The 134,847-nt window shown below is 54.7% G+C and overlaps 8 protein-coding genes across 10 annotated transcripts in view; 5 read left to right on the top strand and 3 right to left on the bottom strand.

The window, feature by feature from the left end:
* Positions 1–13,928, top strand: part of CSPG4 (chondroitin sulfate proteoglycan 4) — a 19,595-nt gene extending 5,667 nt beyond the window's left edge. Inside the window, exons 3-10 of the mRNA XM_054388132.1 lie at positions 18–3,599; positions 3,895–4,374; positions 4,807–4,983; positions 9,543–9,741; positions 9,941–10,075; positions 10,239–10,393; positions 11,567–11,750; positions 12,013–13,928. Coding sequence (XP_054244107.1) covers positions 18–3,599; positions 3,895–4,374; positions 4,807–4,983; positions 9,543–9,741; positions 9,941–10,075; positions 10,239–10,393; positions 11,567–11,750; positions 12,013–13,928 — 6,828 coding nt within the window. The remainder of the gene's footprint in view (positions 1–17; positions 3,600–3,894; positions 4,375–4,806; positions 4,984–9,542; positions 9,742–9,940; positions 10,076–10,238; positions 10,394–11,566; positions 11,751–12,012) is intronic.
* Positions 13,929–23,641: 9,713 nt separating this feature from the next.
* SNX33 (sorting nexin 33) lies at positions 23,642–27,579 on the bottom strand. Of its 2 annotated transcripts, XM_054388049.1 has the most exons (3): positions 26,411–27,579; positions 26,145–26,188; positions 23,642–23,895 (listed from the first exon to the last, which is right to left on the bottom strand). In XM_054388049.1, the coding sequence occupies exons 1-3, from the start codon at positions 27,577–27,579 to the stop codon at positions 23,642–23,644; spliced, it is 1,467 nt and encodes a 488-aa protein (XP_054244024.1). The 2 variants fall into 2 exon arrangements, with proteins under 2 accessions (XP_054244024.1, XP_054244022.1); XM_054388047.1 differs by having other exon boundaries at positions 26,145–27,579.
* A 1,981-nt stretch (positions 27,580–29,560) lies between these two features.
* Positions 29,561–39,826, top strand: SNUPN (snurportin 1). 2 transcript variants are annotated; one of them, XM_054387925.1, is made up of 9 exons: positions 29,561–29,712; positions 29,894–30,041; positions 31,598–31,702; positions 31,828–31,924; positions 32,501–32,598; positions 32,876–32,953; positions 34,796–34,876; positions 38,878–39,229; positions 39,394–39,412. In XM_054387925.1, exons 1-8 carry the CDS (start codon positions 29,561–29,563, stop codon positions 39,205–39,207), a joined length of 1,089 nt encoding a protein of 362 aa, XP_054243900.1. In that variant the 3' UTR covers positions 39,208–39,229; positions 39,394–39,412. The 2 variants fall into 2 exon arrangements, with proteins under 2 accessions (XP_054243900.1, XP_054243899.1); XM_054387924.1 differs by having other exon boundaries at positions 38,878–39,826.
* A 2,949-nt stretch (positions 39,827–42,775) lies between these two features.
* PTPN9 (protein tyrosine phosphatase non-receptor type 9) lies at positions 42,776–53,915 on the top strand. Its single transcript, XM_054388130.1, has 13 exons — positions 42,776–42,808; positions 47,669–47,812; positions 48,309–48,398; positions 48,752–48,876; positions 49,581–49,686; positions 50,312–50,422; positions 51,149–51,477; positions 51,820–51,913; positions 52,006–52,075; positions 52,589–52,667; positions 52,924–53,074; positions 53,182–53,389; positions 53,683–53,915. The coding sequence occupies exons 1-13, from the start codon at positions 42,776–42,778 to the stop codon at positions 53,913–53,915; spliced, it is 1,773 nt and encodes a 590-aa protein (XP_054244105.1).
* Positions 53,916–67,577: 13,662 nt separating this feature from the next.
* Positions 67,578–105,742, top strand: SIN3A (SIN3 transcription regulator family member A). The gene is made up of 20 exons (XM_054387794.1): positions 67,578–67,766; positions 70,860–71,036; positions 73,121–73,227; positions 74,138–74,420; positions 77,897–78,148; positions 80,551–80,703; positions 81,415–81,573; positions 83,084–83,173; positions 85,239–85,357; positions 88,525–88,735; positions 91,512–91,628; positions 92,345–92,583; positions 95,439–95,622; positions 95,794–96,367; positions 97,834–98,003; positions 99,811–99,984; positions 100,796–100,888; positions 102,038–102,132; positions 102,874–103,081; positions 105,512–105,742. Exons 1-20 carry the CDS (start codon positions 67,578–67,580, stop codon positions 105,740–105,742), a joined length of 3,825 nt encoding a protein of 1,274 aa, XP_054243769.1.
* A 2,584-nt stretch (positions 105,743–108,326) lies between these two features.
* Positions 108,327–124,823, top strand: MAN2C1 (mannosidase alpha class 2C member 1). The gene is made up of 26 exons (XM_054388400.1): positions 108,327–108,418; positions 108,885–109,010; positions 110,427–110,550; positions 111,366–111,436; positions 111,633–111,810; positions 112,256–112,445; positions 112,895–113,001; positions 113,584–113,694; positions 113,998–114,090; positions 114,449–114,565; positions 115,256–115,351; positions 115,659–115,804; positions 116,273–116,396; positions 116,877–116,998; positions 118,104–118,189; positions 119,053–119,223; positions 119,494–119,576; positions 119,738–119,832; positions 120,368–120,472; positions 120,586–120,742; positions 121,432–121,575; positions 121,663–121,772; positions 123,019–123,098; positions 123,236–123,381; positions 124,373–124,476; positions 124,557–124,823. The coding sequence occupies exons 1-26, from the start codon at positions 108,327–108,329 to the stop codon at positions 124,672–124,674; spliced, it is 3,096 nt and encodes a 1,031-aa protein (XP_054244375.1). The 3' UTR covers positions 124,675–124,823.
* Positions 124,824–125,859: 1,036 nt separating this feature from the next.
* NEIL1 (nei like DNA glycosylase 1) lies at positions 125,860–130,947 on the bottom strand. The gene is made up of 10 exons (XM_054388131.1): positions 130,523–130,947; positions 130,272–130,391; positions 130,063–130,141; positions 128,911–129,010; positions 128,676–128,800; positions 128,187–128,214; positions 127,607–127,668; positions 127,403–127,459; positions 126,925–127,051; positions 125,860–125,933 (listed from the first exon to the last, which is right to left on the bottom strand). The coding sequence occupies exons 1-10, from the start codon at positions 130,939–130,941 to the stop codon at positions 125,914–125,916; spliced, it is 1,137 nt and encodes a 378-aa protein (XP_054244106.1). The 5' UTR covers positions 130,942–130,947; the 3' UTR covers positions 125,860–125,913.
* A 218-nt stretch (positions 130,948–131,165) lies between these two features.
* On the bottom strand, positions 131,166–132,777 carry COMMD4 (COMM domain containing 4). The gene is made up of 8 exons (XM_054387992.1): positions 132,746–132,777; positions 132,597–132,668; positions 132,445–132,510; positions 132,218–132,257; positions 132,005–132,124; positions 131,699–131,779; positions 131,433–131,609; positions 131,166–131,345 (listed from the first exon to the last, which is right to left on the bottom strand). Exons 1-8 carry the CDS (start codon positions 132,746–132,748, stop codon positions 131,305–131,307), a joined length of 600 nt encoding a protein of 199 aa, XP_054243967.1. The 5' UTR covers positions 132,749–132,777; the 3' UTR covers positions 131,166–131,304.
* Positions 132,778–134,847: the final 2,070 nt, after the last annotated feature.

The following is a 134,847-nucleotide window of genomic DNA, read 5'->3' as shown; positions in this document are numbered from 1 at the left end:
TGTGTCCTACCCTGCAGGCCAGGCTGCGGCTGGGCTCAGAGGAGGTGACACTGCAGTCACCAGCAGAGCTGCAGCTCAATAATCTGGTGGTGCACGACGTGGAGCTGCTGGTGGAAGATGGCAGGATGATGCTCACCATCGACGGCCTCTTTAACAGCTCTGCGGACATGGCAGGGCCTGTACGGGAGCTGGACATCCAGCATGGTCTCTTTGCTGGTGGAAGAGGCAGCCTTGACCTACCATACCTTGCTGAGGCCAGCTCACCCTTCAGAGGCTGCCTCCACTTAGTGACATTCAATGGCCTGGATGTCCTCTCCCCTCTGTCCTCTGATGGCAGCTCCAAGATCTTCCACCGGGTCCAGGAAGGGTGCAGCACACAGTTCTCTGCAGAGCCCGACGACCCCTTTGGGTTCCCGGGGCCGCACTCCTACATTGCGTTTCCCACCTGGGATGCAAGGGAGGAAGCGACCATTGAGTTTGTGATAACTACCAGCATCACCCAGGCACCCCTCATCTACCACACCGGGCTGGAGAATGACTTCTTCTACCTGGAGATCTCCAATGGGCGCCTGAGAGGCTTTGTTGAGAAGGGCAATGGCATCATCGTCCTGCACAACAACGTCTTCATCAGCGACGAGCAGCAGCATTATGTCAAGGTCTACACAGATGTCCACAAGTTTGAGATACTGATAGATTACTACGCCTCGTCCACGTCCAACCGGGGCATCAACAACTACCTGGACCTTCAGGGAAACCTCTTCATTGGAGGCATGAACGAAAAAGCTTTGCAGAGGCTGAAGGAGCATCACCTCGCTTTCATCTCAGTGTGGACCATGACCAACAACTCATTCATTGGCTGCCTGGAGGACCTGCGGATAAACCTGCAGAGGAGGAGTCTGCAGGATGCTGTGATCACGAAAGACATCACTGCAGGCTGTGGGAAGCAGGAGCACTACTGGGACTACGAAGAGACATATGAGCAGGATGAGGCCCCTACCTCCCCACCTCCAGATATCTGGTCAGGAGCACCAGGCCTGGCGGCAGAACCGTGCCGGCCAGACAACAGCTTCCCCCCTGCCTTCGCCAACATCAGCAGGCTGCTTCACGTCAGCCCCCTCATCATCTCTGAAGGGGGCATGGCCTATCTGGAGTGGAAACACGCCCAGCCAACAGTAGACCTGAGCCTCGCAAGCATCCGGCAGTCCCAAATCCTCTTCAGCATCACCAATGACCCCAGGCATGGCCAGCTGGAGCTGGACATTCCTGGGTCTAGGAGCAGAAGGAAGTTCACCTTGTTGGACATTGTGAACAGGAAAGTCAGGTATGTCCATGATGGCTCCGAGGGGCCCATGGACCAGCTAATGCTGGAGGTGACAGTGACTGCCCAGCAAGGGGTCCCAGAGTGCTTTCGGCAGGGGCAAATGTACCTTCTGCCCATCATGATCAACCCCACCAACGATGCCCCACAGGTGATTTTTCCCCACGGGAACCACATGACAATCCTGAAGCACACGCGGAAACACCTGACCACAGATGTGCTGCAGGTCCTAGACGATGACACATCCTGTGACGACCTCGAATTCCAGCTGCACGGTGGCCAGCAGATGGAGGAGGGTTATGTGGAGTATGACTTTCACCCTGGGGTGCCCATCGAAGAGTTCTCCTGCAGGGATCTGGAAGCAGGCAACATAGTCTACGTGCACCAGAGTGGGACAAACTTGCAGCTCACCTTGCAGGTGAATGATGGCACAGTCCCAAGCCCTATTGCCACCCTGAGGATTCTTGCCATCGATCCTGAAATCCGCCTGAGCAACAACACAGGCCTCTCCACCTCGCAGGGAGGGGCTGCACGCATCACCACGGCCAACCTCTCCGTGGAGACCAATGCAGTGAGCCAACAAGTTGCAATCCTCTATGTCCTCACGGAGCCCCTAAGGTATGGCGAGGTCCAGAAGCAGGGCAGCACAGGAGGGGAATGGAAAAAAGTCGAATCCTTCCGCCAGCAAGACCTAGAGCAAGGGCGCATCCAGTATTTTAGCACAGACACGGAGCACCATCTAGAAGATGTTGTGGAGAAGCTGCAATTTGAAGTCCAGGTGGGACAGAAGGTCTTGCAAAACAACACTTTTGTCATAAGGATTAAAAGAGCCACCATTAAGATGAGGACCATGGTCTCCCTCCAGATGAAAAACAAGCGGCACAGAAACATCACCAGTAAGGAGCTGGAGGCAATGCTGGAAGATCCAAACTCTGCCCCTGTCCCCTTCCACTATGTGATAATCCAGGCTCCCAAAAAGGGAAATCTGGAGCTGCTCGGCAACAGGCTGACTGAAGGCTTTGGGTTTACCCAAGACGACCTGCAACAAAACCATCTGAGCTACAGCGCCACCATCAGGAACTCCCAGCAAGCTGAGGACTCCTTCCAGTTCCGAGTCCGTGCTGGGGAGCAGCACTCTCCCGTCTACACCTACACAATCAGCATCGGTGGAGACCCCGATGCACCGGCCCTGACCAACGTCCTCCTGACCGTGCCAGAGGGGGGACAAGCCGTCATCTCCAAGGACCACTTGTTCGTCCAGAGCATGAACAGCATGGACTACCTCTATGAAGTGATTGAGGGGCCGGCACACGGGAGGCTGGCCTGGGCTGCCTCCCATGGCTGGGCCTCCAGAGGGGAGATCACAGAGTTCACCAACGATGACATCCTGCACCGCCGGCTGCTGTACCAGCACGACGACTCCGAGACGCTGGAGGATGACATCCCCTTCGTGGCGACACGGCAGGGTGAGGGCAGCGCTGAACCTGAGGCAGAGGAGGTGAGAGGCGTTTTCAGGGTCTCCATCCAACCCATCAATGACCACGCCCCGGTCCAAGTGGTGAACAAGGTCTTCAACGTGGTGCGCAACGGGCAGCACCTGCTGACGACAGAGGACATCGCCTTCAGCGACAAGGACTCCGGCTTCTCCGACACGCAGCTGGTGTTGGCGAGGAAGGACATCTTGTTTGGCAGCATTGTCTCCGTTGACGACAGGAGCCACCAGGTCTACCGGTTCACACAGGATGACCTGAGGAAGAAGAAGATCCTCTTTGTCCATTCAGGGGCTGACCGGGGCTGGATTCAGCTACAGGTCTCGGATGGCCTCCACCAAACCACAGCCCTCCTGGAAGTGCAGGCGTCGGACCCCTACATCAAAATAGTCAACAACACTGGTCTGGTCATCCCCCAAGGCAGCCAGGGGAGCATTGACTCCTCTGTCCTCAGCCTGGAGACCAACATGGACATTAGGTCAGATGACGAGATACGGTTCCTGATAACAACCCCTCCAAGGTGGGGGACCGTACTGAGAGGGGAGCAGCCAGTCATGGCTTTCTCTCAGAGGGACTTGCTAGCAGGAGAGATCTCCTACCGCCACAATGGGACCAGGAATAGCCAGGATGAGCTCCGGTTCACTGTAGAAGCAAACGAGGTAGCAGTGGAGGACACACTGGCCATCAGCGTGTTCTTGGACACCCATCCCAGCCCCCTGAGCATAGTCAACCACAAGGAAATCCATGTCTTCCAGGGGGAAGCAGCTGGGATCAAGGAGGAGTACTTACTGGTGAGTATCCCTTTCTCTAGTTATTCCCCACATCTGCATCCCTTTCCTGGATACCAAACCACATCAGCCAATGGTGGGACTCCATTTTACACCCACCTGCCCAAAGGACTTGTGCACATGTCAAGCTTTACCCAGGGGCAGAGGTGGGGGTTCAGGCATGGCTTCAGCAAGAAGGTGACTCTTGTGGCTCATCCCCATACAAAGCCATGGGACATTGCACAATCGTGGGCTGCAGGGCAGCCCAGCCTCACAGGAACCAGCCCCAGCTCATGCCTTGTCTCCCCCACACTCCCAGGTGGTCCATGAAGAGATCCCTCCCCAGGACATAGTTTACCTGGTGAGCAGCCCCCCAGCCTCTGGCTTCCTGGCGATGCTTCAGCATGGAGAAGATGCAAACGAGCAGCCCAGCCTGGACCCCATCCAGTCCTTCACCCAGGAGGACATCAATGATGGCAGGGTCCTCTACCTCCACTCCAAACCAGATGAGGAGCATGATCAGTTTGTCTTGGACATCACAGCCCGTGGTGCAGAACCACTGCAAGGGGTGGTGGTGAGCCTGGTCGTGCTCCCCATTGCCATCCCCCTGGACGTCCACAACATCACGGTGCCTGAAGGTGGCTCTGCTACCCTCTCCACAGGCGTCCTCAGCATCCCCAACACATACTACACGGCTCTTGGCGTGGAGTTCAGGGTGCTCGAGCCCCCCAGGTTTGGCACCCTCCTGAAAAGTGAGCGGCCTGAGGACGGCGAGCTGCAGGCTTTCACCTGGAATGAGGTAGAGCAGCCAAGAGTGTCCACTTCCCCATCACCTTGCTCTCCCAGGGGTGTTGAGAAAAGCCTGGGGCTGGGCTCCAGGCCCAAAGGCACCAGGAGGCTGGGGAGGGCTGCGGGGCTCCTCTCCCAATTGGAGAGCTCTGCCCTTGGGATGGAGGGGCTTGGGTGGTGGCTTTGCCCTCCAGGTGCTTTTAAATGTCCCATGGGATACCAGATGGGATGTACGCAGAGCATCCAGGCTGGGCTCCAGGTCTGCTTCCCGTGGGGATCCCACTCCCTGTCTTTCTGCTGGTTCCATCCCACAGGGATGCCCCAAAGCAAGTGGTAGGTGCTCAGCTTGCCCCTTCCTCCCAGGCTGGTGCGCGGGTCCTCTCCTCAGCAGGGCTGGTGTCCCATGTCCTCCCAGGAGGGTCACCCAGCCCCTGCCCCGCAGGTGCAGCACCAGCAGATCCAGTACAGGCAGGATGGTCCCCGGGCACGATCCGACAGCTTCACCCTCCTGGCCAACGCCTCGGCGCTGGAGCGGCAGAGCCAGCCCCGGACAATCTTCATCTCCATCCTGCCCCGCAGCTCCAGGGCGCCCCGGCTGCGGCTCAACGCCGGGCTGCAGGTAAGGGCGGGATGGCAGGGGATGGGTCAGCCGCCCCGGGGTGCTCAGCACCCTGGGAGCCGCCAGCCCAGCGTCGGGACCCCACGGGCCTCAACCTGGCCTCTGCGGCAAGGCAGAGCCGAAGCGCAGCCTAGAGGCGGGCGCCGGGCTCCGGGGAGCGGGAGGCGTTTCTCGGCGGGGCGAGGCTTTGCAGGAGGCGGGAACCGGGCTGTACCGCGTGTGTGTGTGTCCGTCCCTTCACCTCGTCCCTCCCCCTCAGCTGCTAGTGCTGAGAGCGGCCACAAGATGGGAGCCTCGCCCCGCAGCAGCGCCTGCTTCCCGTGCCCGGCGCCGGGCTCGGCAGAGCCGCCACGGCGGCAGGCAGCGGCTACCGGGACCCCTCCGCCTCCTAACCCCTCACTGCCGAGGGCAAGCAGCAGCTCCTAACCCCCGCTCTGCCTCCTGAACTCCCTCACTGCCTGCTCGCCCTTCCCCAGGTGCCGGAGTAATCCCCGGGAGCAGAAAGAACAGCTTGGGCAGGTCTCATCGGCACAGCTTGGAAATGCTTAATTAATTATTTAGGCAGCTTTGGCACCTCTCCTTATGCCTGTCTGAGTAAAGTCAGAAGCAAAGAGGTCTCACAGAGTCTTTCACGCTGAAAAACACCTTTAAGATTATGGAGTCCAACCACTAACCTAACACTACTGTGGCCCTTAAACCGTGTCCCAAAGTGCCGTGTCCACAAGTTTTCTGAACACCTCCAGGGATGGTGACTCCAACACCTCCCTGGTCAGCCTGACCACTCTTACAGGAAAGAATTTTTTTACCTAATCTCCAACCTAAACTTCCCCTGGCACAATTTCAGGCTGTTTTCTTTCATTCCATCCCTCATTACTAGGGAGAAGAAACCCAAACCCTACCTCACTGCAACCTCCTTTCGTCCTCTCCAGATGCCTTCTTTTCTCCAGACTAAACAACCCCAGTTCCCTCAGCTGCTCCTCACCAGCCCTGTTCTTCAGACCCTGCAATAGCCTTGGTGCCATTCTCTGAACCTACTCCAGCCCCTCAATGTCCTTCTTGGAGTAAGGTCCCCAAAACTAAATTCAGTGTTCCAGGTGTGGCCGCACAATCACTTCCCTACTCCTGCTGGCCACAATATTACTAATCTAAGACAGGATGCTGTTGGCCTTCTTGGCCTCCTGGGCACACTCTGTCTCATATTCAGCCAGCTGCAACCAACACCCCTGGGTCCTTTTCTGCCAGGCAGCTTTCCAGCCACTGCCCCAAGCCTGGTGTATTCATGTGGCTGTTGTGACCCAAGTGCAGGACCTGGTCTTGGCCTTGTTAAACCTCATACAACAGGCCTCAGCCCATCAATCCAGTCTGTCCAGATCCCACTGCAGAGCCTTCCTGCCCTCAAGCAGGCCAACAGTCCCACCCAGTTTAGTATCATCTACATTAAGCCCACCCATCCTCACTTGCTGCTGAAGTCCCACCTTCTGCTTCAGACACTTCCCTGTCTCCATCAGGATCACTAAGTCAAAATTGCAGCAAAGAGTTTCTTAGGAAACATGCAGGAGCACCAGCATTGCATTCCACCCCAGGGCACCCATCCCAGGATTTCCCAGGCTGGCAGCTCTTTACATCGGGATCATCATCATAGCAGCCTTGGGAAGGGGTCTGGAGCTTGGGCTCTGGAAGGGAAGACCAAAGGGAAGGGTACAAGCCTCCATGGGCCAGGTGCCACACAGACAGCCCCAGAAGCATGGAGATGAGGCCAGGACTGCCAGTAAAGTTTAGGGGAGGCCCCAGCCACAGCCAGCACCAGCCTTGCTCTGGGCTTTCCTCAGTTAAACTCCCATCCCAGGAAGCTTAGCCCCATCCCAGGAAGCTTAGCCCCATCCCAGGAAGGTTAACCCCATCCCAGCAAATCCCTTTTGTAGTGCATTAAGTGCCCATTGGGCACTGGAACAGGCTGCCCAGGGCAGTGGTGGAGTCACCATCCCTGGAGGTGTTTAAAAGATGTCTGGATGAGGTGCTGAGTGCCATGGTCTAACCGTTGTGTACAGGGAGATGTTAGGTTCTCTTTGGACTTTTAAGGTCTTTTCCAACAAGGTGATTCCATGACTCTAAGTGGTGCCTGCAGGATGAGCTCCAGCTGCCCCAAAATCCTGCACTCCCCACAGAGCAAGGTTAATCCCCCGACTGCTGGACCCACAGCAGCCTCTTGTCCCCACTCCAGAGGCACAAACCCCCCCCCTCTGCTCACTGAAGGACCAGCACATCCCAAAAGCACCCACGGGTGCTGGCCCTGGTAGGCTGGGCCAGAGGAGGAGCTCTGGAGCTGGGAAAAGCTCCCTGCTACAAGTAAGGGCAATGCTAAAGCAACCCAGGGCTCAGGAGGGGCCCAGCCCTGCTGTGCTCGTGCTTTGGCGAGAGATGACTTCAGCGTTTAAAGGTCAGGCTGGGTCCGGGAGGGAGATTGCACAAAGCTTTCCCCTGCTGCCTGATCCTGCCAGCTCCCAGGGTGCAGAGTCCACACAGGGCTGGGGCGACAACAGGCAGGGTTCATACCCCAGACTGGAGCTGCCTGGAAAAGACTGGGCAGGTTTGCCTTGATCATTTTTCTGGGTTGCATCAAGAGGAAGCGGGGCTGGATGCCAGCGAGAGAGAGGCAGTGCTGCAGCGATTCAGGGCCACGCTCCCGGCGCTGTTCCGCTGCCTCCCAGCGCGCTCCCCCGGAGAGCAGAGGCGACACGGAGGCTGAGCAAACAGAATGGGCTGAGTAAACCAGAGCAGACCTGGGTGGGAGCCTTTAATAATTCAGAGAGCACCAGGAGCGTGGCAAAGCAGGTCAGCTCTGGTGGCACAGGCTCTTGCTGGCCAGCAAAGCTGCTCCAGCTGCTCTGTGTGCCCATCTCCAGTGGACAGCAATGGCCTGGGGCTGTTGGGCCCCCTGCCTGCAAACACCTCTCTAGGCTTCCTTGGCACCAAGCCCCAGGTGTGATTGCAGTTCCAATGGGTGCTGAAGTGACCTGGTTGTGAGCACTGGGGAAAAGCAGCAGTCAAAAAACCCTGGTGCCTGTACATGGTAGAGCAACAGCTCCTTCTGCAAGGGCTTCAATATGTCCAGCAGCACTTCCCCCATCCCGTCTCTCCCAAGCTCTGTTTTCCAGCCTGCCTCCCGCCACCCCATGGGGACTGCAGAGGGATTTAATTTCACTGTCGGCACCCACACCCACTCAAGAAATGTTTTGAGTTAGGCCAGCTGAAAGCAGCAGAGAAGAGCTCATCGAGCCCAGCACGGCCAGCTGAGCGGCTCCTCCAGCGCCTGGGTGTTGTCCTCTGGGTTTGTAGGAAGCTGGCCAGCATTGTGATGCTGTGGGATACAGCCCTGCATCAGCAGGGAGAAGGCTCAGTCCACATGCCCCATGATGTTGGGTCATCCTGAGTGTGAAAGGCAGCTCTGGGGTGCTCAGACAGAACCTGTCTGGCAAGGTAGGATTCATCCCCGTGGTTTGCCAAGACTAAGACACAGCACAGGATTAAGAGCGAGGAAAATTGTTGCCTGCAGCTGGAAATGGGAGATGCCAGGGCTTTGGGGTGGCAGCATCCCCAAGGGGGGAGTGGGCACCATTGGTTGGGGGCAAGTGGCACAGGAAGGCCTTGCTGTGGTCCTGGGAGGCTTTGTGGTGGCACTGGAAGGCTTTGTGGTGGCACTGGAAGGCTTTGTGGTGGCCCTGAGCTCAGCTGCATACTTGTCATTCCTGGAGGGTTTGCTGGGGCGGCTCATGGCCTTGCTGCAGCCTTGAAGGAGGCGGTGGGAAGGGTGCTTTGCTGGGAGCATGAGCTAAGAGAAACACCCAGCTGCGGAGAGATGAGGCTGGAATTATCACACGTACACAGAGGCAGCGTGGAGAGCAAGGTCAGAGAATCACAGACTGCTTTGGGTTGGAAGGGACCTTTAAAGACCATCTAGTTTAAGCCCCCTGCAGTCAGCAAGGACTGTAGATCAGGTTGTTCAGAGCCCGGTCCAACGTGACCTGAAATGGTTCCAGGGATGAGGCATCTGCCTGAGCCAGTGTTTCATCACCCTCAGTGCCAAAAAAATGATCTTTCTTAGATCTAGTCTAAATCTCCCTCTTTTATTTTAAACCCCTCACCTCTTGTCAAGGGGTTCAGGGCCAGGAAACTTCCCCAGAAAGCCCTTACCCTGCACAGCAATGGGGAGAGATGCACCAAAAGCACAGCTTCTAGCCCAGCCCTTTGCCTTTCTTCGCTGCCCACTTGAGGACACTGGGAGAGGCTGCCTTGCACACGCCGTGCCACTGCACGGAGCCAGCAGCGTGGAACGTGCCAGCAAACAGGGACGGCAGCAGCGCAGGGTGACACGGGGCTGGGCCGAGGCAAGACAATGGAGGCATCACCCGGCGTGGGCACAAGGCCCCCTTGTTGGCTGGGATGTGCTCAGGCACCTGCCGAAGCTGTCTGAGCAGGGATGAGGCCCCGAGAAGGCTGGGGAAAAGGGGAGAGAGGCTGGGGGCAGCTCAGGGGGGTTACAGCCTCTCCTTGTCCCCCAGCTGCGGGAAGGCACCACGGCTGCCATCGGTCCCCACATCCTGAGCGCTGAGGACGAGGACTCCCCGGCGGAGGAGGTGACCTATTCCATCCAGCCCCCAGCCAACGGGAAGGTTGTGCTGAGGTCAGCACCCAGCTCTGAGGTCCAGCGGTTCACCCAGGCCCAGATAAACGATGGCCTGGTCCTCTTCGTGCACCAAGGTAGGGAAGGGCTGAGGTGCCCCAGCACCCCCAGCATTATCCCTAGCACAAAGGAGGGGACACTACCCGAGGGGAGCACTGCGCCACCACGGCAGATGCTAACCCCACCACACAGCCCCCTGCTCCAAACCATGCCAGGTTAGTGGGGGGCTGCAGCCCCTCTGCTCCCCATAAACACCGAGCAATGTGCTGTCCACAGGACCCCTGGATGGAGGCTTTGCCTTTGACCTGTGGGATGGGGAGAACTTGTCTCCTGGGCACTTCTTCCTCGTCAGGGCTCTCAGAGAGCCCCTCATTAGCTTGGCCAGGAAGCAGAGCCTCACTGTCTGCCCAGGTGGGTACAAGAACATTCCCCATCCTTCCAGTTTAGTGGCAAATGGGGCTCTGAGACCCTTCCACCACCCAGTGCGCAAGCACTGCTGGGTGCTGCCTGCAGCAAAGGCTGCAGGTGAGTGGGGAGGCAACCAGCTGAAGCCTGTACTGGACATGTTTTCCAGGTGCCCTGCAGCCCATCACCAGCCAGAACCTGCAGGCAGTGAGCAACAGCCCTGCTGGCTCCACCACCCTATACTACAGCATCGAGCAAGCCCCACGCCTGGGCAGGCTGTGCACCTCCCAGGGAGAGGAAATCAGAAACTTCACCCAAGCCCAGGTGAGTTTTTGCCTCCTCCATTACCTCCCACCAAAGCTCAGAGCTCCCACCCTGACCCTGCTGCCACCATGGGCAGAGGCTCTGATCCCTGGCAGGAGGCAGAGCAGGACTGCAACCACACTGTGACTTTCCCAGCTCTGGCAGCAGCTGCTAAAAGGGATTAAGAGCTGCTGCCCCAGGGCCAGCTTTGCTCTTGCCACCAAGCCTTGGATTTAGTGCTGGGAGGAGGCTCAGGGAGCTGTAATCCCCTTTTCTTAGGCTTCCACCCTGCTGCAGACCCAGCCTGGCTGCTGCCTGCACATAGGGTCTGGAGAACAGGCCTTGTGAGGAGCAGCTGAGGGAAATGGGGGTGTTCAGCCTGGAGAAAAGGAGGCTCAGAGATCTTCGGGCTCCCCTGAAGGGAGGTTGGAGTCAGGTGGGGGCTGGCAAGTGATAGGATGAGAGGAAACAGCCTCAAGCTGTAGCAGAGGAGGTTAAGATTGGATATTAAGAAAAACTTCTTTGCTGCAAGAGTTGTCAGGCATTGGAACAGGTTGCCCAGGGAGGTGGTGGAGTCACCATCCCTGGAGGTGCTCAAAAAATGTGTGGACATGGCCCTTCAGAATATAGTTTAATGGCCACAGTGGTGTTAGGACTGAATGCTCTTAGAAGGCTTTTCCAACCCAAACAATTCTATGACTCTGTACTAGCAGATGCTTTCCCTCCTGCTCCAAGCAAAGCCTTGCTGCCACTTTCCTCCTCCAGGGCCAGGCTTTTGCAGAGCGTGGCAAAGAGCTTATTTCTAACCAGCTCCCACTTAACTTTGCCTTTCCTGTTGTGCTCACCCTCAGAAGCCTGGCCCAGTTCTTGGAGGATACTGAGCAAGCTCAGCCCTTCCTCTGAGCCTCAGTTCCCCCACTTGCTGGGCAGAAAGATCCTGACAGAGAGGCACCATGGTGGCTACCGTGCCATGGCTGATGGTGGTCCTTATTTCTTACCTTATTTCTTGGTGGTTGCTCCTTCTTGGACCTGAGATAAGAGCCTAGGGTGCAGACATTGGCTCTGGCACAGCATCACCAGGGTTTTCCTCTGTGCCACAGTGCCCGTCACACCAGAGGTGATACCATCTCCTGCATGGTATCATCCACTTGGAGGATTTATCCAGAGCTCACCGAGATTTTGTTTAATTTTTAGGTGGACAGTGGGTTGATTTTCTACCAGCATGAGATGCCAGAGAAGCCCTTCTGGCTTGCCCAAGATGCCATCCGCTTCCGTGTGGTCGCTCCCACAACCATCTCAGATTCCTTCATCCTCCTTGTGCTGATCTCCTTCGAGGCCAAGTGTCCCCAGCGCTCGACTCAGCTATGGAGAAATGGAGGTAAAGGAAGGGAGAGGCAAGGGACAAACAAGCTCTCCTGAAGCCTGCACCATCACCCTGGATGGGGGAATTGTGCAACCTCCAGGAGAACTTGTTAGTCCAAAGAAGACACCACAATGCTATTTGCCATGGCTCTTTCCACTTCTTTGCCTCCTCCTTTTCATGCTCTATCAGTGTTCTCTCCTGGATGTGCTCTCCTCTCCAGGAGATCCTGGCTCTTCCCAGGAATGACAGACCTTTGGGTTTTCCCTTTTCTCCCCAGGTCTCCAGCTTGGAAGGTCTCAACGGGCTGAGATCGACACCATGGTGCTGGATGCCTCCAACCTCCTAAGCCAAATCCCAGCCCCTGAGAGGGCTGCACACGACGTTACCTTCCTGGTGACAGGGCTGCCAGCTCATGGGCAGCTCTTGGTGGCTGATGTGCCCTTAGATCGGTCACGGCCATTCTTCCTGCAGTCAGACCTGTCCACAGGACGCCTGGCTTATGCCCATGGAGGGGACAGTGTCTCTGAAGACCATTTCAGATTTAAGGCTTGGCTCCAGCCCCGGGCACAGCAGTCCATCCGCCCTCCCCAGGAAGGAGTGGTCATCTCTGAAGCTTTCAATATAATGGTGACCAGCAGCAGCAGCAGCCCACCACAGGTGGTGAGGCGACAAGAAGTGCTGCGGGTCCCACCAGGCTCCATGGTCACCTTGTCCCAGGAGTACCTGGATGTAGCAGACCTATCAGGTTCCCCTGAGGAGATGGTGTACAGTGTCCTTCAGAGACCTCTTGCTGGCCACCTGGCCAACGCCCACAACCCACAGGAGCCCATCAACCGCTTCACCCAAGCAGATGTCAACGCAGGCCACGTGGTGTTTGTGGCCACCAGGAGCCGTGCCAAAGGCTCATTAGCCTTGAGCCTCTCCACTGACCGCCACCCACCCACCCTGACCTCACTGGAGATTGAGGTGCTGCCTGCAGTCAGCACTGCTGCCAGCCCGCTGCTGCTGGAGGTGCCTCAAGACCTGAACAGGGCATCCCTGTCCCACCATCACCTCCTGGGAGCCGCACAGCCGCGGGGTGGAGGCAACGCACAGTACAGGATCAGCAGGGAGCCAAGATTTGGCCAGGTGCAGGTTAACGGCAGGCCGGCGCGGGGCTTCTCGCAGAAGCAGCTGGACCGTGGGGAGGTGACCTTCACCTTCACTGACCTCACCTCTCCTCAGGATGACTTCCAGTTCCTCCTTATGTCACGGGCAGCCAACAGGACCGGGGTGGTGAACGTGACTGTCCGTGCCTTGGTGAAGGCTCGGCCGGGCAGTGTGTGGCCCAGGGGCACCACAGCCCTCCTGGACACCAGCATCCTTGACGCCAGTGAGCTGGCCAACCACACCAAGAGCACCCCGCTCTTCAAGATCCGCAGGGCACCCCGTGGCAGCCGCCTCATCAGGGTCTCCAGGGACCCAGGGCAACCCACGACCCCAGTTGAGGCGTTCAGCCAGAGTGAGCTGGAACAAGGGCTGGTCGGGCTGGAGGTGCTGGATGCTGGTGAGACCAACCAACCCCTGCAGAGCGACAGCTTCATCTTTGAGCTGGCAGCTGCTGGCGTGCCACCGGCGCTGGCGTCCCTGGGCTACAGCACTGAGCCCTACAACGCCTCAAAAGCCTACGGTGTCACCCTGCTCACGGTCCCCCTGGCACCCTCACCCCTGGTGCCCCAGCCTCGTGGCACAGCACGGAGCAGCCCCAATGCCAGTGAGCTGGGCATGTCCCCCACCACCTGGCCAGGCCACGGTGCCACCACCAGCACCAGCCCCGTGGAAGGGGGCACTTTCCTCAGCTTCATTGAGGCCAACATGTTCAGCATCATCATCCCCATCTGCCTCATCTTCCTCCTGCTGGCCCTCATCCTGCCCCTGCTCTTCTACCTGCACAAGCGCAACAAGACAGGGAAGCACCATGTTCAGGGCTCCCCCTCCTCCAAGGTCAAGAACGGGGCTGTGCCAGACCAGGAGACCTTCCGGAGGATGGACCCCAACCAAGGCATCCCCTTAACGACTGTCAACACCCTGGAGGGCAAGGGCACAAGTCCCCTACCCCAGGGCAAGGGTCCTGGGGCACCACCAGACCCTGAGCTGCTTCAGTACTGCCGGACTTCCAACCCCCCCTTGAAGAACAACCAGTACTGGGTGTGAAGCACTCAGGCACAGGGGCACAAGACCACCTGGTTGGTCTGGACCCTCCCAGAGCAGAGCACTGCCAGCCACCCCCTCCCTGCTCTCCTCATCCTCCTGGGAGCTGGCATCCCACAGATGCAGGAGGGCCATGGGGATATGGGGGCTGCTGGTCTCACCCACTCAGGAGGCCCACATCTCCGGATGGCTTTGGGCAGGGGAGGGGGGCACTGCAGAAGGTAAGCAGAGGCAAGCAAAATGCCTGAGCACCCTTGGGGAATGCTGACTTCAGGTGCTCATTTGGGCCATCCAACGGTGGCTACAGTGCTGGAGGGGACCTGATGGCACTAGTGCCCACTGAGCCACCCCGGCAGGTCTGGTGGTGGTTCCTTCATGACCAGCACTGACTGCTACAGGAGGGTGGGGGGTGTTTGCCACAGGGAGGATGAGGAGCAACTTGTGCTGAGTCAGGCTGAGGACGAAGCTGCCCAAATCCCCCAGGGCTAGGCAGGCTGAGACACTGGAGCAGAGGCTCGGAAAAAACTCTGCGGCCAACGCCAGGGGAATTTAAGGAGTTCCCACCCACTTGGAGGAGAAAAAAAAAAAAACAAACCCAAGAAACCCGAACCAACACAACCTGCCTGGCTCTTTCTCTGCCTGCCTGCTGCCTGTTTCATAAAGCAGGTCGCACCGAGCCCCGTGGGAGGTGGGCTGCACAGCAGGTAGGACGCCCTCTTTGGCTGGAAGGGATGGCAGGAGCTCACCTGGGCAGCACGAAACCGGAGAGGAGAGCGGAGAACCCGAGCCAGCCAGGTTTTCCACTGTATACTCCCCTAGGGCAGAAGTAAACAGAATAAAGAGCCTTTCCCGATGGTTGTCGTCAGCCCTCTCCCTTGCCAGGTCTGTTTGAAGTCCCAGGGAGCTGCCGACTGACATTTGGAGGTAATGGACCAAATGCTGGGCTTTTGCTCAATTTTTCCCTGGTCTGGAGTCCTAAAAACCGAAATAGAAATTGTCTGAGGAAGAGCAGGGGAAAAACTGAGCTCTGAGCTCAGGATGGGACCCAACAATAACACCCTGCACTGCTGCAGCTGGGAAGCTCATCACAGGGCACAGCCCACTCTCACAGCACCCATGGGAAGCCAAAAGGAGCCCCCAGGGCCCACGGGGGATGTTTGACATTTGCACACCCCCTCCTCCCCATCATCCAGGGTGAAATCCAACCTATGACCCCCCAAACCAGCACCCTGTGCAGTCTCTCTGCAGAGAGCTGGGATGTTTGCTGGGAGCATGCCAGCAGCTTTCCTGGCTGCATTTAAAGGTGCCAGACGCTTGCTAAGTGGTAACTCATACCTGCCCTGCTCCAGCTGGTGGGTGCCAGCATGTCCTGCTGGGCACCCACAGCTTTCAGGGTGCAGACAGCCACCCCCAGACCCCCCAGACCCAACCTGCCCCATGGACAGGGCATGGTGGAGGCATCCCTGACCACCTCCAAGCTGTCTTGGCCCAAGTCAGCCCATGCTGCTGGGTGCCAAGCAGGCACACTGCCACCTCCTTCCCTGATGCAAGCTCTCCATCTCCAAAGCCTCCTCTGGAGAGGGAAAAAATGAGGCTTCTTTCTGTTCAGAGGCAAATCACACCCTCTGCCCTCTGTGAAATGGGGACAGTGCAAGCAGGCTGCCCACGTCATGGCTCAGAGCTCGCCAGGGTGGAGCTGCTCCCAATAAGGTTGAGCCATCTCCTTCCTTCTCCTTCCAGATCACAGCTCTGTGCCTTCACCACCACTTTCAGACCAGCTCATTTGTTCTTTTTCTTTCTAAGTACATCCCCCCAGGGAGGGAGGTTTGGAGGGAAGCTGGTTACATCCACCAAAGGTCCCCTTGGAAGCAGCCGCCGTGTTTTCCTGCCGACTGCTTTTTGCCTCGCACCCAGGGATTAAATGGAAGGAACGTGGCCTATTTTGTAAGGAGCACTAAAAGAGAAGCAGGTTATTTTTAAGGCTTGTGGTTGTATTCCTGCTGCTGGGAAACATCCACTTCCCAAGGTCAGGGCAGGACAAGCAGTAACCTGGAAAACGCCAGCGCGAATCGCAGCTCTCCGGGGCCAGGCTCTGCTGGCAGGGTTTAAACCCCAAGCAAAGCTGGTGGCTCTGCTTTGGTTATTTGAGATTTGCAGCAGGATGACTTGGACAGGATTGGATCCAGCCTCAGTGCTGCCCACCACAACCCAGCCACCCACCCAGGCCAGGGATGAGGGGCCAAGCAGTCTCCTGTCTGGCCATGAAACAGACAAAACCACAGCTCCAAACGTTGCTGGTCAGGCCCTTTGGCTTCCTGGGAACCAGCAGAGCATCCCTACCTTCCCCAGAGCCCCTTGTCCTCACCCTAGTTTGGCCCAGAACCATTTTGATCTGGGATTTTGGAGGTGACAGGAGCTAGGCTGCATCCTTCCAAGGTTATAAAGCTTGCAGAAGTTTAGGGAAGATGCTTACAGCTGCTCTGCCAGATGTGCTGTTCCCTTCCAAGGCAGGCCAGATGTGCACAGCTGGCTGACAAGAGTCAACCATGCCCATGAACTCACATGCTCTGTTCCCAGAGAGCTGATGCCAAACCTCCCCCCCCCCAGCACCTCCCCACCTCCACCTACCAATGGTGTTTTCCTGGACCAGGCACCCCCAGATGTCTCACACCCACACAGCTCTCCTGTGCCTTCTGCCCTTGCTTTTAAAGCAAAAGAAGCCACCCAGAGCAAGCCTGATGTTTCCAGGGAGCCCCAGGACATGGCCAGAGCCATTTCTTCTGCAGCAGCACCAGCCTGGCCCCTGCATCACCCCAAGCTGCAGTCAGGGAGCCTGCACCCATGGTGGGGTGCATGACTCCCCAGTCCTGCTGTGGGAGAAGGGGTCATAGTGGGTGCTGCCCAGGAGAGAGCTGTCCCTGCTTCTAGTGCCAGGGAAGCATCACTGTGCCCAGCCTGTGAGGGCAGAGAAATGCATGATTGGGGTGGAGTGGGACCATCAGGCATGGGAGCACTAGGAAGAGTTGGAAGGGGCTGGGAGGAGCTGCTGAGGGCACCTAGATGAACAGGTCAAGACCTCCATGCATCTACATGCAGCTTCTGAGGATACTTGGGTCAGGGAATAAAAGGCAGGAGGAGGGGAAAACCAGCTCACAGCACAGACTCAAGTCACTAAGGGAAACATGGTGGGGCAGAGAGCAGGGCAGGAACCAGAAGACACCCAGGTACAGAAACAAAGGACAGTGAGCAAGTTCCAGTGACTCAGAGCTGTGAAAGGCTGCAGATGACAAACCATACCTGCCACCAGCCCCTAAACAGCAGGAAGAAGCACGTCAAAAGCAAGGATATCACCAAGTAAAGCCACCTAGGAGGTGTAAGCCTGGTGTCCCTTGTCCTCCCTGCCACCTCCAGACACCCTGAGGTGACCACCAGATTACACAGGGGCTGACAAGTGGGAAAATGCCAAGGAGTTCATTTCTGGTTTGTTCTTAATTAAGAAGCTACGCTTGCAGGGTTTCTCCTTCTCCACTGGAAGCCCCTATGGCTGGATCCCAGGGCAGGATACAACCTGAGCTGGATCCTTTGGGAAGTCCCTGCAGCCCTGCTGGATTTTCAGCCCAGCGCTGGGGTTAATGTCCTGAACTGAGCTCAGACCAGCTGAGGCAGGAGGAGCAGCCCCATTGCATGGCTCAGGGAGAAGGCAGCCCTTCTGGTTCACCATTTCCTTGGCAGGCACACAGCAACTTTAAAGCAGCCAGAAAACCTCCTCTTGAACTGCCCAATGTCTCCCAGTAGCCGGGTCCTGTCCTGTGCTGGGCGTGGGTCCAAGCACCGTGGCAAGGCAAAGCTTCCCCAGACCACACAACTGCCTTGGGGAGAGAGATGGAGAACATAATCCCACGGCCACCTCCCCGGCTTTGCATCTATGACAGGCTGGATCTGACACCTCTCCTGGATTAACAATGACACCAGCATCATGGCAGCAGCTCAGGGAGGGCCAGCACTTGGCACGGGAGCTGGAGACATCAGGTTCTCAAAGGTGGGAATGGACACAGAGCAGGAGGGGAGTCTGTCACAGCTCTGGTGACACCAACCAGTTTCCATGCAACTATTCAAATGCAAACAAGCCATAGGCCAAACCGGTTTCTTTGGGCACCCACCCAGGGCAGATAGGATTATTTGGCTTTCCAACCCTCCCCATGCAAATGCAGGAGTTCAACAAATGAGGGACTTTATTCTCAGCCAGGCTCCAGGCCAGCACATGCAAGTCCTGCACACAGAGCTGGGACCCAGCCTCCAAGCTCCTCCGCTGCTGTGAACCACCACACGCTGCAGGATCTTGTGACAACGATGTCCACCTTTCTGCTGGGGACAGAGGCACAGCAGAGCATGAACCCCACTGAGCTCACACAGGCAGCCCCTCTCGGGATCGGGGAGGCCAAGCATGGTGCCAGAGCTCTTGCCTCCCTATCCCCATCCCCCCCTCCCTGGTAGCTCTTGTCAGCCCCAGGAGATGCTCTGGATTTCACTGGGAGCCAGGAAGATCATGCTGGGGTCCCTGCAGCAGACACAGGCTGTGCTCCCTGATGACAGGCAATGACAAAGCCAGGAGGAGGACACCTCTACCTCCCAAGGCAGGTGAAGGACCTGGCGAGGTCCTTCTGGGAGCTACCCCACGTGGGAAACTTGGAGCCAGATCTCAGGCTGCCTGCTGCATGGTGTAAGGAGGCTCAGCACCTCCACTGGGCTCCAAGCCAAGCCCAGCACCCTGGGATGTGGGACTCTCCCTCTCTGTACATGCCTGCATGAAGCAGCAGCCCATGGCTACAGCCTGCAGAACAGGCTTAGATGGCAGCCAGCCCAGCAGGATGGGACAGAGCCTGGGGGGAGGAGCAAGCTGCAGGCACCTCACCCTGGCAGTACCTCACAGGGAGCCCATGTCACGACAGGGCTGTCCCCAGGAGTCAGGCAACCCCTCCACCACTTGGCCTATCTGAGCAAAAGCACATGAATTTAATCTGCAGGGCCAGAGGGCCTCCTCAGATCCCAGCAAGATGGGGAAAGGATGAAGAGGTGAGGACGTGGACACCAAAAAGCATCCCCCAGGCTGCTGCCTGCCATGGCTCTCCAGCCCTGCTGCCTATTTAAATGTCAGACAGACTGAGCCCAGCCTCCCTTTCCACACCCAGCAGTGATGGAGGGACAGCCACATCCCAGAGCCTGGGCTCTCCACCCCTCCTGCAAGAACAGCACACCCAGAGACACAGCTCCCTGGCAGCACAGCACCTATCTCCCCAGTATCAGCACTCACCACCCCAGCCTCAGCCCCTACCTCCCCAATATCAGCACCCACCTCCCCAGGCTCAGCGCCTGCCTCCCCAGCCTCAGTACCACCTTCCCAGCCTCAGCACCTTCCTAGGGACTGGAGAAAGGTTATCTATCCCATCCCAGGTTGGAGGGGACACAGCCTGTCCCAGTCATCACACCAGCTCTGGCTGGAGGGGACCAGCCCCTTGCAGAGCACCAGAGCTGCAGCGTTCAGCCCTGGGCTGGGGCAGGAGGCAGCACTTTCAGCCACAGCCCAGGGAACCAACTGGTGCTCCCTGCCCTGTCGGGAGGAGCCAAATCACGATCACACTTTGGAGCTATTTGAGAGGGGCAGTGATGAAAAGATTTGAGCTGGCAGTCTGAGCTCTCTCCCTCTGCCCCCAGATTGCTGCCATCCCGCATCAGTGCCCTCCCATGGGCACTTGCCTGGTCTTGCTCCTCCAAGCATGCACACACTCAGCCACCTCCCACCATGCCAGGGCTGGGGCCAGCTGGGACCACCCCCGTTGGCAGCTGTACCTCTCCAACACGCTGCTGACTGTACTGGCAGTGTAGCATGCCTGGCAGGCCTGATCCTGCCCAGCCATCCTGCTGGGACCTGCACCCTGTGCTTCCCTTTGCCATGGAGAGGAGCTGGGCTGGTTTACTGGGCTGCCTTGGGATCTGCTCTCAAATTATGGAGCATAAAGCCACACAGAATCATAGATTCATACAATTATTAGGGTTGGAAAGGACCTCAAGGATCATCCAGTTCCAACCCTGCCATGGACAGGGACGCCTTATGCTAGATGAGGTTGCTCAGAGCCACGTCCAGCCTGGTCTTAAAAACCTCCAGGGATGAGGCTTCCACCACCTCCCTGGGCAATCTGTGGGGATGACAAGCATGTCCCATGTGCTGGGATGGGAGGCACCCAGCACATCCCCAACCTCCAGTGTGGCTGGTTCCCACAGGTCTCTGGATACTTCTGCACCCAGGAAGGGGGTCCTGGCCAGCCCCAGGTTGGGCTTGGGGGACACACTGCAGGCAGACACCTTCATGGGGGAGCAGAGTATTGGTTTGGCTGTGGAGGTGGCTCATGCCACCAAGCAGAGCCTTGCTGAGGCTACGTGGGCATGGGTTGAATATAGAGCTGCTGGCCTGGCCTGCACATAAATCCCAGTCTCCCAGAGGTCAAACCAAGGATGCTGAATTTTCTTTTCACAATGAGAGGAGGTCCAAAAGGAAGAGGCAAGACAGGAGCTCCTGGAAGCTGCCTGCTGGAGCAGAGGCAGCAACAGGCTCTCTGATGCCAGCTGCGTGGTTCCCAGGGGAGGGTGCCCTGGCCCCTACCACCACTGCCACCTCCCCATCCCACAGTCATGTTGATGGAGATCACGCTGGTGCCTCGGCTTTAACTTTCCCATGTGAGAGCAGCCTTGGGAAGTAGGAGGAGGAAGAGGACCTGCCCCGTGTTCCCGGCGTTTCCTCTCGGCCCTTCTTGCCATGACCCTGAGAAGGGAACAGGGTGTCCCCGATAAGGGCAGCAACTGAAACCAGCACCGTGTGCACCCCCACAGCTGCCTCCTCCACCATCACCCAGCACCAGGGCAGCTGCAGGGATGCTCAGAGCTGGTTCCATCTCCCAAACCTTCCAAACCTCGTTGCTTTTATAGGATGCTACTAGCGGTGTGTGGGGCAGCAGGAAGATGCTTGAGCTCCCCACCCAGCCAAGACAGACCCCAAAATGCTCACCTGTGGGCAGGGAGAGTCCCAGCCACCCACTGCCAGACAGCAGAGGGAAGAGGCAGGAATGTTAATGGGAAGTAGGTTCTCCTGGCTGATGAGTTTGCCATGCTGAACCAGCCCTGGGAGTGTGGTCCAGACATAGGGCTACAAAGTCCAGTCATGGGTACACAGCAAGGTGGCTGGTGTGGCTGGGGGACATTCATGGGTGCTGAAGGACTTGCAGAGACCACAGGTCCATCCTTGGGGAAGCTGAAACACTGCCTTCAGAGAGGGTGCAGCCCATACGGACCCTGTCCTGCTCCTGTCCCCACGCCAGGACTCAGGAGCAGAAGAGGAGCTCCTGAGCTGCTGGGACATTTCCCTGCTCTGGTCTGTGAGCAGAGGCAACTCTGCAGCCTTCAGCCTTCATCGAGGGTGTGACCAGCCTGGGTTTGAGGCCCAAATCTGCAAGTGTTCATCAGGGTGGCTCCAAGGAGGATTAACTCCTTCGCCCAAGCTGCACACACCACACACCCTGCCCACACTGCTCCCAGCTCTCCTATCCTCCCAGGTCCTTGTCCTCCACCCTGTGCCCAAACTCTTCAAAATCTGTCTCTGAAACATCTCAGGGACCCCAGGCAGGAAATTCCCTGGGTCAAGTCGGGTCTGAGGGAGATGGGATGCCACAGTCAGGTGCTGGCACAGATCTGGAGACTGCTTGTAGTGCTGCAGGCTGGCTGCCTGCCTGGGGACAGCAGTGGCAGGCTCAGACCTAGTGCCCATTGTGCTGCCAAGAGAAAGCAGGCAGCAGTGGGCTAGGGGCAGACATCCCACTCCACATCTGGCCTCAACATGGGGTCAAGGCAACTCCACCCATCAGGGCTGGGACAAGGTGTTAACCCCTGCAGGGTTGGCATGAGGGTTAGCCCCCCTGCTCACTTGCTGTCTGCTGCTGGAAGAGCTGGAGTCGGATGGAGCCGAGGTAGGACAGGGTTGGGATGGATCCACAGAGAGATGGGGATGGGGTGGGATGGTGCCAGGTGGAAAGGGCCTCAGATAGGATGGGGCTGGGCTAGGATGGTATTGGGGTAGGATGGGGCAAAGATGGGATGGTGCCAGTGTAGGATGGGGTCAGAATGGCATGGGATGAGGGTAGGATGGGACTGAAGTGGGGCCAAGGTTGGTTGTGGCCAGGCTAGAATGGAGCTGGGGTAGGATGGGATTGGAATTAGGCAAGAATAGGATGGGATCAGGGTAGGATGGGAATGGAAAGGGATGGTGCTGCAAAAAGATATGGCCACGGTAGGATGGGGCTGGGGTAAGATGGAGCTAAGGCAGGATGGGAATGAGGTGGGATGGGGTTGGGATGAGACCACAGTCAAGGGGACTGCCCTGGCTGTGGGATGCAGGAGGAAACTTGCCCTGCCTGGAAGGAGGCTGCACGATGCCTCCGGCTGTATCTGGATGTGCAGGTCGCGGTGGGCTGGGGCCAGGGAGGGCTCTGGGAGGGCTCTGGGAGGCCGGAGCACAGCCGCCGCCTTCCCAGCGCCGCTGTTATTTTAACAATGCCCTGCTGGCCTGCACGCCACAGCTAATTTTAACCCTGGAGCCACGCCAAGCCGGCCTGAACTTTCCTCGCTGTGATTTATCCCAGCCATTTCCCTTCAAAAACAAGGCCCCCGTGCCAGCCCCACTGTCTCCCCAGGCTGTGGCATGCTGCCCCAGGTCTGGCCTCACTGGGCAGGGCAAAGCAGGGCACAATTTGCCTCTCAAGGGGTTGTTTTTGGAAAGCAGGAGGGTGGTCAGAGTGGGACCCCCTCTTTCTCCAGAGCTCAGCCTCCCTCCACCCAAGGCAGGGGGAAGTTTTGGAAGCTGGCTGGGAGCCAAGGGATGCTCAGATGTGACGTCTTCCCTAGGATCCTGAAGCAGCTCCACAGACATCTCTTGGAAGGAGGTGAGTGTTGTTTTGGTTTTTTTTCTTTTCTACCGACAACTTTTATTGAAAAGGCTGTGGGGCTTTTTTTTTCCCCTCTCCTTTTTCTTCTTTTCTCTTCTTTTCTCCCTTTTCCCAGGCAACAGCCACACTCGAGAAAGTGATTGCCCTTTGCCCCCTGTGCGTCTGTTTAAAAAAACTGATTGGTAAAAATGCTGCAGAAACATTTGCAAAATGTGGAAAGTACTGAAAATATCTTGAGACAAGGAAAAAAAAATAAATCATTATCTTCTAAATAAAGATCTTTTTTTTTCCCCTCTTTTTTTTTTTTCCCATCAGAAAAAGCTTTTAGTGTGCAAAATGTCGACTGCTTGGATTTCTTCTCCCAGCAGGCTGGAATGCACCCACCTCTCTTGCTCCAGGAGGATGGGGTTTTCAGAAAGCTTCAAAATCACTGCGCAGAGAGACCAGCACCAGCACCTCCACGCCCCTCCTCTCCACATCACCCTGCCCAGTGCCCCCGCCAGACCTGTGGCAGGGTGGGAGGTGCCCAGGGACAGAGGTGGCATGGGCAGCCTTTCCCCGCAGGACCTCAGCCTGCCTGCTCCGAATGGGGGAAGAAAGCCCAAAGGTATTTGGTCACTAGCGTCACGAGTTCGTGTTGGTTCTCAGCCCAGCCCAAGCGGAGAAGGGTCTGCCGGGCCGGGGAGAGAGAGGCGTGTGGCTTCGGTGGGGTGGCGAGCGGAGGCCTCAGAGGTTGTCGTACATGCGCAAGGTCTTCTCCAGCTGCTGGCTGACGCGCTGGTAGAAAATGATCTGCTGCTTTAAGTAAGACTGCATCATCCTCTTGAAGTCGGCCACGCGCCGCTCGTGGAAGTGGTTCATCTCAGCCTGCAGGGCGAAGCCCACCACGCGGCAGCGCTTGCGGATCCCGTCGGCCTCCTCCTGGTCCATCCTGCCCTCGTCGCTCATCCGCTGGCTCTCCTTCACCTTCGCGAAGGCGCCTGGCGAGGCAGGAGCAAGGATGAGAGGATGACGGATCTCTGCCACCCTCTGCCCATCCCCCTTTCCCTGGCACAAGCATCCCCAGCCAGCATCGATGGCTCCCATCCCACAACAGGAGTTGCAGAGCTGCCCACATGAGAGCTGCCATCTTTCATCTACCTGTACCCATTCATCCCCAACCTTCTCCTCCCAGCAGGAAAGACCAGGAACCTTTGCCCTCCGAACTCTGACCTCCCCAACTCCTTTTCCACCCCATCCCTGGGCTCTCAGCCTCATCTTTAGCAGGAAGTTTGGGAGACTAGGCTTCTGGAGGGGTACAAGTCAAGCCTCAGGGTGCAAAGGTAACATGGGGCAATGTTATCACAGCCAAGCTCCCTGGCCAAGTCTGTCCTGCAACTGTTCCATGTCACCCCACGGATAGGGGTCAGGAGCAGCCCTGGGAGACCCCATCCTAGGAGGCAATGATTTGGCTTTCAAGAAGGGCTGAAGCGGAGCTGAGAGACCCCAATCCAGGGAGAAGATGAACTGGGGAGTTGGAAGGGCAAGAGGAAATGGCCTCAAGTTGCACCAGGGGAGGTTTAGGTTGGACATGAGGAACAATTTCTTCCCTGAAAAGGTCGTCAAGCCCTGCAGCCAGCTACCCAGGGCAGTGGTGGAGATTCGATCCCTGGAGGGGTTTCAAAGCCATGTAGATGTGGTGCTGAGGGTCATGGTTCACTGGTGACCAGGCAGTGGCTGGGATAATGGTTGGACTCAATGATCTGAAAGGTCTCTTCTGGTCTAAACGATTTTATGATTCTAAGAGCTGGAGCTCAGCTGGGAAAGCATCTTCCTCTCCCAGAAGCAGCTGATGCTCTGACACCAGTTTTTTCCCCCTCTTTCCATTTATTTTTACAGCTCGGTTTCGAAAGAATCCTGCCTGGCTCCAGCCCTGCATTCCTCCTCCTCATTAGCACAGAGGCTGTTTGCCTCAAAACAGGATCTGGCCTGCAGCTCCACAGGCTCTTTTCCCTTCTCCTGCCCTTTGCTGGGAGCACCAGCCCTGAGGTTACGGTGCTCCCAGCGCTCCAGCCCTGTTCCCAGAGGAGGAGGAGGAGGAGGAGGAAGAAGCAAAGGTTGGAGGCCAAATCCTGCCTTCCGCTCTGCCCACACAGCCTTTCTTCCGGATCCAGCCCCTCTTGGCTGTGGGTGTAAACAACGCGGGGCAGGAATGGCGAGGAAGTGTCCAGGCCTGGATCCCATCCTCCCCTTCCCGCTTCACTGTCCCTGCTGCCCCCAGGGATGTGAAGCACAACCACCCCCGGATGCTGGGACACAAACAGTCTGGGCTTCACCCTGGGAAAATCTCCCTGTCTCCCACAATCCAGGGATACCAGCAGGGGATGGCAGGCTGGGAGGAGTGTGCGGACTTCGGCCCTGCTCCCACACCCAGTCCCTGCCTGCATCACATGCGCTGGCTGGGTGCGATGGGACACCGAGCCCTGCCTGCCCACCTCTCACCCCCTCTCCTCCTTCCTGACCTGCTCAATACCCAGGGCACTGGCGAGCACAAGGGGACAAAGGGGACATGAGGGCCCCTGGACTCACAGGGGCAAGGATGCACTCTTGAAGAGCTTGACCCCAATTGTGCCCAGAAAGCCCAGCATATCCCCACTGGCCAGGACAGTGCAGTTAGGCTGGTGGGAAGAAGGGACATGTCCACATCCCACCAGCCCTGCACATCCTCCAGCCCCTCCAACTGACCCAAGGCCAGGTGCCACTATGTCCCTGCTGACCACCCAACTGCTGCCTCGGCCGAGGCAGAAGGATTATGAGGGATGAACAGTGGAGGGTGGGGATGCTCACAAGTTGCTGGGCAGGCCGTCCTGGAGCCAGCAGCAATAGTGCCAGCTTGTTCTCAAGTTCAGTGGGAGGACTCCTGTGCTGACCCCCCAGCCAGCACTTTGGGCAGCAGTTATGGAGCCCACAGCATCACTTGAGACAGAAGCTGATCCTCGGCCTAACAGCCTCAGCACTCTCTCCCAGGCTAGAGCAACCAGGGGAGCCATGCCAGCAAGCACCATGATGCCTCCCTGTCCATGCTGATGCCTCCTTGTCCATGCTCATCCCTATGGCCATCCTCATCCCCACCACTGCACAGTAAAGAATTTCCTCATCACATCCCCATCCAGCTCCTCATGCTGCTCCCACCTATGAGGGGCCATCACGCAGGCAAGGTCATCACCAGGAGAGAAGAAGCCAGTCTTACCTTTCTGGAGGTGGATGATGTCTGGGAAGTTGGAGAGGAGCCCTTGGTACAAAGAGAGAGTGTCCAGCATGAGGAACAAGTCATTCTTGGGCTGCTCAGCGAACATCTCCCCCACAGTCTCATACGTCTTGCCAGTGTGGGAGATGGCATTGTTGAGGGCATCCAAGCTGTACGGAGGGTCCATCTGGAAGGACTGGCTGATGGCTTGGAAGGCATTGCCCAGCTTCTGGAACTCCTTCCGAAAGCCTCCCACGTGCTTGCGCACCAGCTCCGAAGCCACATTGGTCAGCTGCAGGACGCTGTCATCCATCTTCTTGCTGAAGGTCTTGAAGGCATCCACGCGGTCCTCCACGTCCTGCAGGTCCTGGTGCTCTGTGGGGATCTGGATGGTGAGGAGGAAGCTGGCCCCCACCATCTCATCCTTCTCCGCCCGGCGTTTGCCCAGCTTCCACTGCTTCTCATCGCGGCAGCAGAGGAAGTGCTGGAAGCCTTCGTACTGGGAGAGCACAGGGTGGCTGGTCATGTGCTCCATCCAGAGGATCAGCCGCCGCTTGCGCTTCTCGATGAAGTCCTCCTCGAAGCGCCCCGTGGCCTGCTTCTCGGGCAGGTGGGGCACCGAGATGACCGTGAACTTGTGCAGCAGGCGGTTGTAGAGCCAGTCAAAGTGCTTGTACCGCCGGTACACCGGAGAGTTGATGCTGCTGGGGGTCAGCTTGTAGGAGATGTAGCTTTTGATGCCCTTGAACTTGGTTTGCTTGGTCGGGTCCTCCACGGAGCAGATAAAGGGGTGGGGGTTCGGCTTCCACTGGGGACCTTTGGAGCCCATCTCAATGCAATAGGCCTCGGCGATCTTGGACATCAAGGGCACGTCGCCCAGGATGAAGGCTTCCACCCCCGAACGGACAAAGCAGGAGAAACGGTTGAGGTTCCTCCCCACCACACTGCCCCTCTTGGAGGAGCTCATGCTGTCCTGCCTCTCCAGGGCAGGCTTGGGACGGTAACCAGCATGCTGGTGGTGGTCGTAGGCTGCTGGGTACTGCAGGCTGGGTGAAGGGTGCCCATTGGTGCCTGGTGCATTCCGAGGTTCCTCCACCACTGTGCAAGCATCATCCCAGTCATCCCAATCATCATCGTCGTCATCCTCAAAGCTACCCTGGTAGGGGATGCTGGAGTTGGGGGGAGTTGTGTAGAAGTCGTGCCCAGGGGAGCCGGCTGGGCTGCTGGAATAGTCCGTGTAGTTGGAGCTGGACCGGGAGCGGAGGATTTCGACGTAGGAAGCAGGGAAGAGGCCGGTCTCCCCGCGGCTGTTTTGGCCCTGTAACCACCCATCCAGGGAGTTCTCGCTGAAGATGACCAGCTCCTCGTTCTCCTGGATGCTGATCTCCTCCTTGTTTTCACTCTGGAAGCTGTAAAGCGCTCTGGCTTTCAACGCCATGGCCGGTCCCGGGGCGGGTGGGGGTTGGGGGGAGACACGGCGTAAAGCAATCCCAAAACAAATCCCCTGGGAGCGAGCTCCTAGCAGCAGGGTCACCACGCACGGAGGGCAACGGCTGGGCCGGACGCTCGGGGAAAGAAAAAGCCGTGGAGAAGAAATCCCTTAGGAGGTGACGCCAAGGTCCCTACGGCCAAGTGACCCCCTCGGTCCCAGCGCCCCGCTTATAAACAACATTCCCCAGTTAAAAACAACATTTCCCGGTCAAGCCAGCGGCATTTCCCTCATTCCTACGGGATCGAAGCCCCAGCTGGAGCCAGAGCTGGGCTCTGCCATGTCCACGCAGGTTTTTCTCTCACTGGGACGCTGACCCTTGCCGTTCCACTTCCCGGGAGGAAAAGAACTGGTTGCCAGCGAGGAAATAAATCCAAAGCAACTTCTCTGGGGGTCCCTGTGGATAAAATAACCCTGTCTCCTCTCGCCAGTCGGTGGACGCCGAGCAGGCACTGGGAAGCGACCCCAAACCAGCTCAACCTCCCGTGATCCCGGCCCGGGGATTTTGCAATTCCTTTCCGGGCCGCCTTTCCCGGGATTCGGTGCCTTGTTTTGTTGCTGTTCGCGGATTTTCCGGTTGGAAAGCAGCAAATCTCACGCAGGGCAGAAGGGGATGGCCCTGCTGGCAAGGCAGCACAGGGACCGGTACCGGGGGCTGCCTCCGCCGCAACGCCCCGGGCTGGGGGCGAGCAGGCGGCTGCTGGTGGAGGCGGCGGAGGGGCTTGGGGGTAGCCTGGCCCGCCGCGCCGCTGCTGTTACCGGGGCCGGGGAAGCGAGCGCAGCGCGACGGCCGCGCCTCCCGTCCCTCCGCGGAGCCGGCGGGCCGCTCCTCACCGCATGGCCGGGCCGGGGGTCGTTGGGGGGCCGCCACTCGCTGCTGCCACCCACCCGCGTTCGGGGCCCCGGGGCGCGCTGTCGGTACAGCCGTCGGGTTCCGGTGTCGGCGCCCGCTGCTGCTGCCCGGTGTCGGTGCTGGTACCCGGTGCCGCTGGCGGTGGCGATGCCGGTGGCGGGGCTGGCCGCCAGCCTCCCGTGACGCACGGCAGCGCCGAGCTCCCCGGTTCGCAGCTCGGGAGCGGCGGCGAGCGGCGCGGCAGGTCACACGCTGCCCTCTGCAGGCAGCCGGCCCCTGGGGCGCGGAGCCCGCCCATGGCCACGGCACGGCACGGAACGGCCCGCGGGGGCACGGCTCCGCACTGGCTGTTCCCGTGTCTCTGACCGGGAAAGATCCCGAGCATCCCTGCCCGCGGTGTCCGCTCCAACTCTACCCGGGATGCCCCCTCCATCATTGCATGAGGTTTCCCCTCCATCTCTGCCCGAGTTATGCCCTCCATGTCCCCTCTGTCCCTTCGCAAGATGTCCCCTCCATCCCTGCCCAGGTTCTCCTCTCCATCCCTGCCTAAAGTGGTCCTCTCCGTCCCTACCGTGTCCTCTCTGTCCCTACTCGCAGTGTTCCCTCCATCCCCACCCGGAATGTTCCCTCCATCACTGCTTGAGGTGTCCCCTCCATCCTTACGCTTGATGTCCTTTCTGTCCCTTCTCAGGCTGTCCCCTCCATCCCTGCCAAAGTTATCACTTCTATCCCTGCCCGCGGTGTTCCCTATATCCCTTCCCGGGATGGCCTCCTTTGTCCCTACCCGCAGTGTCCCTTCCATCCCTGCTCGGCGTGTCCCCTGCACCCCTGCCTAAAGTGGTCCTCTCCAACCCTGCCTGGGTTGCCCCCTCCACCCTTGCTCTGGATGTCCCCACACCCGTGCCTGGTCCCCGCTTCATTCCCGGCGGGAGGGAAAACGAGTCACGACGAGGGAGAGGCTGCTGCTGGGTAGGGGAGGGGACCAGCGAGCCTCCGCGCCGCCAGGGGGTGCTGCCGGCCAGGCCGTGGGGCCGGCCGGAAGTGCGTCATGACGCGCGGCCGTCGGCGGGCGTTGCCATGGAGGAGCTTAGCGCGGCGCTGGCGGCTGGCGTGGCCTTGTCCGGGCCCAACAGCCCGGCGGCCCCGCACCCTCGCCTCGCCGCCTACAAGGCTCGCGGCGGCCCGGGGCAGGCCGAGCGCCGCCAACGCCTTCTCTGCCTACAGAGAGAGTGAGCAAGCGAGCGAGCAAGTTCCGCTCGGGGTCCGGGAAAGGGGAGGCCCAGGCAGGGGGCGTTTCTGGGGACGGGCAGGCCTGGGCTGCGGAGACGCGGCCTGGGGAGTGGGGAGCTGGGGAGTGTGGGGCGTGCTGTCTCCCGCGGAGGGCAAGCTGGACTGTGTTCGTCAACCCAGGAGACGGCTGGACTACGTGAACCATGCGAGGAGGCTGGCAGAGGACGACTGGGCAGGGATGGAGAGCGAGGGAGAGGAGAAGGAGGAGGAGGAGGAGGAGATGGACGTGGATGCTGGCAAGAAATTGCCCAAGCGCTACGCCAATCAGGTGAGGAGCTGTCTGCCTCCGCCTCTCTCCCAGTGATGGGATGCGGGTGTGAGCTCGGGGTCGGGCAGGGTGAGGGATGTGGGGCCATGACGTTGGGCTGGGTGTGGGAGGCTGGGCATAGTGAGTAGGCACGGCAGGGCTGAGAATACCCTGTCATAGAATCAAGAAGGCTGGAAGAGACCTCAAAGATCATCGAGTCCAAACTGTCACCCTAAACCTCATGACTATCTAAACCATGGCACCAAGTGCCACATCCAATCCCCTCTTGAACACCTCCAGGGATGGTGACTCCACCACCTCCCTGGGCAGCCCATTCCAATGGCAAACCACTCTCTCTGTGAAGAACTTTCTCCTCACTTCCAGCCTAAACCTCCCCTGGCACAGCTTGAGACTGTGTCCTCTTGTTCTGGTGCTGGTTGCCTGGGAGAAGAGACCAACCCCCACCTGGCTACAACCTCCCTTCAGGTAGTTGTAGACAGCAATGAGGTCTCCCCTGAGCCTTCTCTTCTCCAGGCTAAACAGTCCCAGCTCCCTCAGCCTCTCCTCATAGGGCTTGTGCTCAAGGCCTCTCCCCAGCCTCATTGCCCTTCTCTGGACATGCTCCAGCAATTCAACATCTTTCCTAAACTGAGGGGCCCAGAACTGGACACAGTACTCAAGGTGTGGCCTAGCCAGTGCTGTGTACAGGGGTACAATGACCTCCCTGCTCCTGCTGGCCACACTATGCCTGATGCAGGCCAGGATGCCATTGGCTCTCTTGGCCTCCTGGGCACACTGCTGGCTCATGTTCAGCTGCTGTCAACCAGTACCCCCAGGTCCCTTTCCACCTGGCTGCTCTCCAGCCACTCTGACCCCAGCCTCTGTCCTGCCTGGCTTGGTGCCCAGAGAGGAGCTGTGCCTTGCTTCGGCCTCTGAGGCATGCAGTGTTCATAGGGAGGATAGGTGGAGATGGGTTGCCTTTTTGCTGTGAGAGATTTCAGCTCAGCTAGCAGTGTTTGTATCCCATTGTGGAGCACTCGGAGACTTCTGTCTCTCCCACAGCCTGGGACACTGGGAAGGAAGGGAAACCTCAGCTGATGGGTTTTATTAGCCTTAGTGCCTTACTGGTCTTAAAAGACACAGAGCCTCGTTGATGATCAGAGCCAGGCAACCTCAGAAGAGGTCAGTTTGTCTTGCATCTTTACTCCAAATATTTAGGAATCTTTAAACCTTGCTGGGTATTTAAAAACAAATGCAACAATTAAATTGGAAGTGCTGGACTAAGGCGCAGGAGTGCCCAAGTGAGGACTGTGAGCCCTGTGCTTCTGTCTGAAGCTTAGTCAGCAGCCATGAAGCAAGAGAAAGACCTGGGGGAGAGTTTGTTATGACAGTTGATTATAGGGAGGGAGAAGCCCCTTTGAAGCTGTAATGCAGGGTCACAAGCACTACAAGCTGCCTCTGAAGCACCCCAGTCTAGCTGTTGAAGCCAAGTCTTGCTTTATCCTTGAACTGTGAGGGCTTTTTGGTAACCTTAGGAGAGTTTTTGCTAATTTTTTTTTTCCTGGATTTTTCTGTAGTTGATGCTGTCAGAGTGGCTGGTTGATGTCCCCCTGGACCTGGAGCAGGAGTGGGTCGTGGTGGTGTGTCCCGTTGGGAAACGGTCACTGGTTGTGGCCTCCAGGGTAAGTGACAGCAGCTGTCATGTCCCGTTGTCTGGTGAAGGACCTGCACCTGCTTCCCAGCCAAGAGAAGACTGGGAGGAGTGTATGGCTTGACTGTTTCTTATTCATCTCTTGTTTCCTCACAGGGCACCACAGCAGCTTACACCAAGAGTGGCTTCTGTGTCAACAAGTTCCCATCCCTGCTGCCAGGGGGGAACCGGCACAGTTCAGCGAGCGAGAAAGGTAATGGTGTGAGGGGGAGTTTGGGGTGGAGAGAGGAGAACTCACTGCTGTTTCCTAGGAGCCTGTATGCTGCCAGACTTGCTGCTGTTCCTCCAGCTTCCCTGAGCCCAGAGATGTGCCCCTTGCTGTTGCTGGGGGTGGTTAGCTTCAGGCCTATTCCTGTATCACTGAGGATAACTACATGTGGACGCTATGAGATACCTTTATGCTAGATAAGAGGATCTTTTAATTAGCTGCTTGGTTAACTGACACTCTTAAGCCTCTTCTGAGAGAGCTGTGTACTGAGTGGTCTTTCTTAATACCTCTTGTAGTTGCTTTCTTGCCCTGAGGAGGGGCTGCTGTTTGCTAAATGCTATTTTCTGAAACATACCTTTGGCTGCTACTTCGGTAGGCTGCTTGGACTCCTCAAGCTAAAGGCTTTGTGTGGTTGCATCTTCTGTTAGCAGAGAGGATCCCTCAGCACCTCACAGCCTCACATCAGGGTAGGCTTAAAGCAGAGGTGGTTTGCCCTGGCAGCTGCCTGCTGGGTTAGGCAGCCCCTGGAGCGTGTCAACCTCCCTGTGTTTGTGTGTGCAGTGTACTGCATCTTGGACTGCATCTACAGCGAGGCCAAGCAGACCTACTACATCCTGGATGTGATGTGCTGGAGAGGACACCCTGTTTATGACTGCCAGGTACCAAATCCACCCTTCTGTCCTGTCTGCCTTCTGTTCCCTGGGCACTCTGTGGTCGGATGGGTGGTTCATTGAGGCCCCAGCATCTTTATGGGCTGCTGGAATAATTAGGGACATCTATCAGGGAAAGCAGCAGAGTTGGGGGTGCTGGCTGGGTCTGCAGGTGAAGCTGAGGTTGTCAAGTCTCCCAGGGAAGCATGGAGGCACGGAGCCCCTCAGCATGTGCTGGTCAGTGATGTGTGCTGGAGCATTGTTAAGCCTCTGCCTCTCTTCACAGACCGACTTCAGATTCTTCTGGCTCTTCTCAAAGATCCAAGAGGAGGAAGGGCTGGGAGAGAAAAGCAGGATTAATCCAGTAAGTTCTTTTGTAGTGAGAGGAGGAGGATGGCAGGGGGTAAGCTCTCCTGTTCAGCAGCCTTCAGCACTTTCTTTCACCAGCGGAAGCTTTTTTCTTTTTTTTTCCTCACAGATCAGGCTTCAAAGTGCCCTGATGAAATGGGATGCCTTGCTCAGGATGTAAATAGAACCACTGAGTATTGTCAGTGAGGGTGGGTTGGGGTTTTTTTGGGGGGGATTTTGTTTGGGTTTTTTTTTTTTTTTTCCTACCCAGACAAAGAGGTGAGGGAGATCAGCCTGTAGGGTATCAGCTAACTTCCAGGCTGTTTTTATTTTTCCCTAGAAACAGACTGGAAACCCAGTGTGGTGTCTGCAGGGCCAGTGTGGGGCGACAGCCTGGCTACGATGGGATTTAGGTTTGTGTAGTCTGAAGGGCTCACAAGGTGAGGGTGATGTTGCCTAAAGCTTCAGCCTTAACCTAATGATGGAAGTTGGTGGGATGGATGCTGGTTTGCCACCCAGAGTCCCTGCTGAGCAAGGATCTTCCTTTGAAGACTTAGGGAGGTCAGACTTAGAACCCACAGCAGCTTGGGAAGTGATTTTTGTGGGGGACAGACAAAAGAGATTTGGCAGCCTGGCTTATGAAGCATAGTTGGCAAAGTGGGAGCAGGTCACTGTGCAGCCCCTGGGTGTGCTTAGACACAGCAAAACACAGCAGCTGCTGTGGACTGAGCAGATCAGTCCCCATGTGGAATGACCATTCCTGTGCCAGCACTGAAGGGATCTGTATTTGGAGAACATCCTGTGCTGACTCCAATGGGAATATCCAGGAGACATCTACCTAATGAAGGGGGGGGTGGGGGGAGGGTGTTTCAGCTTTCATTTCCTGGGTGGAAAGATGTTTGACTGAGCCAGCAGCCTGGAGCAGACTTCTGTCTGCTCTGCATCCTGCCCAGAGGTCATCATTTTCTATTTTGGTTAGAAGAGTATTGCAGGGGCACCTCTCCTGAAAAGTCCTTCCTGCAGTCTTGGATGCTTGGCAAAAAAGTATCAGGAGCTGTGTGCTGACTCTCTGCCATCAGCATCTCTCCTTAAATGCCAGAGAGGGGGTCATTTGGAACTGGGATGGCAAAACACCTGAAACAGAGCATTCTGGGGCACTCTAGATTTCATGCTGACTGGGCATCATGGTGGTAAACCATGGGTCATCTTTTACAAGTCACCTTCTGCCCATGGAGTGAGGTTTGTAAAGTTGCAGCAATGTTTGTGCTTTAGCCAGGGCTGCTGGAGGGCCTTGGGGGTGTTCTCCACTGACCTGCTGGCTAGGGGTGGGTTTTTGTAGGTTTTCATGCAAGCACTCCCAAGTAGTCTAGTGGGGTATGAGTGGCATTGCTGGACAGCTTGGTCCTCTTGGTTTGTCCCTAGATCTGGGGTTTGCTTATGAATTGTTGCTCTGAATCATATCAGAGGTCTGTCTTGTCTGTCCCCATAACCCATAGCGATCACAGGGACCATGGGAGGAGTAAGAAATGGCAGAGACCTTTTGTGTTCCCTCTGACTTTCATCAGCCAGTGGTTCTGCCTGGATCGTGGAGTAAGTGGCCACTGAGGGACCTGCCTTTCAGGAGCTGGTCTGATCCTCCTTTCAGCCTGTTTCTGCAGGACAGTTTAAGGACATGGTCCCTGCTTGAGATGTCCTCTCCTAGCTACTTTATCCTGTCCCTCACCCGTTCCTTTCCATGCTGGATTGTGCACTGGGGAAAATCCTTCCTCAGCTGCCTCCAGATCAGTGCTCAGTTCAGTGACTTGTTCTGCTTGAGGCCATGCAATTTGTCTTTTCTAACCCTCTCTTACTCTTTCAGTTCAAATTTGTGGGCCTGCAGAACTTCCCCTGCTCCTCGGACAGCCTGTGTAAGGTGCTGGCAATGGACTTCCCCTTTGAGGTGAGAACCCACAGGCAGGGGCCTGCAGCTCGGCCTTGGAGACAGCCCTGCTGTGCTTCTGCCAGTGCTTGGAGAGAGCTGCACCCTCTTTGCTCAGGAGCTGTGCTCTCCTGAGGCCTGCAGGAAGCTTGCTGAGCTGTGCTGTTGTTTCTCTGTATAGGGGTGGATGCCTTTTGTGCATGTGGCTGATCTGCTACCCTGTCACCAGGGACCTTTGGTAGGGCCAAAGCTGGTGCTGCCTGCTGGCCCAGGGTGGGCTTGCATGGGTAGAGACATGAGATCTCTCCAAGGTGGTGCTGGTCTGGGTAGGGTGGTGATTTTCTCTGACCTCTGTCACAGGCTGTGTTTTCTTAGTCTAGCTACATTCACAGAATCGGAGAATACTTCTGGTTGGAAGAGAGCTTAATTTTAAGATCAAGTCCAACCATTAGCCCAGCACTGCTAGGTCACTTCTAAACCATGTTCCTCAGCACCACATCTACACAACTTTTAAATCTCTCCAGGGTTGGGGATTCCAGCCTGTTCTAGGGATTGACAAACCTTTTGAGGAAGAAAATTGTTCCTCATGTCCAACCTAAACCTTTGCTGGTGCACCTTGAGGACATTTCCTCTCATCCTGTCACTTGTTACCAAGGAGAAGAGACCAACACCCACTGGTCTCCAACCTCCTCTGAGGAAATTGTAGAGAGCCAGAAGCTTTCCTCTCAGCCTTTTTGTCCTCTAGGCTAAACAACCCCAGTTCCCTCAATTGCTCCTCATAGGACTTGTTCTCCAGACCTTCACCACCTTTGTTGTTCTTCTTTGGACTCAATGGTGTCTGAGGGGTTTGGGTGTTAGAAGTGGGTGTCTGAGACATGCTGGAGCTGGGGTCAGATGGGTGTTGACAGAAATGGCTGGGAAGGGTTCAGAGGAGTCTGTCCTCCTGTATTCTACAGCATCTTGTGGAGGGGATAGTGCAATCTCAGCTTCTTGCTTTGGTACAGAACTGTCAGCTTCCCATCTTCAGCTCCTGCTGCCCTTGGCTGTCTCCGAGGTGGACATTGTGCCCGCAAGGGTGGCCCCACAGGATACCTGCACTTGCTTCATCAGCTTTAGAGCTGCTCAGGCACCTCTGCTGACCTGTGAGAGAAGGGCAGGACAGGCCAATGGACCTGCCACCTGGTTCAGCTCTGTGTAGCTGTGAGCAGCACGTTGGAGGCCCTCCTGAAAACAGCTCAGACTGCTTTGTGCTGTCTTGGCTGACTTGGCACTGTGGCAGGAGAGAAGGGAGGAGGTGATGGCATCCAGCAGTGTCAGTCACAAACACCTGGGAGCCAGAAGCTCCTCCAGTGGCTGCAGCAGTCCCTGTGAAGTTGCCAGACTCAGCCCTAGATCAGGAACAGCCTCTGCAGAGGTCACTTGTCCTGCTAACCCAAAAGCCACATTGATTTGATTGTGTCTGTTGTGCTCTCCTAGCCCCAGTTAGCCCTTAACCTAAGCACAGGCTTAAATTTAAGGGACATTTATGTGGCTGAGAGCTGACTGTCTTCTGCTCCTCAAAGCCAGGACAATGGTTGGAGTTGGAAAGCCCCAGTGCCTTGCTGGCCTTGACAGACCCCACCCTAAACCCAGACTGAGAAGCCGAGAAGGTATCCGTGGGTTCCTGCAGCTCAATTACAGATGCTCTGAGTGCCTCTGTAGGAGCAGGCATTCCCCTCTTTACTGAAACAAGCTTCATTCCTTCCTGAGGCATCTGTTCCCATGAGGAGAGGCTGAGGAATATTGCTGTGGTCAGAGCAGAAAAGACTTCAGGCCTGTGAAGGAGATGGTTGCGAAACACTGGGGGGAGGGAGGTGGAGTTGCTCAGCCCCTCCCTTGTAATCCAGCTGTGTTTTCTCCCCCCAGCTTCTCTAATCAGACCCCAACCAGTGCCACGTGGGGAGATTTGGCTCCAAGCAAGCCCGGGGAAACGCTGGTGCCACTTGGAGGAGTGAAGGGACGCTGGGTGGGGGTCTCCTGGGGATGTGCCACAAGGGGGAGCCCAAGAAGCCCCCGTGAATGGCTGCTGCCAGCTGCACCTAGCCAGAGTCCCTGCAGAAGGCAAGCTTGGCCTTGCTGCAGATAGTGCTGGGTAACAGAGGGCTGCTGGTGCCTGGGCACAGCACCTCCTGATCCTCAAGAGGGTCTGGGCCATGTGGTAGCAGCAGAGGTGGTCAGTGCAGTTCAGACCCAGATTTGGGTCTTCAGGGTTAATCTGTAACCTGAGGACTACGTTCATCAGAAATGGGTTCTACTGAATTCAGTGGACTTTGGATCAGTTGGCTGGCACTGCACTGGAAGTGGTTTTTGGAGTGGATTTTAAGAGCTACTGTCCCCTTCCCAGATCCAAGTGAAACAAGGTTCAGGTTTCCACAAAGGCAGGGTGGGGACCAGGTCTCTGAGAAACCCTGGTGTGAAGGAGTGGGACTGCTAAGTACCTAAAATGCAAAAAGCATGAAATGTGAGATCCTGCCAGACCACTTTCTCCTAGGGTTCAAGTCATTTAGGGACAGTGTCAGCCCTTAACTCTGATGTGGCTGGTGTCAGTGTGGTGACTCAGGGTGGGAACCTGGCCAGCAGATTAAATAAACTGGAAGGAATATGGGAGGTAACATAAGAGAAATCAGGAGAACGAAGAGCATGACTTAACTCTCCACCAGGCTGAACTCCTTTGAATTTTCCAGATTGGGGAAGATCTTTTGCAGTTACCTGGCAGATAGAAGCTCTTCCAGGATCTGATTTTGTACCAAAACATCCCTGTGGGTGCCAGAAAATTGCTGTTGCTCATCAAATGCCACGCACCCACAGGAATGGGCTGGATGTGGAGGCATGGTGCTGAGGTGATGCAGGATTTGGCTCTTCCCAGAAGGCAAAAGCTTTGTACTTCAGCTATCCAGAGAGTTACACAAGCTCTTTGTCATGTTTACTGTTCTGATGTTACGCTGTCCTAGCACAGGAATCCTTCCTTTTCTGGGATTATTTTGCAAGATCTTAATATGTGACTGAAATTTTGGGACAGGGTAGTGCAAGCAGCTTTGCTGGAGGTTAGCATCTATGGTGCAAAGGTGGACTCTTGCTGCTCTTTGCTCAGCCTACCAGGAATCACTTCAGTCTATGTGGTTCACTGATGTCTCAGCTCACTGCTGATCCATGTTCCATTCTGCTGTGTATATTTAAGGGGCTGTAGGCTCAGGGAGGGGCCCAGGCTTGGCTCTTTCTCTCACCTCTTCTTGCCCACTCAGCCACTCTCACAGCCAAATGGCCTTTTAGGAGCTCATGAGGCAGCACCGAGAGAGGAGCAGCACCTCCAGGGTTAGCCAGCCTGGCAGCAGGATCTAACCTGGCAGAGTGCTCCCCTGGGAAGTGCAGGAACAGTGGGGTGAAGATCCACGAGCATGGTGGATAAGGAGGGCAAACATCAGCCAGCTGCAGCATTGCAGTGTGGAAACAGCAGTGCAAGAGTTAGGGCCTGAAGCTTCAAAGTCCTGAGTGCCCTTAACTGTCATTGATTGCTGGAGAAGTTCTCTCTTGGGAAGCGTGAGGGATTTATTTTGCACAAGGCAAGCTGAAAGAGCTGGATGAATCGGGGCTCCTTGGCGTCATCCGCTCCGACTAATTACTCTCCCAATGTATTATTTAAAATCACCTTAATCCGGTAAAGGGCCTCCTTCAGCAACCCCATGGCTGTTCTGCAGAGTGGGGAGACGGCAGCCGGCGGAACGCTGCTGCTCCCTGCCCACATCAGCCTGGAGCTGTTTGTCTTTGATGATTCCCAGCAGTTGCTGGGCTGTCTGTGAGCTTACAGGGCAGGAGCTCTGCAGGTTTCTCCTTTCCCTTCTGCTATTTCTTGCCCTGCTGGAGGAAGTGTGACCCAGCTGGTAGCTTTGCAGCCTGTAAATGGAGAGCGGTGCTGTCGTCTGGCGCTGTCCTCCGCCTCCAAGACCTCCAGCTCCAGCCTTTCATTCTCTCTCTCCTCCTCACAGGTGGATGGGCTCCTCTTCTACCACAAGCAAACCCACTACACCCCCGGCAGCACCCCACTGGTGGGCTGGCTCCGGCCTTACATGGTACCTGACATCCTGGGGCTGGCCGTGCCGGCCACCGTGCTCACCGCCAAGCCAGACTATGCTGGGCGTCAGCTCCAGCAGATCATTGAGAGCAAGAAGAGTAAAAAGCTGGCAGCAGGGGAGGGTGACCCAACTGGCACAGCGGCTGCGAGCAACGGACATTACGAGCTGGAACATTTGTCCACCCCTCAGCCAGCAAACTCTCAGGAGGGCCAGGGCGAAGCAGTGAGCCAGATGGAGAATTAGGCTGCTGGGACAGACTGGCTGGGTAAGGAGAAAGTGGAGAGGTTCCCTGCTTCTCACTCTCAGTGATGCTCCCTGAGAGGGGGGCAAAGGTAATAATAGGATGATTTTGTTGACAGGGCAGGAAAGTGGAGTATCTTGCTCCAAGGGCTGCTGAATTGTTATTTTTTTATTTTATTTTTTGCCAAGGCTTCTCTGAGGCCTTAACAGGATCATCTGGTTCTTTGCTAAGGCAATCATGTGTTGGGAAGCGAAACGAGCTGTCCCCACACCGCAGGGTTCCTGCTTCAGCTCCTTGACCCTGCTTCTGTGAAAGCCTCTGGCAAACCTCCAGCATAGGAACAGTGCTCAGACCTCCAAGGTGCAGCAGCAGCTGCTCGGAACCCCAGCAGCAGCCCCACCTCCCCAGCCCTGAAAATTGGGGCATTTCACCCTTCTTTGATCCAGCTGTTTACCGTGACCTTCCCAATAAAAGGGTTTGGGTTTTTTTTTTTTTTTTTTGTGTGGTCAGTCCACTTCTCATAAAACAAAAAGTTTGCAGCAGGCTGCTGTAAATCCAGAGGCTGGGCTTTTCACACCCCCACACTGCTGAGCAAACCCAAATTCCCTTGCAGAGCGCAGCAGGGCCTGCCTGCGAGCACAGCTTTGTGCAGCAAGCAGCCTCTTACTTGAGGCTTTTCTCAGTAGGGGGAGGAAGGAATGGTTTCACTCTGGGAAAAAAAAAAAAAAACCAGCATTGATTGTGCCAAATAAAAGGTTTCTCAGAAAGACAAATTCTTGAGCGTCTTCCTGCTACCTAAGGCTGGATGCGTGCTGTGCCTCCCAAACAGGGGCTGAGAAATGGCTCGCGGCGCTCACTGGAGTGGAGGAAATGCTTCTGCGGGTTGGATTCTCCTCCAGGCCGAGGTGCTTCACTCCCTCCCTGCTGCTGCCCTTCTCATCCCGGGCTTTCTGAGCACCCGCTGCTGCCTTTCCCTCGTTTTACTGTAGAGGGTGAAGCCAAACCGTGGTGGGGTGAAAGCATCATACTCACCGTCCCCAGGTTGCTTTGCAGAAGGAAGTTAAAAGGCCGGGGTGGGACCTTGCAGCAGGGATGAAATATCAGGCTAGCCCCACTGCTGGGGACTCTCCTGGCCCTCTATGAAGTGCCCCCAGTGAGGGCCCCTCTTCAGGAGGGGGTGGCTGCCTGCAGATAGCGGGGGCACTTGTATCCTGCCCTCACACCCCCGTTTTTCCCAGAAAAACCCTTGTGTCTGTGCCAGCCCTGCGGGCTGCTTGTGCTCAGCTCACTGCAGCCGCTATTGATTATACCAGCGGGCAGCCCGGACTGTCCCAACTGCTGTGTGTGGGACAGGGCTGGCCTCAGCTCCCCCTCCCCAGGAGGGCAGGGAGCAGAGCCTGAGCTCTGCAGCATTCACATTCTTCTAACAGCTGCTTATTTTATGATTTTTATTATTATTGGGGTTTTTTTTAGCATGCAAAGTAACCGGGCTGGGGGAAAGGGCCAAACACCTGGACTGCATTGCCATCCCTGTCCCTTGAAGGTTCTGGGCTCCTCTGGCTGTGGGTTCCCCTGTGCTTTGACCTCACAGGCTGACAGAGGACCACAGGAAGAGCCCTGGCTGGGAGACCTCATCCAGCCTCCCATCAGTGTAGTTTTCCTTCCTCAGGCAATTAAACCCGGAGGTGGGCATCGGGCTACAAGATTTGTGCATCCCTCAGGGAAGAGAAAGCTGCAGCTCAGGTTACTGCCTCCCTACTGCCCTCCAACAATCTCTCAGGGTCCTCCAGCGACCTCTCAGGGTCCTCCAGCAGAGGGGAGAGAGTGGGCAGGAGAGAAAATACAGCCCAAGAGGGGCTGCCTGCTCTGATGGATGGAGGAGAGCAATAGGGAAGCAACTGGAGCTTCCAGCCGGCTCCAGATGATGCCACATAGTTTCCCCTTTAAAAGCATGAGCTGGACTGGAGAAATAAATATTTGTGTTACAACTCCTGCTGGAAACCAAAGGCTGTGTTTGGAGAGAGGGTGTTAAACGGAAGCCACCAGGGCCAGCACAATTTGTTGCTGTGACTATTTTGTTTGCTGGGTGCGATCCCGCTCCCAGCTGTTCCCTGCGCTGCTCCCAACTGGAACAGGCGGCAGCTTGGGCAGTCACTGAGGAGGGGTCACCCCCTGGCGGGATCGGGGGGCTTAAATGTAGTCTGGCATAAGAGAGCTGAGCAGCTCAACCTCTAGATGTGGCCTGGGGCTCTGGAGGACGGCCAGCCCCCGAGCCTGCATCCAGCTTGGGGCTCAGCCCCTTCCCCCTGCCCTTTCTTCCATTTTCTCCCAGTTAGGTGCAAAGGCTCTGGCTGCAGGCACGTTGCCAAGGCAGTCCTCCTCGGCTGAACAAAATGTCCCCCTGTCCCGAGGCCTGGCTTTTCGGTGGAGCCGCTGCTGGGACGCTGCTCCCCGAGGTCCCTGCTCCTTGATGGAGGAGCGCTGGGGTTCTCCATGCCGGTGTGCCCAGCCAGGGCATGCGATTTAGGGGCTGTAAATGAAGGAGAGTGAGGAAAGGGTTAGAAATCGCGGCGGCCTGTTTGTTCAGTCCTCAGGGCAGGGCTGCGGGGCAGAAGCAAGGGGGAGGGTGAGGCTGGGGGCTGAAGCTGATGCTCGGAGCAGGCTGAGCGCTCCCGGCCTGGAGCTGCGGCTCCGGCTCAGGCAGGTTGGAGGCACAGCACAGCCAGAATGAAACATCAAGGGGATGCCCACAGCCGGCGGGGAGCGTTGCTCGGCGCTGGGATCACACAAAACATAGCACGAAGGAGGGTCCTCCAAAGGTCCCCCCCCGAAGTCTGGGTGCGAAGGTGGCCGAGGCTGGAAGGCAGGCAGACCTCCGGGGGTTTCTGGGTGCTGTTCGCCAGCGCTCACCCATGCAGGCGGTTCCGGGCAAGGGCCGTTCGCCACCATCTTAGCGGCGGCAGCGGTGCCACCGCCTGTCACCGAGGCTGGAGGGGGAGGGAAACGCCGGGGCACGCAGAGCCAGGGCGGGCAGAGGCAGGGCTCCGCCAGCTCCTCCATTCCCACCCCAGCCGCTGCCGCCCCTCCGCCGAGGAGGGCTTCCTGTCCCCCGCCTTCCCCTGGCCGCCCGCCCGCTCGCTCCCTCCCTCCCGCCGGGGCCGAGCCGAGAGCCGAGGGGAGGGGGCTGCGGGCGCTTCCTGCCGCCGCCCCCGCCGGGGCAGAGCGGAGCGGGGCGGGGAGGGGAGCACGGCCCGGCCCGGCCCAGCCGAGCGGCGCTTCCCGGCCCGAGCCAAACTTACCGGCGGGCTGCTAAAAAGACATTGGAAATTTTATTATTTTTAAATTAAAATATTTATTTTAATCTTTTTCCGGCACTTTCGGCGGGGACCCCGGGGCGGAGCCGCCCTCACCGATTCTGCTGCGGTCGGGAGGGGCCGGTACCGGTACCCGCAGCGCTGCCGGTACCCCGGGAATGGGCTCCGGCGAGGTGCCCGCCGCTTAGCCCGGCTCGGTACAGCCCGGCCCGGCCCGGCCCGGCCCGCTGGGAGCAGCGGGGCCGCGCCGCACAGCATGGCCGCGGAGCTCAGCGCCGAGGAGGAGCAGGTAGGTCTCCGCCGGGCATCTCTAACCCCGGCGGGGCTGAGCAGCACGCTTACGCACCCCCCGCCGCCCTCCCCTCTTCCCTCCCTCATCTTTTGGCTACCCTGATTTGCAGCATTTTTTTCCGAGCGTGTTGGTGTTCTCCAAGGAAAGCCCCACTTGCAAAGCCCCCCTTCTCCAACCTAGGCAGCCCCCCATCAGCGTAGCCTCCCATCAGCGCAGCCCCAGACCCCCTTGCGCTGCCCACCCAGCGCACAGCCCAAAGGATTTTTTTGCAGGGTCTGAATGCTGGGTGCTAGGGCAGGGAGGGTTGTTGCAGCCTGGGGTTGGGGTCAGACACCCCCAAAGCGGCGTGTCCCCCCTCCTGGCAGGCCTCCCCCCGTAGGCAGGCTGCCGTGGGGATGCGTGTGCATGCTCTTCCCACGCCCCAGGCCTCCCCGTGACGTCCCGGCTTCCTCCGCCGGCCTTGCGTCACCGCGGGAGGATGTTGCTGGGCTCGGGGAACGGGGATGATTCCAGCCAGGGCATGTTGGACGGTGAGAGCAGCATATAGCTTTCACCAACCTCATCGGCAGGGATGCCCACCCGGCTCTGCATCCGCACCCTGAGACACGTCCCACAGAGGCTGCCTCGAAGTGGAGCTCCCGGGCTCCCCATGGTGATGCGATGCTCAGGCTGGCCAAGGGCTCAGCGCTGCATCGGCCACCTTGCTGGCCTCAGGGGTCACAATGCGAAACCAAAAGCAACCAGATGGACGGTTTTCTGTCTGTGTGGTTGGTGTTCTTTTAAACCATCCTTCGTTTCTACTGGAACTTTTAGGAGGGTTGGTAGGGAGATCCTGGGTTCTCCAACCCCCCATGTCCTTCAGGGAAAGGCTTGCTCGGAGCTGGAGGAATCCATCCTGCAGCCCGTGGTGGAAATGCAGCACTTCCAGGCTTTCTCCTTCCTCCACGCCTCCCTCTTATCAGTGCTGCTCCTGGGAGCGGTGCTGCTGCCTCCAGGGGTATTAAATCTCAAGGATTGAGGCTGTTTGTGCCCCGATTCCCTGCAGGTGACAGCGTCTTGTGTTTCCCCTGTGTTGTGGAGGGGGCAGAGCTTCCAGCAAACGGGGTTTGGGAAGACCCTGCTCTGGCAGGGAAGCTTGGTTTGCACCTGGAGCCGTGTCTGGGCTCCCTCAATTGGCATCCAAGGGGGTCCAAGATGTTTGGTTTGTGTGGGAATATTGGATGAAGAAGATGAAGGGCTATTTGCAATAACAGCTCCAGGTTTGGATCATCAGGCTGGAGCAGTGGAAGGCTGCCCTCTGCGCTGCCCTTGGAAGCCAAATAGTGGAAGTTTGTCTCTTTTCATGGGTGGTGGGGGCTGGGATATCCCCTTCCTGCTACCTCTTCATCGTCCTTAGGACCACATCAGGATTTCCTCTGCTTGCTCTGCTCTCCCTCATTACTGACAGCAAGCCAAGGTTGGGAGAATTCACTCTGCCCTCTCCCTGCCAGCCCTGAGACATCTCCTGCTCCGTAGGATCTCTGCACCCTATCCCAGAGGAGCCAAACCAATTTTCCTCAGGGATTTTCAGCCCAGCTGTGATTTTCCCCTCAGGCTGAAGGAGGAGGGTGGGTTTGCTGCCTTCACAGTCCGGAGGAGGAGGGCTTGAGGAGCCCCCATGTTCCCATGACGGTGGCTTGGTCACCAGCCTGTCCTGGCGCAGCGAAGCAGGGACTTGGATGACGCCAGTGCTCCAAAGCCTGGCATTGTTCAGAGCACCCAGCCGCAGACAGTTTCGCTCAGAGCCCTGCCATTGCCTGCAGAAACAGGGCTGCTTCTGCAGCTCTGGGGCAGGGGCTTCACCTTCAGTGCGTAGAGCGATCCTGCTTGACACTGGGATAAATCTGTGTAGGATCTAGGCCAGAAATGGTGATGAGACCCCATGGAGCATGCCCTGCAAGCAGGGCTATGGCTAGTGGTGGTGCTCAGCTTCTGGCTCGGTTGAATGTCAGTGTTGGTAAGTTTGGGATTTCATTTGGCTGCTGGAGAAAGCAGGGGAAAGCTGGAATTCATGGCTGAGCCACCCTGCAAAGACAGCCTTGCAAAAACACCCAGCATCCCTCCTGGTGGATGCTGGAAATGAGATTGCACAAGCTGTGAGGGGATAGATGTTGAGGAAGGAGACTTGAACCATGTGTTACTGAGTCTGCTTGCTGCCACTGCGCCCCTCAGGACATCCTTCCCATCAGCTCTGGGCATCCTTCCCATCAGCTCAGGGTGTCCTTCCCATCAGCTCAGGGCGTCCTTCCCATCAGCTCAGGGCATCTTTCTCATCCTAATCTGTCTCACTGGCTCTGGTCACTCTCTGAGGGCAGTGGGACTGTGCCTGTTGCTCTCCCTCACCCCTGTGCCATCCTCCTGGGGAAGGAACATTTTGGGCTTGTGTCCAGCCCAGCCCTTGCTTTTGGGCTGCCAGGGGCTCAGAGGGCTCTCTGAAGAAGCAGGGTGATGGTCAGTGGGCTTCCCTGTCTTAGTTTATGGTTCTGTGAGTATGTGTGAAGGCTGAAGATGGTCTGTACATACACCCATTTATTTTCCTATTACTCTTTAATGGAGGAGAAACCATTAAAAATTTGGGCTACAAGAGTTGCTTTTGCTTTGGAGAAGTGCAGGCAGCTGGAGAAGAAGCCCGGGGGATAAAGGTGTCTGATAAGTACAGCTCCCAGCAAAAGCTCCCTCTGGCTGCTGGCTGGGAAGTGAGAATGCAAAGCAGGAGTTGTATGCCACCTTGGCTCCTTTGCCTGCTCCTCTGTAGCTCCGTGCCCCCAGCAGTCGCAGAGATGGGGGCAACCGATCGGGCGGCCGAGCTGCGGCCAGCTGACCATGACACACTGCTGTGCCAAGGGGGATCGTGATGCTTGAAGGGGATTTTTGCAGGGGATTGGAGCTGGGCCATTGAAAGCCACTTTCTGAGTCCTCCCGGCGCTGCTGGTAGCAGATCCAGCCTAATTCCATGAGTTATCTCCCGGCCACTCTGACAGACCCTAGTAGGGCGTTAGGAAGCTTCTGGCTGCTGTGTGCTGGGGTCTGGGCTGGCCCTTACCACCTGCCAGCAGCCAGGCAAGCCAGTATCTCTCCCGCAAACGCCTGCGGGGATGGCAGGCGGGCTGTGGAGAGCCCCCTTGGACAAGCTGGGCTCCTTGGCTCATCCCGCAAGCGAAGCTGCTTGCCCCCGCCGAGCCTCGCGCCGCCGATAAACCCCAGCCCTTGGCTTCCTCCCGTCGGAAGTCATTAACGCCGCCGAGCTTTGCTGGCTCAGTAACTCCCAGCCGCTCGGTGACATCCAACACCGCCTCCTGCCCGCGCTCCCTGCGCCGGCAGCCAGCCTTCGGCACTCGTCCTCCCTCCTCCTCCTTCGCCTCCTCCTCTTCGTGACGTCATCGCCATCCTCCGCTCTTGCGAGGATGGAAACGTCTCCGCTTTGGGTTTTTCCTTGGGTAGAAGCAGGGAGTTTCAGGAGCCCCCTCCATCCTTTGAGTGATATGTGGAGGAAGGCTGGGCCATCCTGTCCCCTTTCTCTTAGGGCTGCTGTAGAGGGCGTAGATTTAGCTTGGACGTTAGGAAGAAGTTCCTTACTATGAGGGAGGTGAGACACTGGAACAGGTTGCCCAGGGAGGTTGTGGATGTCCTCTCCCTGGAAGTATTCAAGATCAGACTGGGTAAGGCCTTGAGCAACCTGGTCTAGTGGAAAGTGTCCCTGCCCATGGCAGCAGGGTTGGAACTACATGATCTTCACAGAAAGAGTAATTGACAAGTGGCATGCGCTGCGCAGGGAGGTGGTGGAGTCGCTGTCCCTGGAGGTGTTCAAAAAAAGATTGGACGTGGCACTTGGAGCCATGGTTTAGATATCAGGAGCTGTTAGGTATTGGGTAATAGGCTGGACTTGATGATCACTGGGGTCTTTTCCAGCCTGGTTGATTCTTTGATTGTGTGATCTTTGAGGCCCCTTCCAACCCAAACCACTCCCTGACAGCAGGTCAGCATGCAGCAAACAGGAAAACGCCTCCGTCATCACCAGTGTTCAGAAACCTTGAGCCCACCTGGCACCTGAGCTTGTGAAAATAATACATTTTGGGGTTATTCTGCTTGCCTTCAGGGCTTTAAGCCCACTAGAAGGTTGCAGATTAGATTTTGCCATTCTGCTGTGCCAGCACTAGGGTTGGAACAGTTTCTTCTTTGGTTATTGTTCTGGTGCAAGCAGTGCTGGTGCTTTGGGAGAGGAGCATGCTCTTGCGGGATGACCCCAGTGTCTTATGGAACCATGGGCTGAGGGGATCCTCCTGGACTGAACCCTTCTTGTCTGTTTGTCTGGCTGTGTGAAAGTGGCCTTACTGGGTGAGCTGGTCCATGTCTTGTAGCACATCAAAGCATCAGCCCTCAGTGCTGGTTGTGCTTATTACCTGTGTTCACACAGCCAGGTTCTCTGCTCCACAGCAGAGCTGCAGCCCCAGGATGCTGCTGCCAGCTAATGGGTTCCCATTGCCCTGGGGCTGCTGTGTCTGAATGAGCTTTTACCACCTGTAAAATCTTCCTTTTACTCCCCCTGTCCCTCCCATGAGTCTTCCCAGCCCCTTGTTCCCTTCTTCATGCTGGTGTTGTCTCCATCTCCATCCCCACCTGCAATGCCCTTACCTCCTTTCCCAGTAGTTACCATAGAGCTCTCCTCTTCACCCCTGGAGCCACTGGGTTTGCCAAGCTGTGCTCAGACCCTGCTCACACACCAAGGACCCTGCAGCTCCCACCATGACCAGGGATGCTCCTTAGGCTCTCTGCCTCCAGCCACCGTATTTCACTGCACGCTCCTGATCTCTCCTGCAGGCGACCAAGCAGTTCCTGGAGGAGATCAACAAGTGGACAGGCCAGTACAATGTGTCCCCGCTCTCCTGGAACGTGGCTGTCAAGTTCCTCATGGCCCGCAAGTTCGACGTCCTGCGGGCCATCGAGCTCTTTCACTCCTACCGGGTAAGTCACCGGGGCTGGGTCACCCCCACCCGAGGGCTCCCTGCCCTGTGAGAGATCTCTGGTCCCAGAGACCACCCTCCCCCTGCTTTATTTCTTCTCCCCACTCCCTTAAGAGTTTTATCCAGCTGGAAAATCCTTTTCCAGCCAAGGCGAGTCACCATGGAGATCTTCCCGACTCCAGTCCCCTCCCTGTTGCTGAGAGCAGCAACGTTCGTGCTTGCAGGGTGCCCTCCCAGATGGCCTGGGGGTATCCTCCCTATACATAAAGGATCTATCTGCGTAGAGTCCCCATCCTGGCTTTGCAGAGCTGCTCTTCCCCGTGCTGGGGGCTGTGCTGCTGCAGCCAGTTGCAGTTCCCTGCTGGAAAATGGGGCCGTGGGGCAGAGGTTTCCCTGCTGTGGTTTCCTTTGGAGGGCTGGGTGCCCCTGGGGGACACGCTGGTGACTGGAAGGCTGAGGTGTCCATGCCAGAGGTCACACCAGCTCCCTGCCTGCAGGAGACAAGGCTGAAGGAGGGCATCGTGAAGCTGAAGCCGCACGAGGAGCCACTGCGCTCGGAGCTGCTCAGCGGCAAGTTCACCATTCTGGTAGGTGGAGCTGGACCCCCCTGAGTCAGAATCATAGAATCATAGAATTGTTAGGGTTGGAAGGGACCTCAAGGATCATCTACTTCCAACCCCTCTGCCATGGGTGGGGACGCCTCACACTAGATCAGGTTGCTCAGAACCACATCCAGCCTGGCCTTAAAAACCTGCAGGGATGAGGCTTCCACCACCTCCCTGGGCAACCTGTTCCAGTGTCTCACCACCCTCATGGGAAAGAACTTCTTCCTAACATCCAGTTTGAATCTACCCCAAATTGCCCCAAGTTGGCCCAGGTGGGTCGCTCATCCTGGCTCCACATGGGTGTCTGTGGGAGCCTGACCTTGTTTCTTCACCAGAGCGTGCGGGACCCTTCAGGAGCCTCCATCGCCCTCTTCACAGCCAAGCTGCACCACCCTAGCAAGAGCGTGCAGCACGTGGTGCTCCAGGCACTCTTCTACCTGCTGGACCGAGCAGTGGAGAGGTGAGTCTGCCTCCAAGGAGCTGTCTTGCTTTACAGCAGCGGGTCCTTGGAGAGCCCCTTCCCTCCCAGGGGCTGCTGCTTCCTGAGGCTTTGATGAAAGCCTTCCAGGAGGCTTTCTGGGGAAAAGCTGTGCCATCTCTGTTCGCATGTCAGTTCCCAGAGGTGGTCACAGCTCCACGAGGCCTGAAATTCCCTGTCTGCCCCTGGTTTGAACTCAAGCTGCTCATCCCCCATGGGGGAATTTCATTCCTGCTTCAAGCCCTGAAGCAGGCTCTTTGCAGCCTTTCTGTGCCTACATCTGGGTTTCAGTTTAGCAAAGCCCCTGATTCCTGCAGGCTTTGGCCAGGCAGGAGGCAGCCCTGCTGCCGGAGGGATGTAACATGAGCCCTGACAAAAATACAGAGCCTGGGCGTCCCGTTTGTCCTGCTGGGCTCTTCCTGGATTTGAACTTGCCCATCACGGGCCATGCAGATGAGATGGGCTTAAAACACAGACCAGGCTTTAATGAGGGTTATAGGAAATGGTACTGGAGCAGCTGGGAAATGCAGGGGAGCTTTGGGTCCGTGAGTCCTTTTGGAAGCACAAGGGGGATTTTTGGGGTCAGCAAGCTGGAGATGAGGTTAGCGTGGCACAGATCTGCTGATGCAGGAGCCAAGCAGTTGGATGTTCTGGGGTTAACGTTGCTCTTTGCATCCCTGTCTCAGCTTCGAAACGCAGAGGAATGGGCTGGTGTTCATCTATGACATGGCAGGCTCACAGTACACCAACTTTGAGCTGGACCTCAGCAAGAAGATCCTCAACCTGCTGAAGGTAATGGCTCAGGGGAGACCTGGTGGCTGGGGACAGCACGTAGGGCCACTCACTCACCGGAGACGTGAAGTGCTGTGGGTTTGGACCGTGCTGAGGACATCTCGGCTGAGGAACAGCAGCTCCAGCCCCTCAGGAGCCCGGGAAGGTGCTGGGAGCCTGCCAGGCCGGTCCCGTCCAGGGCTGTGGTGTCCCGTGGGTGGGAGGGGATCAGCTGTCCCCCTGCCGGATTCCTCTGGCAGCTGCTTTGGGGAAAACAGATGCAAATTGTTTTTTAATCGCGCTGGCATTTGGTGCCTCCTCCCTTCTCCGGAAAGAAGAAGTAACAGTAAATATTGGCTGGGCTCTCTTCTCCACCCAAATCCTGACTCCCAGGCTTCACCTCTCCCCCGCCCAGCCAGGCCCTCTGCCTACCTAATTCCAAGGCAATCATTTGTTTCCTTGTCGGAGCATAAAAAGAAGCGTGGCCTTGGGCTGCCGGCTGTGCGCGAGGCACGCTCCTGGCATGGCATTGCCAGCGCGAGGTCCCTCCTTTCCTGCTTGTCACCTCTGCTGGGACTTGCCCCCCTGCCCTGGCAGAACGTGGAGAGGGGCTGGCATTGTGGATCTGACCTTCTCCTGCCCGCAGGGTGCCTTCCCAGCTCGGCTGAAGAAGGTTTTCATTGTGGGAGCACCCATGTGGTTTCGTGTGCCCTACTCCATCATCAGCCTGCTGCTGAAGGAGAAGCTGCGGGAGCGGGTGAGCATGGGGGCATCCCCCTGGCATGGGACCCTCAATTGGGAGGGCTGGGGCTGGTTTCCCTTTGGGACAGGATGGTGTAGGCAGCTTGTGCCCCATGGCCCTGTCAGCTGGAAGCTGCTGAGCCCAGGTCTGGGAGGGAGGGAGGCTTTCTCAGCCAGTTTTGCGGGGATCAGCCTGCTCTGGTATTGGCAGCAGATATCTTCAACCCCTTTTGAAATCGCCTTTGATTTTTTCCCTCTGTAATGAAGCTGCCAGCAGCAGCAAGCAGAGGCAGTGGTCAATGATTAAAGGGAGAGGAAACTTTTGCTGAGCATGCAGGAAAAGAGAGAAGCTTAAATACCTGCACTCAGGCTGTCTGATGTTGCCTAAAATACCTAAAGCGGTGTCTCTGGTATCAGTGATGCTGCTGATGGAGCCTCTGTCCAGCCTCATGTCTCTCTGGGCTGGACTTTGCCCCTCTGCTTTTGGTAGGAGTATGGAACCACTTGCAGATTTGGAGCTGGGTGTCAGTGTGAGTACATGGGGCGACCAGCCCTTGTCCTGCTAGCAATATTCCCTTGGGTGCCCTTCTGGGGTGGGGAAAGGAAAGGGGAAGAGCCCAGCGCTGTCAGGTGAAGTCTCTGTGCTCCATCAGGACCATGTCAGACCACTGCCATCCCCATCTCCAGCAAACCCTCTCCATCCTTCCAGGAGTAACCTCTGCCCCTCCTTTTTGTCCCTCAGGTGCAGATGGTGAAGATGTCAGAGCTGAAGGAGCACCTACCCCGGGAATGCCTCCCTGAGTACCTTGGGGGGTCCCTCAAACTCGACCCTCTGAGCTGGAACTGCCGGTTCCTACCGCAGCAGAACGGGCATCCCGACCCCCTGGACGAGCTCATCCTGGTGCCGCTGGTGGCCCCCAAAGATAATGGCTCCGTCCACGTCCCTGGGCCCAAGTCTGTCACCCTCCAGGAGCTGCTGGACCATGTCAGCCACAAGCAGAAACGGGGCATCTACGAAGAGTATGAAGATATTCGGCGCAGGAGCCCAGCTGGCACCTTCGTCTGCTCTTTGTGAGTTGGGGAGGACCTGGGAGCAGGGCTCCAAAAAAGGCTGGATCTCCCCCTCCCCGTGCTGCTTCGTTGTGGCCTTTCTGGGGAGTGATGCTTTGGGTTAGCAGCAGAGACCCCCAGCCAGGTGACGCTGCAAGCTCCCTCTGTAGCTCCCTGGAGCTGAGCAGGGGACAGCAGGGACCGGGACCTGGCTGGGACTCTGCTTCCCGAGGCTTTGGCCAGGTGATGGCAGCAGAGCCCAGGCTACGGGCGCCGGAGGCTTGTGTAGAGACTCTGCTGCCTTTTCCTTCCCTGCCTGGAAAACATCTCTGCTTCCCTCTCGCCCTCCCTCCTTCCTCCCAGGGCACCCTACAACCAGGAGAAGAACCGGTACGGGGATGTGCCCTGCCTGGACCAAACCCGTGTCAAGCTGGCGAAGCCGTACAGCCGGCCCGAGGTGAGGCAGCCTCGGGTGGAAGGTCCTGATGCAGCCGTCCTGGCTGTGGGGCTCTGGAGGGCTCATGCTGTGCCTGTTTCTTTTCTCCCCAGCTGACTGACTATATCAATGCAAGCTTCATGGATGGCTACAAGCAGAGGAATGCTTACATTGGCACTCAGGGTATGGCCTGAGCCACCTTGTTTTGCTCCTGGTGCACTTGTGGGCTTCACCTCCCTGCCTAGTATCAACCTCCAGCCATGGCAGGGGACAACCCAGGAGTATGTCCCCCTCCTCTCTGGGGATATTTACTCTTCTCTGTGGGTATTCACTCCATCTTGGTCCCCAGCCAGGAAGCAGCAGAGGTTCTTCTCAGACAGATCCTCCTGGGATCCATCCTCCTTCAGGCAGCGACTCCTGCCCCTAACCCAGCCCCTGGCTTAGCCCTCTCTGCCTGGGGATGAAGCAGTAGGGAGCAGAAAGTGGGGGGCGGTGCTGAGCCTTAAGAATTTGGTGCTGGAGGGAGCAGGGTGGGGCAGCTCCAGCCGCTGCTGGTGGATTCACTTTGGGTCCTCACCCTATCAGAAGAGGCTGTGGTCCTCTGGGGAGGGCATTGCAGGGCTGGCAGAGGCTGCTGGGTGAAGGGACTTGCCCGAATCCATCATTTTGGGGCTGACATGCAGGTTGTACCTGCAGGGCCTCTGGAAAATACCTACAGTGACTTCTGGCGCATGGTGTGGGAGCAAAACGTCCTGGTGATCGTGATGACAACCCGGTGAGTGCTCCCTGGGGGGACCCAGCCCTATTTCCCTTTGCCAAATGAGTGGCTTTACTGTTGGATGCACAGCTCTGTGCCCCCTGCAGTGACCTTGCAGCCACGGTGCCAGCCAGAGCCCCACAGGGTTGAAGCATCACATCAGGGATGGACTGTTTGGTTCCTGTGGGATGCCCAAGGGACCAAGGCTGGGTGGCATGGGATATGGCCCTCTTAGAGAGAGGAGAACATCACAAGCTTGTCCTTCTGCTTCTAGGCTGGAGGAAGGAGGCAGGAAAAAGTGTGGCCAGTACTGGCCTCTGGAGAAGGACTTCCAGGTGTGCTACGGGGCCTTGACCATCACCAACTTAGGTGTGGAGAACCTCAACCATTACAAGAAAACCATCCTGGAGATCCACAGCTCAGAGGTGTGTGGCCACAGCTGCCTAGCAGGGCACAGCATGGCAGTGCTGGATGCCCTCCGTGTCCAGGAGCAGAGGAGGTGACAGGGTCTATCCCCTCTGTTTCCCCTCAGACCAGGGAGCGTCGCCTGGTGTCCCATTTCCAGTACCTGAGCTGGCCGGACTACGGTGTCCCCTCCTCCGCGGCCACCCTCATCGACTTTCTGGGGGCTGTGAAGCAGCAGCAGAGGGTGGCAGTCAGTGCCCTGGGACCACGCTTCAAAGGTCACCCCGGGGGACCCCCAATCGTGGTGCACTGCAGTGCCGGCATCGGCAGGACAGGTACTGGAGTAACCCTGCTGCTGGGCTGGAGGCCTTGGTTGGGGGAGGACAGTGCAGCCTCTCCCTCCCAGGGTGTGTTTGGGAGCTGACTGACCTGGGACGCGTCCCTGGGACTCACCGCAGCCATCAGACCTGGGCAAAGGTCACTGCCCTGCTTCTCCTGATGCCTGTGGTCTCATGCAGGAGCTTGGGGTGGGGGCTGAGGACCACCACCACCCTGCTGTGGTTCTGACAGGGGGCAGCGCTGGCTTTTGGTGGGTGGCTGACACCACCGTCCTCCTGGCCATCCCCAGGTACCTTCTGCGCACTGGACATCTGCCTGTCGCAGCTGCAGGACGTGGGCACGCTGAACATCTACCAGACGGTGCTGCGCATGCGGAGCCAGCGCGCCTTCAGCATCCAGACCCCCGAGCAGTACCACTTCTGCTACGCTGCCGTCCTCGAGCACGCCCAGCGCCAGGGCCTCCTGCTCGCCAACCACGGCGCCCATCGGCCCGCCCAGGACAAGAGCTCACCAGGACACTGAGAGCCGCCGCCTCCCCGCAGAACCTTCCTCCCCGTCCTCCCCAGGGCTGCCTCTGCCACCTCTGTGCCCACCAAGGTTCAACGGGGCCGGTGCTGGGGCAGGAGGGGACAGCTGCCCTCCTGCACCTGCTGGCAGTGCTGTCGAACTGTGCCTTATTCAAGCCCAGCGTGGGAGGACAGCGTGGGGAGAGGCTCCTACTCCTCCCCGCTGTGTTTCTGCTCGGGGAGGTGGTTTTGTCTTCTCTTTGAGTTGGTTTTGTTTTGTTGGGTTTTTTTATTGTTTCGTTGGGTTTTTTTTGTTTGTTTGAGTTTTTATGATTTCTTTTTTTCCTGTTGGGACCAGCTGAAAAAAAAAAAAAAAAGTACCTAGAGAAGGGGGTTGCCAAGCCCTAGGAAATGTATTTCCAGCCCTGCCCTGGCCTGGGGCATAGGAAGAGGTGCCAGCCTCAGCCTTACCTGCCACTCAGCCTGTGTGTCTGTACCTATGTGTGTCTCTGATGTCCCCCCGCTGCGCCCGACCCTGCTGTTCTGTAGATACACAGAGATGAGCCCCCACTGTAGCAGCTCCTGCAGGCCCCCTGCTCTCCTGCCTTTTCACTGCTGTCATCCCTGGAGTGGTGAGTTTGGTCCTGGCTCTGTCTTGCTTTTTTTTCTTTTTCCCTCAACTCCCCTCCTTGTTTTCCCTTCCTTGCTCCTCACAGGCAGTGCTGGGACCCGGTACCTGCTCCCATGCCCATCCTGTGGGATGCATGAGGATGCCCGTTGGCATCTTCCTCATCCTCAACTGCTGGGACACAGTGGCTTTGTCCCTGGAAGGCAGAGCTGGAGGATTTTGGCCATGGCAGGCAGGTTGGTGGGGGTTGAGGAGCCCACCAGCCTTCTCTGCCCCTTGGGATGCAGCCATAGGCATCAGTAGGTACGAGGTGACCGGGACAGATGGAGACCAACCGGCTCTCCAGGTTGCCCGGCTTTCCCAAGCCAGCAGTGGGAATCCACGGGCCCATCCCTGTGGTGAGTCACAGGGCTGGCAAAGCGCTGAGCAAGAGAAGCCCAAACCTTGGGGAGGCAGCGAGCTGACCTCTGGGGCAGCAGCACCTGCAGGAACGGCTGCCCTGGCCCCTGTCCCTGGCTACCACCCTGTCCCCATGCCAGGCCTGGCAGCGCCTGGGCCTCAGTAACTTTATACTGTAATAAGCTCTCTGAATGTGTATATTCTTATTTTTTTATAATCTTGGGGGGGGGGAAACGACTTTTTTTGTTTGTTTGTTTTCGGTATTATTTTGGGGTTTGTTTTTTTGTTTGTTTGTTTGTTTGGGTTTTTTTGTATTTAACATTAACTTGATCCAAGCCAGAGCCAGAAGTATTTGTAAATGTTCCTATTTTGCTCTCGTTCAGAGAAACATTTTTGTTGTTGTTACTTTTTGGAGGGTTGTTTTGATTTTATTTGTATTGACATAAAAATACACGATCAGTGCCCAGGTCCTCCTTGTAGCTCTCGTGGTGGAATTGCTCAGGAGAAGGAGAGGGAGGGAGCTTAGGCCTTTCACACCCCACAATCCCCAGAACCAAGCTGGCCCCACCTCTGGGGACACACAGACCTGCTGCAGTGCACCCCCCTCCAGCACTTTGTGGGGCACAAGGCTGCATTCAGGGCCACACTGGGGAGCGTGGGGTAGGACTTGCTCAGGGCAGCAGCCCAAAGAGCTGACCAGCCGAGCTTGCTCCTGTTCTGGGTGAGGTTCCACCAGAGATAACCAGGCTGCAGGCAGCTTTCCTGGGCCAGCAAGGATAATAGCAGGAGGGAAGGCAGTGAGATTAGCGGGGGGCAAGTCCCCCCACTCTGAGCGCCTGTCTCTTTTCCCAGGGCCTCGCTGAGCCCCAGAGCATCAATCTCCTGTCCTGCTTCACACAATGGGCTCTTCAGAGCCTCTTTGCATGATCCCTGGTGTTTGGGGGTGTGTCCCATTTGGGTTTTTTTGCATTTGGGAGTTTTCTGCAATTGCAGCTCTGGGGAAAAGGCATTTGGCTGCTGGATTTGGGGGTGAGGGCATCATTACTGCTCAGAGCGGGCCTGTAGGACACAAAACCACACAGGCATGGCTGGGGGGAAGGTAGCCTGGCTGCCTGCCAGCTCCCAGGCTGGCAGCAAGCCCCAGCGCCTTCAGCTGCAAGTGATTCCTGTCCCGGAGAGGCAGCCGCAGGGTGAAGGAGGGAAAGGTGATGGAGCCAGTCGTGCCCCAGAGCAGAGCAGCCAGCCACAGCCAGGCTCTGGGCAAGAGGGAGTGCTGTGGGTGGGAAGAACAGCACCTGTGTTTGCTCAGCTGGGGTCAGAAACCCGAGGAGGCTGTGTCTCTGGGACTGGCAGAGGCAGAACTTTCTCCTGCGCTGGAGTCGTGGGCAGGCTTGGCCATGCCAAACCAGGGCCCAGCGCATGGGCTGGATCCCAGCCCTGTGAGAGGTGGGCTGGGAGCATCCCTGAGCATCCTTGGAGCTGTGCACATCCTGCCGGTGGAGTGGCTTTGTTTCAGCTGGAGCATTCCATCCTTCTAGGTACCATTTTCTGCCCCACTGTGCTTCTCAACCTGCAGAGCAGCTCCTCCTGCTCAGACTGGCCTTGAGTTTCTCTCCTGGCACCTGTTGAAGGGTAGCTCCAGCATCCAAGGGAGCTCCAAAGAACCTCTGGGACCCCTGGAACACTCTCTCCTCACTGCCACACGCGTTCTTCACCCCATCTAGGCTTTGTTGTTGGCACATATGCACAAAGAGGGTGTTTACACCTTGTCTTCAAGCCCATGGTGAAGGCAGCACCTCTCAGACTTGAGGTTTGGGGCTTTTTAACCAGTTTGATGGCCTTTGACTGACAAAGCAGCCAGGGCAGAGGATTGCTTTGGCTGCTGCCTCCTGCTCAGCTCACCCCAGGGGAGGGTTAACCTGGAGAAAACTCTGCTTAGGTGGAGAGAGATCACTGACAGCAGCTCTAAACAGGAGCTGCTCAGATACACTGCTGACAGAGACCTCAGCAACTCCCTTCAAGGAAGGATAAGGATCCCATCTGTGCTGGAGGTGGAGGAAAGGGTTCTAAGTGTTTTCCATGGGAAAACAACTCAAACACTCCCTGGTTGTTTCCAGGGCTGCATTGCTGATCAAAAGCAGTGTTTTCAGTCCTCTTGCCCTACACAAAGTTTTGTTCCACCCACTCTTTCCTGCCCTGTGCCAGCAGGTCCCACTCAGCAGCAGGAATAGGGATTTCCATGGAAATGGTCATTTCATGCAGAGACAGGTGGCACTAGAAAGTAAAATTGCATTGTTTGGAGAGCAGTGGAAGAAAGGAGCCACTGAGTGCAGGCAGCAGGTTTGCCTTGCCCTCCCTGCGGCATCTCCCGTTCTCTAGAGGCCCCCAGGGATGGGGATCAATCACCAAGGGCAAAATTCACAGCAGAGACATCCTAGGCCAAAAGAAGCCCAAGAATGAAATCCAAAGTGCTGGCTGGGGCTGGAAACGGTATTTAAACCTACTGCAGGGAAACCCCGAAGTGTCAGTGCCATTTCTGTGCCCACCTGTCTCATTTGGCTTTCTGGATTTCTTGGCTGGATGCACACCACCTCGCTAATTACGATTGCTTTAGTGCTAGTAAATTGCCTGGCACGTGTTGAGCCCTGGGAGTTTGGAAACAGCCTGGCTCCAGAGCCAGCCCTCCTGCTTCTGTGCCACCAGCTTCCTAGGCACTGGATCTCCAGCAGCACGGCAGGTTCAAACACACCAGAGAGAGACCTTTCAGCAGCTAAAGCAAGCTGCAGCTCCCAGCCAAAGGGCTGAGAGAGATCCTCCTCTGCTGTGTCTGCATGTCCTTGCATCCTGGAAGCACCCTGGGGGTCTCCTGCTAGAGCTGAGGGAGGGAAAAGCAGCTGGACAGGAAAAAAAAAAACACAAGAGGTTTAGCCTATTTGAGTGAAGATGCTCAAATATGTAGAAGTTTACAGCAAGCATGTGTTTACTTTTCACTCTCCTGAGTGCACTCTGTATGACCAGCCAAGCAGATAATCTGAGGCCAGGCCTGGTTCCTCCAGCCTTGAGGGGTCCTGCCAGCCTTTAGGAAGGCAGAGGGCCGACGTCTGCAGCAGAGAGGAAGCCAACAACTCACTCCACAACTTCGTAAACCCGGGGAGAGTCAAAAAAAAAAAACCACCATAACTGCAACAAACGTTTAACCCCCGAAGCCGATGCCCCATCTCCAGCTCCTGTTCTGACACCATCCGAAGGGCCTGAGGGGGACCGCCCACCCCCACGATGCCAACCTTTGCAGCAGAACCGCGTAGTCAACCCCCTCCTGCCTTCCCCGGTGAGGCCTCTCCCTCAGCAACCCCACACGACACACACCCCCCGGGCGGTGGGCGGTACGGCCGTGACGATGGGTAATCGCGGAGCCAATCCGCCCCAGGGGGAGTTCCCCTCCATTCAGGGCTCCTCGCCTGCGCGTAGAGGGTATGTAACAGCTGCTTTCCCCCCCTTATTTTTCCCCTTCACAACACAGCGGGGTGTGCATTTCCCTCCCTGTCTCTGTGTGTGTGTGCAGGGAGAGCCTTGGCCTGAGAGAAGCAGCGACCCGCACGCTCCAGGCGGGAAAGAAGCGCGGCGGGAAGCGCGCGACGGCGGCGGCGCAAGGGGCGGGAAGGAGGCGGGGGGGGGGAAGGAGAGGGAGTTGGGAGGAGGGGGCGGGGGGGGGGGGAAGGGGGAAGCAGAGCGGCCCGCGCGCTGCGGGGGCGTGGCTATCCTCATCCTCAGCCAATAGCGAAGAGGGGCGGGCCCGACACGGCCACCGCATCTCTGCCTTCCCCCCTCACCTCCCCCCGCTTGCCCTCTGCGTGCGTGCGCGTGTGTGTCCCCCCCCCACGTGTAACAGACCCGTTGCCATCCCGGAAGTAAAGCGATTGGGGACAAAAGGCAGCGTCGACCCCCTTATCCACATTCTCGGGCCCCGTCGCCAACTTCTCCCCCATCCCCCGCCGCCTTTGAGCGGCGAGGGAGTTGGAGGAGAGTTGACGGCAGGGCCCGGAGGAAGGGGTGAGGGGAGGTGGGCACCAGCGTCGCCATGAGCGCGCAGACGGGCGCGCCCCCGATGTAAACATTCCACAAAAGGGCTCCCTAGAGAGGGGGCGTGGCTTTAGTGCTGGAGGGGGCGGGGTTAATCCCCTGCCGCCTGGGCGGGGCTCTCCCCCCTGCTGCGTGACGGTGGAGCCTGAAGCGGCCCGTTGGTTGGTTGGTGGTTTTGGTGCGCAGCCAATAGGATAACGGAGAAGGCGGGAAAGGGGCGGGGCGCGCTGCTTATACGGACATTTTTCTTCGGCGGTCGCTTGCTTGCAACCCCCCCCCCCATTACACCTCCTCCCTTCCTCTCCACATCCCCTTCCTGGGGCCGCGGCCAATAAGGGAGGGTGAGGTGGGCGGGATCAATGCGGTGATTGGCTTTGTTGTTGATAGGCGTGCGGCGTGTCCAGTGAGCGTTTGGGGCTCCCCCCCTGCGCGGGGAGGGGCGGGATTTCCCGGGGAACAGAGAAGCGGGCAGCGCTCCGCCGCGGCGGCCGAGAGACGGTTACTCCATTTTATCCCCCTCCCCCGCCGAGCCTTCTCCCCCAACCTCTTCCCCAGCCCGCGGCACCGGCGCCGCCCCCGCCCGCCCCCCCTCTCCGAGAGGAGGGGCGCGGGGACCCCCCCCCTCCTCACACACACACAGACCTCACCGGGGACAGCTCGTCGCCCGCCCGGGAGGGGCCCGCCGTGGCCCCGCCGCTCTCCGACCCTGAGAGAGGCTCGGCCGCTGTTAGGGCCCACTTCGAGGTAAGGGACGGCAGAGGTGGAAGTGGGGGGGTGGCGGAGAGGGGGTCACCAGGCCCGGTACCGGCCCCCTCCAGCGATCCGTAGGGGGCGGGGCCTGGCGCCGGTGCCGCGCGCTCTGGCTGGGGGGATGGGGGCGGGAGGAGAACGGAGACGGCGGAGAGATTAGAAGGGAGAGGTGGGGGTCGCTCCCCGGGGAGTCCCGGCCCGCACGGGCGGTCGTGCGTCCTCCCGCCCCGCCCCGCCGGGGGGTGTCCCGGCCCCGGCATGGCGGGAGCAGCGGGCGGAGCGTGTGGCGGCCGCTGGGCGCGCTGCGGGGCGGGCGCCTCCCGCCTTCCCTCCCTCCTTCCCTCCCTCCGTCTTGCCGCTCCTCCTCCCGCCCTCCGCCCGGTGCCGCTCCCGGGCTGCGGCGGGACCGCCCCCAGCCAGCGCTCGCTCTCTCCCGCATTGCACGCCCCCGGTACCGGCCGCAGTGCGCGCTGGGTCCTCCGCCGAAGCTTCCTACCGGAGCTCCTCCTCCCTACGCTGCCTGGCCACAGGGTGGGGGGTGCAGGGCTCTCCCCGGCCCCTCTGCCCGCCCCAACTTCCCGGTGAAGTTGCCATTGAAAGCGTTTTGCCGCGCCATAGCGGCTGCTGGGATCTGCTCCGCCGCCTCGCCGCCGGCCGGGATCCAGGGCAGCTCCCTCCGAGGGTTCCCTGGGAGAGCCCCTCTGGCCCGCTCCCGCAGCCGTCCGTAGGGACCTGTTGGAGCGGTGTATGGATCTATGGAAACCCGAGAGCTCCTCCTGCACTCAGGAATTTCTGAAGCGTGTGTAGCCTCCGGCCTGCATCCTTTTGTAGGGGTCCCCTTGGTGCGGCGTTGTGCCTTCAACTTGCTGTTTCAGCCTTGGCTTTTCCTTTCTCAAAAAATGGAATTTCTCCACAAAAAAGACTTCCCCCCCCCCCCTTTTTTTTTTTCTCTGGGATTGCAGGAACCTGGCTGTAGGGTTCTGGTTAAAACACTTGGTGTCTGCTTAAACGAATACTGCCTTTTCTTGCCTATGAATGAATTTTAATAGTCGTTATTTGTGTAAATAGCACTGAAAGATAACGTCCCAGAAGGCATGCATTTATTTGGACCACTAAAATGGTAAAAATATAAAATAACTTCGTCCAGAGATATTTTAAACACATTGGCAAAGGCTTTTTGGGCTGCACACGGGTTGTTAATTCTCTAGAGGAATCAGCACCAGGTTCGTGTGCTAAAGGCTGGCTTAAGGATGGCCTGACACCCTATGTTTCTTGTCTGACTTGTTGCTTTTATGTTCCTCAGTTGTGCTAAAAGGTGTGGGGGTCAGTAAACAAATAGAAAATGCTCAGCTTGTTTCAATATAGCTCTGTCTGCTCTTCAGTCTTCTGGTTCTGACTTTCTAAATTGCTGAGATGTAAAGTTTCAGAGATAAACGTTGGCTTAAATCACTTTGCTGTTGGTACTAGCTGATAAAATGGCTCCTTGTGCTCACACAGTGATGTTAAAGCACCTGCAAAATTCTTTCAGCACATAAAAGCACCTCAGCCAGCCTAGCATTAGCCTGGGCTGGATCTCCAGGAGGAGAAACCCACCTTTTAGGGTCTTTTCTTCCCTGCCTGGGCAAAATTAGAAGGTTTTTCATCCTCTTTGCAGAAGGAAGCTGCACTTTCTCACCCCAAAGTAGCTCATTCCTCCCACCCACTGCTTCTGGTCTCAGCATGAAGTTGCTTGAAAAGCTTCAACATGGTTGTTTACCCAGGAAAAACGGCAGAGATCTGGGGAAACTCTGGGTGATTTTTGCAAGCAGTTTGGGAAAGGAGGATTCTCTTTCTCCCCCCTCCCCCCACCGCGTCAGATTGCCAGGGAAGTCCTCCCCTCCACGCAGCCTCCTGGCACGTGTGGGGCTTGGAGTTGGGAGCACCACTATGGAATTGGCAGGCGGATCCTTTACATTTCCAGGATTTATGAATCGGTTTGTGTCCAGATTGCTGCTCTGCTCTTCTCCAGTGTTGGGAAGCTTTTATGGCTGTTACAGAACAGCTGGAACAGAAAAGAGAGTCCTCTAATAGCTGTTGTTTCAGCCTGGTAGGCGGGGGTGAGCTTTTGGGGACAGGCTGCTTTTTTTCCAGCTCCTGTGGGCTCTTCTCTCTTTAACCAAGAAAAAAAAAAAAAGTAGTATTGTGCTAATTCTCTGAGAGAGAGCTCGGACTCAGGAGACTGGACAAAACACTGCTGACCTCTGTATTGAGTGTAAAGCCCAGTTCAGATCATCTCTTTGGGGTGGGGTTGAGCACCCTGGCAATCTGAGCAACCCTGAACAAGCTGGGCTGCTTTGGCAAAGCACAGATCAGTGCCCTACCAACTTGTTAGCTGGCTGGATGGGGAGAAGCAGGCTTCATTTGTGCCCTGTCAAGCCTCCTGGTGAGTGCTGGCACATCATCCTCAGGCTATCACCATGTCACTGCAGAAAACTCACCTACCTGCTCCAAAAGCTTTCCCTAATGCTTTTCCATCCCCTTGTCCTTTGGAATGTGTCTCTTCTCATTTTGGAATGACTCTCAGGTCACGGATATGCCTCTCTGCACAGCACACCTCTGTAGCAAGTCCCAGGGGCTTAATCCCAGGCGAGGCATCCAGGCTGTGTGGCACCAGGCAAAAAAATACACCAGCAATTGCTGAACAAGCTGGGTCATGTTCTGGAAGTTGTGTGGCTGGGTTAGTGTGCAGACAGCAGCACTGCCCGAATCCAAAGTCCTGGGGGGAAGCTTGTCCTGCAGGACATCAGCAGCAGCTCTGGGCTTGGAGCAGCCTCTTCAGGGTCTGGAACTGTAGCTGAGGTTTACCCTTGCTACTCTTGGGGCTCGAGTCCTTTCTCCCTCAAAAGGAAACCTTTTAAAAAGCCCCCACAAGCATTAGGCATGTCCTCTGCAGCTCTGTGATTTCCCTGCCCTTTCTCAGAAGGGTTCGTGCTCTACAGGGACCAAAAGCCTTTCTAGTGGCAACTCCACAACTTGTCCAGGAAGCAAGGGTTTACCAACAGGTGTGGTGTGGTTCCAACAGGTTCCAAGGCAGGAGTTCAAATCTTCCAGATTTGCTTTCTCACTCTTCTCCATTTGCCCTTTTGGTTTTAACACCTATTTAACAGCTGACCCTGCTTATCTGATTGGAAAACCTGAGATAAAGCATCAATATCTGTTTCTAGCAATGCAGATTTTGGAGATTTTTATGTAGTAAGAAGCTGAAGAACAGAGCTGCCACTGGAGAGGCAGTTCTGTGAGACAAGAAGAGAGTACCAGGGCTCCCTTGCTCCTGAGGAGGAGGAAGCAGGATGCCGGAGCTGGCTTGAAGTGTGAGGCACATGGATGGAGAAATCCTCAGCTGAAGTTAGTGAGGTGGGATTGCATTATTCTGGTGGTCTTCCTGAGATGCAATGTACCTTTTATACATTATTCTCTTGCTTTACCAGCCAAGCACCCTCTGTGTGTTTATGGCATGTTTGCCTGTGGCACTGGGCAAAGCTGGTGAGCTGGGAGCGGGCATCGGTGGGAAAGTCAGAGGTGTGTTCCTGCCTAGCGCCCTACCTCTGAGAAGGGGAACACTAAAAACCTCAGAAAAGAAGAAACCAAGACAGTTTTCATCCTTCTGTAGGCAGAACGTAGTGTAACTGAAGTTGAAAGATAGTTTGGGTAGGAATAATGCTGGAGAAGGGGAATGTGATGCTCCTTGGATTGCACAGAGCAGGATTTGCTGAGCTGTGTGTTGTGTCTTGGGTTAATGCTTTTAACAAAGGAAAGCACCTAAAATTTGTGACTGGGTTTCAGTTTTGTGCCATCCTTGCTGTGTTTTTGGGGCTTTTCACCCCCAAATGAAGATTACAGACGATGGGGTTTTCCAGATCAAAGTCTGGAAGGGGGTGCCAGAGGTGTGTGCTAAGTTCCTGAGGAGACGACATATACTAAGTGTGGTGCTGTTCCTGATGTTGCTGCAGTGAAGGGCAAGTAGCTGCTAAAAGTCTTTAACACTACTGATTGTGATTGTAGATTTGTCCTCAAAAGACCTTTCCACCTCAGCAGGGCTTTGCCATCAGCAAAATCAGAGCTCTCAAATCTCCCAAATGCTCTTTGGGACCATTCAGAACCGTGTTTTCTTCTGCAAGATGCAGACCTGTTTCTGCTGTGGTGTTCAGTCCTCGGTGCTTTTCCCCTCTGTGTAGAGTTTGTTGGGTTTTGGGTTGGGGGAAGGGGGATGTACAGAGTTAAACATCACTTGCTCTTCATTTAGGGGCAGCAGAGTATCAAGATCACCTCTGCTAGGATTAGAAAAGCCTGTCAGTTAGTAATCTTTGCTAAGTGGTGGTCTGCTGTGAGCCACTCATGCACAGCAGATGCAGATCCTGAGTAGGAGTTCAACAAGGTGAAGACTGACTAATGCTGTTGGGTATTGACTGTATACCTTTATCTTGACTAAAACAGGACATTTTAAAGTTGAAGCAAGTACAGCCTTTGAGGAAAAGCAGAGTCCAAGTGAAGGTGAAGGGAATTCAGACTGAGGAACCACCAACAGGAGCTTTAATTTTCACTGAGCAGAAGCTTCAGTGTTGATTACACAGCAAACCAGGTATCTGGAATGTGGCTTCCTTGGATTGCAAGAATCAGGAGCTTCAAAAATTGATGTTCCTGCTGTTAGCTTGGGAATGTATCCTCGGTGCTACTGTGATTCCCACAACCTCAGGGGGCCGAGACGCTGGGTGGCTCCACAGGGAAAGGCTTTTCAGTCAGCCTAAGGTGGCATTTTAATCCTTGTAAGGACACGTGAGCCTTCCAGCCATCTTCTGTCCTCAAGCAGCCTCTGCTTTAAAGGTTGGTTAGTCCATGCAAAGCAACAAGTGTGGAGCCTTGCTCTGGGAGGTGAGGCACAAGGCTAGGACACTTGACAGCCACATGTACACCACGTATGCATTATATTTATCTGTACACACCCCTCTCACTGCAGGCAGGCTGCTGAGCCTGCTCACGCTGTTGCACCTCTAAATGGCAAACCAAAGCTGGAGAACCTTCCTGCTTGGAGGATATGATGTGTACGTGTCTGCAACCAGCAGCTCTCAGTTGCTCCTGGAGGGAAGGAGAGCTGTTGCACCCAGGGTGAGGGGCCAGCCAGCCTGGGAGATCACAAGGAAGTGGAAGGACCGGTTGGGATAGCAGTGTTTGGAGCAGAAGGGTGTCCAAGTCGGTGAGTGGGTTATAAATAGATGCCACCAAAGCTTTGCCCAGACTTTACTCCTGCAGTCAGCCATTGTCATGCAAAGTCCTGGCTCACTGTGTGTGGGGATGGTGGTGCTGGGCCAGATCTCAGTCAGCACTGCTGCGCGCTTTAGTCCCAGCCCTGTAAGCATCAGACTGCAGCTTTGCAAAGCTAAATACAGGTGGTGCTTGAGGGGAGCAGCTCCTTGCTAACCTGCCTAGCTCTTTATTTGTCAGCAGAGAGCAGCTGAATGAAAAGATGACCTGTGCAGGCACATTAGCAAAATGAGCTCCTGGAGTGTGCTCCTCTGCTTTCAGAGGGTGTGCTGGAGGTCAGACTTGTTGAGGATTTGTAACTTGTGAATGAAATGCAGTTACGAAGCTTTCTTCTTTCCTTGGGTCAAGGAGTCCTCCTCTGTCAGCTGTCTTCTACCTGCTGGGTACTTTGTAGACCTGATAAAGGACTATTCTGAGAGGTTAAACTTGAAGAGCAGCTCCAGAAAGAAATGTTCTTGTCCTACCCCACTCCACGTGGAAGGACAGACTAGTAAGGAGGGACAAGGAAGGGAGAACATTTTTGTTGCACAAAGCCTATGTTTTCAAGCCCACCTTAATCCCACTGAACCTTTGTGCTGTTGGTTCCTGTTTATGTATCCGATGTGCAGTGAGATACTGGGGAATGATCTTTGGGTTCTGTGGTTAATGATGGATTTGGACTGTGAAGAGCTGGCCTGACTTGGTAGATGAGAACTGGCTTGGTTGGGTGTTGTATCATTATTCTGAGGGAACTTTGTTCCCCTCTGTTTATCCATCTGTCCACCTTAGCAGTGAATGTATTTAACTGCTCTGGAACTGGAAGGGACTGGCTTTGGAGAGGTCCTGATGAATTCCAGGCCGAAAAGGGTGGATTTCACTCTGTTCTCTGTCCATCAAACACCTTAATAGGCTGCATATGCTCTTGAGCACCCAGTGGTTTGAACAGCAGAGGCCATCTCAAGCATGACAATAGCTTCCAGTGTGTAGGAAACAGCACTGGAATTTCCTTGAAGGAGTGATCTGTGGTTGGTGCTTCAGTCAGAGTGAAGAATTCATGGCTCTTTTAGAAGTGGGGCAGTGCAAAAATGACCTTGAAGTGAAATGAAGTTGCATAAAGACAACTTGGAGTAGGGCAGGATGGTGTCTGCATGTTGGGGAAGCACTGGAAAGTAAGTGAGAGAGCTGCTGATCTGTCTTGCTGGCATCCCTGGCAGGCTCACAGGGTAGGTTTAGGCTGGACGTGAGGAAAAAGTTGTTCACAGCAAGTGTGGTCAGATTTTGGAAGAGGCTGCCCAGGGAGGTGGTTGAGTCACCAACCCTGGATGTGCTTAAAGGTCATTTGGATGTGGCGCATGGGGGCTGTGGTTTTAGGGGCAAACTTGTAGAGTAGGGTTAATGGTTGGACTTGATGATCCTGAGGGTCTTCTCCAACCCATTTGCACTTGTTGGCTTGTGCTGGTGAGCAGGGCCAGGATGCTGGGAAGGCCATGACCATGTGGCACATGGTATCCAAAACACAACTTCATATTTCCTGCAGCCTTGGTTCCGCTTTGCTATCTGGAGCTCTCAATAACCTGTATGAATAGAGAGCAACCTGCCCTACCTGCTGCTGGTGAAGCACCAGTACCGGCAGAGAGCAAGGAGACCTTACTGTGGCTTTCCAATATCTTAAAGGGGGCCTACAGGAAAGCTGGGGAGGGACATTTTAGGGTGTCAGGTAGTGATAGGACTGGGAGGAATGGATCCAAGCTAGAGGAGGGGAGAGTTAGATTGGATGCTAGGAAGAAGTTCTTCCTAACATCTTCCCTTCCATAAAGGTGGTGAGAAACTGGAAGTAGCCTTTGCGAAAGGCAGCCCAGAGAGCCAACCACATCCTTGGTTGCATCGAGAGAAGTGTGGCCAGCAGGCTGAGGGAGGTGATTCTTCCCCTCTGCAGCTCTCTGGTGGGACCCCACCTGGAGTACTGTGCCCAGTTCTGGAGCCCCTCTTACAAGAAAGATCTGGAGGTGCTGCAACATGTCCAGAGAAGGGCCATGAGAATGATCAGAAGGCTGGTGCTCCCAGCCCTCTGTGAGGACAGACTGAGAGAGTTGGGGCTGTTCAGTTTGGAGAAGTGAAAGCTCCAAGGAGACCTTATTGTGGCCTTCCAGTATATTAAGGGGGCTATAAGAAAGACGGTAAGGGAATTTTAGGGTGTTAGGTAGTGATAGGGGGAATGGATCGAAACTGGAGGAGGGGGTAGACTTAGATTGGATGTTAGGAAGAAGCTCTTCAGCATGAGGGTGCTGAGACACTGGAAGAGGTTGCCCAGGGAGGTGGTGGAAACCCCATCCCTGGAAGTTTTGAAGGCCAGGCTGGATGTGGCTGTGAGCAACCTGCTGTAGTGTGAGGTGTCCCTGCCCGCAGCAGGGCGATTGGAGCTGGATGATGCTTGGGGTCCCTTCCAGCGCTGCCAGTCGCGTGGTGACTCTGCCGGAGTGCGTGTGTTAAGGTTGTGTGCCTCTGTGCGCAGGTGCTGCGGTGCCAGCCGAGCATGAGCGCAGAATGAAGCGGCGGCTGGACGAGCAGGAGGCACCGGTGTACGCGGCGCAGCAGAGGCGCATCCCCGCCAGCACCGAAGCCTTCCAGCACCAGCACCGCGTCCTCGCCCCGGCCCCGCCAGTCTATGAGGCGGTGTCAGAGACCATGCAGTCTGCCACGGGGATTCAGTACTCGGTAACTCCCAGCTACCAGGTGGGTCTCCTCCTCAGCGCCGGTGTCACTTCGCAGCAGGGTTCTGTGCTGGAGGCCAGGTTTTTGCTTTAGCAGTTGGGGATTCCTACAGCGAAGCTGAGGCTGGGCAGCCTGCCTGCGGTGGGTTGAAAAACTCCCCCAATGTTAAAATTGCCAGAGCAGCCCAGTTGGAAGCAAATGAAGCTGTGTATTTATGAGCAAAACTGCAATCTACAATGAAATGCAATGAATGTGTACAAAATATATAATGCTGACAGGTATTTACAATTTATAAACAGCACAAGAACCCCCCCGGCCAAAAACCAGGGGAGCTAAGAGCTTCTCCATTCCCTGCCCCACTCTCCTCCCCCCCTTAACTCCCTGGTCACAAAGGGACAAGTGAAAGAGCAGAGGGTTGTTAGAACTTAGCCAAAACAATGCAGCCAAGGTCAAGCAGAAGCCAACACAGCACAAAGTTAGTATCTCCCAGAGCGAAGTAGCCAAAAGAGATTGTTTTTCCAAACTAATTCTTATGGTTGATATCTCTCCAACGGGGCTGTTTAGAACTATCGTTATTTTCCTTTTTACCCCCAGTAATGATTTATTTGCATTCTACCACTTTCTCTTCAAGATCTGTTGAAAATTTTAAAGGTAGAACCTGAAACTACCACACTGCTTATCTCATTTTACACACTTGCTGTTGGACTCTTGTTCAGAGCCACCTCAACACACATGGTGTGATATTGTTGGGTTTTTTTAACACAATTCCTCTAATGGTTCTCTGAATCCTTGAGGCAGGCTCATGGAGAGTTTTTTCCTCCCCCCACTTTTCGTTTTTTCCTCCCCCCACTTTTCGTTTTTTCCTCCCCCCACTTTTCGTTTTTTCCTCCCCCCACTTTTCGTTTTTTCCTCCCCCCACTTTTCTTTTTTTCCTCCCCCCACTTTTCTTTTTTTCCTCCCCCCACTTTCTTTTTTCTCCCCCACTTTTCTTTTTTCCTCCCCCCACTTTTCTTTTTTTCCTCCCCCCACTTTTCTTTTTTTCCTCCCCCACTTTTCTTTTTTTCCTCCCCCCACTTTTCTTTTTTTCCTCCCCCCACTTTTCTTTTTTTCCTCCCCCCACTTTTCTTTTTTCCTCCCCCACTTTTCTTTTTTTCCTCCCCCCACTTTTCTTTTTTTCCTCCCCCCACTTTTCTTTTTTTCCTCCCCCCACTTTTCTTTTTTTCCTCCCCCCACTTTTCTTTTTTCCTCCCCCACTTTTCTTTTTTTCCTCCCCCCACTTTTCTTTTTTCCTCCCCCCACTTTTCTTTTTTTCCTCCCCCCACTTTTCTTTTTTTCCTCCCCCCACTTTTCTTTTTTTCCTCCCCCCACTTTTCTTTTTTTCCTCCCCCCACTTTTCTTTTTTTCCTCCCCCCACTTTTCTTTTTTTCCTCCCCCCACTTTTCTTTTTTTCCTCCCCCACTTTTCTTTTTTTCCTCCCCCCACTTTTCTTTTTTTCCTCCCCCCACTTTTCTTTTTTTCCTCCCCCCACTTTTCTTTTTTTCCTCCCCCCACTTTTCTTTTTTTCCTCCCCCCACTTTTCTTTTTTTCCTCCCCCCACTTTTCTTTTTTCCTCCCCCCACTTTTCTTTTTTTCCTCCCCCCACTTTTCTTTTTTTCCTCCCCCCACTTTTCTTTTTTTCCTCCCCCCACTTTTCTTTTTTTCCTCCCCCCACTTTTCTTTTTTCCTCCCCCCACTTTTCTTTTTTTCCTCCCCCCACTTTTCTTTTTTTCCTCCCCCCACTTTTCTTTTTTTCCTCCCCCCACTTTTCTTTTTTTCCTCCCCCCACTTTTCTTTTTTTCCTCCCCCCACTTTTCTTTTTTTCCTCCCCCCACTTTTCTTTTTTTCCTCCCCCCACTTTTCTTTTTTTCCTCCCCCCACTTTTCTTTTTTTCCTCCCCCCACTTTTCTTTAGGTTTGTCCTTATGGTTGCTCTGCCACAGGTGTTACGGTATCTTGGGTGATCTTAAGCTTTACAGCCTGGCTCAGATCAGCATTTAGATTGAAGGTTTTAAGGAAAATTGAAATGTTGCAGAAATAATGACCCCAGAGTCATTAGGTGGCACTCTTCCCTCACTTGCCTCCTTTGCAAGGAGTTCTCATCTGGGGAAGAAGAACGGAAATACCTCCCACTGGAGATACCTTCCAGTGAAATACAAGGGAAAAGCTGCTCCTGTGTGCATCTTCCACACTTGCATTGCTAGAGAGCTGCTGTCCTTGTCTGCTGCCTAATTTTACTTCCTTCCTGCTGCAGGAGGGATGTTCAGGCTGATAGTAGCAGCCAAAGAGCCTGCAGGTGCACCCACTTGCAGGGACTGGGGGAGAGAGTGTGTTTAGGCTGGCAGTCCTTACTGAGCAGAACTGGGTTGGACCAGCAAGGAAATCATTTCTTGCTCACATGAAAAGGATTACCAAAAAATTGTGCCCCATCTTAGATGCTTGTAGTGGAGAGCTGGGAAATGAAAAGTAACTGGCTTTTCAAACAGGATTTTTAAAGGCTCTTTTAATGGACTTTCCAGACTGAAACTTCCTTGGGTTAATGTATGAAGGGGTCCCCAAAAGCACAGCCTTCTGTTCCTTCCCCTCCTTTTCTAGAGGAGAAACCAAGCTTGAGTTTTTCCCTGAGTCTACCTGCTGCCAGAGCCACAATTTGATTTCCAGTACCCAAACTGAGTGGCAGGAATGGAGAAGCTCATAAAGATTTGTTCATTCAGAACATGGCTTGTGACACTGAAATGTCTACAGAGAACCTGAAAAACTGAAAAATGCCATTTTATGCCTTTTTTGGGGGTCTTTTTGTGGGTGGCTAGACAGGCAGTGAGCCTGCAGGCTGGTGAGCAGCTGCATTTGTAAGGTGTCCTATTTGGGGTATAGGGTGAGAGGTGACTCATTGTGTTTTTAGGCCTCTCTGGGACGTTGCTGAAGAAAACAGAAGATATTTTTTTTGGAGTAAGATTGTTAGCAGCCACGATTAAAGGGTCAAACTGACTGCCCTCTGCTTCCTTAAAGCTGTCCTTGCGTTCCTGGGGCTGGGAAGCCCCTGCCCGTGCCGTGGGTGATGTCCCCTTTGCCTTGGCAGGTGTCGGCTGTGCCGCAGAGCTCGGGCAGCCATGGGCCACCCATCGCAGCTGTCCACGGCGGCCACCACCACCCCGCGCCGGTGCAGCCTCACGGCAGCCAGGTGGTGCAGAGCCACACGCACCCCACCCCGCCAGCCGTGCCCGTGCAGGGCCAGCAGCAGTTCCAGAGGCTCAAGGTAAGGCTGAGCGTCGCTGCCCAAAGTAACCCAACCTCATCCTGACCCCTCGAGTGACCTTTTTCTGTTGGGGATGTGTAGGGGAAGCCGCACTGTGAAGCCAGCTGGTGACCTCCTAAAAGCTTTCTTCCTGCCTGGAAGCCTGGTGAAGGCAGGAAGGGACTGCTCCGTCTGCTGAATTTCAAATAGCATAGGGAAAAATGGATTTGCTAGGAAAAGATCAGGGGCAGGAAGGAAAAGGGAGAAGTATCAATCAGGGGATTCATAGAATTATTTCGTTCAGTAAATATCATAGAGTCGTAGAATTGTTGTAGTTGGAAGAGACCTTTGATATCATCAAGTCCAACCATTAACCCAACACTCAACACTGCCAGGTCACTACTGAACCACATCCCTCAGTACCACATCTGCACAGCTTTTCAACCCCTCCAGGGGTGGGAAGTCCATTACTTCCCTGGGCAGCCTGTTCCAGGGCCTGACAACCCTTTCAGTCCAACCATCAACCTAAGACCACCATGGCCACTAAACCATGTCCCAGAGTGCCATGTCCTTCCAGGGATGGTGACTTCACCACCACCCTAGGCAAACTGTTCCAATTCATTTTAATGGGTTAAATTGCCAAAATATTTGATGCTTCTCTGAACACATGGCTTCTGTGGGTGGTTGTGTGGGAGTAATTTGGGAGTAAGGAAGGCTCTATTCTGGGATTATGTGCTGTAAAATCCTTTGGAAAAAAAAGAGAAAACTCCACTAAAAATAACCCATTTCAGTAGCTACATTTGGTTCAGCTCTAGCAAGAAGACCACGTGTCTATGAGTTGATGCCTGTTTCTTTGTCTCTTCAAAATACATTGCAGGTCTCTCCCAATTCTGGTGGAGCCAAACTTGGAAGTGTTCAAAGCCAGGCTGGATGGAGCCTTGAGCAACCTGGTCTAGTAGGAGGTGTCCCTGCCCCTAGCAGGGGGGTTGGAACTCGAATCTTTAAGGTCCCTTCCAACCCAAACCATTCTGTGATTCTATGAACCTTCTGCCTTGCTGGCTGAGAGGCCCTTTTCTTTTGACAAGTGAAGGGCATTTCATTTTCTGAAACCGCTGAAAACACTTTCATGGAGGGTGGTTCTCTCAGGGAAATCAACCACAGGTCCCCAGCCCATGCAAGATTTGGGAAATACGGGATAGCCTTTCTTCCTTTGCCATGGCTGAATTTCAGAGAGGTCCTATGTGAGCATGTGGCCTGGTGGCAGAGACCCAGAGCTCTTTGCTTCCTGGATTCACAGAACAGGCTGGGCTGGAAGGGACCTTAAAGATCCTCTAGTCTCAGTCCTGCTAGCCCAGGTTGCTCAAGGCCTCATCCAACCTGATCTTGAACACCTCCAGAGAGGGGGCATCCATGACCTCCCTGGGCAACCTGTTCCAGTGTCTCACCACCTTCACTGTGAAGAATTTTCTCCTAATCTGCAGTCTAAACCTCCCCAGTCCTTTCAGTAGATCTGCAGGCTGGGTGCTGGTACACGATAACCACTGGTGTTGTTGGAGGTGGAAAACAATTTGTTTCCCACAGTTGCCACTTTCAGAGCCCCTGCATGTGGAACTGAAATGTCTGGCTCCTAGAAGAGCACTGCAAGCCTGTACCTGGCAGACATCTGCTACGCTGGACATGTCATTTCCACTTTCTGCTTATTGTTAGACTTCCAGAATAATTTCCACATATGAATGCAGGAGAAATACTCAGCTTAGTTCTGTTGATCCTAGCAGTCTCTTCACTGATAGTAAATTCAGAATATGTTTGGTTGTGGTTGGTTTGTTTTTTTTTTTTTCCCCTCTGCTGATCTGTCTTGCCATTTTCCCCCCATTTTGCTTCTTTTTAGTACAGTTTTCTCTTGTGAGTCAGAAGTGGGGAGTGAGTATCTCTTATTCAGATGGTGCTGGTAGTGCACTAACCAGGCTCATGATGGTTTTGCTCTTTAATTCCCTGCCTAGGCTCGAGGCTAACAGCTGTGTTTTCAAATAGTGTGTGCTTTGCAGAAGCATAGAGATGGAATAAAATCTTCTCTGTTAATACCACCCTGTCTGTTCTGTCTCCAGGTGGAGGATGCATTGTCTTACCTTGACCAGGTGAAGCTGCAGTTTGGTAGCCAGCCACAGGTCTACAATGACTTCTTGGATATTATGAAGGAATTTAAATCTCAAAGGTAATAAGATGTGTTTTGCTTCTTCCTTCCAGGTGAGAGCATGGGAGCTGAATTCTGTCCTTCCATCTGCAGAGTAACGCCTCTAGCAGGAGTGTAAAAGCAGTTCACAGAATCACAGCATGTTAGGGGTTGGAAGAGATCATCCAGTCCAATCCCCTGCCAAAGCAGGGCACCCAGGGCAGGTCACACAGGAACACATCCAGATAGGTCTTGAAAGTCTCCTGAGAAGGGGACTCCATAACCTCTCTGGGCAGCCTGCTCCAGTGCTCCAGCACCCTCATCAGAAAGAAGTTTCTCCTCGTGTTGGGGTGGAACCTCCTGGGTTCCAGCTTGTACCTGTTGTTCCTTGTCCTATCGCTGGGCACCACTGAAAAGAATCTGGCCCCTTCATCTTGACACTCACCCCTCAGATATTTATAGACACTGATAAGATCCCCCCTCAGTCTTCTCAAAATTAAACAGCCCCAGGTCTCTCAGTCTTTCCTCATAGGAGAGATGTTCTGGTCCCCCAATCATCCTTGTAGCTCTAGCCACAGAGTTGTGTGCTTTTTCTCCCCAGAAGCTGAATGCATCCCTTCATTGCTACTAAATCTTCACTTAGAGTGGCAGTTCAAAAGTTCAGCCTTGATAGCTGATTCATCTGGTTGTGTGCCCATTAATAATGGTCAGACTTAGATCTCACAGATATAAAATGCTGCCTGGGCTGATCAAATCATTCTAGTGCCATTCTCCAGCAACGTATGAATCAATTCTGCTTCGTTTCAGACCTTAAGAGATGATAAGGGAAAAATTCTGATGGGGAATTCTTGTGGGGAGAACTCAGTGCACCACTGAAAGGGTCTTTAGAAGATGGAGGCCTTTTCCAACCAAACCAATCCACTGATTCTGTGCTCTTCTCTTCCTCCTTCAGCATTGACACTCCGGGAGTGATCAGCCGTGTGTCGCAGCTCTTCAAGGGCCACCCAGACTTGATCATGGGCTTCAACACCTTCTTGCCACCTGGTTACAAGATCGAGGTGCAGACCAATGATATGGTGAATGTGACAACACCGGGGCAGGTCCACCAGATCCCCACTCATGGCTTGCAGCCACAGCCACAGCCCCAGCCCCAGCATCAGTCACAGCCTTCAGCTCAATCAACCCCGACACCAGCACAGCCGGCGCCGCAGCCTCCGCCTGCCAAAATCAGTAAGGTGAGAGCCTGGGGCCCTGATGCCTCCAGCTCAACCTGGTGTGGAGCTGGAGAGCAAAAAAAAGTTAATTTCCACACTGCTTTTTCATTAGTACTCGGGAACCTGCATGTGTTGTGCTTCCACTGCTGGACTTGGTTTCTACTTTTCAGAATCAGGCATCCTAGTTGCTTTGGCTGTGATGGTGTTAAGTCAGTGGTTGGACTTGATGATCTTAGAGATCTTTTCCAACCCAAGCAATTCTATGATCTGACAGTATTCTAAAGGGCTTGGAAAAACATTGTTGCTTCCAGTAGGGAGCTGGAAGATGCCCAGAGCAGCGGGTAAAATGACCACTCTTTGTTCAGGGAGTGATCTAGCAGCCCTAAGAGAAAGCTTTGCAAAAGCTCTGACTTTGCAAGAAGAGCTTCCTAGGTTAAGAACTGAGCATGTGATGAACTGCCTGATTTTGTGTCTGCTGTTTCTGAGTAACTGGAGCCCCAAGAAATTCCCTAGCAAACAGGAACTATGCTAAAGCTGTTGTTATTGGTGTGAAAGTGTGTGTTCACAGGCAATTCAGCCTCTGGAAGGTCTTGATTAGGTAGATTCTGCATTGTTTGAAGCAGATTGGGACACTTCATGGATGAGCTTAGTTCAGTTACCAGCTGGATAGGTGCAGGAGTTATTGGCAGAATCTGAAGTGCAGTAATTCAGGCAGGATGACCATGATGTTGCCTTTAGGTATTGGGTTTTTGTACCTGAAACTGAGCCCTTTCAATAACAAAGGGAATTTGCTTCTTGGTTTAGATGTAATCCAGATGCTACTGTCCCACAGATGTATTTTATGTGACTGGAAACAGGACAGGGTAATAGACATCAGGGGAGCTCACTCTAGATAAAATAGGATGCGTTTTAGCCTCAAAACGTGGAATGATTTGAGAGGCTTAGGGAGGGAAAGAATTCCCTAAGTTGCAAGGGTTAATCTTTCAAGAGTGCAGTTTAGCTAAGTGGGCTGGGAAAGGGAGGTGTTAGAAAGTCCCAGGATTTAAAATGTGACCAATAGATGCTTTCTGGACAAACATTGGTGGGATTTGCAACCTCCTGTTCCAGAAATGGCAAACACACACACACACTAGGAGATTTGCAAAGCTGAAAACTGCAAAGCTAAGACATTCCAGAATTAGCTTACCTGGGCCAGATTTCAAGCAGGGGTTCTGCAGAAGCAGTGCCTGCTCTTGGGGAAGAGGTTTCAGTCTCTTCACCATGGCCTAAGTGGTTTTCACCCCACTGACCTGCAAGTTGAACTGTTTTTGTTGAAACTTCAAAATGAACCTGAGGGACATGCTAGGAATGAGGTGAGAGTTCCTTACCAGACAGGTAGAGTTGGATGTAAACAAGGTGGCATCTTCTGGCCACCCCAAGGCAGTTATCTACACTGAAAACTCTGTGTAGTAGCAGCTTTGAAGTTTGGGAGGTGAGAGGAATGGCTACTTCCATTTCCATTTCAATTCCCCACCTCAAAACTGCTGCTGAATGAATTTTCCTGTAGCCCTTAGGTGTCTCTTAAGAGCATTCAGAATAACTCCTCTGACAGCCTTAGCTGCCTGTTCTCTGTCTCAATCTGGAAAGAAACTCTGGTTTTCCCTTGTTGGTGCCTTTATGCATCCCCAAATTCTTCATTAGGGGAAAAAAAAACTTGCAGAGTTGGAGCAAGCCATAGCTCTGCATTTTGGGCTCTCTATTGAGACAGGATGTGTCTCCTGCCAGATTGCCCTCCCTGTGCTCAGCACTGGGGAGGCCACACCTTGAGTCCTGGGTCAGTTTTGGGCCCCTCACTCCAAGAAGGACATTGAGGGATGGGAGCAGGTCTGGAGAAGGGCAACAAAGCTGGGGAAGGGTCTGGAAAACAGGGCTGGTGAGGAGCAGCTGAGGAAAGTGGGGTTATTCAGCCTGGAGAAAAGCAGGCTGAGGAGGGGGAGACCTTTGGGCTCTCTGCAGCTCCCTGAAAGGAGTTTGGAGTGAGTTGGGGGTTGGTCTCTTCTCCTTAGTAACTAGTAACAGGACGAGAGGAAATGGCCAGTGGAGATTTAGGTTGGACATCAGATGAAAATTCCTCACTGAAAAGGTTCCCAAAGACTGGAACAGACTGCCCAGGGAGGTGGTTGAATCTGCATCCCTGGAGGTGTTTAAAAGACTATGGAGATGTGGTGCTGAGGGCCATGGTTTAGCACCAGAGTTGGTAGAGTCAGAGAACAGTTGGACTCCACAATCTTAGAGGTCTTTTCCAGCCCAAACAGTTCTGGATTCAGCCAAAAGCAGTTGGCAGGGAAGATCACTGTCAATAACAGCAGCCTGACTGGCCTGGAGGTTTTGTCTTCCTGATAAAATACAGCCTCTGCTGGCCCACTAAATACTTCTCTCCTTATTTGCTTTCTTTAGTCCTTCTCTCCTGCTTGGTCTACCTGTTTCTGTGCTTCTGTTAGTCTTTCGAAACCAACACTGACTGTGAAGTTGTGCTTCTCAATGCTGACCCTGAACAGCAGTTTGTGCTTAGACAGCCACTACAAAATGTTGAGTTGAAGTCTGTAGATACTGTTAAAATCCTTTAGACCTGCAAAGGCAATAACTGTTCAGTAGCAGTTTAAAAAGAGCATTCTTCTAAGGAATTTCAGAATGGTTTGGGTTGAAAGGGACCTTAAAGATCATCCAGTTGCAACCCCCTGCAATGGGCCCGGATACCTCCCACGAGATCAGGTTGCTCAAAGCCTCATCCAGCCTTAAACACTTCCAGGGATGATGTGCCCACAGCTTCTCTGGGCAACCTGTTCTAGTGTCTCACCACCCTCATGGTGAAGAACTTCCTAATATTCAATCTAAATTTTTCCTACTCTAGTTTCAAACCACTGCTTCTTGTCCTTTCATCACATGCCCTTAAAGAAAGTCCCTCCCCAGCTTTCCTGTAGGCCCCCTCAGGTACGGGAGTGCAGCAAAAGTCATGCAGGGCCAGTATGTGTGATTAGGGTGGTTGACTGGGTATTTTAGCAGAAGATTTCATCCATTTGATGTATTCTAGCTCATGTGTGTCTGTGAATCCATGTTACCACAGAATACATCCAGTTGGAAGAGACCTCAAAGATCATTCAATCCAACCCTCAACCCAGCACTGAAGGGTCAGCACTAAACCACGTCTCTAAGCGCCAGGTCCACAGGCTGCTTGAACACCTCCAGGGACAGTGATCCACCATTGCCCTGGGCAGACCATTCCGTGTTTAATAAACCTCTCTGTGATGAAATATTTCCTAACATCCACCCTGAACCTCCCCTGGCGCAGCTTGAATAAGTTTCCTCTGGTCCTGTCGCTTGTTTTCCGCTATTGGCATCAGAAAAAGCTGAGTGCTGGGATGTTTCCTCTGCAGGTGGTCCATACATGGAATAAAAGTGCCTTGAATCCAAAGCTAAAAGAACCTGGTGGTTTCTAACACAGCTTCTTTCCTTCCTAGCCATCCCAGTTGCAGGCTCATACTCCTGCCAGCCAGCAGACTCCCCCGATTCCGCCGTACGCATCACCGCGCTCGCCGCCAGTCCAGCCTCACACGCCTGTGACAATCTCTCTGGGAACCACACCATCCCTGCAGAACAATCAGCCTGTTGAGTTTAATCATGCCATCAACTATGTCAACAAGATCAAGAATCGCTTCCAGGGACAGCCAGACATCTACAAAGCTTTCCTGGAGATCCTCCATACATATCAGGTGAGTGTTCGCAGCTCGCCTTTGAGTATATCCCAAGCACTGCTGTAGGCTGAGCAGGGACTGGCTTGAGAGCAGCCCTGAAGAAAAGGCCTTGGGAGTGCTGGGGGATGAGAAGCTCAACATGAGCCACCAGTGTGCACTTGCAGCCTAGAAAGCCAACCAGAGCCTGGGCTGCATCGAGAGAAGTGTGGCCAGCAGGGCCAGGGAGGTGATTCTGCCCCTCTGCTCCACTCTGCTGAGACCACACCTGGAGCTCTGAGTCCAGTTCTGGAGCCTCTGTTACAGGAAAGATCCAGATGTGCTGCAACGTGTCCAGAAAAAGGCCCATGAGGATGATCAGAGTACTGGAGCACCTCTCCTATGGAGACAGACTAAGAGAGTTGGGGTTGTTCAGTCTGGAGAAGAGAAGGCTCTGAGGAGACCGTCTTGGTGGCCTTCCAGGATCTGAAGGGGGCTCCAAGAAAGCTGGGGAGGGACTTTTTAGGGTGTCAGGAAGTGATAGGACTGGGGGGAACAGAACAAAACCAGAACTGGGTAGATTCAGATTGGATGTTAGGAAGAAGTTCTTCCCCATGGGGGTGGTGAGATACTGGAACAGGTTGCCCAGGGAGGTGGTGGAAGCCTCATCCCTGGAGGTTTTTACAGCCAGGCTGGATGTGGCTCTGGGCAACCTGCTCTAGAGTGAGGTGTCCCTGCCCATGGCAGGGGAATTGGAACTGGCTGATCCTTGAGATCCCTTCCAACCCTGACAATTCCATGATTCTATATAGAGTTGGAAAGGTTGGAAAATACTTCCAAGATTGAGTCCAACCATGAAGCCAACACCATCAAGTCCACCACTAAACCACGTCCCTCAGTGCTGCATCTATGTGTTTTTTTTTTGAACACTTCCAGGGAAGGGAACTCTACCACTTCCCTGAGCAGCCCAATCCAGGGCTGAACCACTTTTTCAGTGAAGAAATTGTTCCTGATGTCCAACCTTAAACCTCCTCTGGTGCAACTTGAGGCCGTTTTTTCTCATTGTATTGTTACTTGGGAGAAGAGATTGAACCCCACCTTCCTGCAGTCTCCTCTTCAGTGAGTTGTAGAGAGAGAAGGTCTTCTCTCAGTCTCCTTTTCTCCAAGCTGAAACCCCCCAGTTCATTCAGCTGCTCCTTGCAAAACTTGTGCTCTAGACATGTCACCATCTTTGTTGGTCTTCTGGAGCAACTTCAGGACTTCTGGACCTGCTCCAGAGCCTCAGTGTCCCTCTTGAAGTAAGGGGCCCAAAACTGAACCCTGTACTCAAGGTGAGGCCACATGTGTGGTTATTTCTTTCTGTGCCATGAGGAGCTGTGTCTGTCCAAGACTTGCATTTAGGTCTTCTACTGGAATAGGTTTGGCCAGCAAGCTAAGCAGAGTTCTGCTGTGTTTGTAGCATCTATAAGTACGTATGTTTAGTATATGTAGGATCATAATAGAGGGTTGCCAAGGGCCAGGGCTGGGCTGGCCACTAGATGAGTGACAAAAGCTCTTTATGAATCCCCCTCCTTTCCCAAAGGGAAGAAGGAAGAGAGACTGATGGATTGGAAAAGAAACTAAACCAGCTGGGGTGGAAACAAGAACAATCCAATGAAAGAGATCCAAACCAATAAGGAACTGAACCCCTGATGGCAATGATGTCACCATTGTCACCACTGATGCTGGGAGCAGGCGCTGGGGAGGTTCCAGACTTGAATATACAGTAAATGGGAGATGGATTCAGGAGCTGGATTCTGGAACTGGATTCAGGAACACATGGATAGAGATCAAAGGAATGAAGCAACAGAGTCCTCCTTAGACGCTGGCCAGTGAAGAAGAGGCTTTGCTCTGCTGGTCCCTCAGCTTTCTCCTGAAGATGCTGTCCATGGGATTCAGTCTGTTGGTCCCTTTAGGGTTACCTGTCCTGTCTGCAGGTGTCACCTTTGACTTCCTGCTCCCTAACCCTTGGCAGTAACTCTCCCTATCAATGTTACCACTGCCAGGAGCAGCCCCTGGCTGTGCAGACCTGCCGTGAGCTTCAGAAACTGCTATCACCTGAGCAGAGCCTGAGCTGAGAAATCACAGCACTGAGCAGAATCACTTCTGGTCAAACTCAAACCAGGACAGGTATGATCCACTACATAAGATGCTGAGGACTTTGCTGGTTATTACATAGAATCACAGAATTGTCAAGGTTGGAAGGGACCTCAAAGATCATCCAGTTCCATCCTCCCTGCCATGGGCTGGAACACCTCATACCAGATCAGGTTGCGCAGAGCCCCATCCAGCTTGGCCTTAAAAACTTTCCTATGTTACTGAGGGTTTGGGATTTTTTTTGTTCTTTGTCCCTTAAATGGTTTGTGTGTCCCTTCTGCTGAGTCTTCTCCTCTTTGCTGTGGCAGAAGGAGCAGCGGAATGCCAAGGAGGCAGGAGGGAACTACACCCCAGCGCTGACGGAGCAGGAGGTGTACGCGCAGGTGGCTCGCCTCTTCAAGAACCAGGAGGATCTGCTCTCTGAGTTTGGGCAATTCCTGCCTGATGCCAACAGCTCTGTGGTGAGTCCTCTTGGAGACAGACTGGGAGTGAAAGAACCTAGCAGGAAGCTGCTCTGTGCGTAGCCAGAGTTCAGAAAAATGAGCTTTTGCCGTTTATGCTCCTTGGGGTGGGGTTGTGCTTTAGCTTGAGTGATCTTTTCCTGAGCATGGGGGTGGGGTCAGGGTGATACATTGGGGTTCCTGGCCATCACTTGTCTTTTAAATGCAATCCCTTTGTCTAAAAAGGTTGCTCCAAGACTGCAATAACTGCAGTAAAATCCATTCATAGAATGTCAGGTTGGAAGGGACCCCCCCAGGGATCATCTGGTCCAACGTTTCTAGGTTCATTGTTAGAGAAGGTGGCCCAGCACTCTGTCAAGCTGAGTCTTAAAACTGTCCAGTGTAGGGGAATCCATCACTTCCCTTGGGAGATGATTCCAATCTCTTAACTATTCTCATGGGGAAAAATTGGCTTTTGGGCTCCAATTGGAATCTCCCTAGCAGTAACTTGTCCCCATTACCCCTTGTCTTTTTCATGGGACTCAATGTAAAAAGGGAGTCTCCATCCTTCTGGTAACCACCCTTTATGTACTGGTATGTGGTGATGAGGTCTGCCCTAAGCTTTCTCCTCTCAAGGCTGAACAGAGCTAGGAGGAGCAGATGTTTTTTATTTGTTTGCCTGGATGTGTGGAACTCAGCTCTGATGATCTTGTGGGTTTGTCTCTAAATAAGCTGTTAAGTAAGACAACTGCAGAGAAAGTGGAGTCAGTAAGAAACGATCATGGTGGCACAGTGAAGAAGCCACAGCTCAACAACAAACAGCAGAGACCCAACCAGAATGGCTGCCAGATCCGACGGCACTCGGGAACCGGAGCAACCCCTCCGGTGAAGGTAAGAGCCTCTGCTGCTGGCTCAGCAGCCCTGGTGTCCCCAGGAGGCTGTGACAGAGCAGGATGCTGGTTCTGAGCCTGTGCTGGTTTTGTGGTAGAGGTTTGCAGCTTGAGAGTGCCGATTCATAGGATCACAGAATGGTTTGGGTTGAAAGGGACCTTAAAGATCATCCAGTTCCAACCCCCCTGCCATGGGCGGGGGCACCTCCCACTAGCCCAGGTTGCTCAAGGCCTCATCCAGCCTGGCCTTGAACACTTTCAGAGAGGGGCAGCCTGATGCAGTGTCTCACCACCCTCCATGTAAAGATTTCTTCGTAATTTCCAGTCTAAATCTGCCTTTTCCCAGAGTCAGTCCATTCCCTCTCGTCCTGTCACTACAAGCCCTAATAAAAATTTCCTCCCCAGCTCTCCTGTAGCCCCCTTCAAGTACTGGAAGGCTTCTCCAAGGTATCCCCAGAGCCTTCTCTGCTCCAGGCTGAACAGCCCCAACTCTCCCAGCCTGTCCCTATAGGAGAGGTGCCCCAACCCTTTGAACATCCTCGCGGCCTCCTCAGGACCCATTCCAACAGTTCCATATCCTCCTTGTCTTGGGGGCCCCAGAACTGGATGCAGTGCTGCAGGTGGGGTCTCAACTGACACCCCCAAGTCCTTCTCCTCAAGAGCACTCTCAAGCCACTCCTTACCCAGCCTGTATTTGTGCTTGGATGTCAGTGGAGTCTTGTTTGCTCACCTCCCCTATGATGAAGCTTTTAGCACAGTGCTGAAGGATTATTCTCCTAGCAGAATTTGCACGTTTTGAGAGAGCCAGGCTTTGTGGTGCAGTAAAAACAGTCTTGTGACCAGGTGCCTTAATGTTTGTGCAGCAGGGCCAGGCTCAGCCTGCTTTATTTGAAGGTGGCCTCTCTTGCTTTGATGAGAAGCACTAGCAGACAAAATTGTACCATCTAAATCCAGTGACTTATTTCCCCTTCTGCTCTTTCTCCTCCTCCTCCCCCTCTTCATATAAAAGGCAGCAAAGCACCTTTCAGAGGCAGCCCGCAGCCTTTCTGAGGATGTGGAGTGCAGTGCTGATGGGGGAAAAATAAAGGCTCTTGCCATGGGATGCAAGAGAGAGAGAGAAATGGCCTGATTTTAGGGAGGTGTAAGATTTAATTGGGGGGTGGGCGGGGGGGCAGATTTATTTTGGTAATTTTGCCATGAGATATACTACAGCCAATGGCTGTTTCAAGCACCTAGTTCCAGAAAAGAATGCAGCAGTGTATTAAAAATATTGGAGTGCCCTGCTACTGATTAACCTTTAATAGATTCAGTTGTGACAACACTTCCCTGCACCTCTCCTTCCACAAAAGCCACCTTTCCCCTCTTGGAAAGCCAAGCGGTGGGGAAAGGAAGCTTGAAACCTTTTTTGTTTTAGTGACAGATAATCAAAATCTGGCAACTTGTTCTGCTGAACAGCCCTTTCTTGTCATGTTTTTTTTTTTTTTTGTTTGTTTCCCTTTGTTGTTTAACAGAAGAAACCGAAGCTGCTTGGTTTAAAGGACCAGTCCTTGGCAGAAGCCAGCAAGCATGGCGTGGGGACAGAATCTCTCTTCTTTGAGAAGGTGAGAAGTGCTACTCGGGACAAGCCAGCTTGAGCCTTTGCTTGGTGCTCTTTGTGTGTGGACAGCCAGGTGTTTATCACAGCAACCACCCTGAGAACGTTCAGTCAGCTTCACCTCAGGTGGATCGTGTGACCTTTAAGTCAGATCCATTGGAATTTCTTAAAAGAGAGGTGATGACAGGCGGCTGTTTGTGCCCCAGAGGTCACCCTCCAGCTTTTTGCTTCCTGCTGCAGTGTGTGTGCAGGAAGGGGAATCTTCGTAGAATTTCCATAGGAATTTCACAGGAATTTTCACAGAACCATAGAATTGTTTTGGTTGGAAAACATCTCTAAGATTGAGTCCAACTGCCAGCCCAACATCACTGTGGCCACTAAACCATGTCCTCAAGTGCCATGGCCACAGGTTTCTTGAACACCTGCAGGGATGGGGACTCCACCACCTCCCTGGGTAGCCTGTTCCAATCCCTGACCACTCTTTTAGTGAAGGAATGGTTCCTAATATCCAACCAAAGCTCCCCTGGTGCAACTTGAGGCCATTACCTCTTATCCTATCACTTGTTACTAGGAAGAAGAGACCAATCCCCACCTCACTCCAACCTCCCTTCAGGGAGATGTAGAGAGCAATGAGGCTTCCCCTCAGCTTCCTTTTCTCCAGGCTGAACAACCCCAGTTCCCTCAGCTGCTCCTAACCAGCCCTGTTCTCCAGACCCTTCCCCATCTTTTTTGCCCTTCTCTGGACCTGCTCCAGCCCCTCAATGTCCTTCTTGGAGTGAGGGCCCCCAAAACTGACCCTAATATTTGAGGTGTGGCCTCAGCAGTGCTGAGTACAGGGGGACAGTCACTTCCCTACTTCTTCTTCCTGCCATGTTATTCCTGATCCAGGCCACCAGGATGCTGTTAGCCTTCTTGACCACCTGAGCACACAGCTGGCTCATATTAAACCAGCACCCCGAGGTCCTTTTCTGCCAGGCAGCCACACTGCCCCATGCCTGGAGCATCCATGGAGCTGTTGTGACCCAAGTGCAGGACCGAAATTTTCTCCTGTAGCACCCACTCCACGTTTTTGTCACCTTGATGAACTCCCCATGGTGGTGTGTGGCACAGCTTGCTGTGCCCTTCCCCAGCCAGCTGCCTGCAGTGTGGCTGCTCTGTTTGCTTGTTCGTGTTGATGCTGAGGTCCTTCCTCTCTCCCTGAGAGATGAATCCAATTAATTGCAGAGTCGTTACCTGTTGCTGGTTTACCACACACAACAGCTGAAGGAGATGTGGGATGTTTCCAAGTGGTGCCTTGGTGTCTTCCCCGAGATGTCCACACATTTCCTTATGGCTCAGAGGGGAGTATACAGTGAACACAAACAAGCCTTTGAAGTCCTATTCATGTGTGGATGGAAGTGTTGGTTGCTCCCTGATGATGTGGTGCACTTTTGCAGCCTGCTCTAGACCTGCTGAATGGGAACTGGGAAGCAGTCTATTGCTCAGAGGCTGTGTAGGTGTTGCCATGAGTGAAGCTGGAAATCCCTGCTGCAGAATCATAACCATAACGATGAATATCTTAATGATGACAGATCTCCCTCTGGTGCCTAGATGCTCATAGTCCTTGTGGGAAAGGTAATGCTGTTGAGGTGAATAGTTCACCCTCCTGCTGTGAAGGGAAGGGTTGCCGAAGCTGGCTTCTCGTTGATCACCCACGCTGGAAGGCAGGCAGAGGCTGGAGCAGAGTTACCCAGGGCACAGGTCTCCTACCCCTGCTCCCTACCCCTGATATTCTCTGGTGCTTAAGGGCAGCCCAGGTGGCTTTGTGACAACTGATGGTATCCATGAGTCCAGCATTTTGTAGTCCAGCTGTTAGGGGCCTCTTTGAGGGATTTAATTCCTCCCTTCCACGCCCAGCACAGGGATGTCTGTCTGGCTGTGTGTACAGGGGGCAAGTCAGCCTCTCTTCGAGATAGGTGTCCTCATTCCCGGTGTCAGCAGTGGAAAGCAGAGTGTTGAATCCAGGTCTGCTGGACAGCAGTAGCATGCAGAGCTTGACCTCATCCTGTTGTCCTCTTCCCTCCCTCTGGCAGGTCCGCAAAGCTCTGCGTAGCACAGAAGCCTACGAGAACTTCCTGCGCTGCCTGGTGATCTTCAACCAGGAGGTGATCTCCCGGGCTGAGCTCGTGCAGCTCGTGTCTCCTTTCCTGGGGTAAGTGGAGCCCATCTCCCTGCAGGAGGTGAGGAGCTTTTAATCAGCTTGCTCTCTTCCTGCTGTGCAGCCAGCAAAGAAAGCCTCACCTTTGTGCTGGGTCAGGGGAATCACAGATTGTTAGGGGCTGGAAGGAACCTGGAAAGCTCATCCAGTCCAACCCTGCTGCCAGAGCTGGGTCAGCTAGGGCAGGGCACACAGGAACACATCCAGGTGGGTTTGGAATAGCTCCAGAGGGGGAGACTCCATAACTCACCTGGGCAGCCTGTTCCAGTGTTCTGTCACCTTCACAGGGAAAAACTTTTTCCTTATGTTTCCATGGAACTTCCTATGCCTCAACTTCCACCCAGTGCCCCTTGTGCTGTCACTGGGCATCACCAGGCAGAGCCTGGCTCCATCCTCTGGGCACTCACCCTGCACATCTTTATAAACATCAATGAGGTCACCTCTCAGTCTCCTCCAAGCTATGCAGTCCCAGGTCCCTCAGTGTCTCCTCATAAAGATGTTCCTCTCCCTTAATCATTTTTGTAGCTCTGTGCTGGACTCTTTCAAGCAGTTCCCTGTCCCTCTTGAACTGAGGGGCCCCTCGTGTGATTGGGTGGCAGAGAGGACAAGGAACTCTGCTTTGGGAGCTGAGTGGTGGTTTCTTGGGCCACAGAGTATATCTGAGGTGGAGTCTCCCTGCCCTGCCCACTTTGCCTCCACTCAACTTTTATCTGGATAGCCTGCCACTGCTTAACTGTCCATAAGGGATTTCATGAGTTGCTTCTGTGGCAGCAGAGTCTCCTGTTCCCTCCAGCTCAGCCTAGGCATCACAGATGTAGGTGGTAAGGTGCCATGTGCTGCTGGGTGGGCAGGAAGAGAAGGATGGTGGATTTTGGAAGCCCTTCAGTGGCTAATACTGTGCAGGTGCCCTGTGGTTGAGGCTTTTCCTTTACTGGAGCAGGACAATAAGGGCTCTGCTTCACTTTTCTTTCCAACTTCATGCTCCTTCTGCACTGCCCTTTTCTATTCTTTGTCCAAGAGGAGGTGAGAGAAGGACTCTTAGCTGTGTTCTGGCAGGCAGGCAGCATTCAGGAGCAGTGCTGGTTCTGCTTGTTGGGTTTCTTCCTTTGCCAGAAGAGCAAACAGAATCATTGAACAGCTTCTTACTGCTCTGGAATCATGGATTATTTTGTTTGAGAACAAACAGGCTATCTAAATACATAGGAAATGTCCCCTACAAAAAAAGTGCTGATCTCATTTCACTGAAATTTCCTAAAAGCAGCTGAGGTCTGTTGGGAAGCCAGAAATGATAAAAGAATACCACAGGAATGATGACTTCCATAAGTATACAGAACAACTCTGTATGAATCAGCTAAAATCAACCAATATCCTCTCATCAATTTTGGGCAACAAGATTAATGTTCCTGGTTGCAAGGGAGAAGGCAATAGCAACATAAATTGGGTTCAGGACCCCATTACACTGGCTACTGTGCAAAGAAACTGCCCCAAGGAGCATCCATTCTCTCCATTGCTCCACTGGAATTATTCAGGCAGCAGCAGAATGCTACCTTTAGCTAGGAAAAAGCTAACTACCCAAGGGAAGATTCTGAATTTCTCCCATCTCCTCTTTGTGCTCCCAGCTATAAGGGTGAATATCTGCCCTGGGAAAGGTGTAATGGAGTTTTCCGACTCTGGAGTTGAATGTTATCTTCTGTCATGTAATGAAAAAGCAATGAATGAGCAGTAATTCAATTAGCCTCTGTAACAGACTCCATTCCTCATGTTGCTGGAGCTTTGCATGAGATAAGAGGAGTTGGACAGATGCAGTATTTGAGACTAATGAATTCCTCAGAAAACTTTTTCTCCCTGAGCAGGTGAACTCAGGCGTTGCAGGCAAAGGCTTCCTCCTTGTGTAGTCTGGGGAGGCAGCACTGAAGTGATTGCTCAGCACTCAAACCCTTTGCTGTGTAGCTGCAGAATCATTCTTCAGTTTCTTCTTGCTGCTTTTGGAAAGGAGAAGTCCATTTTAAAGTTAAGAACGTTGGCAAACAGCTAGGGATCTGGCCTGAGCTCACAAATGGGAGACCCAAATGTGACCCTGCCACAAGTGCAGCCACAGACTCAGAATTGTTGTCATTGGAGAAGGCCTCTAAGAGCACCAAGTCCAAGCATAGACCCAACACCACCATGGCTGTTAAACCATGTCTCAAAGTGCCATGGCCACACGTTTCTTGAGCACCTCCAGGGATGGTGACTCCACCACCTCCCTGGGCAGCCTATTCTGATCCCTGACCACTCTTGCAGCAGAGAAATTTTTCTTTATCTCCAACCTAAACCTCCCTTGGCACAATTTCAGGTCATTTCCTTCTGTGACCTGATATTAAGGAGAAGAGACCAACCCCCACCTCACTCCAACCTCCTTTCAGGGATTTGTAGAGACAAGTGAAGTCTCTCCTCAGCCTCCTTTTCTCTAGGCTGAACAACCCCAGTTCCCTCAACTGCTTCTGTCCAAACCCTTCACCAGATTAGTTGCCCTTCTCTGGACATTCTCTAGCTCCTTAGTGTCCCTCTTGGAGTGAGGGGCTCAAAGCTGAACCCAGTATTTGAGGTGCTTGAGGTGCAGTGAAAGCTTGGGCTGCTCTTCCCTGGTGGGGACTGTACCCACAGGGATGTATCAATATGTTGAGTGTCTCTGGCAATGTGAAGGGGTAATCCTAGAGCACCTTAGTTGCACCAAGGGAGCAATCATAGAATTGTAGAATTGTCAGGGTTGGAAGGGATCTCAAGGCTCAGCCAGTTCCAACCCCCCTGCCATGGGCAGGGACACCTCACACTAGAGCAGGTTGCTCACAGCCACATCCAGCCTGGCCCTAAAAACCTGTAGGGATGAGGCTTCCACCACCTCCCTGGGCAGCCTCTGCCAGTGTCTCACCACCCTCATGGGGAAGAACTTTTTCCTAACATCCACCTGATCAGCAAACAGGTACTCACTTCCCATTCCATCAGGCTCTGTGGAAGTGGGACTGAGCAGAGAGGGTCCCCCCTCCCCAGCCTGCCAGTTCAGAGGATCTTCTTGGGTGCAGTGTGTCCCTAGCAGTCAGTTGCAGCCTCAGCGGCACAGCTCAGTGCTGTTTGCTTTCTGCCTTGGCTTAGCTTTTCACTTCCTGAATTTTATTTTGTAGGAAATTCCCAGAATTGTTCACTTGGTTTAAAAACTTTCTGGGGTATAAAGAGTCTGTCCACATGGAGACCTACCCGAAGGAGCGGGCTACTGAGGGGATAGCCATGGAGATAGACTATGCCTCCTGTAAAAGACTGGGCTCCAGCTACCGAGCCTTGCCCAAGAGCTACCAGCAGCCCAAGTGCACAGGGCGGACTCCGCTGTGTAAAGAGGTAAGGTCACAGAACCACAGAGTGCTTGCTGGGGTTGGAAGGACCTCCAAAGGTCAACCAGTCCAATCCCTCTGCGCTGAGCTGGGACATCCTCCACTAGATCAGGTTGCCCAGAGCTTTGTTGAGGCTCACCTTGAATACCTCCAAGGATGGGGCCCCAACCACCTCCCTGGGCAACCTGTTGCAACCTGTTGTGTTCCACCACCCTCATGGTGCAGGACTTGTTCCTCACATCCAATCTAAATCTACTCTTCCCTAAGTTCAAACCTTTGACCCTCTTCCTATCACTGCAGGCCTCTGTGAACAAACCCTCTGCAGCTTTCTTGTAGGCACCCTTCAGGTACTGGAAGGCCACTATTAGGTCTCTCCCCACAGCCTTCTCCTCTCCAGGCTGAACAGCCCCAGCTCCCTCAGCCTGTCCTCATAGCAGAGGGGACATGGCACAGAGCAACCCCAGCTCCCTCAGCCTGTCCTCATAGCAGAGGGGACATGGCACAGAGCAACCCCAGGTCTCTCAGCCTGTCCTCATAGCAGAGGTGCTTCAGCCTCCTGATCATTTTTCGTGACCCTCCTCTGGACCCTCTCCATTAGGTCCATGTCCTTCCTGTGTGGAGTGCACTAGAGCTGGATGCAGCACTCCAGGTGAGGTCTCACCAGAGCAGAGTAAAATGGCAGAATCACCTCTCTCCATCTGCTGGAGGATCTCTTGGGAATTGCCTGACACAGGAAGGCTCTTCCCAGACTTCCTGAAGGGATGGAGCAAGGGCAAACAAAACAGAAGAGGATAGGGAATTTATTTTGTATCCCTGTGCTATGCTGAGAAGGTTCCTGGGGATGTTGGGACATGGCTGGTCCTGTGGAGAGCAGCTGTGCTGCTGTCTGCACCCCAAAACTGGTGCTGGGCATGGAGCTGGGGCCCAGCAGCACCAATCCAGCCTGGAGCTTGGCTGTTCCTGCACCCAGGCATGTGTGGACACACCATCCTGGCTTGGGATCATCATGGTACATGTTGGAGCCCAAGGTGAGCACACCCCACAGGATTCCTGGTGGTGAGTGAGCTCTTGGCACTCCTGCAAACACCTGGATCATGTCCTGGAACTATTGCACAGGGTGAGGCACCAGTCTAGGAATGGGTTGTGGTGGAAGCTGGCTGGGAGATATGATGCCCATGTGGCTTTGATGGCTGGCATCAGCTCTTCTCCAGTGGTGCTTATGACAGAGTTGCATGAAGTGGTGGGGAACAGCTGGGAAAGAAAACAAAAACAAAAAACCCCAACAACCCAGCTAGTTGTGATGTCTAAAGCAAAAATGTAGGGTCACTGGATACCTGTGTTGTGTGTAGGAGAATGTGAGAAAAGAGCTTTAAGGCTGCAAACTTAAACACTCTGAGTAGGAAATGCAGAAATCATTTTCTGCATGGTCTTAGAGTGATCTCAGGTGTGGCTTACAAGACAGTACATAGCTCAAGGTTGTTGCTGCCTCCTTAGCCAAATTCTCCTTCTGTCTGCTTCCAGGGTTGTCTCTAGTCCAACTTGAAAAGAAACTCATATTTTCTTTGGAGAGTTTTTCCTACATGGCCCTCCCAAGCTTCTAACTTTCTACCTGAAATGCCAAGAGCAGCATTTGTCTTGAGAAACTCTCAAGTTTCTCAAGTTGCTTTGGGGAATTGGCTCCCTGCAGGGAACCATCCATCTTGGTCAAGAGTCAGAGCTGGTCTCCCAACATAGTCCTGCGGGATCAGTGCTCATTGAGTCCTTTAGTGTGTTGTGATGGCCTTTTGATCAAAGAGGGGATGGTGCTGGTGGATCCTGTTCCTTCACAGGTGTTAAAGGTTTTGGAGGTGAGTGAGCAGGGCTCTTGCTGAAGGCCAGTTACTAAACCTGCCTCACTGGAGGAGGGGACAGCCCCTGAAATCCCTTCCCTGGGTGACTGCAGTGACATCTACAACAAACAGCGAGGAAGTTGCTATTTGGGAGCATCACAGTATTTGTGTTCTTTATGCTCCTTGAGAGGTGAGGAGGATGAATGTGGGTGACCAAGTCACACAGCCAGCTGAGGTGCCTGCCTGAAGCAGTGGCAGGATAGTGAAAAGAATCTGGGAGAGAGACAGTTGCAGGCTTTGAATCTAAAAGTCCTGACCTGTCTCTCAAAAGTCTCTTGTGTGATGCAGTTACAGACTTCTCTTCCTGTGAGAAGCTAATGACTCAATTGTTCAGACTTCGGGTTTCTGAAAACTGGGCCTGACTTTCAAGGCCCCCTGCCAAAATTCTTCTTGCCATGCCTTTGGCCTCTTTGAGGATGGTTTTTCTTTTTTAGTGTTCTGTTCCTGTGTTGGAGGTGATGAAAGCTGCAGGCACTGAGCTGCTTTGTCAGGAAAGGTGTTGCTGGGGTCTGGATTTCTATGCCCAGTTAGCCTTATTTGGAGGTGGGAACCATGGACAGTCCCAAGAGTGCTGTCTGATGTGGTGACCACCCCGTGTGGTCCGTGGTGAATCACACACATGATGACACAGCAGCTTGCAGCTGACTAAGCCAAAGGAACGGAAAAGCCACTCTCACCTTTCTTTGTCTCTTCCCTTCCAAGTTTCTTCTCACAGCTCCAGCCGATGACTTTTTTCAGGCTGCTTGGATGTTTCAGCTCTGGCTGTTTGGGGGTTGTCTCCTGGAAGCTGGCTTTGGAAGGGACACCCAATTTTTCCAGCTAGGGAATTAGATCCTCCCATTGCGATATGACCACCTCAAAGACTGACCCATGACTCCTCTGTCTCCCTGCAAGGTTTTGAATGACACCTGGGTCTCCTTCCCATCCTGGTCTGAGGACTCCACGTTTGTGAGCTCCAAGAAGACGCAATATGAAGAGCACATCTACAGGTGTGAGGATGAGCGTTTCGAGGTAAAGTGGTTTTCCTTCATTCATGTTTCTGAAAGCCTGGGGTTGTGTGAACACTTAAGGATCTTGATATAATTATCCCTTTAAATGCTACTGCTTAGAATCTCTTTTCATTGTCTGCCTGTCAGCTGTTTTTTTGCATCAGAGCTTTGTGGTCTCTTAATGCAAGAAGCAGCGACTGCAGAGCCACGTCTCCCTCCAAGCTACCACCTCTGCCCCTCCTCAATTTCCGTGCAGAACTCTTCCTTCACACCGCTCCAGAGGGAATGGTTCAGCGGCCAGTGTATGATGGAGGCTTCTTTTCTGTTTTCCCTGCCCACACAGCGCAGGAGAAGGTGCATTCCCCTGTAATAAGCTGAGAAGGGATCCCTTCAAGATGTTGAATGATTGACGCCTCGCCTGGCACTGGAAGTTAGCTTGGCAATTACCTGAATCCGCTCAAATTCAGCACGTCCTTTTGTCGAGCAACTGCCAATTGTGTTCTGTTCCCAGGTGGAAAATGTAATTTCCGAGCAGTTTCGTTCTGGTAGCCCTTTAAATTCTTGGGCAGCATTATGTAGGTAGCAGATAGAAGGTAATTGGATTATTTTGGAGCAGCTGAACACGGAGAGCACGGCTCAGGAGCACCTCGTTAGCCGCGCGTGGCGTCACTTAGGTGCTAGGGCCCCTGTGAAGCGTCACCTTTGATCTGCTCAGCCTAATGCACCCTTCCCCTGCAGCTGGATGTCGTCTTGGAGACCAATCTGGCGACCATCCGCGTGCTGGAGGCCATCCAGAAGAAGCTTTCCCGCTTGTCTGCCGAGGAGCAGGCCAAGTTCCGGCTGGACAACACCCTGGGGGGCACCTCGGAGGTGATCCACCGCAAGGCGCTGCAGAGGATATACGCTGACAAAGCCGCTGACATCATCGATGGCCTGCGCAAGAACCCCTCCGTGGCTGTTCCCATCGTGCTGAAAAGGTACTGACTGCTCTGGCACCCTGAGCCAGGCTGATGGCAAAGCCAATTCCAGCCCCTAAAGGTCGGGGGGGTGACCTCCTGTCATGGGTTGAGGCTTACGCCTTTAAGAAACGGTAAAGAGGACCACCAGGAGGTCCAGATGGGTCCTGGAGTGGACAGGAAATTGTAATGTTTAGATATTTCATTCCCATAATTCTGTTATCTTACATTTAGCTGGCAACGAGACCTGCTCCTTCCCCCTCTGCTCCTTCCCCCTCTGCTCCTTCCCCCTCTGCTCCTTCCCCCTCTGCTCCTTCCCCCTCTGCTCCTTCCCCCTCTGCTCCTTCCCTGCCTCCTCTGCTCCTTCCCCCTCTGCTCCTTCCCCCTCTGCTCCTTCCCCCTCTGCTCCTTCCCCCTCTGCTCCTTCCCCCTCTGCTCCTTCCCCCTCTGCTCCTTCCCCCTCTGCTCCTTCCCCCTCGGCTCCTTCCCCCTCTGCTCCTTCCCCCTCGGCTCCTTCCCCCTCGGCTCCTTCCCCCTCGGCTCCTTCCCCCTCGGCTCCTTCCCCCTCGGCTCCTTCCCCCTCGGCTCCTTCCCCCTCCAAACCCCAGGTGGGGGCAGAAAAGGAGTACTGAGGTTTTGGTCTCTTTTGGTGGAGGTTTTGGAGAAGGCTTTGGCTTGATGGGGTTCTATGCTAAGCCCAGGCTATGGATTTTTGTGTATTTCATCTGCTTTTGCACTGCTTTGCATTGAAGTTTGTAGTTATTAATAGCACCTTCCATTTAATCTTCCAATTAGTAGTTCTATCCAAATCCTGCTTGGGGTCTTTCTTTAATGATTTTGAAGGTAATTTTAGAGGCTCTTTTCCCCCACTGCCCATTAACTGAAGGCACCTCCACAGGGCTGTAAATGAAGCAGCATGTTTTGTGTTCTTAGCTGTTGTGTTGGGTGACAACCCCCTAGAGAGGGGATTACCCTTCAGAAACAAAGCTTTTACAGCTCAGCAGGAGGGATGTAGGTAGATTTCTCCTTGTCTCCTCTTAAGCCTGGTTCCTTCCCTGGTAGTCAGCATCCTGTGTAAGAGGAGGAGGAAACAAGTGAGAGACCTAATCACCACCTTCCAGTACCTGAAGGGGGCCTGCAAGAGGGACTATTTCCAAAGGCCTGCAGTGATAGGAGGAGGAGCAATGGTTTGTACTTAGGGAAGAGTAGATTCAGATTTGGATGTTTGGAAGAAGCTCTTTACCATGAGGGTGGTTGAGCACTAGAACAGGTTGCCCAGAGAGGTGGTTGATGCAGCATCCCTGGAGGTGAGGTGAGGCTCAACAGGGCGCTGGGCAACCTCATCTAGTGGAGGATGTCCCTGCTTAGTGCAGGGGGATTGCACTAGATAACCTTCAAAGGTCCCTTTCAAGCCAGGTGATTCTGTGCTAAGTGTCTGTACTGTGTGGGCTAAATTTGATTCCTTTCCAAATCCCATGGCTGCATGTGAGCATGGGCTCAGATTGCAGTGCCCCTGCTACCCTCAGGCCAGTTTCTGTTGTCAACCTCCTCTTCCTTGGTCAAGAAATGGGAGTGGATGCTGCAACTCCTTGGAGAAGTTTGAGGAGCTGTGTAAGCAGGAGATCTTCTTTCTTGGCTGCTCTTTGTCCCTGTGGGACTGTTGGTCCTGTGTCTTTGGGCTCTGAGCTTTCAGGCTAACTGCTTTGTTCAGGATACCTGTGAGGTCATGGCTTCCCCACCCTGCTCTGAGAACACTTCTTGTGATCTGGGTCTTGAGCTGCACCAAGAGTGTAATGCTTGAGATACTGACTATGCTGACTTGATGTTCAGGAGTCCATTCCCAGAAGCCCAGGTATCCAGGCTGCAAGGTGGGAACGTAGTGCATCATCCAAACTAAGCTGTTTCTTTCCAGCAGCTGGAGCTACATGACTTTCTGGGCATTTCTGAGAGAGCTCTTGAGGCTCTCCAAGTCCTCCAGCCCCTTTTCCTGCTGCTGACAGTGGGGCTGGAGGGGTGCCACACTCTCCTGGTGTGCTACAGGGGGAAGCTTGAAGCTACTTTGTACCTGAGTGGTGTTTCTTAGACCTTACTCCTAGGGTCTATTAAAAGGGCTGTGGTTAGCAGGTTGAGAGAGGTTCTCCTCCCCCTCTACTCTGGCCTGGTGAGGTCACATCTGGAATATCGTGCCCCCTCAGTTCAAGAAGGACCTCAGGGAACTGCTTGAAAGAGTCCAGCACAGAGCCACAAAGCTGCTGAAAGGCAGTGGAACATCTCCCTGTGAGGCCAGGCTGAGGGATCTGGGGCTCTTGAGCTTGGAGCAGAGCAGCCTGAGGGCTGCCCTCATTGCTGGGGATAAAGATGTGCAGGGCAGTGTCAGGAGGATGGAGCCAGGCTCTGCTCAGGGCTGCCCAATGATAGGACAAGGGGCAGTGGGTGCAAGCTGGAGCAGAGGAGGTGCCACAGGAACATAACAGAAAACTTCTTCACTGTGAGGGTGACAGAGCCCTGGAGCAGGCTGTCCAGAGAGGTTGTGGAGTCTCTTCTGGAGACATTCAAAACTCACCTGGATGCATTCCTGTGTGACCTAGTCTAGGTGATCCCTCCTGGCAGAGAGGTTGGGCTGGATGATCTTTTGAGGTCCCTTCCAACCCTTTATGCTCTGTGATTCTGTGGTATGAAAGAAGCCCGAAGGAGTTTGTTCAGAGGAGCATGTGCAGCATGCCCCTCCTGTAAAGAATAGATGGGACAGCTTTCATTAATGGCTCTTTGATAAGGAGTTCATCCCTTCTCCATGCTGGCCAGAAACCATGAGCCTAGGTTTTTCCTTCTGTGCTCAGAGCAGACCTTTGAGCTCGCCCTTGTTTTCTTGCTTCCAGGTTAAAGATGAAAGAGGAAGAGTGGCGAGAAGCCCAGAGAGGATTTAATAAGGTTTGGCGAGAGCAGAATGAGAAGTATTACCTGAAATCCTTGGACCACCAAGGCATCAACTTCAAGCAGAATGATACCAAGGTCTTGAGGTCAAAGAGTCTCCTCAACGAGATTGAAAGCATCTATGATGAGGTAAGATGGTCACCAGTAGCTTCCTTCCCTCGAGCTTAGGTGCAGTTTCAGTTCCTGCCTCTCACCTGCTTGGTGACAGAGGAAGACTGCCACTGACAGAGCTTTCTGAAAGGCTCTTGGATGGAGAGGGGCGTTTGGGACTGATTTCTGTGCTGTGGCTCTCATTTGCAGAGGCAAGAGCAGGCTTCAGAAGACAACGCTGGAGTGCCCACAGGCCCTCACCTATCGCTAGCCTATGAAGACAAGCAGATCCTAGAGGATGCTGCCTCTCTCATCATCCACCATGTGAAGAGGCAGACGGGGATCCAGAAGGAGGACAAGTACAAGATCAAGCAGATCATGTACCACTTCATCCCAGACCTCCTCTTTGCCCAGCGCGGTGAGCTCTCGGATGTGGAAGAGGAGGAAGAGGAGGAGATGGACGTGGACGAAGCTACCGGAGCTGCCAAGAAGCACAACGGCGTCGGGGGCAGCCCTCCCAAAACCAAGCTGATGTTCAACAACACCACAGCCCAGAAGCTGCGGGGCATGGATGAGGTCTACAACCTCTTCTACGTGAACAGCAACTGGTACATCTTCATGAGGCTGCACCAGATCCTGTGCCTGCGGCTGCTGCGCATCTGCACCCAGGCCGAGCGGCAGATCGAGGAGGAGACGCGGGAGCGGGAGTGGGAGAGGGAAGTGCTGGGCATCAAGCGAGACAAGAGCGACAGCCCTGCCATCCAGCTGCGGCTGAAGGAGCCCAGTGAGTCACCTCTGCGAGGAGAGGCTGGGGGGCAGAGCTGCTTCTGCTCGGCAGGGCTTGCTTGGAGCCTTCAGGCGTGCCCCAGCGCTGACCTGTGCAGTGGGGGAGGGATCTCTTACTGTCACTGGGCAGCACTGGATTGAGGATGGAGATGGGAAGGAGTGTGCAGTCCATGGGACTTGTACATGACTCTTCTATCCAGCAGTTAAGACCTAAGAGCTTCCATAGGATGAGGGGCAATGGCTTTGAGCTGGAAGAGGGGAGATTTAGGCTGGAGATTGGGAAGAAATCCTTTACAGTGAGGGTGGTGAGAGCAGGTTGCCCAGGGAAGCTCTGGATATCCCCTCCTGGAGGTGTTCGAGACCAGGTTGGACAGGGCCTTGAGCAACCTGGTCTAGTGGAAGGTATCCAGGAGGGTTGGAACTGGCTGACTTTTAAGGTCCCTTCCAACCCAAACCATTCTATGATTTTACACTTGTGTATCTGAGTACCCTGGGGTTCCCTAAGAGCTCTTTAAATAGCCTTTCAGAAATTAAAACCTCATAGAGGAGGCTAGAACAAAAAAGCAAGAGGTGATGACAGTACCCATGGCCTTAAAGGACTCAGCAAAGGCCTACAAAAGCCATATTTAAGCCTATTCCAGCAACTTTCCTCTTGACTGGGTAGTCTCAGGAGCAAAAGTCATGATCACAGGATGTTAGGGGCTGTGGCAACCTCTGGAGACAAGAAGGGACCTCTGGAGATCTTTGAGTCCAAGCCACCTGCCAGAGCAGGACCACAGAATCCAGCACAGGTCAGAGGAACACATCCAGACAGGTCTTGGAAGTCTCCAGAGAAGGAGACTCCACAGCCCCTCTGGAGAGCCTGTTCCAGTGCTCTGTGACCCTTACAGTAAAGGAGTTCTTCCTCATGTTGAGGTGGAACTTCCTTTGCTATAGTTTCCATCCACTGCCCCTTGTCCTATCACAGGGCACAAGTGAGCAGAGGCTGTCCCTGTCCCTTCCTGACACCCAGCCCCTAGATATTTATAGACATTTATTAGATCCCCTCTCAGTCTTCTCCCCCCCCAGATTAAACAGCCTCAGGTCTCTCAGCTTCTCCTCACCAGGCAGTCCCTTCATCATCCTTGTAGCCCTCCCTTGGACTCTCTTCAGCAGATCTCTGTCTCTCTTGAACTGGGGAGCCCAGAACTGGATGCAGTATTCCAGGTGGGGCCTCACTAGGGCAGAATAGAGGGGAAGGAGAACCTCCCTGAATCTTCTGGACACTTGTTAATCCACCCCAGGATCCCATTGTCCTTCCTGGCGCCAAGGGCACATTGCTGACCCATGGAGAATTGTCTGTGAGGGACCCCCAGGTCCTTCTCCACCGGGCTGCTCTCTAGCAGATCACCTCCCGCCCTGTACCGGTGCCAAGCCTACCCTGGCTGGAGCGTTGTGCTGACCTCTCCCCCGCTCTGGTTGCAGTGGACATCGACGTGGAGGATTACTACCCAGCCTTCCTGGACATGGTGCGCAACCTGCTGGACGGCAACATGGACTCGTCGCAGTACGAGGACTCCCTGCGCGAGATGTTCACCATCCACGCCTACATCGCCTTCACCATGGACAAGCTGATCCAGAGCATCGTGCGGCAGGTGACGGCCTGCAGGCCGCGGGGAGCACAGACCCATAGCACAGGGCGGGAGGTGGTGTGCCAGGACTGCTTGCAAGAGTTTGTAGTGATAGGACAAGGGGCAATGGCTTGGAGCTGGAAGAGGGGAGGCTGAAAGTGGAGATGAAGAAGAGATTCTTTTATTGGAACACTGGAACAGGTTGCCCAGGGAGGTGGTTGAGGTTCCATCCCTGGAGATATTTGAGGTGAGGCTTGACAGGGCTCTGCGCAACCTGATCTAGTTGAGGATGGCCCTGCTGACTGCGGAGGGGTTGCACTGGATGAGCTTTGGAGGTCACAGAATTATTAAGGCTGGAATAGACCTCGAGGTCGTCAAGTCCAGCCTAGGACCTAACACCACCACAGCAACTAGACCATGTCGCTACCAGGTCCCTTCCAACCCAGACCACTCTGATTCTTTACAGTGAGGGTGGTGAGGCAATGGAACCGATTGCCCAGGGAGGTTGTGGATGCCCCCTCCCTGGAGGTGTTCAAGGCCTTGAGCAACCTGACCTAGTGGGAAGTGTCCCTGCCCATGGCAGGGGGCATTGGAACTAGATGATCTTTAAGGTTCCTTCCAACCCAACCCATTCCATGAATCTGTGATTTCTAAATAGGGAACTTGAGGGCTAAGCAGGTAAATTCTGCCTGGTTTTTAACACAACTCTTTAACACTGATGTAAAGAGGCTTGGTAAAAGGTAATTTGTGATGTATTTAAATTCTTGAGAGCATCTTCTCTGAGCAGAGTTCTCCCTCTGTGTCCCACAGGTTGTAGGATATTCAAAGCATCTCCAGAGCTAATCTTGTCCTGACTTTGAGGAAGAATGCAATGGCATTTAAATTCTTTCTTTCCTTTTCAGCAGTGCTGCAGCAGCACTGTGTGCCTTTTCTAAACAGCTTTGTCTCTTTTCTCTGCCTCTTTCAGAAGCTCGTTTTGGCTGTTAAAACTCTTGGCCTTTTATTGGGCTGGTAGGAAGAATGTGTGACCAAGGGGGAAATTCTTCATGTGCCTTTTTGTAGTGTGAAGAACAAAACCAGACACAAGGGGCTGGGAGTGGAATGGCTTGAAAAGCCTTTCCCTTTCAGAAGGGTAGAGCTGCTTTTCAGAAGGCCTTTGCTTCAGTCCAGGGATTAACTGAATTCAAAAGGCAATTGGGTGACTTTTGGTTTTGCAACTTGAACAAAATAAGGATTTGATCCTAAATCTCCTACCCCTCTCCTCAGACACAGCAGCAGCCCCTTTCTTTGGAGGGGGTAGACTATGTCCCAGTGTTCAAGCCCTTGTCTCTGCTGCAGGGCAGGCTGTTCCCTACCTGTAGTTTTTCTCTGAGTAGCTGTACTTGGTCACCCGCTAATCTGTGTAAAGATACTGTGGTTTTTTACAGAGCAGCAGAGGTCATCTTTGTCCTGGTTTGAGCCCTAACCCATGACAACCTGCACCTGGAAAGCTGCTAAAAATAATAGCCTTAAATTCATGTTTTTTTCACGTAATCACAGAATGGCAGGGACTGAAAGGGACCTCTGGAGATCATCTGGTCCAGGTTGCACAGGATGGTGTGCAGGCAGATCTTGAACAACTCCAGAGATGGAGACTCCATCACCTCTCCGGGCAGCCTGTTCCAATGCTCTACTGTCCTCCAAGTAAAGAAGTTCTTTCTCATGTTGAGATGAAACCACCTATGCCTTTTTTTTTTTCCCTTTTCTTGGGCTCAAACACATGGTTTGTTTGTCTGTGAGCTCATAGCAGAGTCCCTGAGGAACACCTTCCCTGTGCCCTTCCTTTTTGCAGCTCCAGCACATAGTGAGTGATGAGATCTGTGTGCAGGTAACAGACCTCTACCTGTCAGAGAACACCAATGGAGCAACAGGAGGGCTCCTGGCTTCCCAATCTTCTCGTACTCTCCTGGAGGCTGCCTACCAACGCAAAGCTGAGCAGCTGATGTCAGAGGAGAACTGTTTCAAGGTAAAGCTGGGCTGTGAATCATCATGGAGAGGCAGCAAGCAACGAGGGGGATGCCTTTTAAGAAGGGAGAGACACCAGTCCTTTGAAAAAAGGAGCCATGTTTAGGCACCCAAGAGCCCTGAGGACTTCTGGTAGCTCTGAAAATGGAAAGTTTTGGTGGCATGTGCCCAGCTGTTGGCATCTAGGTTAATGGCTTCTGTAAGGGCCCTTCAGAAATGAGGTTTCAAGGAGAATTAAATTTCCTGGGACAGCAATGAATGGCCCTGGTGCTTCTCAGTATCACACCAATTTCCTTGCTGTCACCAGTTTTAATTTGCTCGCTCAGAGCCTCCCATTTCTCTTCTGTCTCAGTCCTTGTGGAGAGATCTGTTACTGAGTGGGCATTAAATCACTGCTGACTAAACCTGCTGCATGGTGCTAATCAATGAAGGTGCTGGAAATCCCTTCCAGCTGCAGGCCCTTTCTAGTCAGTAAAACCACTTGGGATAAAAAGCCCCTGTGTAGAATCTCTCTTCTCTTGCTCTCAAACTTATTTGGGAAGCTCAAGAAGGCCTTACAGCCCTCCAAAAAACCGACCATAAGAAGATAACTTTTTCCCCTAGAAGTCTAAAAGCTTTGCAGTTTTCCTGTTCTCAAAGCCTGAGCAGTTTGGTGTTTTCCCTCTGCTGCCAGGCATGTGGGAAGCAAAAGGTTTTTTCCCTTAAAACCATACCAACTTGCTTCACTCTCCCTTTGCCCCAGTGAGAAGTGGAGGTTGTTTTTTACCTCTTTGAAACCTCTCAACAAAGTCCCTTCTGCCTTTTCTTTATAGCTAATGTTCATTCAGAGCAGAGGTCAAGTTCAGCTGACCATTGAACTGCTGGACACAGAAGAGGAGAACTCTGATGATCCTGTAGAAGCAGAGGTAAGAACAGCTTGTCCAAGGGTGGTGACTGCTGGTCAAGGGTGCACTGGACAAGGGTGTCCTGTGGGCTGCTGTTGTGGTCCATTAGCACAAGATAAGCGTCAAGGACACACTGTAAAGCTTTCAGTGATGTGAGTGGGCAAATTCTCAAGGTTCTTCTATGTGTGAGGGACCCAAAACTGAACCCAGGATTTGAGGTGTGGCCTCACTCAAAAGAATTCTGAACTTCTCCATCTCCATATATGGAATTACTGATCTATGTATTATTGATAAGATAAATAAGATGAATCTCCATATGTGATATATCATGGGTTACCATGGAATCACAGGCTTTACTGAGCTTCCACATTAGGAATCTGGCCTTCTGACTTCACACCTGCAAAAGACTTGCAGTGTACTGAGCTGTGATACTTTGAAAAGTCATCACAATTTTTCTGGTTTATGCTGTACTTAATTTCAAACCTCAGCACAACCATTCATGGCTTCAAAGTAGAGAAGAGTAGATTTAGATCAGATGTTAGGAACAAGTTCTTTAGCATGAGGGTAATGGAACACTGGAGCAGGTTGCCCAGGGAGGTGGTTGAGGCCCCATCCCTGAAGATATTCAAGGTGAGTCTTGACAGAGCTCTGGGCAGCCTGATCTAGTTGAGGATGCCCCTGCTGACTGCAGAGGGGGTTGGACTGGATGACCTTTGGAGGTCCCTTCCAACCCAAACCATTCTGTGATTCTTCAGCAGCCTCGTTGGGTCCCTGCCAAAGGTTCAGAACTGCCTGTTGACATGACCCAAGGCCAGCCTGTTGATTCACAGATTACAGATTGACAGATTGCATCAGGTTGGAAAGGACCCTCAAAGGTCATGTGCTCCAACTTGCCTGCAGTCAGCAGGGACACCTTCAACTAGAGCAGGCTGCTTAGGGCCCTAGCAAGTGTGACCTTGAGTGTCTCCAGGGATGGGACCTCAACCACATCCTCAACAAATGCTTTGTTTTTGTATCGGAAAACCCTCAGAACCACACAGAGAAAGCTTGGGGCTGCCTCTCAGGGGGCTAAGATGCACAGAAGTGTATCTTGCAGCTCAGCCTCCCTAGGCATGGCGTGGTGTGTGGTGGGGAGGCTGTGGCTGACCTGTGCTGTGTGCTCCCTCCCAGCGCTGGTCAGACTACGTGGAGCGCTACGTCAACTCCGACTCCACCTCGCCGGAGCTCCGCGAGCACCTGGCCCAGAAGCCAGTCTTCCTGCCCAGGTGAGTGGCCAGCCTGTGCCACCAGCACAGGAGCTTCCACCTCAACATCAGGAGGAGGAACCTCTTCACTGTGAGGGTCACAGAGCACTGCAACAGGCTGCCCAGAGAGGTTGTGGAGTCTCCTTCTCTGGAGACTTTCAAGACCCCTCTGGATGTGTTTCTGTGCTGGATTCTGTGGTCCCGCTCTGGCTGGGGGGTTGGACTCAGTCTCCAGAGGTCCCTTCCAACCCCTAACATCCTGTGATCCTGTGACCAGCCCTGCCCCACTGGGCTGGACCTGGCTGTTAGATACAGTCTCAGCTGTGTTGTAATGCCACAACAGCCCTGGCACTAAATCCTGGCAGCTACCATGCTGTTCTTCATGCTAAAAGCCTGTGGGTCCACCCTAGGCTGCTGCTCCCAGGGACTGAGAGATGGTGTGGTGGTAGTGAAGAGGGTAAGGGCTGGTGACTCAACCAAGATTGGCTTTTTGGTGGTCCTGCCTTGGCTTACAAGTAAGCATGGTTAAAACAGCAGGCACCATACCAGGGCTTTTTGAGAGCAGAGTTAATTGCACAACAACTTTAATTAAGATAAACCCACTGGGGCAGACTTGTGGTAGAGGTCTGAGCCTGAGTGATGGCAGCAGGCAGCTGTGCTCCAAGCTGTTTGCTTGGAGCCAGCAGAGATCCACCAGCTACACCCAGCCTAGTCCAGCAAGAGAGTGAGCACTAATTCCAGGAGGGGTTCTCTGGTCTGCAGGAATCTGAGGCGGATCCGGAAGTGTCAGCGCGGTCGGGAGCAGCAGGAAAAGGAAGGGAAGGAGGGGAACAGCAAGAAGTCCATGGAGAACGTGGAGAGCTTGGACAAGCTGGAGTGTAAATTCAAACTGAATTCCTACAAGATGGTGTATGTGATCAAATCAGAGGATTACATGTACAGGAGGACTGCTCTGCTGCGAGCTCAGCAGGTAGGAGTCGGTGGAGGGCCTGGGGCGGGCAGCTGGTGGTGGCTGGGAACCCTGTCCCCAGAGGCCAGGTGGGGAGAGTCAGGTGAAACCTCCCTTGGGAATTCCCATTGGGAACATGTAGTTGCCAGGAGAGAACAGTGCACTGGTTTGTCCTCCCATGGCACTAAAGATCTTCTGAATGTTCCTAAGGTGTCATCATCTTTTCTTCTTCCACCTCTAAATCTCCTCATCCTCTCACCTCTCTTCCCTTTTCTCCAGAGAATTCTTTTCTGGTAGGACAGTAAGCCTTCAAATTTCTTCCAGTAGGTACTCTTCATAAATTTCTTTCAGTAGGTACTTCCCATAGGTGATGTTGCTCTTGATTTAGGGAAGATTTGTCTTCTGTGGGGTGACATGTGAGAGTGCCTATTCTTCCAGGGCTTCCCCAAAGAGCAATTACAGAGCATCAAATGCCTTCTCTCCCTAGGGGTCCTTCTGGATCCCTTCCCCTTGTTGTCTCCTCTCCCCATAGTCATGGAGAATGGGAGTCCTCAGGTTTCTCCTGCACAGCAGAGCACGGCCAACACATGGGAGCAGCTCTAGAAACTGTGGGTTTGTGGGAAGGATTGGGAGCAGGGAGGTCACCCCCAACAGAAAAATTCCAGGGCTTAGAAGACCTGGATCCAAGGGTCTGTGGCATCTCACATCTAGCACTGAGTGCTTGTGATTGCTGATTTGAATTGGAATTCAGCTTTTTGAAGTTACTCAGGTTTGCTTCTGTCTCTCTATGCCAAAAGTAACTGTGTTGGGGCAAGGATAGGAATGTGTGTGGGATAAGTGGAGATGCAGATGGAGTTGGGTGAAGGTTGGCTTTTATTCAAGCTGAAGGGAGCTTGTGACTCTGCATTGGCTGAATTCAGGAGGATTCTGCTGGAGAAAAGCTGGTTTGGTCTTCTGCATGTTTTTGACAGTTAATTTTTGCATCCCAAGGGAATATTTCCACCTGATCGAGAAAACGAGGGAGCTTTCACAGCAAACTCCAGTTGTACCCTGGCTATTTAGACGTGAGGTTTGAAATACTTTGCTATAATTCAAAGTTTTATCAGTTTGAAACACAACATTGAGAAGAATGCTTAGAAAGTAGAAGTGAAACCAGCCAGATTCAGGCCAAAGTTAGTGACCTAAGCAACCAGCAGCAGAAGTAAATGAGAGGCTCTGTCAGCAGCAGCTGCAGACACTGTTTGCAGTTTACTAAATTGTTTGCTTTTCTGAGCAAACTCCTGACCAGGGAGAAAATTCATTAAAAGGTAAAGGAGGGGGGTGAGGTTGTCACTGCTTCCTGCCTGGTAAATCATCCCTACACAGCTCCCAGTTAGACATGTAGTTGGACTTACCATCTGCTTCTCCCTGATGAGATGCAAACAATAGTTTTTATTTCATCAGGTGTGAATACAGCTTTGAAAAAAATTCAGTAGTGACTCCTGAAACAGGCCCATCCTGAGGCATGTGATTGAATTCCATCTATCCCAGTCAGCTGGCACAAACATGAGCAGGATAATGAATACCAGCATGTACCAGAGAGCCCTGAGCACAAGACACAGCAAGTAGCAGAGCCCCTCAGTTACTGAAGTACACCCAGGGAGCTGCAGAAGCCACACTGAACCACAAATGCGTTGGATTTAGCAGTTAACACCAAGCAGCCTTTTTGGAAGAGAATGAAACAAAGAGTAAAATGCCTAAGTTTTAATCTCAGGGCTTAGTTCTATTTGCTGTTTTCAGTCATGGCTGTAGTCATGGTTTTAAACCAGTTGCCCTGGATTTGGCATTCCTTCAGCAGATGCTCTTACTCCAGATGCATGCAGTTTTTCTTCTCCTGATGCTTCTGTTAAGCCAGCAGTTCTCAGACCTTTTAGACCTGACCCAGTTCTTCTTTTCTGTACCATTTGGGTCCCTTGCTATTTGTAATGCCTGTTGAACTTGCTCTCTCCTGGGACTATGCTACTCCATGGCCTGGCGGCTAAAGGCAGACCCCGAGAGCTGGGGACAGTAGGGCTTGCCTGGTCCAGGGTCTGCCTTATCTCCTGGCTGCTTGAGGAAGAGGCAGCAGCAGCCTTTGGGCAGTGCAGGAGGGACACAGTGCCAGGTGTGCAGCTCTTGGGCTGCCACAGGATGTCCTCAGCCTGGGAGCTGCTGTGTCTAACAAAGAGAATAAACCTCTTGGTATTCCTGAGTTCCTTTTGGCCGCCGTAACCACCTCGGAGAGCAGAACTGGGATCCTTTATTGGAGCTTTCCCTCCGTGGTTGGCGAGGGCCTGGTGTCTGCGTTGCAAATTCCCTCTGGCTGCTGATCCCCTTGGCTGTGTCACCCTGCAGCCAGGCTGTGCACCACACTGCAGCCAGGGGTGGGAACCAAAGCTGCCTCTTTCCTAACACCTCTCCCTCTTTCCGTAGTCCCACGAAAGGGTGAGCAAGAGGCTGCACCAACGCTTCCAGGCCTGGGTGGACAAATGGACCAAGGAGCACGTGCCCCGCGAAATGGCTGCCGAGACAAACAAGTGGCTAATGGGCGAAGGGTTGGAGGGCTTGGTGCCCTGCACTACCAGCTGTGACACAGAGACCCTGCACTTTGTCAGCATTAACAAGTACCGCGTCAAGTACGGCACGATGTTCAAGGCGCCCTAGGGCTCCCGCGGGCAGCCGTGTGTGTGTGTGCGCGCATCCAGGACAGGAGGAAGAAGCCTTTCTCCTCCCCTCACTGTGTATCTCCGTAACATGGCCACTTGACTAGTGCGTGGCTGGGTACAACCTGTCACCAGCGGGACCCCCGCCCCTGGAGGGATGCTGCTCTCCGCCGGCAGCCCCTTGCCTTGGGCACGGAGGGCGGGAAGGACCTTTCTATGAACTGAGCCATCCCAGAGAAACACACCGAGCTCGTACACACCAGCAGTGGTGAGGCTTTGACTCCCCGTGGGCCCCAAGCGGCGAGGGAAGAGAACCAGAGGCTCTCCACCACCCGGACCGCTTGGATGTGTCCCAGAATCGCCCAGGTGCCTGCGGCAGGTGGATTCCCCTCCCTTCCTTCACGCTGCCTCCGGCTGGCCGCGCTCCGGCCTGCCGCCATCTCAAGCAGCCGGCCCTGGGCTCCTTCTTTGCCTCCCTCTCCTCCCTCCCCAGGCTGGACTCACCCTGTGCAGATCGGTCTGTCCTTTCTAGTGCCAGTGGAACTGTTTTGGGTTTATTTTATTTTAATTTTGTGTTTTGTTTTTCTTTATTTTTATTTCGTACCTGCTTGTTTACTAGTCTCTCCTAGTGCCATGCACCAGCTCTTCACACACACCTTACGTACACACACACAACAAAGAGCAACACCAAGATTTTAACATCTTCCCCTCTCTTTTTTCTTTTTTTTTTTTCTTTTTTGTAAATAAATGTACAAATTGTCCATTTTTTTTTTTGCCTTTTTTTTGGGGTTCATTTTGGGGTTTTGTTTTTTGTTTTGTTTTTCTTTTTTATTAAAGGAAGTATGCTTGATGTGCTAGCATAACTGTACTAGCTTCTTGTGTACCATAGTACCAGGTGGCTTCAGAAATTAGTCCTGACCAGACAGACCGATGGAGACATTTATTACACTTTTTACCAAAGGGAGTTATCATTGTAGTGCTTTTTGTGTGGAAACTTTTTTCTTCTTTTTTTTGTAAATAAAAATAATGTCTTTGTTCTTAACTGGAGGAAGATGCTCGCTCACAACTCTACCATCCCCACCCCCAGCCCTCTTCCTAGTCTGAGAGACACACAGCATGACAGAGTTGTTAGGGTTGGAAGCGACCTCAAGGATCATCCAGTTCCAAACGCCCTGCCAGGGGCAGGGACACCTCACACTACAACAGGTTGTTCACAGCCACATCCAGCCTGGCCTTAAAAACCTCCAGGGATGATGCTACCCCCACCTCCCTGGATAACCTGTTCCAGTGTCTCACCACCCTCATGGGGAAGAACTTCTTCCTAATGTCTAATGTAACTCTACCCTCCTCTAGCTTTGATCCATTGCCCCCTGTCCTATCACTCCCTGACACCCTAGAAAGTCCCTCCCCAGCTTTCTTCTAGGTCCCTTCAGCTACTGGAAGGCCACAATAAAGTTTCCTCGGAGCCTTACAGTCCTGAAGGAGCTACTGTGCAGCAGGACAGATCCTGAGCTGGAGCCTCCTGCAGGGAGAAGGAAGAGCCCAGCAGGGAATGTTTATGGTTTCTCAGCAAGAAGTTACCCATCTTGTTCTGCTGTAACCAGGCAGGAATGGGCTCTTGCTTGTCCTCTTCTACTTCCAAGGTTTGACACATGTTCCCCATCTCTCTATTTCCCCACCTTTTTTTTTTTTTTCCCTCCTGTCCTGTGTTCAAGGTGATCTGGAAGTGACAACCTTCTAATCCAGCCTTTTAACCAGCTTGAAAGTAAGAGCTGCTGCTTGGTTGGGCATCTTGGCCCAGGAGCCCGTGCCTGTGTTACTGAATGCAGGGAGACTGGCACGGATCAATCCCCTAGGATGTGCCACAGGGATACCTCCTGCCCTCTGTGCCCACCCTCACTCTATGCCCAGCCTGTACCATAGAAGAGCTTAAGGGCTTTTTTTTTCCATTTTTTTTAAACTTGAAACTATTTTTTCCCCATTCTGTAATGTAATCCTCAGACCAGAATCCCTGAGATTTCTAGACCAACCTCCTGATTGTAGTGCAGTATTTTCATTAAAATATCAGGGCTTAGTGTTGCCTACAGCTTCATCTTCCTCGTACTCCTCTGTAGGCAGTGAGGCTTTAGGAGGTTTCTGAGGGGAAAAGGAGACAGGGACGACAAGAAGGGTCCAGAATGGCTTAGGCTGAAGGACAGAGGTAAGACTCGGGCATCTGTTCGGGTTCTAACGAGAACTGACTCAGGCCACGTTTTGCGGTGGCTGAGGCAATCATCAGTTGTTTGTTTTCCTCCTGAAGCTGGGAGTCGGGCAGCGCAGGAATGAGCGAACGGAGCCGTTCCTCAGGGCAAGGGCCTGGCACCCGGGGAACACTCTCTCCCTGTCTCCGCTCAGGAAGGCCCTGCCGCAGCTCTCCGCGGGCAGCAGACTGCTGGAGGCAGCAGACTGCTGGAGGCAGCAGCAGGGACCCGAGTGCGGACCCACGCGGGGACTCCCTGGCCCGGGGTGCTCATGCGCCGTGCCGGGAGAGCTCTCCGGGGGCCGCGCATGCGCAGTGTCCCAGCGCCGCCATCATGGCTGCCCGCATGGCTGCCCTCAAGCACCGGCGCACGGCGCTGGAGCGGGTCGAGAAGTTCCTTTCTGACACCTACTTCACTGACTGCAATCTCCGGGGCAGGTGGGCGACGGGGCTGGATTTTCCCTGCCTTCCCTGTACCCCCGTCCCGGGGTGGTGGCAGCAGGCGGGGCTGGGCTGTGCTCGCGGCGCCCGGGCCTGTTTCCCTCTGTCGGGGAGCCTGTGTCCGGCTGCGCCGCCAGCCTCTCGGGGCAAGCCGCTCCCCTCGGGTCGCTACCGGGCTCGAGGGGCTTCAGTGAACAAAGCACACATCCCCCTGGCCGGTCTGGAGCTGTGCCGCGGTGTGCTGCTGACACAGTCGCCTCAGCCCCTAGCCCTCCTTGGTGGGGGTGCTGCTGACGCTTCCAGCAGAGCCTTTGGGGATTGTCGTTCAGTGAATGCTGTGGGGGCGAGCGATACGATGCGGCCGTGCTGAGAAAGCAGTGTGCTCCCTGCCCGTACTCCTCAGGCTCAACCCCACCGTTCTCACCTTATTAATGGTGTCCTGGTCATCTCTGCCCCACCATAGGCTTTTTGGGGATCGCTGCCCACTGGCGTCACTCTCCTGCTTCCAGACCCCGCGGCGCATCCCGTACGATGAAGCCGTTCGGCAGGAATTCCGACCTGCTCGAGTGGGAGACTCCTTCGGGCCCACGTGAGTACCAGGCTTTGGTGGTGCTGTGACCTCGGTGGGCATGGAGCTGGTGTCTCAAGAGCTAACTTGCACGTGTAAATCCCCATAAGCTTTCAATGGTGAAGAGATGTGATGATCACAGGCTCACAGGATGTTAGGGGTTGGAAGGGACCTCTGAAGATCATCGAGTCCAACCTCCCTGCCAGAGCAGGACCATAGAATCCAACACAGGTCACACAGGAATGCATCCAGATGGGGCTTGAAAGTCTCCAGTGAAGGAGACTCCACAACCTCTGTGGGCAATCTGTTCCAGTGCTCTGTGACTCTCACGGTGAAGAGGTTCCTCCAGATGTTGAGGTGGAACCTCCTGTGCTGTAGTTACATCCACTGCCCCTTGTCCTATCACAGAGTGTGAGTGAGCAGAGCCTGTTCCCTCCCTGTGGACCCCCAGTTCTCAGATATTTATAGACATTTATTAAGTCCCCTCTCAGTCTTCTCTTCTCCAGACTAAACAGCCCCAGGTCTTTCAGCCTTTCCTCATAGGGCAGTGTTCCAGTCCCTTCATCATCCTCGTAGCCCTCTTCCCTGCCCAGTGCTTTAGGTAGGTGTCTGCCTAGAAGCCCTTAGGGATGTTTGGCAAGGAAACAGACCAAGATGTGATTGTTGTCAAGGAGAGTAAAGAGCCTGGTTCATCCATCCCTGTTGTGGTTGAGGTCACGACCCTGATGCTTGCTTTTGCTTTGTCAGAAGAAGAATGTCGTTTCTTTTCCCAGCAGTGGTCAAAGACGTGGTCCTACTGGCTGTTTCTCTGGGCTCACAGGAGTGGCTTGCCTGGGGCCAGCACCACAGGGTTTGTGTGCTGCCTGCTGAGCATCCTCACTCACTGGGGCTGCTGTGCCTCCTGCTGCCTGCCCTAGGTGTAAGAGCCACAATAAGAAGGTCCACCACTCCAGGCATATTGATAAATTGCCCTGTCCCAGGCATCATTCAGTTCTCAGTACCTCCAGGTCTCACTGCCTGCTGGGTTGCTGTAGGGGGTGGAGGAACAGTTCCCCAGTCCTTGACAGCTTGAAAGAGTGCATCACCCCACTCAGCTTGACTTTGAACTGGCTGTCACATCTCTAACCCTCACTAAGGACTGACAATAGTGGGTGCTATAAGTTGGAAGTTTCTTCTTAACCTAAGAGTGACCAGTCAGGTCAGCAGCTCGTGGCTAAAGGAAAGCCCAGCATGTTTAAATGGCACAGAACTGGGCTGGCATGTCACAGCCAGCCATGCTGGGGGCAGAGGTTAAAGCAGGTCGGTGTGGATAGCCAGCTTCACTACATCTGAACCACATCAACCTATTGTTCTGCCCTCACTCTGCTTTTTCCTGTGGAGGCTTCCCTTGGGAGAAGGTCTTGTGGTGGGCTGAGGTTGCTGCCTGCTCTCTCCTAGGTGGGAGACTTGCTGGTTTAAAGTGGAGCTGAGCATCCCCCCGGCATGGGCAGGGCAGGAAGTGCACCTCATCTGGGAAAGCGATGGGGAGGGCATGGTGTGGCGAGATGCCCAGCCTGTCCAGGTAAGGAGGCATGGATAAGGGCTGTGCCAGCTGCTCTGCTGCCTCCCTCTGCAGCGGGGCAGCAGCAGAACCCCACGCCTTCCTCTGCACAGGAATGCCTGCATGTGTTGGGGCATGTAGAATAGCATCTGGACTGGCAGGAGAGAGCCAAGAACGTTTGGAGGTGTAGACAGAGTGGTCATGAAAGCAATGGGAAGGAGGATATGTACTGGTAGAGTTGTATAGCCTCAAGGGCTACTCTCTGAGGCAGCAGCAGACCTGTCTTTAAACACAGGAGAAACTGCTGTGCAGAGGAGGGCGGTGGCTGTGAAGAGTGTGATGTGTGGAGCAGGAGAGAGGAGACTGTTCTTGTGGTTTCCATGCTGTGCTGTTGGACCACAGAAGGCCTGGTGGCTGTTTCCACCAGGAGTTACAATTCTGGTCTACAAACCTGCAGCAACTGAAAATCCCTGCCTTAGGCATTAGCAAATCTGCCTTGGGAGAAGGATAAGGAAGTGTTGGGTCTGAGGTGTGAATCTCTACTGCTGTCAAGAAGAGTGGGGCGGATTCTTGTCACCTGTGCCAGTTTCAGTCCTGCCTTGGGGTGGTGGAATGGCCCAGGTGATCTTTTTGCATCCCTGTCCTGCTCTGCAGTGGTGTCTGCAGAGTTTGTGTAAGTGCTGGGGCAGCAGCAGTTTCCATGCTGTGGGAGGCACTGTCATACAAGATGTGGCACCCAGCTCCTCCATCCAGTGGGATGTGCCTTGTCCTGCCCATCCATCCCTCTGTCACAGACCTCTGAAGACGTACATTAAACATTCTGTCTTCTCCTGCAGGGTTTGACCAAGGAAGGTGAGAAGACCAGCTACATCCTGACAAGGAGCCTGAAAGAGTCAGAGCCCCACAGGTAGGTGGGCAGCTTGGCTGGACCCCCACCACCCCTGAGAGAGCCTGGTAGAGTTTGAAGCCAAGAGGCTGAGCTGAGGCATCCCTCTCTGTGAGGTGGTGCTGTGGGAAGTCTGTGGTGGTCAGGGGCTCTGTTGTTAGGTCAGGCTGGAGAATGGACTTTCCTGGCTCCCTCATGGTTTTCCTTTGCTCTCCAGGCTGACCCTGTACGTGGAGCTGGCCTGCAATGGTCTCTTTGGGGCTGGCAAGGGCAGTATGATCGCTCCTCCAGACCCTGACAGGAGGTTCACCCTGAGCAAGGCTGAGCTGGTCATCTTCAACAGAGATGCCTACGAGCTGCTGCTGGATCTGGAAATACTGCTGGACATGGCCCAGGTCTGTGAGCAGTTTTCCCTCTCACACCCTTTGCACCTCCTTCCACAGCTTCATTTTATCTTTTCCTGCTGTTCCATGACCTGTCTCCTCCCACCAGGAGGCCCTGGAGGAGCAAAGGTTTGCCCCTGATGATTTAGCTCAAGTGACATTCTCTGGAATAGGAGAAAGCTGAGCAGAGAGAAGCCACAGGTGTTTTTTTCATCTGCTTTCTGCTCCAAGGCAGGATCTGTTAGACCAAAGCCTCCTGGGGTGGCTGCTTTAGACAGCACATGACCAAAGACATAAGGTTGTGCCAGGGACACTGCTTACCTGTAGAGCTAGATGTTGGAAGGAGGTAGCAGCTTCTCCCTGAGGCAGGGGTGCCATCTGAGCTGGTACAGAGAGCTGCTCTGTGCCAGAGGATGTGCTGAGCTCCAAGTCAAGCTGTTATCACTCCCACCCCCAGCTCCTCGGGGAGGAAAACCAGAGGAGTTTCCAGGCACTGTACACTGCCAACCAGATGGTCAACGTGTGTGATGTGGCAGACCCTACCACCTTCCCTGCTGCCCGGGGCCTGGCCGCAGCCATCTTCAGCCAGAGGAACGGCGAGAGCCAGCACACCATCCACGCCCTGGGGCACTGCCACATCGACTCTGGTGAGAGCAGCACAGCCCTTCCCTCTCTGCTGGCCTGCAGGCTTGCCTCTGCTGCCTGAGGGCAGAGCTGGCTGCCTTTGGGCTCCAGGCTCTGTGCCCCGAGGGAAGGGAAGGGAAACCTCTGTGCTGCCACGCATGAGGCAGGGGAAGAGTCTGCCTGGCTGTGCCTTTTGGCGCACTGGTGGGGCTGGTGATGAGGGGTGAATGACAGACTGCTGTCTCGGTCTTCACCCCTCGATTTTCCAGTCCTTGGAGGAGTTTCAGTCTCCCCAGAGGTTGTAGTGGGAAGTGGAGGCCCCAGGCTGTGTCGCTGTCAAGCACTTGTCCAAAGGACAGTGTTTCACATGAGCATTGTCCCTGGAGGATCCATGAAGGGCAGCACAGCCCCATCCCCAAAGGAGCTTGTGCCAGGTGGTAACCAGGGTGGGGCCTCCTGTCTGTCCTTGCAGCCTGGCTGTGGCCCTATGAGGAGACCATCCGGAAGTGTGCGCGGAGCTGGGCCACGGTGCTGGGCCTGATGGAGTGCAACCCAGAGCTCACCTTCGCCTGCTCCCAGGTGAGTCATCTCCTCCTGCACAGCTCTTCTTCCACCTGCAGCACGTTGCTTCTCCAGGAATATGGGGAGGGTGACCGTAGAAACATAGAATTGTTTGGGTTGGAAAAGGCCTCTAAGATCACCAAGTCCAACCGTTGACCTAAAACCACCCTGGCCCTTAAACCATGCCCCAAAGTGCCATGGCCACACGTTTTGTGAACACCTTCAGGGATGGTGACTCCACCACCTCCCTGGGCAGCCTGTTCCAACGTTTGAGAGCCCTTTCAGAGAAGAAGTTTCTTCTAATCTCCAACCTACATCTCCCGTGGCACAATTTCAGGACGCTTCCTCTTGTTCTATCACCTGAGACTAGGGAGAAGAGCCCAACCCCCACCTGGCTCCAGCCTCCTTTCAGGGAGCTGTAGAGAGCAATGAGGTCTCTCCTCCACCTCCTTTTCTCCAGGCTGAACAACCCCGCTTGCCTCAAACGCTCCTCCCCAGCCCTGTTCTCCAGCCCCTTCAGCAGCTTGGTTGCCCTTTGTGCTGTGGCAGAGAGGAGGGGTGTGGGATGGTGTGATGGGAGCTGAGGCTGCTCTCCTGCAGGCCCAGCAGCTGGAGTGGGTGCGCAGCTGGTACCCTGGGCTCTACGCACGGATTCAGGACTTCGTGGCAAAGGGGCAGTTCGTTCCTGTTGGAGGCACCTGGGTGGAAATGGTGAGGAGCCTGGTGAGCCTGGCTCACTGCACTCTCTCTGCACCATCCCTCTGGGACCGGTCCTGGCACTGGATGGGGAGAGCAGAGCCTTTACTGAGGTGGTCTGGTTGGTGATGGTTGCTGTGCCTAGACAACAGCAGCTGTCTGCAGTGTCCAGCCTTGCAGCCCTCTCCCCAGTTGGTCTGTTCCTCAAGAAAGGAGCTTTGGTCTGCCCTGGCTGAGCTCTGTGGCCTGCTGGGTCGGGATGACAGTGGGTGGGAAGGGGCTGCTCACCAGATGTGTCTGCTTTTCCCCTCCCCCTAGGACGGGAACCTGCCCAGTGGGGAGTCGATGGTGCGGCAGTTCCTGCAGGGGCAGCGCTTCTTCCAGCAGCAGTTTGGCCGGACCTGCTCAGAGGTATTGGCTCTTTTCCAGCTCACCTCCTTGCACACCATCTCCTTCCACCTCTTGCTCTGTGTGAGGGTTTCTTTCTGGTTCAGCTGCCTCTCATTGGCCTGCTTTTTGCAGCTAAAGCCATGAGGAGTTAGTCTACTCCCCAGTGTACCATGGCAGTTGGCACAGCCCCAGTCCTTGCTGATGCTTCTTGTAGGTCCCTGGCAAGCTGGTCCTTGTCTAGCACATCTGTGTGCTCTTTGCAAGAAGGCCTGAGAGCCTGACTACCAAGAAACCCTCCACAGGCTCAGGCTCGTGGCTCACATGTGTCTCACCTCTCTGTGTAGCTCGTGTGTGTGTCTCTCTCTCTGTCTGCTCCCAGTTCTGGCTGCCAGACACGTTTGGCTACTCAGCCCAGCTGCCCCAGCTGATGCGTGGCTGTGGGATCAGGAGGTTCCTCACACAGAAGCTCAGCTGGAACCTGGTGAACTCCTTCCCGGTGAGCTGCACTTCCCAGGGGATGGATTTTGCAGTTGCAGGGCTGGACCTGTTGGTTCAGTTCAGCTGGCACAAGGTCTTCTTTCAGAAGCCACCAGTTGATGTGGTGTCCTGTCAGGCTTTAAGGGAATGGAAGGACATGGTTAGAGATCCCAGCTGGGCCCTGGCCTACAGATCCCTTCTGCTTCCAAAAGGGAAGCTATAACAGGCATGCAGGTCTAACAGAGAACAAACCCAGGCTCTCCTCTGCGCTCCCCTGCTCTTGTGGCAATCCCTGTCCTTGCACAACTGTCTCCTTGCGCTGTTGGAGCATCCTGCAGCCCCATGGAGTGAAAGCGAAGGCCCAGTTTGAATCCAGAGGAGCTCTGAAGTACCTGTGCCTTGTGCACTTCCCTGGTGGCAGAGGTGCTGGGCTTCGGGTGTTAGACAGGACATGCACAGAAGCTTGGGCTTCTGGTGTATGAGTTCTGTGCTGAGCTGTGCTGTGCCCTCCACACAGACATTTGTGTAGATGAGCTTGGGAGCCTTCAGACGCTGAGGAAGGATGAACTGACCTCTCCCTGGTACCAGCATGAGCAGGAATGTCCTTTGGGGAGCTCCTGGCAACAACGGGGCTGTGCTTTAGCCTGTTGGCACTGTGTGGCACAGGGGCCTGTTGGAGTCACCATGCTTTCCTTTGGCTCCCTTCCAGCATCACACCTTTTTCTGGGAAGGCATTGATGGTTCCCAGGTCCTCACCCATTTTCCTCCTGGTGATTCGTATGGGATGCACGGACGAGTGGAGGAGGTGAGTCAGGTTGCCAGACCTGCACATAAAAGTGCAGTGCCAGCCCCTTGGGGCTAGGTCTGAGCCTCCTAGGAGAGGGCACTTGCCTGGGAAGGGAGCAGGATAGCTGAGTGAAGTCTGTTGGGGTGCCTGGCAGTCAATTGCCTGCCTCTGAGGTGTGTCTGTGCCTGATTTTGGCAGTTTGGGCTGGGAAAAGGGGGGCAGGACTGGGCTTTGCACCCTAAAAGCTGACCTGGGTTTCTTGTGTGGAGCTTTGAGAGCTGGGGCTGGGCACCAGGGGATTGCAGCTGTCCCAAACCCCCTCTAGGTGCTGAAAACAGTGAAGAACAACAAGGACAAAGGACGGGTGAATCACAGTGCTTTCCTCTTTGGCTTTGGAGATGGAGGAGGGGGTCCCACGCAGAAGATGCTGGACAGGATGAAGAGAATGAGTGACACAGATGGGCTGCCAAGGTGAGAGGAGAGCCCCTTCCTCTCTCCTTGCAGGAGCACTTGTTTTGAGCCAGGCCTGTCCTTCAGCAGTGACAAAAAAAAAAAAGGCTGTGTGAAGGAGACCAGAGAGCAAGTGGAGTGAGGAGTGGGCTAGGAGGGATGGTCAGGGAGATAAGAGTCTCTCCATCATGAAGAGAACATGGCCTTAGCCTTGGACTGTTTGTGAGCCCCTCAGGGGGGTGAGTGTCCAGCACAGCACCAGTGCCTGGCAGCCAGTCCCTGCCTGGGGAATGTCCAGATCTTGGTGGCAGGCAGCTAGAGCAGCATGGAATGGGAGAGGGGCAGGAGAAAGCTGAGGGAAACACTTGTATGTGGTTGTGTTGGGTTTCCCAGGGCCTTGGCTGTGGGGCTGCCATCTTTCTGGCTGAGATGTCCCACTGGCTGTGTCACAGCTCCTGGCTCATCGCTGTCTGTGTGACTGTCCCACAGGGTTCAGCTCTCCACTCCTGACCAGCTCTTTTCTGCCCTGGAGCAGGAGTCCTCACAGCTGTGCACCTGGGTTGGAGAGCTCTTCCTGGAGCTGCACAATGGCACCTACACCACCCAGGCACAGGTAACTGCATGCACGGGGTGAGAACATGCACAGGTCCCCCTGGCCCCCAGGGAAGGTGACCACTCTCAGTTCTCTTTGCTACTGCTCAGGCAGCTCCAGGGTTCAGACAGTGCCCTTTAGGTCTCCACAGTGGGAGCCACCTTGTAGCCAGGACTCCAAAACTGTCAGACTTCCTTCAAGGGATGAAGAGGAAACCTGGACACAGCAGGGCCCCCATGGTCAACAGCTGCCACATCCTTCACTTGTCGAGCAGATAGTTGCAGAGCTTGAGGGAGGGGTCAGGAGAAGGGGAGGAAGGTGAGAACAGAGGCAGGGGAAGCTGTGTCCTGTGCTTGGGGTTTCAGTTCGAACAGTGACAAAAAACAACTTGCTGATAGTGGCAAACTCCTTACCCAACATGGGCTAGAGCTGGGCTTTTGCTGCTGGTGTGGAGATCCACTCCCAGATAGCAGCTTCCTTCCCTCCTTGCTCTGACACCAGATCAAGAAGGGGAATCGGGAGTGCGAGCGAATCCTGCACGACGTGGAAGTGCTCAGCAGCTTGGCTGTGGCACGGGGCAGTGCCTTCCAGTATCCTGCCAGCCAGCTGCAGCAGCTGTGGAGGTGAGGGCCTCTGGGAGCTCTGGTGGTACCTGGGGTGAGGAGGGGGGGTGGGCAGGCTGGGGACTTCAGTGTGAGAGCCTCCTGCTCTTGGGGTACTGCTCCTCGTCTCTGCCTGAGCCTGGAGGGTAGAAACCCTTGCGATCAGTGCACCAAAATTAGCCTGGGCCACTTGGGCAGCACTGGTGTGGGCAGTTCTTGGGCAGCTTGGTGGGCTGGGGTGAGAGATGGTCACTTACCTCTGAGCTTTGTTCAGCTGGAGTCAGAAGGATGTCTGACCACAGCCTGTCTTGGGTTGAGCTGCCTCTTGGGTGAGTAGGAGAGCAGTTAGGGTGCAGGGACCTTTTCAGAGTCAGTACTGCAGGGCTGTGTACACACAACCCCTGCCATAAATCATAGAATCATGGAATGGATTGGGTTGGAAGGGACCTTAAAGGTCATCTAGTTCCAACCCCACTGCCATGGGCAGGGACACCTCACACTAGCCCAGGTTGCTCAAGGCCTCACCCAGCCTGGCCTTGAACACCTCCAGAGAGGAGGCATCCACAACTTCTCTGGGCAACCTGTTCCAGTCTCCCCACCCTCACTGGAAAGCATTTCTTCCTCATCTCCAGTCTCAATCTCCCCTTTTCCAGCTCAAAGCCATTGCCCCTAGTCCTGTCACTACAAGCCCTTGTCAAAAGTAGCCTCTGCCCTCCAGCTTTCTTGTAGGGACTAAATTAACCAGGCTCCCCCTGGGAAGGGTTTCAGTGCTTTGCTTCATTTTCCCATTGGAAGATACCTCACTACTCCACTGGCTGGAGACTTCACTTCCCACTTAAGCTTATTCCTCACCCATTTTGACTTGTCTGAACTTGTGTATTACTATATCTGGTAGCTCTGAGGGTTATACAAGGTACCCCTTGCTCCCTGTGGCTGTGGTTTCTTAAAATGGCAGTTGATAATCCTGAGCATCTTCCCAGAAAGGGATTTAAAGGGTGCTACAGAAACAATCCATGGAAGTAAGAAACAGTTACTAAGTTTGTCCATCATCAGACAGGGCTGAGTAAGCCAGAACAAATCTGCTGCTCTCCCCTGCTTCCTACCTGCTCTCTGTTCTCTGATTTAGGTTGTTGCTGCTCAACCAGTTCCATGATGTTTTGCCAGGCAGCTGTATCCAGCTGGTGGTTGAGGATGCCCTGCAGTACTATACAGGTGAGCAGGGAGTTTGGCAGGGAAGACACTCCTCTGTTCCAGCCTGGTGGGGCTGCAGAGGTGTCAGTACTGGGCTGCCAGATGCTGTGGGTCAAACCTGTGCAGGCAGTGTCTGCAGTAGTGTTAGCTCCACAGGGAATTGTTAGACAAAGGATTCAAATCCATCCCAAGTTAGGGAATTCTCTGCTTGCTGCTGAGGTGCCAAGCTAGAGCCCAGCCAAGGTTTGCCCCTGCCTGCCCACAGGCACTCAGAGGAGCTTTACTTTATTACTGTTTATTTATTGTTAGGGTTGGAAGGGGCCTCAAGGCTCAGCCAGTTCCAACTGCCCTGCCGTGGGCAGGGACACCTCACACTACAGCAGGTTGCTCACAGCCACATCCAGCCTGGCTGCAAAAACCTCCAGGCATGAGGCTTCCACCACCTCCCTGAGCAACCTGTGCCAGTATCTCACCACCTTCGTGCTGAAGAACTTCTTCCTAACATCCAATCTGAATCTCCCTTCTTCTAGCTTGGATCTATTGCCCCAAGTCCTATCACTCCCTGACATCCTAAAAATTCCCTCCCCAGCTTTTCTGTAGCCCCTTCAGATTCTGGAAGGCCACAAGAAGGTCTCCTCAGAGCCTTCTCTTCTCCAGACTGAGCAACCCCAACTCTCTCAGTCTGAGCCCCAGAGTTTCCAGCTGAGCTGGCACAGCTCTTTGTAATCTCATACTAACCAAGTTAAGAATAATGATAAACCTCAGTTACTAACAGACACAGCTCATTAGTGATGGTGGCTTGGGAGTAGCTGCAGCATGTGTACATTGCACAGGAGTGCCAGAGGCTCAGATGGGAGCTTAGGGGCACGTTTTTTGTTGCTCAGAGATCCGCAGGGCTGGAGCCAGGCTGCAGGAGGAAGCTGTGCAGTCCTTGTGCAAGGAGCTGCTGCAGCCCGAGGCTGGCAGTGCCCACAGCAGCCTGGTGCTGAACACTTTGCCCTGGGAACGCACTGAGGTGATCTCCAGGACTGGGCCAGACGGAAGGGACGCTTTAGGTACGTCTAACTGGAGGGGAGCTGGGGTGTCAGAACAGCTTCCAGGGGCAGAGGCAGCTGACAAAGAACAACTTTGCCTCTCCCTGCCCTGGGGAGGGTTTAGTGACTTGGCAAATCACTCCCTGGGACTCTGTCCCACTTCAAGTTGTGCCTGAACTGTGGATGAAGAAGAGGAGGCTGTGAAAAGAGGTGGTAGGTCTGACATGAGCACAGTGGGGCTTAGGGTTAGGTCTGGGGGAGATGTTGGAACAGAACCTCTTTGCTTTGCAGCTCTGGTGACAGTCCCCAGCATGGGCTATGCTCTAGTGAGGGAGCCATTGCTGCCCCCTCAGCCTGTAGCAGTCAGGAAGCAGGTAAGCACAGTGGCAGTTGTCCTCACCTCAGTGTCCCCTGCCTGAGAGCTTGACTGGGAGAAATCCAAGGAATCCAGCAGGCAGCAGCTAGATTTGCAACTGGGGCACTCAGCTCCTGCAGCTGTGGGTCTGTGCAATCTGCTTCTGTCCTTCCCCCCAAGGAGGATGGCTCCATCACCATGGAAAATGGGCTGATTGCAGTCTGCCTGGACAGGATGGGGCACCTCACCTCACTTCAGCTGGTGGGCTCCCAGAGGTATGTCTGTCAGCCAGTTACTGCAGCTGGGCTCCTCATCAAGCTCTCAAGTTGCCTTCTCACTGTACATCCTTCTCCACTGCCAGTTCCTACGCTGGTGAAGGGTCTGGGGAACAGGTTTCATGAGGAGCAGCTGAGGGAACTGGGCTTGTTTAGTCTGGAAAAAAGAAGGCTGAGGGGAGACCTCATTGCTCTCTACAACTCCCTGAAAGGAGGTTGCAGTGGGATGGGGGTTGGTCTCTTCTTCCTAGCATCAGCTGACAGAATGAGGCCTCAGGTTGCACCAGGGGAGGTTTAGGCTGGATATTAGGAAAAATTTCTTCACTGACAGAGTGGTCAGGGATTGGAGCAGGCTGCCCAGGGAGGCACCATCCAGTGGAGGTGTTCCAGAAACCTGTGGACGTGGCACTTGGGGACATGGTTTAGTGGCTGTGGTGGTGCTGGGTTGATGGTTGGACTTGATGATCTTTGAGGTCTTTTCCAAGCAAAACAATTCTGTCATTCTGTGAGGGTTTTTTGTTCCACTTTGTTGCAGAGAGTCAGTCCCAGATGGCTGCTTTGCCAACCAGTTTGCACTCTTTGATGATGTTCCCCTGTACTGGGATGCCTGGGACGTGATGGATTATCACTTGGAAACCAGGTAGAGGAGCAGTGCATGCAGCCCTTGGATTTTGGCTTGGAGGTTCTTGCATCCCTGGGATTTGGGGACGTGGAGCTACTGAGTTGAGACCAACTCTGCCTTTGTCCCTTTAGGAAGCCAGTGAGAAGGCTGCTGAAGCCTCTGGAAGTCAGCCTGGCTGGGGGCCTGCGGGGCAGTGCCAGCTTCTCTCTGGAGGTGGGGGAAGGCAGCACCTTGACCCAGGAGGTCATCCTGGACGCCTCATGCCCCTACCTCCGCTTCCAGACCCAGGTTTGGCCAGCAGCTGCTGCACCATACAGACATCTGTGCCGCCCAGGCTGCGCCCTGGGGAGCTGAACCTCAGGCCTGAATGACATTCCCCCTCCTGTTTCCATCCCTGGAGCCTCCTCTGCCTTTGGGGTGGGATTCCTGAGGGATGAGGCTGGAAGAGAGTTCTGGTGTGGTTTCATTGTCCCTGGTCTGGGGGTGAGCTGGCTGCAGCACACTTGGGGAAGGAGAGGGGCAGCCTCTGCTTGTCAGCCTGCTGTGGTCATGTCCTTCTGTTACCACATTTAGTCTTGAGAAGGCTGAGAGGGGATCTGATCAATGTCTATCGATACCTGAGGGGTGGGTGTCAAGTGGAGGGGGTCAGGCTCTTTTGGGTGGTGTGCAGTAAGAAGGAACAAGATACAAACTTGAACATAGAAGATGCTGGATACAAAGACTTGGATACAAACTTGAACATAGAAGATTTCACCTCAACATGAGGAAAAACTTCTTTACATTGAGGGGGCTGGAGCCCTGGAGCAGGCTGCCCAGAGAGGTTGTGGAGTCTCCTTCTCTGGAGACTTTCAAGACCCACCTGGATGCATTCCTGTGCAGACTACCCTAGGATGATCCTGCTTTGGGCAAGGGGTTTGGACTCGATGATGTCTGGAGGTCCCTTCCAACCTCTAACATTCTGTGATTCTGTGCTTTAGGTTGAGTGGAAGGAGGCCCACAAGTTCCTGAAGGTGGAGTTCCCTGTGCAGGTGCGAAGCACAGAGGCCACTTACGAGATCCAGTTTGGCCACCTGCAGAGGCCAACACACTGCAACACCTCCTGGGACTGGGCTCGATTCGAGGTGAGAGGCCAGGCTGTGGCTGCTGCTCTCCGTGCTGTGGCTGCTGGTGTTCCCTGTGCTGAAGATGCCTCTGGCTCCCTCCTGCAGGTGTGGGCTCACAAGTGGCTGGATGTGTCGGAGCACGGCTTTGGGGTGGCCCTGCTGAACGACTGCAAATACGGAGCAGCAGCCCACGGCAACGTCCTCAGCCTCTCGCTGTGAGCTGGCCCTCGGGGCGGGCTGGAGCTGCAGGGGGTGCTCTCCTCCTGAGCAAAGTGGGAAGTGGAGGCAATGCTTGCTCTGAAAGGATCATAACTAATAAGGAAATAGTCTGGTATTAGGCTGGCTGCCCCCTGAGGACTTCCGGCTGGCTTGTACAGTTGATTAAGCTGGTGTCATTCCTAGGAATTTTGCTCACAGATAATTCCAAAGAGAGCAGATCCACGTTTGCCCCAAGCAGCTTTTCTGTTGCTGGCCAGAACATAGCTCAGGAGGGGAGCTCTTCTTTGCGTGATGTTACGGATGCATACAAAGCTGAGAGAAACTCCACATCTTGGGGCTCTGGTCACAACAACCCCATGAATGCTGCAGGCTTGGGGCAGAGTGGCAAGAAAGCTGCCCAGCAGAGAAAGACCTGAGGGTGTTGGTCTACAGCTGGCTGAAGATGAGCCAGTGGTGTGCCCAGGTGGCCAAGACCAAAGCAATGATTGTCCCCCTGTGCTCAGCACTGGTGAGACCACACCTTGAGAACTGGGTTCAGTTTTGGACCCCTCACTCCAAGAAGGACATTGAGGGGCTGAAGTGGGTCCAGAGAAGGGCAGTAAATCTCTGGTGGAGGGTGTAAAGAACAGGGCTGGTGAGGAGAGCTGAGGGAGCTGGGGTTGTTCAGCCTGGGGAAAAAGAGGCTGAGGGGAGACCTCATTGGTCTCTGCACCTCCCTGAAAGGAGGTTGGAGCCAGGTGAGAGTTGGTGTCTTCTTACAAGGAACAAGTGATGGGACAAGAGGAAATGGCCTCAAGTTGCACCAGGGGATGTTTAGGTTGGAGATTAGAAGAAACTTCTTCCCTGAAAGGGTTCTCAAAGACTGGAACAGGCTGTCCAGGGAGGTGGTTGAATCCCCATCCCTAGGGGGGTTTGAAAGAGGCAGAGATGTGGTGCTGAGGGACATAGTTTAGCAGCAGCCTTGGTAGAGTTGGACTCTTAAGATGATCTTAAAGGTCTTTTCCAACCACAGTGACTCCATGATCCCATTTTTCAGTTGGACTCCAGCAGCCAGAAAAACTCCCTTCACATTTTCTTGATTTTGGGGCACTGTTGCCAGACAGCAGCAACCTGTGAGCTTCCACCTCAGGGCCCAGCCTGGAGCTAGTAGTGGCAGGCAGCAGCTGTCTTGTCACAGTGCTCCTCCGGGCTGATGGAAGGTGCTGCTGAGCCCCCAGCTTCACCTACTTCTTGTTGCCTTAGGCTGAGAGCACCCAAGTCCCCTGATGCCACAGCAGACATCGGGCACCACCAGTTCACCTACGCTGTGCTGCCTCACCTGGGTGAGTGAGGGGAAAGAGGGGTAGGTGCCCTATGGGGACACACAGGGTGGAGGATGCTCCACTGAGCCCTGGCATGAGCATGTCTCTGGCTCTGTGTGTCTGTGTAGAGGCTCTCTAGAAGTGTTCTGGTCTTGCAGGGTCCTTCCAGGATGCTGGTGTGATCCAGCGTGCCTACGAATTGAATTTCCCCCTCCATGTGGTGCCAGCCAGCTGTGCCCAGTGCCCAGCCTGGAGTGCCTTTTCTGTCAGCTCCCCTGCAGTCGTGCTGGAGGCTGTCAAGCAGGCAAGTCCCTGGGGCAAAGCAGGGCAGGTGGGTCAGGCTGTGGTTGCTGCACGTGGCTTAGCTTGTGTTGGGTGACAGGCAGGCTCAGCTGGGTAGAAACAGTGAGCTCTCTGGTTTGTGTGTCCTGCTAGGAGAGGACAGGGCGGGTTGGCATCCCTCTGCCTGCCCAGGCAGGGCCACTCACACCAGGGGCTGTGGTAGTATCCATGTCTGTAGGTGGGTACTGCAGCCACAGTCATCAGTCAGGTCAGGCAGGTGGGTGCAGGCAGGCAGAAGCACTCAGCCACCATGGCTGGGGCTGGGCTGTACCCCGAGGTGCAGGGGAGGAGGTGCCTGTCTCACTCCTGTGACTGTCCCCAAGGCTGGGGCTGGGCTGTACCCCGAGGTGCAGGGAAGGAGGTGCCTGTCTCACTCCTGTGACTGTCCCCAAGGCTGGGGCTGGGCTGTACCCCGAGGTTCAGGAGAGGAGGTGCCTGTCTCACTCCTGTGACTGTCCCCATGGCTGGGGCTGGGCTGTACCCCGAGGTGCAGGGGAGGAGGTGCCTGTCTCACTCCTGTGACTGTCCCCATGGCTGGGGCTGGGCTGTACCCCGAGGTGCAGGGGAGGAGGTGCCTGTCTCACTCCTGTGACTGTCCCCATGGCTGGGGCTGGGCTGTACCCCGAGGTGCAGGGGAGGAGGTGCCTGTCTCACTCCTGTGACTGTCCCCATGGCTGGGGCTGGGCTGTACCCCGAGGTGCAGGGGAGGAGGTGCCTGTCTCACTCCTGTGACTGTCCCCATGGCTGGGGCTGGGCTGTACCCCGAGGTGCAGGGGAGGAGGTGCCTGTCTCACTCCTGTGACTGTCCCCATGGCTGGGGCTGGGCTGTACCCCGAGGTGCAGGGGAGGAGGTGCCTGTCTCACTCCTGTGACTGTCCCCATGGCTGGGGCTGGGCTGTACCCCGAGGTGCAGGGGAGGAGGTGCCTGTCTCACTCCTGTGACTGTCCCCAAGGCTGAGGACAGGTCTGATGCTCTGGTGGTTCGTCTGTACGAGGCTCATGGCAGCACTGTCGACGCCTGGCTCCAGACCTCCTTCCCTGTTCAGGAGGCGATGCTGTAAGTCCATGCTGGAGGGCTGGGTGCTTGTGATGATGGAGATGAGTAGCTTCAGCCTCACCTGCTGCTTTCCTCCCCAGCTGTGACCTCCTGGAGCAGCCAGCTGCACAGGGCCGCCTGCCGCTGGAGCCGCAGGGCGTGAGGCTTTCCTTCACACCCTTCCGTGTGCTCTCTGTCCTGCTGGTCTTGAGGCACTGACACACTCCATCACCCTTCCTGATGCTCTGGCAACCTGGACCAGCACTGTGAGCTTCCCCCATCCCAAGAGCTGTGCAAGAAGGTGGTCCCAGGGAAGGGCAGAGCCTTCCCTTCACCAGCAGAGAGCAGTGCTCAAGAACCACCACATTCAGTTGCCCACTGCCTGAGCAGGGCAGGAGGGCCTGAGTCAGTTCCTAGCTTACTGAAGCCTGGGTAAGATCTGGGGACAGGCTGGCTGACTCCACAGAGGCTCTACTCCAGCTTCAGGGGGGTTTGGGGAGCAGCAGCTTTCCACCATGCCTCCTCTGTCTCGTCCAGAGCCAGCAGTGAGTGCAGACACCCTGCGGTCATCGCCCTGCTCTCTTCACCTGCCTCTTGCTCTACCCTTGCAGAAGGGGACCAGAAGTAAACAAAGTGACAGCAAAACAAGCTCCAGAGGGTTGTTTTTAAACTCATTTCCACATATCTGCACATTTCAGTGGTGCCCAGTGACAGGACAAGGGGCAGTGGGCATAAGCTTGAACACAGGAAGTTCCATCTAAACATGAGGAGGAACTTTAAGGGTGACAGAGCCTTGGAACAGGCTGCCCAGAGAGGTGGTGGAGTCTCCATCTCTGGAGACACTCAAAACCCATCTGAACATGTTCCTGGGTGACCTTCTCTAGGTGATCCTGCTGTGGCAGGGGGTTTGGACTGGATGATCTATAGAGGTCCTTTCCAACCCCTATAATTCTGTGATCTGCCTCTTCCTAGGGGCTGTTGTAGCTGCTGGTCCTCCTCAGCAGGATCTGGCTCCTGGGGCTGGGCAGACAAAGCTCACCTTTATTTTTTGGGGGTGGCAGGGGAGGGGAAGCCTGCTCCAGCCCATGTAGGGATGAGGCTGGGCACAAAAGGGTTGCCCTTAGCACAAAATCAGGTGTGCAGTGATTTCTACACAAAATATTTTATTAGCCAACTAAAACCAAGGAGCCAGGCAGCGAAGCAGAGAGGGGAAGGAAGAAGGAATCCCACTTCCAGGCAGAGAGAAGGGTCAGAGTCCAGTACAATGTGTGGCCCTTATCTCCCTCAGATGCCTGGGGACAGCAGGAGGATGCTGGATAGATCAGCCCCACCACCAAGCACAGCTTCTCCCCACACTGCAGGGTGCAGCAGCAGGGGCAGAGTGGCCCCAAGCCTCCCCAGCAGTAACCCAGGCCCCAGGCCAGGCCCTCCTGAGCTGTTACCCTGGGTGCTCAGCACTCAGACAGCAGGAACTGCACCTGGAAGATGGAAAGGGTAAATCAGAGGGTGCCTGGTTCTGCCCCACAAAGCTCCTCTCCTGCCTCCTGGCACCGCTGTGAGTCTCTTGGCACAAGGGAATGCTCCCACAGCCCCTGCCTGTGCATTTGGAAGGCATGGGGGCTGCCAGCCTCACCTCTGCCCTGTGTGTCTGGAAGCCATGGGGGCTGCCAGCCTCCCCTCTGCCCTGTGTGTTTGGAAGCCATGGGGGCTGTCAGCCTCACCTCTGCCCTGTGTGTTTGGAAGCCATGGGGGCTGCCAGCCTCACCTCTGCCCTGTGTGTCTGGAAGCCATGGGGGCTGCCAGCCTCCCCTCTGCCCTGTGTGTTTGGAAGCCATGGGGGCTGCCAGCCTCACCTCTGCCCTGTGTGTTTGGAAGCCATGGGGGCTGTCAGCCTCACCTCTGCCCTGTGTGTTTGGAAGCCATGGGGGCTGCCAGCTTCACCTCTGCCCTGTGTGTCTGGAAGCCATGGGGGCTGCCAGCTTCACCTCTGCCCTGTGTGTCTGGAAGCCATGGGGGCTGTCAGCCTCACCTCTGCCCTGTGTGTTTGGAAGCCATGGGGGCTGCCAGCCTCACCTCTGCCCTGTGTGTCTGGAAGCCATGGGGGCTGCCAGCCTCCCCTCTGCCCTGTGTGTTTGGAAGCCATGGGGGCTGTCAGCCTCACCTCTGCCCTGTGTGTTTGGAAGCCATGGGGGCTGTCAGCCTCACCTCTGCCCTGTGTGTCTGGAAGCCATGGGGGCTGCCAGCCTCCCCTCTGCCCTGTGTGTTTGGAAGCCATGGAGGCTGTCAGCCTCACCTCTGCCCTGTGTGTTTGGAAGCCATGGAGGCTGTCAGCCTCCCCTCTGCCCTGTGTGTCTGGAAGCCATGGAGGCTGTCAGCCTCCCCTCTGCCCTGTGTGTCTGGAAGCCATGGAGGCTGTCAGCCTCACCTCTGCCCTGTGTGTTTGGAAGCCATGGAGGCTGTCAGCCTCACCTCTGCTCCTGCGTGTGGATGCCCGGAGCCTCCTTTTGGCCTGAGGCTCAGAAAAGACCACAGCAGCAGTTGCTTTCCTCCTCCCACGAACACGTCCCTTCCTCAGCCCATCAGCCTCCTGCTCCTGCTCCTCCTCCTCCTCCTTCTTCTTCTTCTCCTCCTTCTCCTCCTCCTTCTCCTCCTCCTTCTCCTCCTTCTTCTCCTTCTTCTCCTCCTTCTTCTCCTTCTTCTCCTCCTTCTCCTCCTCCTTCTCCTCCTTCTCCTTCTTCTTCTCCTTCTTCTCCTCCTTCTCCTCCTCCTTCTCCTCCTCCTTCTCCTCCTTCTTCTCCTTCTTCTTCTCCTTCTTCTTCTCCTTCTTCTTCTCCTCCTTCTTCTCCTCCTTCTTCTTCTCCTTCTTCTTCTCCTTCTTCTTCTCCTCCTTCTTCTCCTCCTCCTCCTTCTCCTTCTTCTTCTTTTCCTCTTTCTTCTCCTTCTTGGCCGGCTTTGGGGGTTTTGCTGCAGCCCTGGGGTGCCCTTTTGAGGTGCGTCTGGTGACCTTGGTGGACATCAGAGTTGGAGTTTAGCAGCAGCAGTGTGCTTGGACAGCCAGGTGATGAGAAACTCCAGGTAGGAGCCCCACCATGAATTGCTCTGAGCAAGGCATGGGGAGCAGGACAGGAGCCACAACCACAAAGCTTCTTACCTTGGGGGTCAGGGCCTGGGGATCTGCCTCCAGCTGAGCATGCTTCTTGTGAGGCTTCTGCCCTGTGAGAGGAGAGGAGCCCAGGTTAGGTGAGGTGAGGAGGAGATGGGGCAGAGCACCTGCACCTGGAGGCTGCAGCACTTTCAGGGACAATGTCCTGGCAGATGGCTGAGCTGAGGGCTGGGAAGTTGGCACTGGGCTGGGGAATTGGCACTGGGCTGGACGAATGGCTTGAGGTGGCTCCTTCCCCTCAAAAGAGAGGGGAGGTTTCCTTCCCTGCCAGAAGCACTAGTGCTCAGTTCAGGCTCCCAGCCTGGCTGGCAAGGAAAGGTTGCAGTTGCTGGCCTGGAAAACCCCACTGTGAGGCACAGGAGGTGTGCCCAGGCAGGCAGCTGTGCTGGTGGGAAGCCTTGGGCACAGTGGGCTCTGTCCCCCACTGCTACCAGCCATCACAGGCCACTCAGCACTCCAGGGAGAGCAGCTTTGCTCTTGCCTTTGCCCCCAGAAAGCAGGGAGCTCTCCAGGCTCCAGCCCTCCCAGAGCTGGAGCAGGTCCTGCAGGCAGGAGAGCAGACACTCACCTTTGGGAACCATGGGGCCAGGCTCTCCCTGCAAAGAAGGGGACAGAGTGTTGGCCAGGGCAGAGTCATTCTGCAGGCATTGGCAGCAGAATCCACGCCCCTTCTCCACCCCTTAGCAAAGACAGCCATAGGGAAATGGCTGCGTTTCCCGGGAAGCCAGGGGGCACTGGGCTCACTCTGCCTGTCCTGTGCCTCAGCTCCTGCTCCTTCTACATGCCTCCACCGTGGGACTCAGGAGGGAGGAGCAGGGCTGCCAGACCACCAGCCCCTCTGCTCCAGACTGCCCACCATTCCTTGGCCAGTTGGGCAGGCACCGTGCAGAAGGCTCTTGTCACCTCCACGTCCAGTGGTCCCTGCAGTCTGGAGGGCAGGGAGACCTCCAACAATGCCGTGTAATGCTGCGAGGGTCTTGGGAAGCAGAAACTGGGCTGGTGTCACCTTGAAGGAGCAGCTGGGGGCCACTCAGCCTCAGTGAGCTCAGACTCCTACCTGGAACCACACGGTCCTGCCATTGCGGTCCCGCAGGCAGCTCATGCCAGGCACCAAGTAACACTGCAGCCAGCTCTTGAAGGCTGCGTAGTTCTCAGCGTTATCTGGGTCGAAGAGGTTCTTCTCTAGGAAGGGAGAGAGCAGAAGTAGAGAGGAGGCAGTTACACTGGTGCTGGGAATGCAAAGCCCAGGCCTCCCCCACCAAGCCTCAGCCCTCCCAGTCCTGCCAGCTCACCTGCTGCAACGACCTCCATGGGCACTGTGTGGCACAGCTCCAGGAGATCTGGGTTCTCCCTCATCAGCTTCAGCTTCTTGCTCAGTGTCAGGGAAGAATTCTGCAGCAGTGGAGAAGGGGAGGGAAATCACCTGCCAGCCACCCCAGCCTCACCAGGCTCTCTCCTCCCAAAAAACTCCATCCTGAGGCTCAGCTCCCACCCTTCCTCACCATGTGCCAGCCCTGAGATCACTGCTTTGTAGGCTTCCAATGATACATTTGCACATTCCCCACAGCTACAAAGACATAAAACAGTGCAAGGCTGTGAGACCACCAACACTTTGTAAAAGCAGCCCTCAAGTTGCATGGTTTGTTTTCAGCCCTCTTTAAAATAGCCACTGCCTCTCCCTTGAGGCCACCACATGAGCACTGGGCTCTACCACAGCCTTCCCCAGAGATTTTTCAGCTCACAAGGTGTTTTGTTTCCTTCACTCCTTCCTCTTCACCTGCCCCAAATACTGTAGGAGCCCTCCTGCCAGCAGAAGCTGGGTGCAGCCAGCAGGCAGTCCTGCGCCCAGGGAGCTGTCACAGCTCATCAGCCTGGCCACATGTGAATGAACATCGCATGCCTGAGGCCCCAGACCTGCTGTGCCCTGCTTCACTGGCAGGGCAGACGTGCCCAGACAGGGGTGTTCATGGCAAAGGACAGTAAAATGCTCAAGGAGAAGGAGCCCACGCAGCAAGTAGTGTGGCTGCGAAGGGAAAATGCCTGCCCTGGGGGTGGGAAAAGCTCAGAGCAGCGAATACCTGCCAGCAGCAGCGTGAAGAGAGGCTGTGAGCTCTGCAGAGGCTTGGTGGTGGTGTTCTGCCTGATCAGAGTGAGGAACCAAACAAACTGCCCTGGGCTGGAAGAAGCCCAAAACAGCAGACCTGAACCAGAGCTTCACGCGCAGCTAAGCCCAAAGCACAGCCAGAGCTGGGCAGCTGGCTGAGTCCAGCCTGAAGGCTAGAAGCAAACTGATTCAAGAATGCTTCTCAGCTCTGTCCAGCTCCCTGCACAGAAGGCAAGAGGCTCCAGGCAGCTTCCAAGCTGTCCCAGACAAATCCCTGCTGTGGCACCTTGCTGGAAAGCTGCCCCTTTCTGAGCCTGCAAAAGCACCAGTTGCTCCCCACCTTCTTCCTCCTCTCCTGCTCCTGATCCTTCAGGGCCTCCAGCACAGTCCGAGCCTTTTCAAAGGGAGGGATCTTCAACCTGAGAGAGTCCACCCATTACACACAAGCCTGAACTCTCACTTCTGGTTCTCACCCGTGTCTGTGAGCTGTCAGACTGTGGGGACCAAACCTCCATGGCTGGTCAGCAGATGCTCAAACCCCCCCTTTACCTGTACAGGATCTCAGCACGGAGGTAATTCCCAATTCCATTAAAAAACTTCTGGTTTAAGAGGGCTTCGCAGATGGGCTTGTCAAAAGCCTTATCCTCCAGGTTCTTCAGCACGTTCTCCCTGCAGTAGCACACAGAGCGCTGAGGGAAATTTTACTGCCGTGCAGCAAAAGCAGCCAACACAAAGCTGGGGGCGGCGGGGGGGGCTGCCCTCGGGCCGAGCCGCGGCGGGCAGGGTGCCGGGAGGCTCACCTGAAGGCCTGGTACTCGGTGAGTACGCAGGGTCCGCGGTCCGGCTGCCAGGCGTCACCCAGCCGCCACGACCCGAAGCGGCGAGCATCGACGAAGCAGAGGGCACGGGGCGGGCTCTCGCCGGTGAGGAAGCGGAGGTGGGCATGGCGGGGAAGCTCGGCGGCGGGGCATAACCGGAACGATCCCGACATGCCGAAGCGGAACACGAGGTGCAGGGGCTCGCCGGGGCCCAGTGGTGTCAGCGTCAGCCGCAGCTCCTTGCCCCGGGAGGTGGCGGTGACGCGGTAGGCCTCGCCGGAAAAAGGCACCTCCGGGCCCCTGCCCACCGCCGAGCGCTCTATGGCGCCCGAGAACACCAGCCCGCCGCACGCCTCGTTGATGTACCGCCCAGCCAGGTGCAGCTCCGGGCACTCGGGCATCGCTCCGACCGCACCGGAGAGTCCGCGAGAGGCAGCGGCAGGGCACAGTCCGGCCCGGCCCACAGCCTCCCATTGGCTGCGCAGCGAGAGCGCCGCACGCCGGGAGCTGCAGTCCTGCCCCATTGCCATGGCGACGGCCCCGCCGCAGCCTCTAAAGCTCTACCGACGTCTGAGGGACGCCGCTGCACGAAGAAACGGGTGGGACACAGCTCTGCTCGCTCAGCGTTGCCTTTATTAGAGCTTTCTGCCGCGGGACAGCCTCACCACGCCTGAGGAGAGCTGCCCCTGCCTTCCCCCTCCCCACCGGGGCCTGGTTCTGTCCTGCCATCCACCGTTGGTGCTTCCTGCCATCACCCTGCTTTCTCAGAGGAGGGTGTTCATGAGGGTCTGGGCCTGCTTCAGCTCTGAGGAAAGAGGGACGAGACGGTGGGGGCGCTGCTGCAGCACCCCTCCAGCATCCCACAGGGCCAGGGTCTCTCCTCTGGCCTCACCTGCCAGCAGCACGTGGAACTTGTCAGCTGACAGGGTCACCGGGACAGCTGCTGGCCGCCCATGCTCCCCGTTCTGCACATTGAAGGTCAGGTGCACAAGGGGCTCGTTGACCTCCTGCAGCTCGCTGGAGCTGAGGGTGTAATCCACCCGCCAGCCCACCGAGCCCAGCCGGCTCACTGGGGTGGGCAGATGGGTGGAGTCAGTATCCTGGCATGGAGCAGTGACCAGCCCCAACCCCCCAACCTCCCCATGCTGCCTCACTCACGTCTCAGGCTGCAGGCCTTCAGCCTGTCCTGGAGGGAGCTCTGCTTCTCCTCGTAGGACCGGCACAACCCACTGGCATGCTCTACCCAGGGGGAGAGACAAGAAACAAGCTCATGCTGGCCCTGCCCAACCTAAACCCTGGTAAAGCCCCAGAGATAGTGTGGAGGAGAGGTGGTAGAGGACACCATGTCTGCCATCCTCTGCTGGATGTGTGCATGAAAGCAGCAGCACCACGGGCTGCCACCTCAGCCCTGGCACATCCCAGCAGGTCTGGCCTCCACTGACACCCTGAGGGTCTTCCCCCCACCTTTGGGCAGCCCCAGCTGCTGCAGCTCGCTCGACAGGGACTCACTGTCCACGTTGTGCTTGGCTGCACTGGAGAGGATGAAGCTGAGGACAGCGATGGTCGCCTTCACATCCCCCGACTCTGTGGGTGGGATGTGAAGCTCAGGTCTGCTTTCCCCTGCCACATGGCTGCCCATTCCCTGACCTCAGCCAGGACTGGGGCAGTGGCACTCACCTAACTTGGCATCCGAGGTCAGCTTCAAGATCTTCTCATACTGCAGGAGCGCAGAGTGAGGCCATCAGAGCCAACACCTCGTACCAGACATCCCCATTATGTACTCATTAACAACGGAACCGCTAATTATCCTTTCCTTAGTAATAATGCTTAGCATCCTAATTGTGCAGCTATGGTGTAATAACGCTCGGCCCCATCCTGCTGACCCCACAGAGGGTCCCACTCACCTCGATGGCATCCCCCAGCAGGTCCCGCAGCACCTGGGCGCAGATCAGCTTCAGCTTCACCGAGGACTGCGGGGGAAAAGGGAGGGTGAGCTCCGCGCCCGGGCTAGGGCAGGGGTCCGGGCAGGGGCACGGAGGCGGCGCGGGCACTTAACGATTTTGGCCAGGGTGCTGATCTCGGCTAAGACCCAGTCGGGGCAGTCCAGGTCCCCGCAGAAGCGGAACCGCTGAGGGGAGAAGATGCGGTCAGAGCCCGCAGCGGACCCGCCGCGCCCCAACCCCCTGCCGCCGCCCCGCGCCCCACCATGTCGCCGCCGCTCGGCGCGCCTCCGAGCCGCAGCGGAACCCCCTCCCCTTCCCTGGGCGAGCAGGAGGCGACGGGCTCGGGCGGAAGGAAGGAAGTGGCCGAGAGCGGGAAGGGGCCGGGCCAGGGCTGGTGCTGGAAGAGGCGGGGATGAAGAGCGGGCCAGAGGAGCTCGGCGGCGGACATAGGTCTGGGGAAGAATCTGGTGGAGACTAGAGTGGCCTCCCCGAGCACGGGTAAGGGGCAGCCTGGGGCGAAAGGGGGTCCTGGCTGCAATAGGGCCGGATGGGTCGGGGGACGGCGGTTGCGGGCTCCGTGGGGGCTCCCCGAGCCGATTCCTACCTTCGGGGGGCGGCTCTGGGGCGTGGGCTGCGCCCGGCCGGGAAGCAGCGGGTTTCAGCTCAATGCTGGGGCTCAGTGTGCTGCCCGCACCTGCCCGGCGGGACAGCCCCTGGCGCCGCCCCAGCTCCGCACCCGTCACTGCAGCTGCCCCTGGCCCGGCCCGGCCCGGCCCTGCTCTGCTGCAAACCTACGAGTTTTATTTAAGTTCCAGCCCCAGGATCTGAGTTTTAGCCCAGCCCTGCAGTGATTATTCCAACGCCAGCCCCACCAGCGTTATTTGAACCCCATCCCTACAATCTTTATTTCTCAGCTCCATGGGCTCTGTTGATGGACGTGGCAGCTCAGCACCAGCTCCAGCTGCACTGCTGGTGGTTCAGCTCCAGCCTCTTAGTAATTTCAGCTCTAGCCATACAGATTTTATTTAAGCCTGAGCCCCACAGGTTTTTATTTCAGCTTTGTGTGATTTCAGCTCCAGCCCTACAGTCTTTATTCCAGCTCTGTGTGATTCCAGCTCCAGTCCTAGAAAATCTTTTCCAGCCCCACGATTTTTATTCCATCCCTACAGTCTTTATTTCTCAGCTCCGTGAGATTTGTTGATGGACAGTGCAGCTCAGCACCAGCTCCAGCCACACTGCTGGCAGTTCAGCTCCAGTTCTTCATGATGCCAGCTCCAGATCTTTGTGATTCCAGTTCTTCATGATGCCAGCTCCAGATCTTTGTGATTTCAGCTCTAGGCTTATAGATTTTATTTAAGCCCCCATCCCACAGGTTTCATTCCAGCTCTGGGTGATTTCAGCTCCAGCCCTAAAATCTTTATTTCAGCTGTGTGATTTCAGCTCCAGCCCTATGATCTTGATTTGAGCTCTGTGTGATTTGAGCTCTGTGTGATTTCCGCTCCGCCCTACAATCTTTATTTCAGCTCTGTGTGATGAGTTCTGTGTAGTTTGTGCACTGCTTGATTTCAGCTCTTAGTGATTTCATCTTCAGCCCTACAATCTTTATTTTAGCTCTTGGTGATTTCACCTCCAGCACTACAATCTTTATTTCGGCTCTGTGTGATTCGAGCTCTGTGTGATTTCAGCTGCACCCCTACAATCTTTATTTGAGGTCTGTGTGATTTGAGCTCTGTGTGATTTCTGTGTCATTTCAGCTCCAGCTACAATCTTTATTTCAGCTCGGTGTGATTTCAGCTCTGAATGATTTCAGCTGCAGCCCTACAATCTTTATTTGAGCTCTGTATGATTTCAGCTCCAGTCCTACAATCTTTATTCCAGCTCTGAATGATTTCAACTCCAGCCCTACCATCTTTTCCACCCCCAGGTTTTTTTTTCCGTCCCTACAGTCTTTATTTCTCAGCTCCATGGGTTCTGTTGATGGACACAGCAGCTCAGCTCCAGATCTTTGTGATTTCAGCTCCAGCTCATCATTATTTCAGCTCTATGCCTATAGGTTTTATTTAAGCCACCGTTCCACAGGTTTCATTCCAGCTCTGAGTGATTTCAGCTCCAGCCCTACAATCTTTATTTCAGCTCTGTGTGATTTCATCTTCAGCCCTACAATCTTTATTTCTGGTCTGTGTTATTTGAGCTCTGTGTGATTTCAGCTGCATCCCTACAATCTTTATTTGAGGTCTCTATGATTTGAGCTCTGTGTGATTTGAGCTCTGTGTGATTTCAGCTCCAGCCCTACAATCTTTATTTGAGCTCTGTGTGATTTGTGATCTGTTTGATTTCAGCTCTTTGTCATTTGAGCTCTGTGTC

The sequence above is a fragment of the Indicator indicator genome, chromosome 16 (assembly GCF_027791375.1).
Source record: "Indicator indicator isolate 239-I01 chromosome 16, UM_Iind_1.1, whole genome shotgun sequence".
NCBI lineage: Eukaryota > Metazoa > Chordata > Aves > Piciformes > Indicatoridae > Indicator > Indicator indicator.
The sequence above is the reverse complement of the archived record's forward strand: the minus strand, read 5'-3'. Positions and strand labels throughout refer to the sequence as shown.

What these genes read in the sequence shown, in the direction of transcription:
- SNX33 (XM_054388047.1), bottom strand. Translation starts at nt 27,579, where the DNA reads ATGGCGTTGAAAGCCAGAGCGCTTTACAGCTTCCAGAGTGAAAACAAG. An exon ending in CATCATCCACCTCCAGAAAG is followed by an intron (nt 23,896 to 26,144) that starts GTAAGACTGGCT and finishes CTGCCTCGCCAG; the next exon opens with GCGCCTTCGCGAAGGTGAAG.
- COMMD4 (XM_054387992.1), bottom strand. An exon ending in GCAGCTGGGGCTGCCCAAAG is followed by an intron (nt 131,780 to 132,004) that starts GTGGGGGGAAGA and finishes CCCCCTGGGTAG; the next exon opens with AGCATGCCAGTGGGTTGTGC. An exon ending in GTTCCACGTGCTGCTGGCAG is followed by an intron (nt 131,346 to 131,432) that starts GTGAGGCCAGAG and finishes CTCTTTCCTCAG; the next exon opens with AGCTGAAGCAGGCCCAGACC.
- PTPN9 (XM_054388130.1), top strand. Translation starts at nt 42,776, where the DNA reads ATGGCCGCGGAGCTCAGCGCCGAGGAGGAGCAG. An exon ending in TGCTTACATTGGCACTCAGG is followed by an intron (nt 52,076 to 52,588) that starts GTATGGCCTGAG and finishes TTGTACCTGCAG; the next exon opens with GGCCTCTGGAAAATACCTAC. An exon ending in GTGATCGTGATGACAACCCG is followed by an intron (nt 52,668 to 52,923) that starts GTGAGTGCTCCC and finishes TTCTGCTTCTAG; the next exon opens with GCTGGAGGAAGGAGGCAGGA.
- NEIL1 (XM_054388131.1), bottom strand. Translation starts at nt 130,941, where the DNA reads ATGCCCGAGTGCCCGGAGCTGCACCTGGCTGGGCGGTACATCAACGAG. An exon ending in ACCGAGTACCAGGCCTTCAG is followed by an intron (nt 130,392 to 130,522) that starts GTGAGCCTCCCG and finishes GTGCTACTGCAG; the next exon opens with GGAGAACGTGCTGAAGAACC. An exon ending in CAGCAAAACCCCCAAAGCCG is followed by an intron (nt 127,052 to 127,402) that starts GCCAAGAAGGAG and finishes GAGGAGGAGGAG; the next exon opens with CAGGAGCAGGAGGCTGATGG.
- MAN2C1 (XM_054388400.1), top strand. Translation starts at nt 108,327, where the DNA reads ATGGCTGCCCTCAAGCACCGGCGCACGGCGCTGGAGCGGGTCGAGAAG. An exon ending in AAAGAGTCAGAGCCCCACAG is followed by an intron (nt 111,437 to 111,632) that starts GTAGGTGGGCAG and finishes TTTGCTCTCCAG; the next exon opens with GCTGACCCTGTACGTGGAGC. An exon ending in TTGGCCGGACCTGCTCAGAG is followed by an intron (nt 114,091 to 114,448) that starts GTATTGGCTCTT and finishes GTCTGCTCCCAG; the next exon opens with TTCTGGCTGCCAGACACGTT.
- SIN3A (XM_054387794.1), top strand. Translation starts at nt 67,578, where the DNA reads ATGAAGCGGCGGCTGGACGAGCAGGAGGCACCGGTGTACGCGGCGCAG. An exon ending in CGCCTGCCAAAATCAGTAAG is followed by an intron (nt 74,421 to 77,896) that starts GTGAGAGCCTGG and finishes TTTCCTTCCTAG; the next exon opens with CCATCCCAGTTGCAGGCTCA. An exon ending in GTGAGGATGAGCGTTTCGAG is followed by an intron (nt 91,629 to 92,344) that starts GTAAAGTGGTTT and finishes CTTCCCCTGCAG; the next exon opens with CTGGATGTCGTCTTGGAGAC.
- SNUPN (XM_054387924.1), top strand. Translation starts at nt 29,561, where the DNA reads ATGGAGGAGCTTAGCGCGGCGCTGGCGGCTGGCGTGGCCTTGTCCGGG. An exon ending in CAGTTCAGCGAGCGAGAAAG is followed by an intron (nt 31,925 to 32,500) that starts GTAATGGTGTGA and finishes TTGTGTGTGCAG; the next exon opens with TGTACTGCATCTTGGACTGC. An exon ending in ACCCTGTTTATGACTGCCAG is followed by an intron (nt 32,599 to 32,875) that starts GTACCAAATCCA and finishes CTCTCTTCACAG; the next exon opens with ACCGACTTCAGATTCTTCTG.